The following is a 144,179-nucleotide window of genomic DNA, read 5'->3' as shown; positions in this document are numbered from 1 at the left end:
AGTTGTCTTCTTCATCACTCATCATTATCAGTTTTCAAAAACCTCAAAACCCTCTCGAAACTCTGCCAAAATTTCAAAAACACTTGTTCGATTTTCAGGATTTCATAACATTATCTTGGTAGGATGTTATGCTTTAATCTATTAACGAACATCAAATCAAAACTTCATAAACATATCACTGACTCTGATTCATTCTTTAATGTTCTTATTTTTATTCATGAAATTTTGAATGTTTAGCCTATGATTTAGTGTTTTTGTGTTTATGTAATGTTACTGTATATGTTGTGGATGTTATGAACATTGTTGTTTGAAGGCTGGTTTGAATGATCATAACAGGGGTTTTGAACCTTGATAAAACAGGGGAGGTTAGGGTTTGGGCAAAGTTTAAATGTTTGATTTATGTTCAGGATCCGGTTTTGTTTCAATATTGTTGATGTTTTGAAATGGTCATGAGTTTTGTTTTGTTTTGCTATAAACACTGATTTGAATTTCGATATAACTGTCGCCGGAAAAACAATTCAAATCACCGGAAAACTCACCTGAAAAATCGCCGATGAACAGTAACCGTTTGGGAAGATGATGAGTCATCACCTCGAGAGATGTGCCAAACAGCATCCTTCGAGGTGAAGCTCGAAAGATGGTGGATATCTCGAAAGATCATCTTTCGATGGATCAAGCCTTCGAATGATGAGGATATCTTTCAAAATATTCAATCATTCGAAAGATAATCCTTCGACAAGTTGACATCTTTCAAGATAAATAAAATCCTTCGAGCTGGATCAACATCCTTCGAACCATTCATCATCCTTCGAAATGATTATCATCCTTCGTGCCACATTTCATCCTTCGATGGACAGAATGTATCCTTCAATAGTTTCAACACTTAGGAAATTTTCAAGAAATTGAAAATTTTTCTAAGTGTGAAACTCATGTTGACTGCTTGACCCATGCTTATTACGTGCAATTGTGATGTGCAGAAATGGCACCAAAAATTAAGTTTGAGCGGGCCAAACCCACCAAGAAAGTGAAATCTGAACTGGAAGCTATGTCTGAATCTAGACATAATATGGTGGCGTACTTACAACCAGAAGGAGGCATTAGTCCTGAATTTGCTGGGATTATGGAATATCTTCATCGAGCGCGAATCAACTATGCTATCACCACACAGCATGTCGCCTATCAATCACATATCAAGGCATTCTGGAGTACAGCTGGGGTGGAAACAGTGGATAATCAGGAAGTAATCAGGGCAATCGTTGCAGAAAAGCCAGTAGTCATTACTGAGAATTCTATTAGAGAACGTCTTCAACTTGGTGATAATTCTGAAGATCCAACTTCAATAGATTTGCAGTGTCAAAGGGGGTTATTGTTAAGGCTCAAGTACAGCGACAACGTCCTTACAAATCAAATCAACAAGAAATATCTGCCGCTTAAGTACAAGTTCCTTCTGCACATTCTGATTCACTGCCTAAGCAACAAGCGCTCTGGGTACGACTTATCTCCTATAGATCTGACGGGATTGTTTACGGCGTTGATTCTGAACAAGCCGTTCAACATCTCTCGTTATATTTTCAACAATCTGAAGGAGAACTCTCAGAGGCCACTTCCGTCCGATAAGCAGCGAACTAACACCAAGTTTTGGTTATATCCTCGCTTTCTGCAAATGTTGATAGACAATCAGATTCCTGATCTTGCTAAAGCCGAGGCAGATGTATTTCCAGTGAATCCTATGAACGAGCGCACACTTCTAATTGTCAAGTCTATGGGGGTTTACACGGGAACGCATCCAGATAGGAAAATGATTGGTCATCTTGATGCTCCTGAGTATGAGCCTCCACAGAACAACAGATGGCGACGTGAAGGAAGTGTGTCTGACGATGAAGAACCAAGATTGATTGCTATGGCTGATGAGCAACTCACATCTAAGCATGGAATCAAAGCCACTAGAAGATCTGCTGGCAGTTCTGGTGCAGCAGCTAGTGCTAAGGTTGATGTGAATGTGACTGCTGAAGTGGCTCAGGACATGCCTGTTGATCCTGATGTTCCAGTTGTTTCTGGTGGTGATGTTGGTGCTGGTCAGTCGAGTGTTGCTGCGACTGACAAGGGAAAGGGCAAAGTGGATCAGCCGAGAACACTTGTCGATGAAAGCAGTTCATCTTCTGAAGATGAAGCAGGAGGTTCTGATGATGATGGTGGTTCTTCGTCTGATGATGATAATCCTCCTCCTCAAGGGTTGAAGAAAGTCTTTGACAAACGCGGGAATCCCCGGTTTGAAAAGATTAAGAAGACAGGAGATACTGGAGATTCTGATAAAGATGAAGATTATACGCTCACATCTCCAGGTTTCATCAGGAAAAGGAAGGCTCAACGACAGGGTGGTCGTGGATCAAAGAAATCTACTGCTGACACTTCTGTTCCAGTGTCAGCTCAGCCTTCATCTGATCCTGAGCAGCAGCTTCCTCCAATTGGCGATCAGTTAACTGCTTCTGAGACAATCGATCTTATGTCTTCTCCACAAAGGTCTTCGGGAGCACATCAGGTGTCTGTTGATCAACAGCCACCTGAAACTCCCACCACAGGTACACAACCTCGACCTATTCTTGTTATAACTGGTCCTTCAGGTGGTTCGGGTCAGGCAGGTCAATCTGGTTCATCGAGACCTGAGCCCTCTAGGCCATCTCTGGCAGAAACCTTGTCGGGTTTCTCTGAAGCTGATAAGGTACAGTTCTTGATTGAACAAATCAGTGAACTGGGTGATATAGTTGGCCGTCATACACGAACGATTGAAGAACATCGTGTACAACGAGTGAAGGATGCAGAGGCTCACAATCAGCTGTGTTCTATTGTAAATGCTCAAAGTATGAAGATCGAAGAACAAGCTGAAGAAATTGATAGATTAAAGAAGGCTAACTTGGCAAGAGATAGAGAGGTGGAGATCATGAAAAGACACAGCACTAATCTGGAAAATTCAGCAAAAGTGTTAAGGGAAACAGTTAGCGATCGTGATGAAAGACTGAAGAAAGCATTCCAACCTATGCATGAAAACTTTGGTAGGGTTCATAAACAGGTTGGGATATTATGGAGAGAGAGGTGCAATGCTCAAGGGATAGTACTCCCAAGACGTCAAGATGATCAGGATGATGATTCTGCTAATCCAGATCAGACAGCAGCCTCAGGCTCCGGTGCAGCTGCATCCGGTGCTGCAGGCGGATCTAGCACTGCTCAAGATACTCCAGCTCCTCCTACAGTCTCTACTGGTCCAACTGAACAGACTGAAACATTGGAAACGTCTGTAGATCCTTCTCAGATCAGTCTAGATCCAGAAAACTTTACTGAAGATCCTCCTGAATCGTCAAGTGCTCAAAAGTTTCATCCTATCACGGGTGAAGCACTAGAAGAGGGAGAGTTTGTATCTGAGATGACAGATGAACAGTTATCAAGGTTGTTTGAGTTGAATGATGTTGCTGAAGGTGTGATTGATGCGACTCCTCTGGTACAGGATCAGACTGATTTCTCAACAATTGATGAAATCTTCATCAGTTCTGATCCTGAACGTCCTGTCTATGTTCGAGAGGACGATGCTGAGCTGAATGTGCCTGATGATGAATTTATTGCTGCAAAGACTGCTGAGTTCGACAACACTTCTTCTGATTCTCCTACTGCACAAGAAAGCCGTGAGAAAACTATTAAAGAATGGCGAGCGGATTTCCTTGCTAGGAATCCTCCTCCGCTCGCCCCGTTGGAGCAGGCAAACTATATGGTTCTGGAGAAAAATCAGGCGCGGGGTCGAATCATCAGCTGGATGTTTGTGAAAGATCTGCATTGTATGGTTGTGAAGAGAGAATCTGGTCTTCAATACTTCGGGACTCTCCTGAGTATTCTCACACTTCCATATTATGATGTGGCAGTGTTGGCGCAGCTTGATGTGATCAATCGATCTAAAGAGCATATGGTAGATCTCTTTGCGAAGAAAATCAGGCTAGAAAGACGTTTGGGGTGGAAGGATCCTCTGTACAAACCTCAATTTCCAAGATACGAGCAAATCAAGTTCACTCTTGATCCAGAAACTAACACTGCTCGTTATCGTCTGGTATATGATCCTCCTAGGTTGATGAAGAAGATTCCGCTGTTGAAGATGAAAACTGACTTTCTTGAGAATTTCCGCTGCTGGGTTTATGATGCGGATACCGGTGAAGCTGTGATCTTGTTCAGAGACAATGCAGAGAACTTCAGGATAATCGATCCGATGTGGATTACAAACATGTCCAGATCGGATATCATTGTGTTGAAGGATCATGAAATCAATTACCTAGTTCAAGATCGAGATCAAGCCATGAAGTTTCAAAGGATGGCTCGCTACTGCTTCAACTTGTTGATCAATGCAGGAAGTGCATGGTCGGCGCATCATGTAGCCGTGGAAAGGGCGTTAGAGACTTAAGACTTGAAGACGAAGACAAAGCTACAGCCAAGGGGGAGTTTGTTGGTGCACTTTGTGTCTGTACTTTGTCTATATTTTGTAATGTATAAAACGATGTCTTTTGTCGTTGTATTTACGTCCTTTATGTGTGTTTATGTATTGTAATGTGTTGTTTGACCAAGTCAACCATCCTCCTGGTTTGACTTGGCCAAACTTGAACACTTAGTAGTTGAAAGATGATATGCCTCGAAGGATGTTATCGAAGGATGTTTAGTATCCTTCGATGACTTCGAAAGATGTCCTTCGAAGTATCTCTGTGGACCTCGAAGGATGTACAATCCTTCGAGGTATGCTTAGATCCTTCGAGATCTTTCGAATGGCTTTCTGGTCGACAGATAATCCTTCGATCAGAATGTCTATCCTTCGTGCATGGGAATCTGTTTTGGGTATATATATCCATGAAGGGTTTCACTTTCACGGTAGTTCTGATAAGTTTCTGTCCAAAGTGTGTGTTCTTGATAGAGAGCTTTTGTGTGTGAAACCCAGGTCTTTGTTAGAGTGTATTTTCAGTTTGGTCAAGGTCTGTAACCGTGTCCACTGAAATACAAGAGAAAACTTTGATACTTGCTTGTCTACTCTTTCTCTTGTTCACTTTGCTTACATATAAACTCCGGTTTGCTTGCTAGCTTGGATTCCGCACTTGCTAGTGGGTTAAACATAACAAGGAATAGGTTAAACCTCAACCTCCGAGGGACCTACACGAAGCAGTAATTATGATAAGTAAATGTGCTGAAGACGACAAGGTTATGTATGCGTCACATCTTTTTAAAGAAGGGGCATTAGAATGGTGGAATACGGTACTTCAAGCCAAAGGAAGAAATATGGCCTATGCCATGAATTGGGAAGAATTTAAGCAGCTAATGGAAAGAAAATTCTGTCCCGAGTATGAAAAGGAACAAATGGCAAATAAGTTCCTGAGCCATCGTATGGTGGGTGTAGACTGTCGAGGATATACTTCAACATTTTTCGAATATGCGAGAGTGGTACCAATCCTGGATTCGCCAGAACCGGTGCTTATTTCCCGTTATATTTGGGGATTGATTGGCGAAATCCGTAATATCGTTAAAGCTGCGAGACCTCGCACTATAGACGATGCGGTGGAATTAGCTAATACCCTAACTCACGAACTGGTATGTACAAAAGAAGAAAATCGGAAGAAGGAATTGGCTCAGAAAGTTACCCAAGGATTTCGTATGGGTAATAATAACAGGTTCAAGAAGAGGGGAATCGGGCAATCTTCCACTCCGCCTTTCTGCAGGAATTACAGAAAGAAACATTTTGGAAAATGCAATGAAACCTGTAACTTTTTCAAAGCTATAGGACATCATGAGGAAGATTGTAGGAAAAAGACCAGGGTCTGCTATAACTGTGGAGAAACGGGGCATTTCAGAACCGAATGTCCCAAACTGGTCAAACCAGCAGACAACAAAGCTAAGACGACCAACGGAACTACTAAAAAGAATGCCAGAGCATTCCAGCTGACCACTCAAGAAGCAGAACTCATTCCCGATGTAATAGCGGGTACGTTCCTAGTTCACAACGTGTATGCAAAAGTATTATTTGACTCTGGTGCAAACCAAAGTTTTATCAATACTTCATTCTGCCAAGCTCTTAATCTACCCTTAACCAATCTTAGGCATCAATACTTCATTCTACCAAGCTCTTAATCTACCCTTAACCAATCTTAGGCAGATTTTTACAGTCGAAACGGCAGATGGAAATTCTGTTAAAATAGATAAGGTCTTGCAAGAAGGAAAGATAGAACTACTAGGACATAAATTTTCTGCAAACCTGTTACCTATGAAGTTAACCATGCTAGAATTCTCTGTGATAAAAATTCCGTAGAAATCCATACACCTACAGGAGAAGTAATTTCAATCACAGGAGATAAACCTCGAAAGCCACTGAAATTCATTTCAGTAATGAAGTTGGCTAGTTATTCAAGAAAACAAGAAGTAGTGTATATGATTTCAGTAATCATTAATACAAAAAGTAAGGAACTTAAGGAAATCCCAGTAGTCTCAGAATATTCCGATGTATTCCATGAAGAATTACCCGGGTTACCACTCGATAGGGAAGTAGAGTTTAGCATTCATCTAATTCCTGGAACTACACCAATAGCCAAAACACCTTACCGGCTAGCACCCACTGAAATGCTAGAATTGAAAAAGCAGTTAGATGAATTACTAAGCAAAGGATTTATACAACCTAGTTCATCCCCTTGGGGAGCACCAGTGTTGTTCGTGAAAAAGAAAGATGGACCGATGAGAATGTGTATCGATTATAGGGAACTGAATAAGGTTACAATTAAGAATCGATACCCATTACCTAGGATTGACGATCTTTTTGATCAACTCCAGGGAGCTAGGTATTTTTCTAAGATAGACTTATGCTCCGGATATCATCAGTTGAAAGTACAAGAAGAAGACATACCTAAAACTGCTTTCAGAACTAGGTATGGTCATTATGAGTTTACAGTCATGCCCTTCGGACTAACAAATGCTCCTGCAGCATTTATGGACATGATGAATCGGATTTGTAAACCATACTTGGATAAATTCGTAATTGTCTTCATTGACGATATACTTATTTATTCCAAAAGTCAGGAAGAACATTGTGAGCACCTGCATGCACTCTTAACTTTGTTAAGAAAGGAAAAACTTTACGCCAAATTCTCGAAGTGTGAATTCTGGCTGCAAGAAGTACAATTTTTAGGGCATATGGTGAATCACGAAGGCATTCACGTAGATCCTTCTAAAATAGAAGCAATCACCAAATGGAAGGTTCCGCAAACAGCTATGGAAATTAGAAGCTTTCTAGGTTTAGCTGGATATTATAGACGATTTACTAATGATTTTTCTAAGATAGCTGTACCCTTGACTAAGCTAACCTGTAAAGCAGTTAAGTTTGAATAGGGACCTAGACAAGAAGAAGCTTTTAAGATTTTAAAGCAAAGGTTGACAAATGCTCCAATTTTAGCCTTGCCAGAAGGAACTAAAGATTTTGAAGTATACTGTGATGCTTCAAAATTAGGATTAGGATGTGTGCTAATGCAACGCAAGAAAGTAATTGCGTATGCCTCCAGGCAATTGAAGAAGCACGAGGAAAATTATACGACTCATGACATAGAATTAGGAGCTATAACTTTTGCCCTTAAGATCTGGAGACATTATCCGTATGGAAGTAAGTTTACTGTTTATACAGATCACAAAAGTCTAAGGTATATATTTGGGCAGAAAGAGTTGAATATGAGGCAAAGAAGATGGATGGAAATCCTGAGTGACTACGACTGTGATATCACTACAAGAAAACTGGGTTTTTAGTACGCGCAAAAGCGTCCTAAAATGCTATTTTATAGGACCTTTCATTTAATAGGACCAACGGTAAAAGCGTTTCATGTAAAGGGGTCGTAATAAGTCCCGGAACTAAAAAAGCGTCCTAACATCTCAAATAAGATTATGAAACCAATTTTATGGTCGCGTAATATGTCTTTGAACAAACAAAATAGTGTCCTAATAAAAACATATTAGGACACTTTTACGATGTTCTAACATGTGATTACATTCTTTTAATCTTTTGATACACTTACAAGCGTCCTTAGAAATTAATTGATAGGACCCTTATGTTGTGACATTATAGCTAATTTAGTACCAAGAAAAGGGTCCTAATATACCAAATAAGATTATGAAACCAATTTTATGATTGTATAATATGTCTATAGACAACTTAAATAGCGTCCTAAAAACAACATATTAGGACACTTTTACAATGTTCTAATATGTGATTACCTACTTTTAATCTTTTGACACACATATAAGCGTCCTTAAAAATTAATATATAGGACCTTTATGATGTAACGTTATAGCTACTTGAATATCAAGAAAATGGTCCTAATATCCCAAATAAGATTATAAAACCAATTTGATAAACAGACCATCAACATATAACATCCTGATAGTTATTGTATAACATCAACTAATGAATGAAATAAAACTTCATTATATTTCAAATAAGCATGTTCATAACAAAAACACTAACCATAAATAAGTTATAACATTATCTAACATAAAGTCTTAACCTTTAACAAAGAAATTAAAACCAATTAAAGAAATAAGAAGCATAAAATCTTGAGTCATCATGCGTCCTCAATCCTCATGGACTACCTACAAATAAACCATCCATGTATAACCATTAAGTTCCATGATATTAAAATTATTTGTATCACAAGTTTAACAAATACATACCGAGATGAATGGATAGGGCCATGATGGATGCACCAATGCATTCTAAATCAATTCTATTCAGAAATTCAGATTGTTGATTAAGTATAATGAAATACTAACATAAAAGATTAATTGCTTGATCTCAACATCATGTTAAATAATGTGTGCAGATTGAGAATAATAAAATAAAAAAATACCTCAAGCACACTGTGAGCAAGGTCATTATTTCCATCCACATGACCAATTGTCGTTTGTGATGAATCCCATTCCAGATCAACTTCATCTCAAACAAGCATGTAAGTTGCATAAGATAAGATTTAACACTAGAAGAGATAAAGTAGAGGTGGCAACGTAGCCGGGCCGGGTCGGGTAACATGTTCGAGTCAACCCAATCCTTTTGTACAGGTTGAAATAAGTCTCGTGGTTGAGTTGACCCGTCACTTTTTGTCCATTAACTTTGAAACTTAACATATCAAAATGATTATAAAAATAAAATTGTATTATTTCGGTAATAGTTAATTGAAACCATTTAGGAGGTTTTATACGTTAATAAAACTTTAGATGACTTTCAACCTGTTTGACTAGGGGTGTCAACGATCCAATACACCAGTGAGCTACTCAAGATCAATTTGCTAAAAGCTCGAACCAAGCCAAGCTTAAAAAATGAGCTCAGTCCTAGATTGGAGCTCGTTTAATAAATAAGCTTGAGCCTCATATATCAAACTTGACTAGGCTCATTGTGGCAATTTAGATTTGCTAAAAAGTGCACAATAGACAACATGACCCATCTGAAAATGACAAATATGTCCAAACCTCAGGGACGATTTTAGCAATTTACTCTTTAAGAAATTTTAAAACTTAAGGTTTTATAACGTATTCCATTCTATTTATAAAACTATAATTTTTAAATATTATATATGTGTAAAATTAGTTTGAATAGTATAGTTGAATATTAGTTAAATATGTACATAAATACCCTTCTACATTTATATAAATATGAACGTATGTATTTAAAAGGATATTTATATGTTTGTGATGGCAAATGATGAAATAATCCGAGGTGTTTTATTGGTTAAAAACTGAGTACAATTATAATGGGAAAATAAACTGGGTGGCAAAAATACATAATTAAAAACCATGGTTTTTACAGGTTAGAACTACAGCGCTATAATAGACATGTTAATAACTATGCTAGTTCAATAGTTAGTTCACCAATGCAAGTTTTATACCTACCTTTAGTAAATGGGTCCATACCACGAATACGAACCCGTTTAATCATTGCGAGTCTCCATCACTTACTAAAATTTGCTCGCTAAACCATAATTAAATAAACCAGATACGCTGGTTATATAAATTTCACTAAACGGGTATTCGGTTCATATATATTTGTTAAATCAAATGTGTTTGGCCAGATTCGTCAGTTGAATAATAGGTTTTACCCGTCGTAGGCCGTTATTATTTGAATAAAAAAATACATAAATATGAAGATGCGCTTTATAACTGATTTGCTAAAAAAATCACTAACACGTTAACATACGCAATTTCATGGAATTTCACAAAATAAACATGTAAGTCATATAACATATATATTCACCAAATATATATTTATTTAATTGCCTAGGGATACTATTCCAATTGTCTACCCACATTTAGAGACAGACTCGTGTGTGATTATGTAATTCTCTGAACTACTGTCTTATGAGTATTTGTGCAATAACCGACACTTAATTAACCATAATCAAGTGTACTGTATGAATGAATGATTGAGATAACGAAGTTTCTGTTAACGGTGTTAACCAGAAATTGTCGGGTGTCACATGTGATCTCCTATTACCCATTGTGATCCATTAAGTACCAATATGGTCCATTAAGACATTTATGATCTACCATTGTCCTTTATTATCCATTAAGGCCCAACATGATCCATTAAGACATGTGTGATCTACTATTGTCCATTGTGACCCATTAAGAGCCAATATGGTCCATTAAAACAAATATGATCTACTATTGTGCATTATAATCCATTCAGCCCCAACATTGTCTATTAAGACATGTATGATCTAATATTGTCCATTGTGATCCATTAAGGTCCAATATGGTCCATTAAAACATGTATGATCTACTATTATCCATCATGCTCCATTAAGGCCTAATATGTTCCACTAAAACATGTATGATCAACTATTGTTCACTTTGATCCATTAAGGGACATATGGTCCATTAAGACATATACGATCCACTATTTGGCCGTTGTGAATTATTTAGGCCCAATATGGTCCACTAACACATATATGATCTACTATTGTTTATCGTGATCCATTAAGGCCCAATATTGTCCACTAAGACTTGTACGATCCACTATTTGGCCGCTGTGAATTATTTAGGCCCAATATTGTCCATTAACACATATACGATCTACTACTGTTTATCGTGATCCATTAAGGCCCAATATTGTCCATTAAGACTTGTACGGTCTACTATTGTGGATTGTGGTCGACTAACACATATATGATCCATTATTTGTCTTTGTGATCCATTTAGACCCAATATGGTTCATTAAGACATGTATGATCCACTATTGGCCATTGTGATCCATTTAGGCCCAACATGGTCCATTAAGACATGTTTGACTACTATTCTCCATTATGATCCATTAAGCCCAATATGGTCCATTAACACACATATATGGCCCACTATTGGCCATTGTGATCCATTGATGCCCAATATGGTCTATTAATACATATATGATTAGGGATGAGCTCAGTATCGATACGAAAATACCGCTACCGAAAATCGTCAATTATGGGTACAGGTACCGGCACTGAAAATGTTTAGTACGATACTCTATGTTACCGGTATTTGAAAATTAAACTCGGTATAATATTGGTACCATACCAAAAACGCCAAAAAGTGGGTACCGAAAATAATTCGGTACGGGAAATTTGGCACTAGTACTAATTTTGCATACATTAAAAACGTATATAAACATAACTAATATGCAGTCTTACATATTATTTAGAAGAAAACACATATGGTTAGAATATATAACATTAATAATAGGATAAATTTTTAAATATGTAGTGAGATTTTTTTTTTATTTTATAATATTAACTAATATAATTTTTTAAATGAGAATATTAATTGAGATGGGAGTTTGAATGAAATATTTTGGTGGGAAGTTTTAGAATGAAATATTTTTGGGGGAAGTTATTTTGGGGGTAAGTTTAACTTTTAGGATAAATATTTTGGTGGGAAGTTTTAGGATGAAATATATTGGTGGGAAGTTTTAGGATTAAATATTTTGAGGGAAAATTTAAATTCTAGGATAAATATTTTGGTGGGAAGTTTTAGAATGAAATAATTTGGGGAAATTTTTTAATATGTTGTAAGTTTAACATTTCATCACACATTTTTTCATAACATTTGATAATATTTCGTCACACGAAAATAAACAAAGTGACAATGATGTGATGAATGTTATGCAAAGTCCCATGATTTTTTTTTTAATTTTAAGTGTAGATATTGTATAACCTTTGGTCACAGAAAATAATATACATAACCATATGTATTAAATTTTAGCCACATTAGTAAATATCAAGTGTCCTAATACGGTGTATTATAATAACACCATAATGATTAAGCATCCTATAAAGGTTAAAGTTATAAGACCCTAGTGTCAAGTATCCTATTAAGTTATGCTATAATAGAACTCTAGCGAATAAGCGTCCTATAAAACTGATGTTTTATGACTCAAATATCAGGTGCCCTATTACAGTGTATTATAATAACACCACAATGATTAAGCGTCCTATAAAGGTTAAATTTATAAGACCCAAGTGTCAAGTGTCTTTTTAAGTTATATTATAATAAAACTCTAGCGAATAAGCGTCCTATAAAACTAATGTTTTATGACTCAAATATCAAGTGTCCTATTACGGTGTATTATAATAACACCACAATGATTAAGCGTCCTATAAAGTTTAAAGTTATAAGACCCAAGTGTCAAGTGTCCTATTAAGTTAAGTTCTAATATGACTTCGACTAGAAATGGTCCTATAACACTGAACATTTATGACTTAACTACAAGGTGTCCTATTAAGTTATGTTATAATAGGACCCCAGATGATCAAGTGTCCTAATACAATACCACATAATGGGACACTAACTATTAAATGTCTTATAAAGTACTTTATTAGGATCTACGTTTTAAGTGTCCTATTAAATTATATGATAATAGGACCCAAACAAATCATCCATCCTATTAAATAGTTTTTTAGGACACCGGTTTAGTAGAGTATATTATAAAAGGACCCCAAAAGTTCATTAGTCCTATTAAATAGTTTTTTAGGACCCTCTTTAACAACCGTCCCAGAGAAAAAGTCCTAAAAAGCCAATTTTGTTGTAGTGTATCCAATATCACGAAGGAAAAGCAAACATAGTCGCTGATGCTCTAAGTCGTAAGTATCATGAAAACCAAAAGCAAGTCCGTTGTCACATCCCGATTTCCACGTGTTTCACCGGTTGGCCCGGTGGGGGATTACCGTGACGTAGTTGGCAACAATATAGTCAAACCACACAATATATTAATGCACAACGGAAGCATAAAGATAAATATATTTAAACCATTGAATGTAATATCAAAGTATCACGATTGTTGAAATATAATCCACAGAGGATCAAAATAAAATATAAGTATTGTTCAACAGACGTAGGCATCTTAAGCTTGCGAGACTCTTTATTGATGCTAAGGAGAAATATCCAACCAATTACGCTTAGTACCTGCATTTAATCTTTTTGGGAAAATACGTCAGTTTACACTGGTAAATACGTTCAACCGACACTTTTGTAAAATGTTTAATAAAATTGATTTGAATGCACATGGCACAAACTCTTTATAACTTGGGATAATTTATAATTAAATCTTGTAAAAGTATTACATGTTTACTATGCGTTCGTTCGGTCGCCCGGGTCGTGCCGGGTTTAAGGTTAATAGACACGCCACAAAGCATAAAGCCGTGGCGGGAAAACCAACGGTTATACCTTTCATAATATAGACACATTACGGGTGTACGCCTACACCCGTGTGTCGGGGTCGTGGCCATTTCGTAAAATGATGCCAAGGATATCCGGGACATGGTCATTAAGCTCCCAAAGGCGTAAAGCCAACAAAACAAGTTTTTAAACAGGTCACATTGAAATCACCCGACTACTAATGAGTTGGGGTCAATTGCCCGACCAAGCGGTATTTTAAATACCGTAACCCAAGCCCGTATAACATAAAATAAGTTAAAAGTATTTACCTGAGCAAGTAATAATCCTTAATAAACAAATGCAAGTTTCTTTTACTGGTCTCCTATTCTGGAACGAAGGTTCAAAATAACCTATTAGAATCCTAACGGGTCTTTAATTTAGCCTTAGCTTAGACCGGTTAGTTTCAAAGGATAATTACGGTTTAATCGCGTGAAAGGCGAAAACCGGGAATGGAATGTGGTTTGGACCCAACAAGTTTGAAGACTTGTTTTATATGGGTAATATAACCACACTCTGGATTTTGAAGTAAAAATGATAAGGTTTGACCCGTTTCGGTTAGTTTATGTAAACTAGTTACATAAGCCGAACCGTGCGCGCAAAAGGCGTAACGGGTAACCGTAAGAGTCCTACACAAGTTTCCTAAGTCAATATGATTTAAAGAGGTTGTGGTATCAGTAGGATACCTTCCATAATGCCCGTAACGAGTTTAAATCCATTATATGCCCCGTAGGGGTATTTCGGTCATTTTAAAGATTATAAAAGAGGTTTCTGAGTATTACAGGAAATCTGAGTTTTCCAAATAGTTTATAAAGTCCAAAATACTATATTTATTATTTTAAATCAGTAGCAACTGGAATCGGGTCAAAAGACCATGTAGAACTCAAGTTATGTCCGAAAAGGGCATATTCGGTATTTACCGAACCGATGCCATAACCGCAGGTTATGAGCAGGTTAAAAATCATTAAAAATCTTTAAAAATCTCAAAAATATTATTTTACATCAGTGGGTAAAAGGTTTGGTGTCGAAATCTGGGTTTAGATTGGCGTTATGCTAATTGCGCCATTTAATTACTAAAGTTTCCGTAATTGCGCTATTTAGCATATCTCCTATTCTGGACCTCGGATTGACGTGAAATTTTAGGGACATGCTTCGAAATCAGTGACTAAGGTTATTGTCCTTTCACATGTCAAAATTCTCGTTTTAAATTGGAAAGGGCGTTACGGTCAACTTTTAAGCATTTAACGGAAATGTGCTAAAGACTTGGACAAACAAGAACCGGTCATAGAGGGTTATACCATCATGTAACCTGGTCCTAAAAGAGTCCTAAGGCATATCTAAATCATACCAAAACGGGTCAGAACTGAAGTCAAAGCAAAAGTCAAAGTTTTGCGACTTTCGGTTCCGAACCGGGTCAAAACAGTAAATGGTCGGATCAAACAAGCTTAGACTAGTTAATATACTTATTATCATGTTATATGAGTGTTAAAACAGGTTACACGCTATCTACATTACTGATTATGCATAAAATCGCAAAATAGCATTCTGTTGACTTTTTCTAAGCAAGTTTGACTCGACATTCGGACTAGTTAGAGTGGGCATCAGAGGGTGCCCTCTTAGGGGTTTAAAGCCCACATGATTACCAACATATAACTACCTTTGATTCGACAAACCACTGGACCATTTGTGATTTATCGTAAAGTCAATCGTTAATTACGACGGATTGACTTTTAAGCTAAACGATGCAAAAACTAGACCACGAAGGGTTAGGCATACTTACAGAAGCTTGGTGCACGACCAGAGATGATAGATGAATGCTCTTGAGCTCCAGAAGTGATCAAGAAAGCAGGTTTGAGGTGTGTTTCAAATGTGTGCACTACATTGCCTTTTATAGTGAAAAATTGTGCATAAGATCATCACAACTAAGCCTATAATTGCTCATGGGTGATCAGCAGCTGTCCCTGAGTGTTAGGGGATATGTAGGGGGCGCCCATGCTGCCATAATTGCACCCAAGGTCGGTTAAAACATCAAACAGTGAATCTGTGCATGTTTTCTGCATCTGGCACCTTGACGCGGCCCGCGTAAGAGTTCACCTAAGGCTTACGCTGGTCGCCTGAATCCCAATGTCAGGCACCGGATCTATACATGGCTCGCGGCCCGCGTGAGCTTCCTTGTTTCTCTAACGCGGGTCGCCTGAGACCTGATTTTCAAGATTTTCAAATCTTTTGCCATTATTACCCTGGCCTCTCGGTTCCAAAGGGGTAACTTTGCGTTTTGGGCCTCGATTATTTACGAATAAGGGCCTCGTGACTTTTACCCGCGCCGTTAAGTCCCCGGTTAGTTTAATTACTATCCGAAAAGCCTTAACTTTCATTGTTGACGCTAATAACCCCTCGCATACGGAATTGATCATAACTTTCTCGTTTTAAAACGGAACTTCGCGAAATCTATATCGTATATTCTAGTGAGCGTAATTTACTGTTACAAAGCCTCGGGTATGTTAAAGGGTCACTCAGAGGTATAACTTAAACATGTTGACACAATTAACCCCTGTAGTTTGTAATCTCTCACTTTCTTCCGTATTTCGTTCCGTACGATCCATGATTTACCCGTTTGAAGGTACGAGCATTATTTAGGGTTACTGCACAGTGTATTTATCCCTTGTTGACATTTTTAACCCTCGAATTTACATACTTTCAATGTTTGTCAACTTCAGTCCTTTATTCAGTATTTAATACAACGTGTAAACTCAAGACACGTGTCAATACATTATTGGACGCAAAATTTCGAGGTGTTACATCCTCACCCCATTAAAAGAAATCTCGACCTCGAGATTTATTGGAATAGATGAGGGTACTTTTCCTTCATCGTGGACTCTACCTCCCACGTGTACTCGGGAACTCTACGGGCATCCCATTTCACCTTCACAATCGGTATATACTTCCTGCGAAGTTTCTTGACCTGTCGATCCTCGATCGACACAAGTTTCTCAACGAATTTTAAGCTCTCGTCAATGTGTACATCTGTATGTGGTATAACCAGTGATTCGTCAGCGAAACACTATTAACCCCTGTAGTTTGTAATCTCTCACTTTCTTCCGCATATCGTTCCGTACGATCCATGATTTACCTGTTTGAAGGTACGAGCATTATTTAGGGTTACTGCACAGTGTATTTATCCCTTGTTGACATTTTTAACCCTCGAATTTACATACTTTCAATGTTTGTCAACTTCAGTCCTTTATTCAGTATTTAATACCACGTGTAAACTCAAGACACGTGTCAATACATTATTGGACGCAAAATTTCGAGGTGTTACATCCTCACCCCCTTAAAAGAAATCTCGACCTCGAGATTTATAGGAATAGATGAGGGTACTTTTCCTTCATCGTGGACTCTACCTCCCACGTGTACTCGGGACCTCTACGGGCATCCCATTTCACCTTCACAATCGGTATATACTTCCTGCGAAGTTTCTTGACCTGTGGATCCTCGATCGACACAAGTTTCTCAACGAATTTTAAGTTCTCGTCAATGTGTACATCTGTATGTGGTATAACCAGTGATTCGTCAGCGAAACACTTCTTCAGGTTACAGATGTGGAACACATTGTGGATACCACTGAGCTCTTCCGGTAAGTTTAATTTGTAGGCAACCGATCCGACACGTTCGATTACCTCGAAAGGTCCAATATATCTCGGGCTTAGTTTGCCTTTCTTACCGAATCGCATCACCCCCTTCCAGGGTGATACTTTAAGTAATACCTTGTCGCCTACTTCGAAATTGAAATGCTTACGCTTCAAATCTGCGTAGCTCTTCTGCCTGTCTCTAGCAGCTTTCAATCGATCGCGAATTTGGACAATCTTGTCCGTTGTTTCAAAAATTATATCAGGTCCTGTCATTTGGACAACTCCTACTTCTGCCCAACAAACGGGCGTTCTGCATTTTCTACCATATAAAGCTTCAAAAGGTGCAGCTTTAATGCTTGTGTGGTAGCTATTGTTATAGGAGAATTCGACCAATGGTAGGTGGTTATCCCAACTGCCACCTAGGTCGATTGCACATGCTCGAAGCATGTCTTCTAACGTTTGGATCGTACGCTCACTCTGTCCATCTGTCTGAGGGTGGTAAGCTGTACTGAAATTCAAACGTGAACCCAAAGATTGTTGGAAGCTTCTCCAGAAGTGTGATGTGTATCTGGTATCTCTATCAGAGATGATAGACACAGGCACTCCATGAAGGGCTACAATCTTGTCTACAAACAACTGGGCTAATATATCGGAGCTATGAGTCTCCTTTGTGGGTAGGAAATGTGCTGACTTGGTCAGCCTATCGACTATTACCCATATTGTATCGTTTCCTTTCTTTGTCTTTGGTAACTTGGTGATAAAATCCATTGTTACCATTTCCCACTTCCATTCGGGAAGTTCAGGCTGTTGTAGCAAGCCTGACGGCTTTTGATGTTCAGCACTTTGCTACATGGGTGGCTATAGACTTCTTCAAGCCTATCCACCAGAAATTTGCCTTTAAGTCCTGGTACATTTTATCAGCACCAGGATGAACGGAATATTGGGAACTATGGGCTTCCTGAAGAATAACGTCACAAAGACCTCCATAAACAGGAACCCATATCCTTCCATTCAATCTCAAAATTCCGTCTTTGCCATAGGACAACTGCTCCTCAGTTACCCCTAGCTTCTCGTTTGGATAGTTAGCTTCTAACACAGCTTCTTTCTGTGCAGCTAACAATCGCTCATTCAGACTGTTCTTGATTTCAATGCTCTTGGCATTGATCCTTATTGGCTTTACTCTTTCTTTTCTGCTCAAGGCATCTGCGACTACATTGGCCTTTCCTGGATGGTATCTTATTTCACAGTCATAGTCGTTCAGAGTTTCCATCCAACGTCGCTGCCTCATATTCAGGTCTTTCTGATTGAATAGATGCTGAAGGCTTTTGTGATCAGAATAGATCACAAATTTAATGCCATAAAGGTAATGCCTCCAAAGTTTTAGTGCAAATACAACGGCACCCAACTCCAAGTCATGGGTGGTGTAGTTCTTTTCATGCACTTTCAATTGTCGCGAAGCATAGGCAATCACCTTGCCCCTCTGCATAAGCACACAACCCATACCGGTGTGCGATGCATCACAATATACGACAAATTCTTCCATTCCGTCTGGCAATGTCAACACTGGAGCATTGCTCAGCTTTTGTTTGAGGATATCAAAAGCTTCTTGCTGCTTAGGGCCCCAATTAAACTTTATCTTCTTTCTAGTTAAAGAAGTTAGGGGTGCAGCAATTCTTGAGAAGTTTTCGATGAAGCGTCTGTAGTATCCTGCTAGACCTAGGAAGCTGCGAATCTCCGTAGGTGTCTTCGGCTCCTGCCAGTATATGACGGCTTCAACTTTAGCGGGATCTACTTGGATACCACGCTCGTTGACTACATGTCCAAGGAACTGGACTTCTCGTAGCCAAAAGTAACATTTAGAGAACTTGGCATAAAGCTTTTCTTGATGAAGCAGTTTAAGGATACATCGAAGATGCTTTTCGTGGTCAGCTTGACTTTTCGAGTAGATAAGGATGTCATCGATGAAGACAATGACAAATTTATCCAAATAAGGTTTACATACGCGATTCATGAGATCCATGAATGCGGCAGGTGCATTGGTGAGCCCAAAAGGCATCGCTAGGAACTCGAAATGACCATATCGAGTCCGAAATGCAGTTTTATACGCGTCTTCGTCCTTGACCTTCAATTGATGGTACCCTGACCTTAGGTCAATCTTGGAAAAGTAGCTCGCACCTTGCAACTGATCGAACAGATCGTCGATCCTGGGCAAAGGATACCTATTCTTGATCGTCACTTTGTTCAGCTCACGGTAATCGATGCATAGACGCATCGAACCATCTTTCTTCTTGACGAACAGGATCGGTGCTCCCCAAGGAGATGAACTTGGTCTAACAAAACCCTTGGCTAGCAGATCATCTAGCTGCGTCCTCAATTCCTTCATTTCCGTGGGTGCCAACCTATAAGGCCCTCTCGCGATAGGTGCGGCTCCTGGAATGATGTCGATACTGAATTCCACTTGTCTGTCTGGTGGCAAACCAGGCAGTTCTTCTGGGAAAACTTCAGGATAGTTGGAGATGACTGGGATGTCTTCAATTCTGGGTTTCTCCTCACCGATGATTACCTGTGCCATATAAATGACACATCCTTTCTTCAAACATCTGGATGCCTTTAGCATAGATACATGTGCAGGCAATCCATGTCGAGTATCTCCTTGGATGGTAAGTGGTTCTCCAGACGGAGTCTTGATTACCACTTGTTTCTGGTTGCACATGATTTGGGCTTGGTTATGCGATAACCAATCCATACCCAACACTACGTCGAAACCAGCGAGTTTAAAGGGTAACAGGGATAAAGGAAATGAGTGATTCCTAATGGATATAACACATCCATCTAAAACAGTTGAGACTGTTCCCATAGTACCATCAGCTAGTTCTACTTCGTATTTTACATTCAAGGTTTTAACAAGCAATTTTAATAACTCGCAGAACTTATCATCCACAAAGGATTTATCTGCTCCAGAATCAAATAAGACTCTTGCGAAAACATCATTGATAAGGAACGTACCGGTTATGACATTGTCGTTCTGAATGGCCTCTTTAACATCCATCTGAAAGACTCTCGCATTGGTCGTCTTTCCATCTTCAGCCCTTTTTACTATCTTTGGGCAGTTCGTCTTGATATGCCCCTTCTCGTTGCAACTATAACAAGTTGCATCCTTGAGTTTCTTGCACTCAAGAGTCCTATGCTCCGAGGACTTGCATATCCCACATGGCTTCGGTGGGGATTTCTTTTCAAACCTGCATCTTCCAAAGTGGTGCGTCTGACAAACCTTGCACAAGGGCTTGTCGCCCGACTGTCGGTCATTTCTCTTGTTCTCTGACCCCCTCTTGTGGTCACGATTTCCCCGGTGCTTCTTGTTGGATTTACACGAATCATCATCTTCACGCTTCCTCTTCTCACTGTCGGCATTCCTCAACGACCTCTGCCTCACTGCATCAAGCGTGAGAGACAGAGATATATCTGCCACGGATCTGAAGGTAGCAGGCCTGGAAGCCTTTACGCTAGCCTTTATTTCTGGGGCCAAACCCCCAATGAAGTGCGCAATCCGTTTGGGTTCCGGTGTTACAAGATACGGAACCAATCTCGACAGAGTGTTGAAAGTCGTGAGGTATGCCTGGCAATCCAGGTTCTTCATAACCAACGATAAGAATTCAGACTCTATCTTCTTAACCTCGTGCTGAGGGCAGTAATTTTCCTTGATGAGAGCCATGAATTCCTCCCATGTCATGCTATACAAAACAGCCTTCCCAGAGGCTTGAACCAGAGATCTCCACTATGCTAGGGCTTCACCCTTGAACGACTGTGAAACAAACTTCACCAAGTCTCTCTCAGCACAACCACTGATGTCCACAACAGTGTCCATCTCGTCTAACCAAGTCATACAATCCACCGCGCCCTTTTCCCCAGTAAAATCTCGGGGTTTGCATGAAACGAAATACTTATACGTACAACCCCTGGCGCGAGGTGTATCATCGACCACTTTCTTCTTAGGGTGGATGCTATTCTCATTGGATGAGTGTCTATCGTCGTCCTTCTTTGGCTTAGACGGAGTTGAAGGCGGTTTGCTGTGAGATTTAGAGTGGGTTTTTGGCTTTGAGTGTGGTGTAGATAGGGTTCTGCTTCGGGACTCGGAGTATTCCTCTTACTGCCGATCCAAGGCTGCCTTAACAGCATTGTCTACCAAAGCTTTTAGTTCAGCGCCCGTTAAATGAATCTGAGCGTTATCATTGTCATCCTCCTTCGAATGACTATTAACTCCACTGGGTTCAGCCATTGTAACTCGAATCTGCTACAGAAGATAATGATAAAGTTTTATTTAGGAGTTTATTATGGAATTGTCTTTTATGGCAATTCATTAACCATGGTAAACATAGACCATATTGGGTTAATTTGTTACTCACTGTTATTTAGGATTTGAATATATCTTATCCTATTTATAAATAATATAGTTAGTGGCACGAAAGCCTAGTCACAGGGACGTTTTTATAAGCCGGGATTACAGAGAATCAAGGCATGAAGGTTTGAACCGTAGTCCTTTTACCTTTTTCTGACAGGGAGTCATAGACTACAACTGCCTTTTGTCTTACATGACAATAAGTATGGCCCGTAGGCTCTTCATCACTAATGGATGTTTTAAATAAACGATCATCTTTATTGACGATTTAACCCATGATTTACCAATCACTAATTTGGATTTTGGAATCCCTTAATGGATTCGTATATAAGAATGACGCGTGTGATTTTAACGAATCACATCTGCCAAGGATGTTAACATGTTTAAAGAGGTTAACTGGAATCTAAATCTTTTAATTAAGTCTTACCATCTTGGCCGGGTCTTATAATGACACCAGGCTAGGTTTCACTATTAAGATTCTTTATTTAGGCAGATTAATTTAAAAGGAATGATCTTTGTTTCATTGTATATAATAACAAAATGAAATTTATAACATATATTCCATTAATCATAATAATGGTTACACACTGCCCTAAACGGGACTTTTAAATAAATAAATACCTACGCAGAGGTTTACAGAAACAAGTCCACGCAGGGACCAAATACATAGATAGATGTCCGCACAGGGACTAAAATGCAATTGTCCACGCAGGGACTAAACACGATAAATGTCCTCGCAGGGACTAAAATACTTAAGGCAAATGTCCTCGCAGGGACTTGATTGCAATAGTAAATACTATAGTACATAAAGAGACTAATGATCTCGTTTCTTCCTCCCTTTTAGTAGGTTTGCTAGGCCTTTAAGGAATCCACGATTACTTTTACGTTCTTGCTCAAAGTCTCGTTCCACTCGGTTTAGACGGTGGAGGATTTCTTCTTGCTCTGGCGGAGAAAAACGTGGCTGCTGCGACGGTTGTTGTATCGGAGGTCTAGGAGGTACTGGATACCCATGAGCTGAGTAATCTGTTCCCCAAAGGTTTCCATAAGCTCTGTCGGGATGGAGGGCATTGTAATTAGCTGCTACCACGTATGGGTCGGCATCGTAATTATAGTTGTAGTGCGTGTGAGTCGGCTGCTCAAACGGGTTGTACGCGGTGGAACCGGCGTACGCCGGTATAGGGTTATCATACCCAAATGGTGGCGGAGGTGGCGCAACTGGTGCAGAATTCACCTCTGCAGGGTGACCAGAAGGTTCCCCTAACTGTAGTTCTTCAGGTACTGGCAGAAAGTGACTTGTACTCGAGTGGCGAGGGGTGCTAAAGTGGAATTCCCCTCCTCGGGTAGACATCCGCGCGCCTGATCTCCTACGCCTTGGCTGATCAGGAGGTGCTTGCTGAACTAGTGGCGGGGGAGGCGGTGGCGTAACTGCCACGAAACGCGAATCCTCGGAAGGATCCTGTTGCTACTGATGTGTGTAAAATGCAACATATAAATTACATCAAATGAGGCATAAAACTAACCCTTTTTAAGTACTAATGTTGGAAAAAGAGTGTTTTTGTCTTCCTTTTGTATTTTCAGGATGAAATGAGCTCAAATACACAAAAGAAGCAAAAAGACAGCTAATTCTAGCATAAATACAAGAAAAGGAACAAAAGTAGATTGCCCGAACCATCAACGGCATCCTCCCAAGCAAAGAAGAGAAAACAGAAGACTGAACATGCCCCGTGCTCAGCCAGCATGGGGCCGTGCCCAAGAAGCAGCAGAAAAGACAAACCTGTAGAAGCTTCTATTGCCCACCACGGGGCCGTGTCCAGTGAGCACGGGGGCGTGGCGAAAGTACAGCAGGCGCATTAATTGTAATTGCGAATTACAATTAATGAAGAGAGAGAGTGTCAGACGGGCACGGGGGCGTGTCCAGCGGACACGGGGCCGTGCCCAGCCTTCTGTTCAACCTATAAATAGGAGTGCTTGGTTTCATTCCAACTCATCCCTTGGCACACCACCTCTCTCACACTTCATCCACCACCCACCACCACCATAACACCATCATCCACCACCATCATCCATTGTCCACCGTAGAGTGTGTGAGTCGTCTCGGGATCCAAGATTGATAGTAAGAGTTCTTGACAATCAAAGCCATGTTTGCCTAAGTCTCTTACATCACTTGGTGAAGACAAGTGTTTAGTATAATACTTTTTATTTTTAATCTTTTGCACTTTTTATTTGGTTTTGTATTAATGACTTTAATAACTAGTTACTTATGTTGAAGGTGATCTTTCCTTATCGTTTGTCCGTGGTGTCTTGGCATTATTTTACTGTCTATATAAAATAAAAGATTTTCACCATTCATATCTCCACGGTCTATATGGAGGTATGTTGGCTACCTGGTCGGGGGTTAAGGGAACGGTTTGGTAAGGGTCTTGCCCTTGTTCAGCGTTTAGAGGTCCTGCAAGGGACCTGGGTCAAATTTAGTAGGATCTCCTTCAATGCCCATAGGTATTGGATGGCGGGGATCCAAACTCTTTGACCCCCTCATAAGTTAACTACTATTAATACTATAACCCGGCTATTTAGGACTGTATCCCTGCTGACTCAGACTACTTAGCCGAGGGTAACGTCACCGCCAAAAGCGGGGCCTACCATAATTTGCATTAATAACTTAATTCATTATCTTCCAATAATCCAACCCTTTAGGATTGTATCCTTGCTGACTCAAACTACTGGGTTGAGGGTAACGTCGCCTCCAAAAGAGGGGCCTACTACAATAACTAAGATAATCTCTTAAACAAGTGCAAAAGTGCGAAAATAATCAAAGGTTATACTAATACACGAGTCGGATCCAAGTGATTCATCTTGTCTATCTGTTTTTATTTTATTTTTATTTTTCAGCATTTAGTTAGTTTTTATTTTTCTAGTTTAAAAACCTTTTCTAACCTTTTTGATTTGATTAGACGTTGAGGATAAACCGGTACTAAAAGCTATTGTGTCCTTGGATGACCTCGGTATCTTACCAACACTATACTACGTCCACGATGGGTGCACTTGCCCATATGTGTGTTTAGTGTTAGTAAATATCGTGTTTTATAAATTTAAAACTTGGCTAAAAGTGTAAAAAGGGCTTAAAAATATACATAAAAAATATATCACACTTCACGCACATCAAGTTTTTGGCGCCGCTGCCGGGGACACAAGGATTTTAAGAAAGTTAGGAATCAACGGCCTAATCATATTTTTATTTTTCTTTTTTATTTTTTAGGATTTTTTTAGATTTTCAGCTTCTGCAGAGCTCAGCACGGGCCGTGCCTGGTCGGACACGGGCCGTGCCCAACATCGTTACTGGCAGTTTTTAGTTTTCCAAGTTACAGAAGGCTGACCACGGGGCCGTGTCGGTGCAACACGGGGTCGTGTCCAACTTTCCAGTAACTGGGATCTGGAAAACAATCACTGTAACTCCGACCACGGGCCGTGTTCGCTGAACACGGGGCCGTGGTGAACCTTCTGACCAGCATTCTATTCTGTTTTTATTGCAGGACTTGGAACCAGACGCCAATCCTACCTAGTGTATGAGCTCCAGTTCTAATAAGGACATAAAAGAACCTCTAGAAGATCCCGAACGCTTTCTCAGAAAAAGATTAAAAGCTAAAAACCAAGAGAAAGTTTCGGGTGATCCACCTCCAATGGCGGACCAACGTACCCTCATGGATTATCTACGACCCACTGTAGGTAACCTAGGCGCCGCTATCAATGCTCCGAATGTTGAAGCTAATAACTTCGAACTTCGGCCGCATTTGATACAAATGCTCCAAAACTCATCAACCTTTCATGGGCTTGCGGACGAGGATCCCCATCTACATATTACTAATTTCTTAGAAATATGTGATACCTTTCGGATCAATGGAGCATCAAATGACGCCATCCGCCTCCGAATGTTTCCTTTCTCACTAAAAGACCGAGCGAAAGCTTGGCTCAACGCCCTCCCAGCTGGATCGGTAAACACCTGGGATGAACTAGCCCAAAAATTTCTATATAAGTATTTCCCTCCCGCTAAAACGGCTAAATTAATGACTGAAATTAATACATATTCACAAGAGGACGGGGAATCCTTATATGAAACTTGGGAAAGGTTCAAGGAACTATTACGCAAGTGTCTACATCATGGCCTTGCGATATGGCAACAAGTATCCACTTTCTATAATGGACTGTTGCCACACACAAGGCAGACACTTGATTCTAGCTCCGGGGGACTTTTAGGTAATCGCCGCCCGCATGAAATATATAACCAAATTGAGGAAATTGCTCAAACCAATTTTCAATGGCACACCCCCCGAGGCAATAAATCCATTGCCCCGGGCACCCATAAGGTTGATGAAAGCACTTCTTTACAAGCCAAAAATCGAGGCCCTTTCTTCAAAAATAAAAAAATTAGAAATGACAAAAACAGTCTCGGTTATGGCTTGTGAAGGGTGTGGTGGGCCACATGAAAATTGGAGTTGTATGAAAGAAACGGACAATTAACAAGAATCGGTAAGCTACATTGATAATTGACCTAGGCCGTCGGGTCCTCCAACGGGCACCTACAACCAAGGATGGCGAAACCACCCAAACCTTGGTTGGAGAGAACCCGACAATAGTAGTAACCAACAAACCCAACGAACAAACTTTCAACAACCAAGAAATGAGTCACAAAATTTCACTCAATAACAAAGTGGACGAGAAAGGCTTGAAGATACTGTATCTCACCTCATCTCCGACACTGAAAAGAAAAACTCGGAAAGATTTCTACAATTAGAATCAAATTTTAGAAATCAACAAGCTAGTATTCAAAACATAGAAAAACAATTAAATCAAATAGCTCAAAATTTTGCCGAGAGACCACAAGGCGCATTACCTAGCAATACCGAAACAAACCCAAAAGCGCAAGTTCATCTCATCACGCTACGAAACCGCACCATAGGGCCTGCAGAAGCGCCACCAATGACAGAAGAAACGATACCCCCGCCTCTGCAGGAGAAGAACTCCCCTCCGTCACCAGAACCTACCAAGGCTCCTCGAGTCCCGTACCCCGGTAGGTTAATTCGTCAAAAGACCAATGAGCAATTCGCAAAGTTCGAAAGTCTATTAAAACAAATGCATGTCAATATTCCTTTTATTGATGTCCTAACCCAAATGCCCAAGTACTCTAAATTCATGAGGGACTTCCTCACTCATAAAAAGAAAATTGAAACTTTGCAATTAGTTAACTTAGGCGAAGAATGCTCTGCCCTCGTACTTAATAAACTTCCCCAAAAGAAAATCGATCCCGGAAGCTTCACGATTCCCTGCTCAATCGGGGAGTCCCCCGTTCGTAATGCACTAGCCGACCTTGGGGCTAACATTAACCTCATGCCCTCATCAATGTTTAAAAGGCTCGGCCTAGGAACAACGAGTCCTGCAAAAATGAGCATACAACTTGCTGACCGATCCGTCAAATTCCCGCAAGGTGTCATCGAAAATGTCTTGGTAAAGGTAAGCAAATTCGTCTATCCAACCGACTTTGTCATACTCGATATGGAGGAAGACACCGAGGTCCCCCTCATACTAGGGAGACCATTCCTTGCCACCGCACAAGCGGTGGTAGATATGAATGACGGAACACTCACCTTGAGGTACGGGGATGATGAAGTAAAATTCGGAGTTGGGAAGAGAATAGAAGACGACGACCCGGTCAACTACATGAAGGTTATTGATTCAAGTCTGGATGCTGCTCTCCGACGGTGTAACATGGGACGCCAAGCATCCCACTCAGAAAATATATAACCTCATCTTGGGTCTAGCCAAGGACCCTTATAAACGTGGCGCACCACGGAGGCATTCCGCGGAACTATCCTTAGTTTAGTTTAATCTTTTAGTTTTAATTTGCAGGAATAAAACACACTCGCAGTGGTAAAGGATGAAAATGGGAACGAGAAAAATGGCCCCATGCACAAGAACGAGGCAACCCGACACAAATCTCCATTACAGAAGGCTCAACACGGGCCGTGCCCAACCAACACGGCCCCGTGCTGAACCACCTGCAGAAAAATGCCCAGTTCAGGTAACTGGACACGGGCCGTGTTCACCAGACACGCCCCCGTGTCCAGGCTTCTGTCTCATTTCTTTAATTTCTGTTACTGGCACCTGAACACGGGGCCGTGTCCGGTCCCCACGGGGCCGTGTCCAGACTGCCAGTAACATAAATCTTTGCTTTTTAACACTACATTACACATCCAATCAACCTAAAAATTTATTTTTGGAACACATTGAGGACAATGTGTAATTTAAGTGTGGGGTGGAAGCTAACACCTTGAAATTTTGCAAGTCCTAACAACAAGCCTTACACAAAACTCTATTGGAACGGCTAAACACCCCAAATTTTTTTTCAAAATTTTTCATTTTTTTTACATGTCTAAAGTTTAAGTTAGGAATCCTAAGATTAATAAGGTTATATTTTTACAAATTTTACAACCAAGAGCGTCGTGATAACAAGAACCAACATAAGAAAATTATGAAATGGCATAACAAGTCTAGTTAAAATTTGATTATATATACTTGATCACATTAAAAAAAAAAAAAAAAAAAAAAAACCCATTCCCACAAAAGTGAGTTTTGAGCCTTTATTGAGCATACAAATTTACATCCTTAGACTAAATGCTCATTTTTCGTTTCTTGTGTGAATAGCCGCTTGGTTCTTACAACTCTAGAACTTGCCACGACAATTCATTCCCGGTCCTTACCAACTTAAACTCAAGTAAGTAAATGATGGAGGCATTAGGACTAACCATTTTTCTTTCCACACCATTATTTTTCATTTTTTTACCACCTACCCAAAATCCCCCTAGTTAACCCCTTTGAGCCTAAACCTTTCATTTCTTTACCCTTTTTCACCCACCAAAAACCCTTTTTATTTTTCACCCTTTATTTTAGTAACAAGCTCGGTTTTTCGTAAACTCGTTCTTTTTCGTGTGACAAAAAAAAAATTGATGAAGTTGAAAAAACAAACAAAGTTATGCAAACAAAAGCTTGTTTGCAGAAATACTTCAAAGAAAAAAGTCACCAAAAACAAAGTGTTTTACGAAAACCGATGCTTTTTACGCTTTTCGCCCTTTTACTAACCACTAACCTAACCACCCACCTTTAGCCCAAGCCTAACCCTTCACCCAAAAAGTCCTCTTGATATCTACAAAGGTATAAAGTTAAAAAGGAGGAGGATTGATTGTTTGGCAAGCTTATGGTAGGAATAAGTTCCATGCCGCTCTCGAGTGATTCACTAAAAATACACCTTCGGCCGAGTGTTGAAGTGATCCCCTGTGAGGTATGTGAACTTGTATATAAATGAAATTTTAAAAAAGACATGTTATGCCCTAATAAGTAATTTATCTTATGAAACGTTCTAAATAAATCATAACGAATAGGATTGTAAATAAATAAAAATAAAACCCAAAAAAATCTTGGATTCCCGACACTCTATGACAAGCCAAAAACCTTCTCTTCTACCCATTCCATTTGAGAGTGTAAGCCACATTTAAAGAGTTTTGCATGAGGACAAGCAAAAGTTCAAGTGTGGGGGTATTTGATGTGTGTAAAATGCAACATATAAATTACATCAAATGAGGCATAAAACTAACCCTTTTTAAGTACTAATGTTGGAAAAAGAGTGTTTTTGTCTTCCTTTTGTATTTTCAGGATGAAATGAGCTCAAATACACAAAAGAAGCAAAAAGACAGCTAATTCTAGCATAAATACAAGAAAAAGAACAAAAGTAGATTGCCCGAACCATCAACGGCATCCTCCCAAGCAAAGAAGAGAAAACAGAAGACTGAACACGCCCCGTGCTCAGCCAGCACGGGGCCGTGCCCAAGAAGCAGCAGAAAAGACAAACCTGTAGAAGCTTCTATTGCCCACCACGGGGCCGTGTCCAGTGAGCACGGGGGCGTGACGAAAGTACAGCAGGCGCATTAATTGTAATTGCGAATTACAATTAATGAAGAGAGAGAGAGTGTCAGACCGGCACGGGGGCGTGTCCAGCGGACACGGGGCCGTGCCCAGCCTTCTGTTCAGCCTATAAATAGGAGTGCTTGGTTTCATTCCAACTCATCCCTTGGCACACCACCTCTCTCACACTTCATCCACCACCCACCACCACCATAACACCATCATCCACCACCATCATCCATTGTCCACCGTAGAGTGTGTGAGTCGTCTCGGGATCCAAGATTGATAGTAAGAGTTCTTGACAATCAAAGCCATGTTTGCCTAAGTCTCTTACATCACTTGGTGAAGACAAGTGTTTAGTATAATACTTTTTATTTTTTAATCTTTTGCACTTTTTATTTGGTTTTGTATTAATGACTTTAATAACTAGTTACTTATGTTGAAGGTGATCTTTCCTTATCGTTTGTCCGTGGTGTCTTGGCATTATTTTACTGTCTATATAAAATAAAAGATTTTCACCATTCATATCTCCACGGTCTATATGGAGGTATGTTGGCTGCCTGGTCGGGGGTTAAGGGAACGGTTTGGTAAGGGTCTTGCCCTTGTTCAGCGTTTAGAGGTCCTGCAAGGGACCTGGGTCAAATTTAGTAGGATCTCCTTCAATGCCCATAGGTATTGGATGGCGAGGATCCAAACTCTTTGACCCCCTCATAAGTTAACTACTATTAATACTATAACCCGGCTATTTAGGACTGTATCCCTGCTGACTCAGACTACTTAGCCGAGGGTAACGTCACCGCCAAAAGCGGGGCCTACCATAATTTGCATTAATAACTTAATTCATTATCTTCCAATAATCCAACCCTTTAGGATTGTATCCTTGCTGACTCAAACTACTGGGTTGAGGGTAACGTCGCCTCCAAAAGAGGGGCCTACTACAATAACTAAGATAATCTCTTAAACAAGTGCAAAAGTGCGAAAATAATCAAAGGTTATACTAATACACGAGTCGGATCCAAGTGATTCATCTTGTCTATCTGTTTTTATTTTATTTTTATTTTTCAGCATTTAGTTAGTTTTTATTTTTCTAGTTTAAAAACCTTTTCTAACCTTTTTGATTTGATTAGACGTTGAGGATAAACCGGTACTAAAAGCTCTTGTGTCCTTGGACGACCTCGGTATCTTACCAACACTATACTACGTCCACGATGGGTGCACTTGCCCATATGTGTGTTTAGTGTTAGTAAATATCGTGTTTTATAAATTTAAAACTTGGCTAAAAGTGTAAAAAGGGCTTAAAAATATACATCAAAAATATATCACACTTCACACATCACTGCTGTTGCTCATGAGGTGAGAAGTGATGAGAAGGTGTGAAGTACCAATCACACGGGTTAAACCTCACCTGGTAACTGTCGGGACCTTGATAGAGTGTTCCATGGAAGGATGACCCATCAGAGATCTCGATAGGATGGTTGGGAGTACCTCTTGCAGGTTCTATGGGATCCGTGTCTTCATCCATATCTACCGCATTATCTTCGGAGAAATGGTCTTCAGGTCCTAAAGGGTTATAACCTATTGGTTCTTGGACATAATCAGCCGGGTTAAATTGGCCTTGAAAGAAAGGAGTAGGATCGCCATAGAAACGGTGCGATGCAGATCGCTTGAGAGGTATAAACGAAGGTTGAGGGTTACTGGGATCGTTCTCCGAATTTGGTCCAAAAGAGTGACGGCATGAAGGTGTCGAACTGTGCGAGGTAGAATGTCTTGCAGGCTCAAAGAGGTTCCTCCTACGCCTCTGTGGTTCCTCACTCCTTGTACTGGAAGGAGCTCGCATGTTCGAAGGTCCGGCCTCGTGATCATTATGAGTAGTGATCGGCCCTTTGCCTCTTCCTCCTCTTCTGATTGTTGGTGGCATATTTCCTGCTTAATAAGTCTTTAAATTACAATAAACGATAAAAGACAAACTGGAATAACAAATTTCGAATTTGTCCTATGTTCTTGTCTAGACTCAAGTATGTGCAATTGTGTCATTGAGATTAAACACATAAGGATAGTGTTTAATTCACTCAACGTTGGCTCTGATACCAACCTGTCACACCCCGATTTCCACGTGTTTCACCGGTGGGCCCGGTGGGGGATTACCTTGACGTAGTTGGCAACAATATAGTCAAACCACACAATATATAAATGCACAGCGGAAGCATAAAGATAAATATATTTCAACCATTGAATCTAATATCAAAGTATCACGATTGTTGAAATATAATCCACAGAGGATCAAAATAAAATATAAGTATTGTTCAACAGACGTAGGCATCTTAAGCTTGCGAGACTCTTTATTGATGCTAAGGAGAAATATCCAGCCAATTACGCTTAGTACCTGCATTTAATCTTTTTGGGAAAATACGTCAGTTTACACTGGTAAATACGTTCAACCGACACTTTTGTAAAATGTTTAATAAAATTGATTTGAATGCACATGGCACAAACTCTTTATAACTTGGGATAATCTATAATTAAATCTTGTAAAAGTATTACATGTTTACTATGCGTTCGGTCGCCCGGGTCGTGCCGGGTTTAAGGTTAATAGACACGCCACAAAGCATAAAGCCGTGGCGGGAAAACCAACGGTTATACCTTTCATAATATAGACACATTATGGGTGTACGCCTACACCCGTGTGTCGGGGTCGTGGCCATTTCGTAAAATGATGCCAAGGATATCCGGGACATGGTCATTAAGCTCCCAAAGGCGTAAAGCCAACAAAACAAGTTTTTAAATGGGTCACATTGAAATCACCCGACTACTAATGAGTTGGGGTCAATTGCCCGACCAAGCGGTATTTTAAATACCGTAACCCAAGCCCGTATAACGGAAAATAAGTTAAAGTATTTACCTGAGCAAGTAATAATCCTTAATAAACAAATGCAAGTTTCTTTTACTGGTCTCCTATTCTGGAACGAAGGTTCAAAATAACCTATTAGAATCCTAACGGGTCTTTAATTTAGCCTAAGCTTAGACCGGTCAGTTTCAAAGGATAATTACAGTTTAATCGCGTGAAAGGCGAAAACCAGGAATGGATTGTGGTTTGGACCCAACAAGTTTGAAGACTTGTTTTATATGGGTAATATAACCACACTCTGGATTTTGAAGTAAAAATGATAAGGTTTGACCCGTTTCGGTTAGTTTATGTAAACTAGTTACATAAGCCGAACCGTGCGCGCAAAAGGCGTAACGGGTAACCGTAAGAGTCCTACACAAGTTTCCTAAGTCAATATGCTTTAAAGAGGTTTTGGTATCAGTAGGATACCTTTCATAATGCCCGTAACGAGTTTAAATCCATTATATGCCCCGTAGGGGTATTTCGGTCATTTTAAAGATTATAAAAGAGGTTTCTGAGTTCTACAGGAAATCTGAGTTTTCCGAACAGTTTATAAAGTCCAAAATACTATATTATTATTTAAAATCAGTAGCAACTGGAATCGGGTCAAAAGACCATGTAGAACTAAAGTTATGTCCGAAAAGGGCATATTCGGTATTTACTGAACCGATGCCATAACCGCAGGTTATGAGCAGGTTAAAAATCATTAAAAATCTATAAAAATCTCAAAATATTATTTTACATCAGTGGGTAAAAGGTTTGGTGTCGAAATCTGGGTTTAGATAGGCGTTATGCTAATTGCGCCATTTAATTACTAAAGTTTCCGTAATTGCGCTATTTAGCATATCTCCTATTCTGGACCTCGGATTGACGTGAAATTTTAGGGACATGCTTAGAAATCAGTGACTAAGGTTATTGTCCTTTCACATGTCAAAATTCTCGTTTTAAATTGGAAAGGGCGTGACGGTCAACTTTTAAGCATTTAACGGAAATGTGCTAAAGACTTGGACAAACAACGAACCGGTCACAGAGGGTTATACCATCATGTAACCTGGTCCTAAAAGAGTCCTAAGGCATATCTAAATCATACCAAAACGGGTCAGAACTGAAGTCAAAGCAAAAGTCAGAGTTTTGCGACTTTCGGTTCCGAACCGGGTCAAAACAGTAAATGGTCGGATCAAACAAGCTTAGACTAGTTAATATACTTATTATCATGTTATATGAGTGTTAAAACAGGTTACACGCTATCTACATTACTAATTATGCATAAAATCTCAAAATAGCATTCTGTTGACTTTTTCTAAGCATGTTTGACTCGACATTCGGACTAGTTAGAGTGGGAATCAGAGGGTTCCCTCTTAGGGGTTTAAAGCCCACATCATTACCAACATATAACTACCTTTGATTCGACAAACCACTGGGCCATTTGTGATTTATCGTAAAGTCAATCATTAATTACGACGGATTGACTTTTAAGCTAAACTATGCAAAAACTAGACCACGAAGGGTTAGGCATACTTACAGAAGCTTGGTGCACGACCAGAGATGATAGATGAATGCTCTTGAGCTCCAGAAGTGATCAAGAAAGCAGGTTTGAGGTGTGTTTCAAATGTGTGCACTACATTGCCTTTCATAGTGAAAAATTGTGCATAAGATCATCACAACTAAGCCTATAATTGCTCATGGATGATCAGCAGCTGTCCTTGAGTGCTAGGGGACATGTAGGGGGCGCCCATGCTGCCATAATTGCACCCAAGGTCGGTTAAAACATCAAACAGTGGATCTGTGCATGTTTTCTGCATCTGGCACCTTGACACGGCCCGCGTAAGAGTTCACCTAAGGCTTACGCCGGTCGCCTGAATCCCAATGTCAGGCACCGGATCTATACATGGCTCGCGGCCCGCGTGAGCTTCCTTGTTTCTCTAACGCGGGTCGCCTGAGACCTGATTTTCAAGATTTTCAAATCTTTTGCCATTATTACCCTGGCCTTTCGGTTCCGAAGGGGTAACTTTGCGTTTTGGGCCTCGATTATTTACGAATAAGGGCCTCGTGACTTTTGCCCGCGCCGTTAAGTCCCCGGTTAGTTTAATTACTATCCGAAAAGCCTTAACTTTCATTGTTGATGCTTCTTACCCCTCGCATACGGAATTGATCATAACTTTCTCGTTTTAAAACGGAACTTCGCGAAATCTATATCGTATATTCTAGTGAGCGTAATTTACTGTTACAAAGCCTCGGGTATGTTAAAGGGTCACTCAGAGGTATAACTTAAACATGTTGACACAATTAACCCCTGTAGTTTGTAATCTCTCACTTTCTTCCGCATTTCGTTCTGTACGATCCATGATTTACCCGTTTGAAGGTACGAGCATTATTTAGGGTTACTGCATAGTGTATTTATCCCTTGTTGACATTTTTAACCCACGAATTTACATACTTTCAATGTTTGTCAACTTCAGTCCTTTATTCAGTATTTAATACCACGTGTAAACTCAAGACACGTGTCAATACATTATTGGACGCAAAATTTCGAGGTGTTACATTCGTGCTCTTAGATTAAATGTGCAATTAGATTTAATGGAACAATTAAAGAAAATTCAAGAAACAGCAACCGAAGACGATGCTGAAGGAATGAAAGGACGAATAAAAGAGTTAGAGCAAGGAAATGATGGAATTTGGAGATTCCACAAGAAAAGAATTTGGGTACCTAAGCAAGGAGAATTAAGAGATAAGATTTTAGAAGAAGCTCATAAATCCAGGTATACCGTGCATCCAGGAAACAATAAAATGTACCAAGATTTAAGAAATAATTTCTGGTGGATAGGAATGAAAAAGGACATAGCTAAATATGTATCTAAGTGTCTTACTTGTTCGCAAGTAAAGGCATAACATCAGAAACCTTCAGGACTACTACAACAGTTAGAGATACCTGTATGGAAATGGAAACTCATAACAATGGACTTTGTTACTAAGTTATCCAAAACCAGAAAAGGTAATGATGCGATTTGGGTAATTGTAGACCGATTAACCAAATCAGCTCATTTTCTACCCATGAAAGAAACTTTTAGCATGGAAAGGTTAGCAAAGTTGTACGTAGACGAAGTAGTATCCTTACATGGAGTTCCGCTCTCCATTGTATCAGATAGGGATAGTCGTTTCACTTCTCATTTCTAGACTAGTTTTCAGGAAGCAATGGGAACCCGACTAAATTTAAGTACTGCATATCATCCATAAACAGACGGACAAAGTGAAAGGACGATACAAACTCTAGAAGACATGCTCCAAGCATGTGTAATTCATTTTTGTGGTAACTGGGATAACCACTTACCCTTTGAATTCTCCTATAACAATAGTTATCATTCAAGCACTGAAGCTGCCCCATTTGAAGCACTATATGGACGTAAGTGTAGAACTCCAGTTTGTTGGGCAGAAATAGGAGAAAGTCAGTTATCAGGACCTTAAATTGTGCAAGAAACCACTGATAAGATAACTCAAATCAAGGAAAGACTGAAAACGGCTCGAGATCGTCAGAAAAGCTATGCAGATAATCGCCGCAAGCCGCTATAGTTTCAAGTCGGAGACAATGTACTTTTAGAAGTTTCTCCTTGGAAAGGAATCATACGATTCGGTAAGAAAGGAAAGCTGAGTCCAAGGTACGTAGAACCATTTCCAATAATTCAACGAATAGGACCAGTTGCTTATCGTTTACAACTACCCAAAGAATTAGCTGGAGTACATGATGTATTTCATGTATCTAACCTCAAGAAATGTCTATCGGACGAATCCCTGGTAGTACCTCTTCCAGAGATAGAGGTAAATGAAAAGTTGAAATTTGTGGAGAAACAACTGCAGATAGAAGATAGAAAGATCAAGTTTCTTAAACATAAACGGCTGGTGCTGGTCAAAGTCAAGTGGGATTCAAAAAGAGGACCCGAACACACCTGGGAACTGGAATTAGAAATGAAGCACAAATATCCACACTTATTTCAATAAATCTCGAGGACGAGATTTTAATTAAGGTGGGGAGGATGTAAGGACCTTCAAAAATGTCCCTAAATAACCTGTAAATAAAAACCTAGACCCCTGAAACCCTAATCCACACCAAAAATAAAGAAATTTAAGAAAATGGGTTTCAGACGGGCCGCGTAAAGGTAAGCTTAACCTTACGCAGGCCGCGTCAATATGAGGTTTGACCGGATAAGCATCCGGGCCACGTATAACCCATCTGTCAACCCTAACCCATGACCCATGCAGCCTATACGTAGACTAGGCGGCCACGCGGGCCGCGTAAGATTTAACTAAGGGTTTACGCGGGCCGCGTAAAACCCAAATTCAGGCTATAAATAGCCTAGCTCAGGGGCTTTCATTTTGTTGTCGAAACACTTTCAATTATAAACGAATTCTCACTGTTAAAGCTATAATTTCATAATAGCGAGGTGCTGCTACGATACCGGGTATTAACTCGATCGCTATTACGATTCAACGTCCGATCGATTGAAACTATCAAACGAATGTTTAAGTGCTGCTCAAATTGGGTTTATACTTTGTCATTCGTCGTTAATTCGATGGATGTTTAAGTATCGCACTTTTTCATTTGTTGTGAGGGTTTAATCTCGTGAATTGTCGTAAATGTTGTATTAGTTACTAACCCAGTTCGTGTGCATTATTATTTAAATTAGGTTAAACAGGCTGATCAGTAGATTAAACTCCGCCCGCATAAATCTGCAATGTGAGTCATTCTCTTTTTACCAAATTTGTTTTCAAAATCATGTTTATTTTTCAAAAGTTATAATTACAGGGATTAAGTCTTTGTAGTCTTCAATTACAGCCGGTATGTGGGGTTTTGTATACATTACTTGTTAATCCATCACCATTGGACAACGAGATAGCCAAGGGGTGATATGACCATAGTCACAGACACCATTAGACAACAAGATAGCCAATGGGTGGTCGAGTGACAAATACCGTGGGTATATGGTTGACATATAGAAACATTGTAATCGCTCTTAATACTGTAAATTATAACAATGCATCATTTTCGACAAAAAGAATGATTCACTCAGTATTTCCCCGCTGACAAAACCTTTTTCAAACATGTTTCAGGTGATCTGTTGTGATCCAAGAAAAGTGCAGTGAAGCACTACAAGCTTAAGGAAGTGGCTCAATATAAATAAATAAACAAATATGTTTTGTGAAATAAAGATTTCCCAGTGAAATCACTTTATTGTAAATTACAGGGTTTTATCCCTAAATTATGTAATAAAGTAAACGGGCATTTTTAGTTATAAAAGATCCTGTATTAAAGACTTCTGATGTCGCCTAAATTAAATACCACGAGGTTCCTGTCCCGCGGCTCTTGACCGGGTCAAACCGGGGCTAGGGCCGTGACACAATGTCATTTTACCTTACACAAGTCATCCGGTCGGCTAGTCATCCGATCGGACAGCCGTCCGATCGGACAACCGTCCGACCCAATGACCTGTTAACTCCTTTATTCAATCTCGTTATGTTGCCCGACTCTTATCTTATCGTAATCTAATCAGGCTAAACGTTAAAAGAGCTCCCTTTGATCCAATAACAGTTGCGACTGTTAAGCAATCACTGTGAGTATACTCGATCCCCTTTTACTTTAAACTTTTGGGGTGTAACATGTATTCTATGAAACTTAAACTTAAATCCTGAAACTTATACTCTATCCTATGTGAAACTTGAGATTCTTGATTCTTGACTCTTTGTGCTATGTGACGTTTAATCCAGTGTGTAGTTCCGCCTTAAAAATAGTAGCGCTATAGGGGGTGCACCTCTCCCATTATTCTTCGGGGGTATTGTTAGGAGGATTCCAGTTTACCTTGAGTCTTGGGTAAACACTAAAGCATCGGGATACTTGGGCTATCACTGCGTGGACTGCGACCCTAGCACGGCTGAAACTATTTTATTATTTGCACTATGGATATGAGTTGTTTTAATCTATTATTCTATTATCAAACTTGTATACTCGCCAATACTTTTGTTTTGACATTTAATACATGTTGCAGGCTGATAGGTTGCTGAGGAACATGGAAAAACAAGCTAGGATGATGCTCTAGAAACGTCGCCTAGTTAATTTAGTATTTGATCAATTTGAACAATCTATGTTTGATTTGTAATGTGATGTTTGACAATATTTTAGACTACCCGTATGAAATCTATTAAATCGAAACAAATAGTGTTGTGGAAATCTCATGAACAATCTGAACGCTTAGTGCTCGCACCCTGATGTTTCCGCCATCGGTTGGGGTGTGACAGATTGGTATCAGAGCCATAACTGTAGGGAATTAGGATAAGTAGGAATACTTGCCCTAGTCTACAGTTCTAGGTACTTGACTCTTATTTGTTGTTTAAGACTTATGCATTCTACCGTATCTGCTTCCTAGCAGCACATGTTCCTATTAAACTTACATGCCTTTCCTAAGGCTGCTATAATATACACTTTATACTATGAAGACACTGTTACACAGTGTTCATTTTAGCACGAGATTTGCCCACAGGATAGGAGTGACATCCGAACCTTGAAGGGAAATCTCCATATTATTCTAGTCGGTCTTGTCTGCGGATAACAGCCGACAGCATTTAGGGTACGATGTTGTTAATTTAGAGGTGAAACTCAAACCTTGATAACTAGTCCCACTCCTTGATGATTTTATGTCTCGCCAAAGTCTCGTGACTGGCAATCAATTAGGTACGTGAAATGACCAAAAGGACGAATATCGTAGGCCTAACATCGATGACGTATTTGTCTAAGTAAGTCAAGACGCGTTACCTCAATTCGCAAAGGGGTTCGAATCACTTTGGTTAGTCGTCGTTCCTCTACCCGGAACAATCCTGTGTTTTAAAAGCCTATCTCGTTTTCATGTTATCTCGATTTTATGAAAGTGGTCTTGTCTATGAGATTTTGAACTTAATCCTTCGTATTTTTATAAAAGCTTTTACGCAAATTGCACGTTGTCCGCAATCTAAAACATTAATTCTAAACTCAGATCAAACTAAATTATTGAAGCTTTATTCTATGAGTAATCTATGTGGTAATCTTGATTGATTATTATGTTTTGAGGTGTCGATTGTTGGTATGAAACACTAAGATGACATGGAAGTACGAGACAGAAGTGGCATGTCCGAAGCATGGTGGTACGCCGCTGGTACTTCCTATATATAAGTGCTTCAGGCATGTTACCAACTTTCGTACCAAGTGCCATACGAGATTAGTGTTTGCAGGCCAGTGTGGGAATCCTATGTAATCTATGGACACTTTACTTATGTAATCTATGGGGAGTCTATGTGATCTATGTTGACTCTAAGGCTATGCATGTAATCTATGAGGGGTCCACATGTGAACTATGTGTACTCTAGTATGATCAAATGATAATCTATTGCGTTAATCTGCTGAATTAATCTGTGTTAATCTATTGAGTTAGTCTATGTTAAACTACTGGGTTACCCTACGAGCTAATCTATGTCGATCTATCGAGTAAACTATGAATCAACTATGTGAATCTATTTAAGTAATCTATGCGAAACTATTTGAGCAATCTAAGATGATGATGATGGGTAAATTTTTATGTTTGGTAAATGCGACACGTAGCATGACACTGAGTACGAGGCAAGGCGATGTGTCCGAAGCGTGGTGGATACGCCGCTGGTACTTCCTATATATAAGCGTTTTTGGCATGTTGACCAAACTTCGTACAACGTGCCATGTGAAAGTCGTGAGTTTTGTGGTAATTCAATCTAGATTCTTTAATCTATCGTGTGTGTAATCTATATTGTGAGATCTCGTGAATCTAGACTCATACGATCCTCTTGTTGGATCTTTAGGATTTCTTCTCGAAAGCTATCCGACACTCTCAGGAAATCCAGGGAGAAGTCTCAGAAAAAGATGATGTCATTCATGGCCGACCAGATCGCTCGAGTCGTGCCAAAGATCGTCACTGAGCTTCAAGGATCAAACACCCCTCCATCCTCTGTGGACTCCAAGGCTGAGAAGTAGAAGCCTACAAAATTCAACTACAAACATTTCATCTCTTGCAACCCCAAGTCTTTCATAGGCAGTGATAGGGTGACTGCTATGCTCGAATGGTTCGACAGCATCGAGGTTACCTTCATTAACAGCGAGTGCCCAGATCATCTGAAAACTAGGTGTGCAACTGGAATGTTTCAGGGCAGGGCATTGGAGTGGTGGTCGAATGAGAGAAACATCCGTTCAAATGAAGAAGCCTATGCTCTTCCATGGACTGAGGTGCGAGAACTAATGATGCTTGAGTTCTGCCCTCCTCATGAGCAGTTGAAGCTTGAAGAGGAATTTTGGCATCTAAAGCAAGTTGGTGATGACAACCTGACGTATACTACTCGTTTTAAGTAGCTGAGTCTCATCGTTCCTCACTTGGTTTCGACCCCTAAGCAGATGATAACCAAGTACATCAACGGCCTACTGTGACACCTGTGTCACCGCGACCATCAAACAGATACCAAGCCGATGAAATATCGTAATTCATACTTGGGATCTTGTATAAATATGTGTATCTATTGCACATATCAATTCTAGTTCAATTTCAAACTTTACATCGCTTTCTGGAGAATTATACGCAACCTGGTGCGAAAACGTACTCAGTTTAATGCGACAAATACTCCGGGACATCAACATATACTTAACATACCTTAAATAACCTTTACATAACTTAGAAATAAGTTGTGAAGGCTTTGGTATGGCAAAAACAAGTTAATTCGCTTACAGGGACTAAACTTGACAAACTGCGAAAGTATGTCAATTTGAACTGTAACGAACATTCCGGAACATGTCCATAAGTTAAACATACCATAAATATCCTTTATATAGCTTAGAAATAGGCTTTGAAGTGTTTGGTATGCTAAAACAAACTTTTGGATCATTCAGGGACTAAAAGTGTCAAAAAGTGCACAAGTTTGCACTTTCGCGCATAACTTACGTTCTGAATACATCCGGACATCCAAAAATTTATGTAAGCATCCTTATATTATGCCTTAGTGTTTGGCATGAGAAAAATCCATTCATCGCGTCATTTGGATCGTTTTTCGCGCTTATGCGCATTCCGTCGTAATTAAGCGAACATCGCATTCGTACGACCAAACGAACCAACATCCGGAACATTTTTGAGCATGTTTCATGTCCACAATGTTTAGGCATCATTTTAGGGCCTTAAAGTTGACTTTACGGGCTTTAGAAGTGTCGGAAATGGCTTAAATACGCAACAGGGACCAAAACTGTCATTTTTCAAAGTATATGCAGATCAGACGGGCTCAGGCGGCCCGCCTGAGTTTTTGCATATCCTGACGCGGGCCGCGTGGGACTATCAGACAGATTCAATGTATGCATTTAATGCAGTTGGCCTTTCGTTCGATCAAGGGGCGATGCCCTTTCACCCAATCAAGAGCCAAGGGGCATTTTCTGACTTACCACAACATTTCGACAAGTGTACGCACGAGATCGCGGCACGATATTCGATAAACGATCCTAACGGTTCCACTTTTCCTATAAATACCCCCCCCCCTTTGTTCCAAAACCCACACAATCTGATCTTAAGGCTCTAAGTTGGAACCATTGTTTCATACCTGAGCCATTTTGGTCTAGATTAGCATTCGGGGACCCTCCGTAAGTCTTCTTTCGTTCTTTTATTCGCTTTTCGAGTCCGAAAGTCAACGTTTTGTTGACTTTCTGCATTGACCAGCTTATGGTCGATGCGAAGTTCATGGAACTTCATAACGTGAGCGTGATCACGATGGTTATAGTCCGTAGTGACTATACCTACTGATCACCACGTTATCTAGGCTCAGTGACGAGTCGTAGTTTCGGCCAAAATGTGCATTCTTGCATATTTTGTAACCAAACTACTCGTGGGTATCAAAGTCGTTTGTTTTGATGTCAAACCTGTTTTCAAACTTAGTTAAGCATGTTCTAACATGCTTAGCTCGTCACTTTTAGTTTAGTGCTTATATAGGGTCGTAAGGTAAGCGATCTAAACCATCGCTTATACTTTCGAACCCGACCCATTTGGTCGATCATTAGGATCCGACCAAACACTTTAGGTGGCCATAATTGTAACCTTCCGGGGTTATACCTAGTGGTCACGATATTAGGCGTTCCAGACGCGTTCTACGCGAACGACGCGTAAGGTAGCATAAGCTACCTAAACGGGCCGTGATGGACCGTAAGCACTTAGGTTAAGTTTCATTTTGGTATGTAGGCTTTGTTAAACCATATTACACGAGTATCCATACTCGTTTGGTTTACGAACCCGTGTACTATCCGATCCTTCTGATTTGGTCCGGTATATTAACATAGCTACCTATTAGGTGCCGTTTGATATCCCGTGATCTTTAGCATTATCTGGTTATTATACAAGAGCTCAAAGCAATCTCAGGTGAGTACATTGAACCCCTCTTTTACTGTTTTCCAAACTGTTTTGGGGTGAAACACATGTGCCTATCTGTTACTTTCATGCTTTCCTGTTTTCACATCATATACTTGCTATGTTCGATAGTACATATATAGTACATGATTTCATTGTGTTTATGCTATGTATGTCCATCGTGTGCATACTTAGCACAACACTTTACATTACATTTCATGCTATGTATGCCCATTGTGTGCGTGCTTAGTACATCGCTTTACATTTCATGCTATGTATGCCCATTGTGTGCGTACTTAGTACATCGTCTTACATTACATGCTATGTATGCCCATTGTGTGCGTACTTAGTACATCGCTTTACATTTCATGCTATGTATGCCCATTGTGTGCGTACTTAGTACATCGTCTTACATTACATGCTATGTATGCCCATTGTGTGCGTACTTAGTACATTGTTTTACATTACATGCTATGTATGCCCATTGTGTGCGTACTTAGTACATTGTTTTACATTGCATTTCTGTTGCATATGCTCATCCAGCATATGAACACATTATGCTACATTTTGAACCGTTGTGACCATTTGACTATGTGAACCGTCTAAACCCGTTTGATTTTATGAACCGTTTGTAACCATTGAACCGTGTGAACCAGTTGTATCCGTTGACATGATTTACATTTGACAATAGGCATTTGACTATACATAAACATTTCCACAATTGTTAAACATTTCATCTTGATGGTTTGGTTTGAGTAAGTGATTTAGTAACGAGGCGTGTGTAATATGATACAAGCATGGTGGATACGCCGCTGGTACTTCCTATATATAAGTGTTTGTATGGTATTACATATCGTAGCGTTATTTGAATCATTTCAGTTTGAGACATATGACATTTTATACAAATAACACACTTTTCACGAGACATTGTTTTACAAACGACTTATCTTATACAAACTCATTTTACATGGTTATCCGTTTAACCATACAGTGTTCTCTTATTTATACATATCATTTGATCTTACCGTTTTCAAACGATTTACAAGACAAAGCAAATTACAAGGTTCATGACTAAACATTTTCCCAAACATAAGTCATGAATTCCGTTTTCACAAAACCAATGTATCTCACAGGCATTTTTATGCTGACGTACCTATTTTCACATGTGTTTTCAGGAGATGATGCCTAGGACTTATCAAGACATACTTAGGCGGACCTGTGCCTTAGTGACTTAAAACGAGACAAGAACTAGTTAATTTATGTTATGTACAATTTGATTCTTGTTTAAGCAATGTAAACTTTCATGTTTGATTAATAAAACGAAACTTCATTTACCATGGATTTGAAACAATTGATTCTGTTACAACACTCCCCGACGTTTCCGCCACGTTTTGTATGTTCCACGTGGTCGGGGTGTGACACCTACCGTCTGCAATGCGTGATTCTATCGAAGCAGCTCAGCTGGAAACTATCGAAGAAGTCTATCGTTTGGCAGCAAGTTTGAACAATAATCGTGTGCGTGATAAGCAGTTTGCTATCCCTGCCCCTTCAAAGTCTGCTAACCAAGTGACCCAGCAGCCTAGTGGCAGCAAGAACGAGAAAAGGAAGTCTCAGGGTTCGGGATGCAATGCTATTGTCCCTGTTGCTAACCCTGCTGCAAAAGCTGCTCCTGCTACTGTTGTTGCTAACCCTGCTGCTCCCGAAGCTAAGAAGCAATACACTGGGCCTCATCCCAAGTGTGCAACTTGCAACTACCATCATCCTGCTGCTTCTGCATGTCGTTTGTGCACCAACTGTAATCACTATGGTTACACGACTCCTTACTGTCGTTAAGCTAACCCTGCACCGCCAGCTCAGCAAGCCCCAGCTCAGGCAACTCTACCAGCACCTCCAGCACCTCTACAGAATCCTAGGCCAGTCAATGCTGCTTGTGCATGCTACAAGTGTGGAGATACTACACACCTCCGTAACCAGTGTCCTCAGTTGAACAAGGACCAGCAGCCAGCCGCTCGTGGGCGAGCGTTCAACCTTAACGCGAATCAGGCTCATAATGACAATGACGTTGTCAATGGTATGTTCCTTGTTAATAACCTTTATGCTTCGATTCTATTTGATACTGGTGCCGATAAAAGCTTTATGTTCGTGGAATTTGAGTCCTTGATAAATTGTACACGCTCTAAGTTACCAGAGTCGTTCTCTGTGGAGGTCGCCAATGGTAAGTCGATTCTTGTGAATTCTATCGTGCGTGATTGTTCCTTGGTACTTAACGATCACGTGTTCGCTATTGATCTTATTCCGATGCGTTTGGGTAGTTTTGATGTTATCATTGGCATGGACTGGTCGCGAAAGAACCATGCCGAGATTGTTTGTCATGAGAAACTTGTTCGTATTCCTCTTCTCTCTGGTGATACTTTGATCATCTATGGAGACCGACCTTCAAAAGGACGAAGGTTGATGTCATGCACACAAGCGAGCAGAAGCTTACGTAAACAGAACCCTGCCTTCTTGACCCACGTGGTGGAACAAAAAGGCAAGGGGAAGAACATAAGCGATGTTCCAGTGGTGTGTGACTTCACCGATATCTTTCCTGAAGATCTTCCTGGTCTTCCCCCTCCCAGATCTATTGATCTTCGTATTGATCTCATACCTGGTGCGACTCCTGTCGCCAGGGCTCCTTACCGTCTTGCACCTTCTGAGATGCAAGAGTTATCTAGTCAACTTCAGGAGTTGCTCGATAAGGGTTTCATTCGTCCAAGTACCTCCCCGTGGGGTGCTCCCGTTTTATTCGTCAAGAAGAAGGATGGTTCCTTCCGTATGTGTATCGATTATCGTGAACTAAATAAGCTTACCGTGAAGAATCATTATCCGCTTCCTCGCATCGATGACCTATTTGATCAACTACAAGGCGCGTCCTGTTTCTCTAAGATTGACCTACGTTCTGGATATCATCAACCGCGTGTCCTTGAAGATGATATTCCTAAAACTGCGTTTCATACGCGATATGGACAATACGAGTTCGTGGTCATGCCTTTTGGTTTGACTAACGCACCCGCCGTGTTCATGGACCTTATAAACCGTGTTTGCAAGCCCTATCTGGATCGTTTTGTTATAGTCTTCATTGATGATATACTTATCTATTCCAAGTCTAAAGCTGACCATGCTCGCCATCTACGTCTTATGCTTGAACTTTTGCGCGGTGAACGTCTATATGCTAAATTTTCGAAATGTGAATTTTGGATTGATGAGGTGCAGTTTCTAGGTCATATCGTCAGTAATCAGGGTATCCATGTTGACCCTTCGAAAATCGAGGCAGTAAGAATTGGTGTACGCCTAAATCCGTGTCTGAGATTCGTTCTTTCCTTGTATTGGCGTGGTATTACCGCCGGTTCATCGCAAATTTCTCTAAAATCGCCGTTCCCCTTACTGCTCTAACCCAGAAGGAGAAACCCTTTATTTGGGGTCCCGAACAAGAAGAGTCCTTGCAGACTCTTAAGAATCTTTTGTGTAACGCTCCAGTTTTAACTCTACCTGATGGCAACGATGATTTTGTGGTATATTGTGATGCCTCGAACCGTGAATTGGGCTGTGTGCTCATGCAACGGGACAAGGTTATTGCTTATGCTTCTCGTCAACTCAAAGTACATGAGAAAAATTACACTACTCACGATCTGGAGCTTGGTGCAGTTGTTTTTGCGTTAAAGATCTGGCGACACTACCTGTATGGTACTAAGTGTGTGGTCTTCACCGACCATAGGAGCCTTCAGCATATCTTTGACCAAAAAGAGCTGAACATGCGACAGAGACGTTGGATGGAATTGCTTAACGACTACGACTGCGAAATTCGGTACCATCCTGGTAAGGCGAACGTAGTTGCTGACGCCCTTAGTCGTAAGACTCATTTCAAGGCTATTTGTTTATCTAGTGATCTGCATGCTTGCATTCGTGGAGCTCAGTTTTCGTCAGCAAATGAAGGAAGTCTAGCTGTTGAAGTTCATGGCGCTAATGTGAATCAACTTGAAACTAAATCTGATGGTCTTCAGTATTATCTGAATCGCGTCTGGGTGCCAGATCGCGATAATCTCCGTGAGCTCATTATGACCGAGGCTCACAAATCCCGCTACTCTATACATCCAGGTGTTGATAAGATGTACCAGGATTTGCGTATGACTTATTGGTGGCCTGGTATGAAGAGGGGCATTGCTACATATGTGTCTAAGTGTCTTACCTGCTCGAAGGTAAAGGCTGAACACCAGCGTCCTTCTGGACTCCTAGAACAACCTAAGATACCTTTTTGGAAATGGGATAGCGTCGCTATGGACTTTATTACCAAACTACCCCGTACCTCTAAAGGTCACAATAGCATCTGGGTGATTATTGATCGTTTGACCAAATCCGCTCACTTCCTTCCTATTCGTGAAGATTACAGGGTGAAGAGGCTTACTCGAATCTATACCGATGAGATTATAAGCCGTCATGGCGTACCTTAGACATAATCTCTGACCGTGATGGTCGTTTTACTTCACGTTTTTGGCAAACATTCCAGTCCGCTATGGGTTCGCACTTGAATCTTAGCACGGCCTTTCATCCTCAAACGGATGGACAGACCGAGCGTACTATTCAAACCCTAGAGGATATGCTCCGTTCTTGTGTCATCGACTTTGGTGGTAACTGGGATGTACATTTACCATTGATAGAATTCTCGTACAACAATAGCTACCATTCCAGTATTCAGATGGCTCCTTTCGAAGCTTTATATGGTCGAAAGTGCCGATCTCCTCTCAGCTGGCATGAGGTTGGGGAAAAGCAATTCACTGGCCCTAAGATTGTTCAAGAGACAATGGATAAGATTCTTCAGATCCGCGATAACTTGATCAAGGCCAGGAGCAGACAAAAGAGCTATGCCGATAATAGGCGAAAGCCTCTGGAATTTGCGGTTGGTGACCGATTCTCCTCAAGGTATCTCCCTGGAAGGGAGTAGTTCGTTTTGGAAAGAAGGGAAAGCTTGCTCCTCGCTATGTGGGTCCTTTCGTGGTACTTGAAAGGATTGGCAAGGTAGCATACAAACTTGACTTGCCACAGGAACTAAATAACGTACATACAGTGTTCCACGTATCCAACTTACGGAAATGCCTAGCCGACGAAGGACTGCAGGTTCCTCTTGAAGACTTGCAGATAAATGAAGTTGTTCAATTTATGGAGAAACCGGTCGAAATCATGGATCAAACTGTCAAGCGTCTGAGGCGCAGCAAAATTCCCATTGTTAAAGTTCGATGGGAAGGAAAACGCGGTGCCGAATTCACTTGGGAACGGAAAAGTGATATGAAGGCCAAATATACGCATCTCTTCGAGTAGTCTTCTGCTAAGATTTCAGGGACGAAATTTCCTAAAGGAGGGGAGACTGTAACGCCCAACGTCCCTAAACTTTAGACACTTGGCAAGATCAGTCCCTGAACTCCTATAAATTGTCAGTCTTAGACCTTGTGGTTATGTAATGTTGATACTTTGGAAATTTTGGTATGAATCTTATTGATACATGATGCTTAACACTATGATACTTGATTCTCTAATCTAGATGCGGGATTCTTGAAACATAAACTATGAGACTTGGTACAGATACTAGAATCTTGATACTTAATGTAGATACTTGAATCTTTATGATTTAACTAGATACTTGATTCTTTATGCTATGAAAGCTAGATTCTTATTGTTGATACTTGATACTTGACACTTGGACTCTCGACTCTTGATGCTTGAGAAACTATGACTCGTGACTCTAACGCGAAGGACAAATCAGAATCGGGAACGCGAAAGGATGGATTGGCCAGGGTGGCAATCCGATCGGACGACCAGCCGATCAGATGACCAGCCGATCGGATGGCACCCCAGCCGAACCACCTTTCTTCCCTTCTCCCTTCACCTATAAATAAGTTGTCACATCACCATTCTAGGTGATGTGACAGCTCTGACCGAACCAGACGCACGCGCACACTAATCCCTCTTTTTCTCGTCGATTCCGGTACGTTTCACGCTAGATTCTTGTACTTTCTTACTCTACGCATCATTCTCTACGTGATTCTAACTTGAAATCACACTTCTCACTGTGAAATCTCTCGGATCTGAGTTCTTGAGGATGATGTCATCATGGTGGTTGTACAAACTATCATGTGATGTCATTCTGAGCAAGATCTAGCTCAGATCTAAGGTATTTCATACGTTTTTACACTAAATCAAAGCTAAATCTATACTTTTCATGTAAAACTTGGGTTGTTTCTTCATCTTTTCTTCAATTTCTGATTTACTCCGGTGACAAACGTGCCGGAACGAACTGTAGACTTGATCAGTGGTCTAGAGTTGGTTAGGAACGGGTTGTTCACTGAATAAGACGATCACGGGATAGATTCCAGCATAAAACCGTCATCAACGGACAAACGGGTCGGACTGGGGTGATTCCCGGCCGATCGGAATGCCTGTGAAATGGTGTGTAACTGTTGCCTCAGTTCGTACCGAGACGTCACCATTAACTTCAAACTTAAAACTTTTCAACCAACGGTAAACCCTCAAACTATTGAACATGGAACTTTGACTGAATGGCCAGCCGATCGGATAGCTATCCGTGTGGAACAACCATGTGGCACGCACTCTGACCGAATGGCAAGCCGATCGGATAGCCATCCGATCGGGCAGTCACTGGTCTTACTCATGCAAGGTCATCCGGCCGACTGACCATCCGATCGGACAGACAGCCGATTAGACAGCCACCACTACTCACTTGTACCAATTGGCAACCCGATCGGATGGCCATCCGATCGGGCAGCCAATGTCATTTTACCTTACACAAGTCATCCGGTCGGCTAGTCATCCGATCGGACCGCCGTCCGATCGGACAACCGTCCGACCCAATGACCTGTTAACTCCTTTATTCAATCTCGTTATGCTGCCCGACTCTTATCTTATCGTAATCTAATCAGGCTAAACCTTAAAAGAGCTCCCTTTGATCCAATAACAGTTGCGACTGTTAAGCAATCACTGTGAGTATACTCGATCCCCTTTTACTTTAAACTTTTAGGGTGTAACATGTATCCTATGAAACTTAAACTTAAATCTTGAAACTTATACTCTATCCTCTGTGAAACTTGAGATTCTTGATTCTTGACTCTTTATGCTATGTGACGTTTAATCCAGTGTGTGTAGTTCCGCCTTAACAATAGTAGCGCTATAGGGGGTGCACCTCTCCCATTTTTCTTCGAGGGTATTGTTAGGAGGATTCCCGTTTACCTTGAGTCTTGGGTAAACACTAAAGCATCGGGATACTTGGGCTATCACTGCGTGGACTGCGACCCTAGCACGGCTGAAACTATTTTGTTATTTGCACTACGGATATGAGTTGTTTTAATCTATTATTCTATTATCAAACTTGTATACTCGCCAATACTTTTGTATTGATATTTAATACATGTTGCAGGCTGATAGGTTGCTGAGGAACATGGAAAAACAAGCTAGGATGATGCTCAAGAAACGTCGCCTAGTTAATTTAGTATTTGATCAATTAAAACAATCTATGTTTGATTTGTAATGTGATGTTTGACAATGTTTTAGACTACCCGTATGAAATATATTAATCTTTATCGAAACAAATAGTGTTGTGGAAATCTCATGAACAATCTGAACGCTTAGTGCTCGCACCCTGATGTTTCCGCTATCGGTTGGGGTGTGACATAAAAAACTACAAAAAAGAACTTGGTTGCCTCTCTAGAATGAAAAGTAACGACTTTTAAAAAACCACACACACATACCCTTTTCAAAGTAGCTAATATATGCGGGAGTTGTAAACAATTCCTCAATGACTCAAACCCACGATTAAGGTTCTCCTTTAGATGATTTTTTTTAAATGTTTCTAGTTAGGTAAACCTGACCATACACAAATCCTCCCTGGCGACACACTACCGACGCCATTTCATGAAACAAATCGCTACGAATGATTTCTCGGGTGATTTTTGCTAGTTAGAATTATTTACAAAAAAAGGCTTGAACTTTTTCACCAATGTACCCTTCTAATTAAATAAAAGTGAAAATTATATTTAGTTTTTATTTTAATATATTGAATTTATTAATTAATTTTTGTGGATGATCTGCAAGTTTTAAAAAAGGGATCGATTTACACAAAATCTACCATAATCACTATTCACGCCACTACAAGAAAACTTGGAAACTGCAACAAAGTTTTGCTATCGAAATAAACGGTCACAAAATTAGCAATCGAATTGCGACCGAGATTAAAATGGTGGCGATCAGTTACGAACAACTCACATTCGGTTACAAGATGGTCGGAAATTTTGCGACTGCTTTGCTTGATCGCAAATCAGTCTCAAAACTAATTATATAACCCTACAAAAAGCAACTTGGGTTGCCTCTCTAGAATGAAAAGTGGCGACTTTTAAAAACCAAACATACATACCCCTTTGATTAACACATGTCTCTTTGTTTGGGTTGCCTATCTAGAATGAAACGTGACGACTTTTAAAAAACTACAAAAAAGAACTTGGTTGCCTTTCTAAAATGAAAAGTGACGACTTTTAGAAAACCACACACACATACCCTTTTCAAAGTAGCTAATATATGTGGGAGTTGTAAACAATTCCTCAATGACTCAAACCCACGATTAAGGTTCTCCTTTAGATGATTTTTTATATGTTTCTAGTTAGGTAAACCTGACCATAAACAAATCCTCCCAGGCGACACACTTGCAACGCCATTTCATGAATCAAATCGCTAAGAATGATTTCTTGGGTGATTTTTGCTAGTTAGAATTACTTAGAAAAAAGGCTTGAACTTTTTCACCAATGCACCCTTCTAATTGAATAAAAGTAAAAATTATATTTAGTTTTTATTTTAATATATTGAATTTATTAATTAATTTTTGTGGATGATCTGCATGTTTTAAAAAAAGGATCGATTTACACAAAATCTACCATAATCACTATTCATGCCACTACTAGAAAACTTGGCAACTGCAACTAAGTTTTGCGATCGAAATAAACGGTCACAAAATTAGCAATCGATTTGCGACCGACATTAAAATGGTGGCGATCAGTTATGAACAACTCACATTCGGTTGCAAGACGGTCGGAAATTTTGCGACTGCTTTGCTTGATCGCAAATCAGCCTCAAAACTAATTATATAACCCTACAAAAAAGAAACTTGGGTTGACTCTCTAGAATGAAAAGTGGCGACTTTTAAAAAACCAAACATACATACCCCTTTGATTAACACATGTCCCTTTGTTTGGGTTGCCTATCTAGAATGAAAAGTGACGACTTTTAAAAAACCACACACACATACACTTTACAAAGTAGCTAATATATGCAGGAGTTGTAAACAATTCCTCAATGACTCAAACCCATGATTAAGGTTCTCCTTTAGATGATTTTTTTATATGTTTCTAGTTAGGTAAACCTGACCATAAACAAATCCTCCCAGGCGACACACTACCGACGCCATTTCATGAAACAAATCGCTACGAATGATTTCTCGGGTGATTTTTGCTGGTTAGAATTACTTACAACAAAGGCTTGAACATTTCCACCAATGTACCCTTCTAATTAAATAAAAGTAAAAATTATATTTAGTTTTTATTTTAATATATTGAATTTATCAATTAATTTTTCTGGATGATCTGCATGTTTTAAAAAAGGGATCGATTTACACAAAATCTACCATAATCACTATTCATGCCACTACTAGAAAACTTGGCAACTGCAACTAAGTTTTGCGATCGAAATAAACGGTCACAAAATTATCTATCGATTTGCAACCGAGATTAAAATGGTGGCGATCAGTTACGAACAACTCACATTCGGTTGCAAGACGGTCGAAAATTTTGCGACTGCTTTGCTTGATCGCAAATCAGCCTCAAAACTAAATATATAACCCTACAAAAAGCAACTTGGTTTGCCTCTCTAGAATGAAAAGTGGCGACTTTTAAAAAACCAAACATACATACCCCTTTTGATTAACATATGTCCCTTTGTTTGGGTTCCCTATCTAGAATGAAAAGTGGCGACTTTTGAAAAACTACATAAAAGAACTTGGTTGCCTCTCTAGAATGAAAAGTGACGACTTTTAAAAAACCACACACACATACCCTTTACAAAGTAGCTAATATATGCGGGAGTTGTAAACAATTCCTCAATGACTCAAACCCACGATTAAGGTTCTCCTTTAGATGATTTTTTTATATTTTTCTAGTTAGGTAAACCTGACTATAAACAAATCCTCCCAGGGGACACACTACCGACGCCATTTCATGAAACAAATCGCTACGAATGATTTTTCGGGTGATTTTTGCTAGATAGAATTACTTACAACAAAGGCTTGAACTTTTTCACCATTGTACCCTTTTAATTAAATAAAAGAAAAAATTATATTTATTTTTTATTTTAATATATTGAATTTATTAATTAATTTTTGTGGATGATATGCATGTTTTAAAAAAGGGATCGATTTACACAAAATGTACCATAATCACTATTCACGCCACTACTTCTATGCAACTGCAACTAAGTTTTGCGATCGAAATAAACGGTCACAAAATTAGCAATCGATTTGCGACCGAGATTAAAATGGTGGCGATCAGTTACGAACAACTCACATTCGTTTGCAAGACGGTCAGAAATTTTGCGACTGCTTTGCTTGATCGCAAATCAGTCTTAAAACGAATTATATAACCCTATAAAAAGAAACTTGGGTTGCCTCTCTAGAATGAAAAGAGGCGACTTTTAAAAAACCAAACATACGTACCCCTTTGATTAACACATGTCCCTTTGTTTGGGTTGCCTATCTAGAATGAAAAGTGACGACTTTTAAGAAACTACAAAAAAGAAGTTGGTTGCCTGTCTAGAATAAAAAGTAACGACTTTTAAAAAACCACACACACATACCCTTTTCAAAGTAGCTAATATATGCGAGAGTTGTAAACAATTCCTCAATGACTCGAACCCATGATTAAGGTTCTCCTTTAGATGATTTTTTATATTTTTCTAGTTAGGTAAACCTGACCATAAACAAATCCTCCCAGGCGACACACTACCGACGCCATTTCATGAAACAAATCGCTACGAATGATTTCTCGGGTGATTTTTGCTAGCTAGAATTACTTAAAAGAAAGGCTTGAACTTTTTCACCAATGAACCCTTCTAATTAAATAAAAGTAAAAATTATATTTAGTTTTTATTTTAAAATATTGAATTTATTAATTAATTTTTGTCGATGATCTGTATGTTTTAAAAAAGGGATCCATTTACAAAAAATCTACCATAATCACTATTCACGCAACAACTAGAAAACTTGGCAACTGCAACTAAGTTTTGCGATCAAAATAAACGGTCACAAAATTAGCAATCGATTTGCGAACAACACACATTCGATTACAAGATGGACGGAAATTTTGCGACTGCTTTGCTTGATCGCAAATCAGTCTCAAAACTAATTATATAAACCTACAAAAAGCAACTTGGGTTGCCTTTCTAGAATGAAAAGTGGCGACTTTTAAAAAACCAAACATACATACCCCTTTGATTAACACATGTCCCTTTGTTTGGGTTGCCTATCTAGAATCAAAAGTGACGACTTTTAAAAAACTACAAAAAATAACTTGGTTGCCTCTCTAGAATGAAAAGTGACGACTTTTAAAAAACCACACACACATTCCCTTTATAAAGTAGCTAATATATGCGGGAGTTGTAAACAGTTCCTCAATGACTCAAACCCACGATTAACGTTCTCCTTTAGATGATTTTTTTAAAAGCTGACCATAAACAAATCCTCCCAGGCGACACACTACCGACGCCATTTCATGAAACAAATCGCTACGAATGATTTCTCGGGTGATTTTTGCTAGTTAGAATTACTTACAACAAAGGCTTGAACTTTTTCACCAATCTACCCTTCTAATTAAATAAAAGTAAAAATTATATTTAGTTTTTATTTTAGTATATTGAATTTATTAATTAATTTTTGTGGATGATCTGCATGTTTTAAAAAAGGGATCGATTTACACAAAATCTACCAAAATCACTATTCACGCCACTACTAGAAAACTTGGCAACTGCAACTAAGTTTTGCGATCGAAATAAACGGTCACAAAATTGGCAATCGATTTGCGACCGAGATTAAAATGGTGGCGATCAGTTACGAACAACTCACATTCGGTTGGAAGTTTTGCGACTGCTTTGCTTGATCGCAAATCAGTCTCAAAACTAATTATATAACCCTACAAAAAGCAACTTGGGTTGCCTCTCTATAATGAAAAGTGGCGACTTTTAAAAAACCAAACATACATACCCCTTTGATTAACACATGTCCCTTTGTTTGGGTTGCCTATCTAGAATGAAAAGTGACGACTTTTAAAAAACTACAAAAAATAACTTGGTTGCCTCTCTAGAATGAAAAGTGACGACTTTTAAAAAACCACACACACATACCCTTTTCAAAGTAGCTAATATATGCGGGAGTTGTAAACAAGTCCTCAATGACTCAAACCCACGATTAAAGTTCTCCTTTAGATGATTTTTTTAAAATCTGACCATAAACAAATCCTCCCAGGCGACACACTACCGACGCCATTTCATGAAACAAATCGCTACGAATGATTTCTCGGGTGATTTTTGCTTGTTATAATTACTTACAACAAATGCTTGAAATTTTTCACCAATGTACCCTTCTAATTAAATAAAAGTAAAAATTATATTTAGTTTTTATTTTAATATACTGAATTTATTAATTAATTTTTGTGGATGATCTGCATGTTTTAAAAAAGGGATCGATTTACACAAAATCTACCATAATCACTGTTCACGCCACTACTAGAAAACTTGGCAAGTGCAACTAAGTTTTGCGATCGAAATAAACGGTCACAAAATTAGCAATCGATTTGCGACCGAGATTAAAATGGTGGCGATCAGTTACGAACAACTCACATTCGGTTGCAAGACGGTCGGAAATTTTGCAATTGCTTTGCTTGATCGCAAATCAGTCTCAAAACTAATTTTCAACAACTAGATACAAGAGTGTCGGCGGGAATAGTGAACAAATTTGGTTGGCCAAAAGTGGCGGCCAACTTTCTTTCCTTTTTTTTTTTTTTGCATAAAATAGTTATTTATAAGTTCTGTCAAATTACTATTTTATCCCCTGTTTAAAATTACGATCTTGCCCTCAATTCGAAATTCAATTTATGCTTTGCCCTGAGCTTAAATTTACGATTTTGCCCTAAGTTAAAAAATACGATTTTGCTAGAGTCCTGCCAAATTACGATTTGGTTCCCAGTTTAAAATTACGAATTTGCCCCCACCTAAAAATTACGATTTTGCTCGAAGTTAAAATATTACGATTTTGGCCCCAATTTAAAATAAAAAAATGGTTTTGCCCTCAGTTCAAAATATTATTTTATCTCCATTTTAAAATTACGATTTTACGTCAGCTAAAAATTGCAATCTTGCCATGTTTTTTTTTTTTTTTTTTGCAAACCATGGTAGTGTTTTATTTTACTTGGTTGACTGAATTTTGTTTTTATTCATGCCAAACAGTTGCCTAGCAATCGTTAATTGTTCCTGACAAATTATTGTTTTGCCCCCAACTCTAAATTACACGTTTGTAATCGTTTTAGTTATTTTTCTTATCATAACTATGGTACTATTTTTTCTTAATTGGTTAACTTGATGTACCTTTTTTAATATCGTGTTATAAGTAGCATGTATAACTAACCGGCATAAACGCGTACATGTTATTAAACTAAGAAATACTCGGTTTAGCGCCCCGCAACGCGGGCGGCGCATAATTCTTGTTATATTTATAAATAAGTAATAAAAATTAAATTATAAATAGCGGTCGGAAAATACAAAAGTTGTGACCGACAAGACAGTCGTAAAATCTTTAATATAAATATCAATTCCCATAATCATTCATTCCCCCAGATTTCCCGCTCCGGACTCCGAACCCTAAATCGTCTGTGTTGCCGCATACGCACAAGTATATTACTCTATTTCTCGATTTACTCTTCCGATTTAATCTTATAGTTTCTTCTTCCGATTTCCTGTTCCAATACTTAAAGTCGCCTACTTGTGATTTGTGTATTAAACCACCCTACGTTCTTAGTCTAGTTGCCCCGATAGATTCTAGGGTAAGTTACATCGATTGGTATTTGAAAATTGAAAAAGTTTTTATTAGTTATGTAATTAGGATGGCATGCGGTCGCAAGCTTGTTAAAGTCAGTTGGCTGCAAAACGGTCGTAAGTTTGTAAAAGGTCAGCTTTCACAACCCGGTTATAAACAAATTTTGTCGTAAACCCAAAAGGCAGTTGCAGTGTTTGCTATTTTTATTATAGTCGCAAGTATAGAAGCAGTCGCAACTTGGTCGCATTAGGGCAACTGCGACAAGTGTTATTCCAACCACACTTTCGGTCGCAAAACGGTTGCAACAGGGTAGTTATAACCGTTTTGCGACGGGAAGTGCAGTCACCAAGTTTTCTAGTAGTGCGCTCTCAACGTTCAGATGAAAGGTAGGGTTTTTGTATGTACGGCCGATTGGGGTTTGGAGGACTTATTTTGGTTACATATTCTTAGATTCTTGTTAGTTTTTGTATAAATGTATTTACCTGCCTGCTAATGATATCTCAAAATTAAGTTATTATATTGTTTGATCCAATTATTATTTAGGTTACATATATATGTATATATGCTTTGATTCTTGTTATTTTATGTTTCGTGTTTATCAAGAAAGAACCTGCCTGCTAATTATTTCTCAAAATTAGTTATAATTAGGGTTACATATACATGTGGTTTGATTCTTGTTATGAATAAGCCTCCTTGAGATTTCTAAATGCTTGCTTTTTTTGGACGGATAGGGGCTGGCGAACGTTGCAATGGACGAAGACAGGGAGGAATTCTTGGCGTGGAAGGAAAAGTGGGGCAAAGAGTATCCTTACCAAAGAGGAAGATCTTCGAAACCTTTAAACAAAAACTCCGTGAAATAGAGGCTTTTAATAGAAGCTCAGCACGTTGTAGGAATGGTTTGAACAGGTTTTCGGACCTCACTGCTGAGCAGTTCAAGATAGAATTCCTCGGATGCAAACATCCTACCATGTATAAAGATGTCGGGGGTGACGAGGTCATGTGCTGGGGAAGTTCAAGTAACTATTTTTCAACCAAAATCTGTGAGATTAAATATATTATTGTAATATTTAATCTTGTAGCCTTTATAATCATTTATATTATATTAGATCAAAATTTATTAATAACCTATTAATAATTAGTTGGTAAATGTTGATGGACCATATTACCCTGATTAACTAATTAGGTTTCCTCTTGGGTGTATAAATAAGGGGATTATTAGAGAGTTTAAGGGTTACAAAAATTACACAATCACAAACCCTCATAACATCAATTTTCGTCTCTCTCCCCATAACCGAAATCAACCCTACTTTCGGTTTCATCACCATCATCACCTTACACCCTAAGGAGGAACCAGATCATCCTGACAAGTATGTCGAACTCGATGGCTGCATCTCTGACTGGATTCTCTGCTGGCCTGTCTGCTGTAACAGGTATGTTATTCATGTTTTCCATTATGTTTAAACAGAACTGATCTAATATGTGGTATCAGAGCATATGTTGATAAATCGGTTTTGTTTTTGTATCCATTATTCTGGGATCAAAAATCTGGAAAACGAAATTTTTTAAAGTCTTAAGAATCACGGCTGGTTTCGAGTTCTAATGAGCCGAAATCACTGTTTTCGGAAAAATATGTTTGATAATTTTGACTCAAAACCATAAATGGGATAATAATATCCGAAATCTGTTAACTGAAATCATAAAATTTAGATTTCGGATCCCAGATTATGTTTTTATTTTTTTTAGGGTTCATTATAATGTTCTAAGAAAACTCGAAAATTCCCTAACTTTTGGAATATAATTTAGATTAGTGGGTGTTTTTTACTGTTTTGATCTTAATTTTATCTATTAAAGTTTCGAAAACTATTAAAGAAATAACCAGTTATTATTTACGAAATCTTGTGATAATTTAGATCAGCAATAAAACAGGAAACACTATCCCACAATCCCTAAAATTTCGAGTTTTTCAGTTATCATCACAAAACAGCTGTTAACAGGGATTCGAGACCATCAGACTGCGAATCGAGACCACAAGGTCTCGACTCGAGACCACAAGGTCTCGACTCAAAATCATAAGGGCTCTCAAATCTTTACAACTCGAGACAAGGGTCTCGACTCGAGACCATAAGGTCATAACTCGAGACCAAGGTTGCGACTCGAGACCATAAGGCTACAACTCGAGACTAAGGTTGCGACTCGAGACCATAAGGCTACAACTTGAGACTAAGGTTGCGACTCGAGACCTCATAACTAACTCGAGATCTCAAAACTCAGTCGAGACCTAACTCGAGACCTAACTTGAGACCATGACTCGAGACCTCACTCGAGACCTCATCACCTTAGGCTGTTTGATGTGGTTTGCTATTAAATACTTGGTTTTGTTAATACTTAATTAATTAATTAGAATCAGATAATTTTACAAAACCAAAATAGCTTTACTTGAATGAGCTTCTGATGTATTAATTCTGGCCAAAGCTGATTTAATACATCTATTTATTGTTCAAGTATTATGAAAGCTATGTTGAGTATGCATTACAAACGTGAAATGTCTTAATTCTGGCCAAAGCTGATTTAATTCATTTATGTTTAGCATGCTTGACAAGTGCATAATAAAAGTGATTGTCTCATTTCTGGCCAAAGCTGATTTGTCACGATTACTTTGCACACATACTTAAATGATTACACTTCTAGCCAAAGCTGATTTGTCTTCGTTTAAGTAGAATTTTTAACTAGGTCTATTATTTTGATGTTAGTAATAGACAATATCACAGCTTCATAATTAAAATGGTCATTATTTATGCCTGCCTTAGTATAACGTGCCCTTAGATCACATTAGGACTTCTTTCTTAGTATCATAACTTGCTCATCTTATTTCCACTATCAGCACCCAATTGCGGGATTCCACCTTTGACTGGTGATAACTTTGCTGAATGGAAGGATGCCCTCATGCTTACACCAGGATTGCTAGACTTTGATTATGCTCTAAGAGAGAATAAGCCAGCGGACCTTACCGCTACAAGTACTGCTGCTGAGCAGATAGTCCATGATAAATGGACTAGGTGTAACCGCATGTCTCTCATGTTCATGAAGTAGTCCATTCATAACTCAATCAGAGGAGCCATTCCTGATTCTGAAGATGCTAAAGCCTATTTGGCTTCTGTGGAGGATCAATTCAAGGGAACATCAAAAGCACACGCTAGCACTCTTATCCTCAAGCTGGTGACAACTAAGTATGATGGGAGGAGCGGCATTCGCGAACACATCATGATGATGCATGACATGGCCAATAAGCTGAAGGGCCTAGAGATGGAAATCAGTGATGGTTTTCTTGTTCACTTCATCATCACTTTGCTTCCTTCGTCCTATGAAGCATTCAAGATCAATTACAACACTCAGAAGGACAAATGGACGATGAGTGAGCTGATTGCTATGTGCGTGCAGGAGGAAGAGCGTATGAAGATGGATCACACTACTGATGTTGCCAACTTCACCACCTCCAGCTCTAAGAAGAGGAAGAACACTTATCAAAGAAAGGATGCTTCTAAGATCCAAAAGCAAAATCCTCATCCTAATACAAGTGCACCTTCCAGCTCTAAGAACTCCTTAGGCAAACCCTATTGCAAGTTCTATAAGAAGACAGGACATAAGCAAAAGGAATGCCCTGACTTCAAGGAGTGGCTGGCTAAGAAAGGTAACGATTTTTTCATTATACTTGAGTCCTTTAATTTAAATGTTCCTGCTAATTCTTGGTGGTTTGATTCTGGTTCTATGGTTCATGTTACCAATTCACTTCAGGGATTCCTTACAATCCGGAAGCTGGGAAGAAACCAAAGAACACTTAAAGTTGGGGATGATCGGGAATTAGAAGTGAAGGCCATAGGAACATTACAATTATTTTTGAAAACTGGTTTATGTATTAAACTTTATGATACCTTATATGTTCCTGAGGTAACTCGGAACCTTTGTATCAGGACCAAAGTTAGACATGGACGGTTTTGTCGTTTCTCATGGTCATCGCAAACTCTCTATTCTCTATGATTCCGTTGTTTATGGTACTGGCATTCTGGATGGTGGATATCCTGAGAAGGATCCTGAATCCTGGATGACTCCAATTGTGAAGTATCTTCAAGAAGGAGATATCCCAAAGGATGCAAATCCTAAGGCTTTTCGGATGAAGGTATCTCGTTTTACTATTATAAATAATATTTTGTATAAGAAATCCCTTGCAGGTCCGTACCTAAGGTGCTTGGAAGATCCTGAAACCAAGGAGGTACTTCAGGATACACACGAAGGAGACTGTGGCAACCATACTGGGGGCAGATCTCTGTTCTCGAAGGTGTTGAGAACAGGATATTACTGGCCGACCATGAGAAAGGATGCCGCGGAGTATGCTCAGAAATGCGATGCATATCAAAGACACGGCAACATCCTGCACCAGCCTGCAGAACCATTATATCCTATCGTATCCCCTTGGCCGTTTATGAAATGGGGAATGGACATAGTGGGAAAACTTCCAAAGGCTCCAGGAGGAAAGGTTTTTATTCTGGCAATGACAGATTATTTCTCCAAGTGGGTCGAAGCCGAGGCCTTTGTTCAAGTCAGGGATCAAGAAGTGGTATCCTTCATAAAGAGGAATATCCTGACCAGATTTGGGGTACCAGCTGAGATAGTTTGTGACAATGGCTCTCAGTTCATCAGCAAAAGAACTACTGACTTTTGCAAGAGTTGGGGAATTAAGATGATTACGTCAACACCAGTGCATCCTCAAGCAAATGGACAAGCAGAATCCTCGAACAAGATAATCGTCAACAATTTAAAGAAGAGGTTAGGTACCAAGAAAGGAAAATGGGCAGAGGAACTACCATTTGTCCTATGGGCTGATAGAACAACTGTGAAGAATGCTACTGGCCAAACCCCATTTTCTTTGGTATTTGGGGCAGAAGCAGTGATCCCGACAGAAATGGTGATACCGACAGCTAGATCAAGCCTACGGAATCCTGAATCAAATCCTGAAATCTTATGTCAAGAACTGGATACTATTGATGAGACAAGAGATGCAGCAAAGCTAAGGATGGCGGCATATCAACAGAGGATATCCAGAGCATATAACAAGAATATAAGGACTAGAAGGTTCCAAGTCGGAGATTGGGTGTTAAGGAAAGCCTTTCAGAATACTACGAATCCTGCTGATGGAAAGTTGGCTCCAAAGTGGGAAGGACCCTATGAGATTGAATCGGAATCCGGAAAAGGAGCATACCAGCTTAAGAATATGGAGGGGGATATACTACCAAGATCCTGGAACGCTATACATCTCAAAGCCTATTTCAAGTGAGTTTAGAATTTAATTTCTAACTCAAGATGGTATGAATTCTGTCTCTTTTAAATATAATTTATTTTATTTGAACCCAATACTAACTTAAGCATCGGAGGGGTGTTAGCCAAGCTAACACCCACCTTAGTTTAAGGTTGTTTTGCAGAATATGCTTCGGGATATAGCTCCAGGATACACACTCAAGATACTTCGAAAGATTAGAGGATTGGCCCCCTCTCTCACGTTTAAGGGATCCTGATCCCTTCACAGGTTTAAAGGTATTCACCTTTCTCATGAATTGGGTTTAAACACCCCGCCTGGAGCGCAAGTTATTCAGGGATAGTTCAAGGTGGCGGGACCAGTTCATGTAAAAGTGGCTGACAATTTCGTTAGTATTGGCTATACCCTGGATCCTTAAGGTATATGAGGATTGATCACCCTCTCTCGCGAAAGGGTATTTTCATACTCTCTAAGGTTTAAAGGTTTTCACCTTTCTAAGTCTTGGAGTTTATACACTCCCGCCTGTAGCGCACGAAAATTTGGGATTTTCCCCAGGATACTAAGGGTATATCCCCAATACATTAAGGGTTTATCCCCAGTACATTAAGGGTTTATCCCCAGTAAAACTAAAGTTTTTAACAAGATTGCAAAGATATGACAAGCTGTGGTTACACACGTTCTTTTGTGGATAAGAAGCTACGAAGTTTAATCACTAAGTTAAGAAATACTCAAGTATGTCATGCACTGATGCAATATCCTGCACAGACAGGGGACATCCATGTCGGGGACATTGCAAAGGATTCAAAGGTTAAGGTTGGAAATTATTGCCTAAAGTGTTTCTGGTATGATTTATTATTCTTCGAATCTCGAAAACCTTATCTAAATGATCTAAGTTTTCTAAAAAGTCATAGTCAACCAAGTTTTGTCTAACATTTAGAAGACATTTCATCAGTATCCTGACCAGGATATTTGATCAGGATATCCAAAACATACCTTTCAAAATAAAAACATAATAAATAAGACTAAAGGGTTTATTATTATTAGTCCAAAAGATTGTATTCTTGGTTTCGTCTCAAAAAAGAGACCCATCCACCAAGAACACAATTAAGTTTTTAAAGCATATTTACATAAACAGTTGAAGGCTTCATCCTGGAAACACGGGATCCCTCCACCTTCAGTCATCAAACTATTCTACTTGCAGGAAATTAGAATTGTTCTAAGTGCAAGACAACTAGATGATTTAGACCCTACAAAATACAGACGAACTAACCAAGATACGGGTTCAGTATATGTGTACAGGTTCAGTATATTTGAAACAGATATCCTTACCAGACATGTTGGAATGACTAAAAAATATATCCGTTGGAATCAGGATATCCAACAGTTATATTTTTGGGGACAATTGTTATGGGTGAAATTCTGAGCCCATATCCTGATACTATATCTTGATTTTATGATAGTTGATTACGATCAGGATACCGGACCAGGATATTGGTAACATCCTGAGGCAGTATCCTGACTGTTACTAACAATTTGCTTGTATACGTTGGCTACAAGGGACTAACGTTCATGAAGACCAAGTCATCCTGAAGACCCGCTCAAATTGGTTAGGATAAGGACGTTGATGGCGGAAAAATAGCTCTTGTAACGGTCAACATTGAAGATTGGCGTGTTTTATGGAAAGTTACGAAGATTGGTCAAAGATATTAATGTTATAACGGTTATGGAAGCTTAAATCCCGGAGTTATAGTCAGCAAGCGCGTGGAAAACGAGTGGAAACAGCCTGGCAAAGTTCAGAAAGGAAATAATCTCAGTATCTCGGATTTTTAGCATAGTTAGTTATTTCCTTTTACTATATAAAGGAATGCACGGATCATAGGAACACACAATTTACACACACAATCTCTCGTACACTCTTGCTCTCTACCACCTGTAACCACTCACAAACACTCACATTTGTACTCGAATCGCATTGTAACACTTAGTTGATCCGTATCATATCCTGCACTGTATCCTGTTATTGAAGCAATAAGAAGAACAAGGCAGCCGACGATTGTCAGCTCCCGAGGTTTTATGCCGGAGATCTAGATTGATCAAGGGCTTTCCTCGTACATCACGTGTCAACCTTTACATTTTTGCTCATTGTTTGATTATTGATATAGTCTGATATCCTCGGACTATATCCTGAAACTGTTTTTGCAAACTAACAAACCAACATATTTTTCACAAAGTATTACTAGCACACTACCTCACAAAACTAATTTGATCACTTAATTGCTTAGGTAATTTTTGACCAAAACAGTCCCTAAAACTCCTTATGAACTTTGGACAGGAAGGAAACCGAGTCTTAAATATATGAAAGTATGGGGCTGCATTGCTGAAGCAAAACTCTATAATCCTTTCCTAAGGAAACTTGACCCTAAAACAGTTACCTGCTTCTTTATCGGGTATCCTGATCATTCAAAGGGTTATCGTTTTCTATTGTCCTTCCCATGTCACCCGTATTGTTGAAACTAAGTGTGCTGCGTTCCTGGAGGATTTCAAGGTCAGTGGGAGCAGTACCAACCCTTACGAAGAATTGCAAGAAGTACAAGACGCGGGGGGAGAGACTCGTCGCTTACCATTACTCCGTTTACTCCTCTTGTACCCCATGCAACTGCACCTGAAGTCACTGCACAAACTCCATCTCCACAATCAGAACCCATTATACCTCATAACGAAGGCACATCAAACGCTCAAAACCAAGACAACGCTGAACCTGATAATCAACTCAGGAGGTCATCTAGGCAAAGAAGGCCTACTAATTGGGATGATTATGTTACCTACCTGACTGAAATGGATGCTGGAAAGCTCAATGATCCTATCTCTTATAATGAAGCCATTAGCAGTAATCAGTCTTCTGAATGGAACAAAGCAATGATTGATGAGCTTGAATCCATGAAGAAAAATGACGTTTGGGATTTGGTAGAATTACCCAACGGTGTCAAACCTGTAGGTTGTAAATGGGTGTTCAAAACAAAACTGGATCCGAATGGGAACGTTGAACGCTACAAAGCGAGATTGGTTGCAAAGGGCTACACTCAGAAAGAGGGAATTGATTATCAAGAGACGTTTTCACCTGTCTCTCGTAAAGATTCATTAAGGATCGTTATGGCCCTAGTAGGTCATTTTGATTTAGAGCTGCATCAGATGGACGTAAAAACTGCTTTCCTTAACGGAGACTTAGACGAAGATGTTTACATGAAACAACCTGAAGGCTTTAAATCTGAAGGTAAGGAGCATCTAGTCTGTAAGTTGAAGAAATCCATTTATGGGTTAAAACAAGCATCACGTCAATGGTACCTCAAGTTTGATGAAGTCATGAAGAGGCAAGGTTTTATGAAGAATCAAGTGGATCAATGCACCTACCTCAAGATGAGTAGGAGTAACTTTACTATACTTGTCCTTTATGTAGATGATATTCTATTGGCAAGTAATAGTTTAGACATGTTGCATGAGTCGAAGCGGTTACTCTCGCATAACTTCGACATGAAGGATCTCGGAGATACTTCTTACGTCATTGGCATCGAAATTCACCGAGATAGACACAAAGGGATCTTAGGATTGTCTCAAAAGACCTACATAGATCGTGTCCTTACACGTTACAACATGCAATAGTGCAAACCCTCCGTCGCTCCAGTAGTTAAGGGAGATGTTTTCGGTTCATTCCAGTGTCCGACAACAGAGGTTGAAAAGGAGCAAATGAGCCAGATACCTTACGCGTCAGTAATCGGGAGCCTGATGTATGCTCAAGTCTGTACTCGCCCAGATATTGCTTATATTGCCGGAATGCTAGGTCGTTATCAGACTAATCCTGGCTAGATCACTGGAAAGTAGCTAAGAAGGTCCTTAGATATCTGCAAGGGACGAAAGACTATAAACTGACTTATAGAAGAAGTGATCACTTAGAAGTGGTAGGTTATTCTGATTCTGACTTTGCCAAATGCAAAGATGACAAGAAATCCACTTCGGGCTACATCTCTATGTTAGCAGGCGGACCTATCTCATGGAAGAGTCATAAACAACAGTTAACTACAACTTCCATAATGATGGCAGAATACATTGCTGTTTACAACGCAACCTGTCATGGAATGTTGCTTAGAAATCTGATCACTGGACTCAAAATCGTTAATTTCATTTCTAGACCATTGAAGCTTTACGGTGATCACTCAGCTGCCGTTAGTTTCTCGAACAGTAACAGTTCGACTGGAGCTGGTTTATATCTCGATACAAAATATTTGTTCGTACGTGAACGAGTTGAGGAAAATAATCTTTGTATTGAGTATATTAGTACTAAAGATATGCTTGCGGATCCGATGACTAAAGGTCTCCCACCTAAAGTTTTCGAAGAACATGTATCGAATATGGGACTTACTAAAGACCTTATTTAATGGCATATTGTACTAGCTTATGTTTTAATTAATACAATTTCCTCAGTTTGATTTTGTATGTCTCTAACATATGTTCTGCCGGTGTAATGACATATAGACAAATATAAATACAAATCAGACGTTAAAGGGCTTATACATATTTTGATCGTAACTATTAGGTTTTAAATTGAGGCTATAGTATGATTAATGGGGGTCCTGAGTCGAATGATGATTCAACGGCTGTATTTCTCTGCTATAGTTCTTGGTTTAAAGCTAAAATGAGTGTTAACTCCTGGCCAGGCTTACCTAATACTCATGATAAATGATTACTCGGCTAAGTGGGAGAATGTGAGATTAAATATATTATTAATGTAATATTTAATCTTGTAGCCTTTATAATCATTTATATTATATTAGATCAAAATATATTAATAACCTATTAATAATTAGTTGGTAATTGTTGATGGACCATATTACCCTTATTAACTAATTAGGTTTCCTCTTGGGTGTATAAATAAGGGGATTATTAGAGAGTTTAAGGGTTACAAAAATTACACAATCACAAACCCTCATAACATCAATTTTCGTCTCTCTCCCCGTAACCGAAATCAACCCTACTTTCGGTTTCATCACCATCATCACCTTACACCCTAAGGAGGAACCAGATCATCTAACAAGTATGTTGAACTCGATGGCTGCATCTCTGACTGGATTCTCTGCTGGCCTGTCTGCTGTAACAGGTATGTTATTCATGTTTTCCATTATGTTTAAAGAGAACTGATCCAACAAAATCATCATTACAACATTCAACAATATGTATCTAATTTTCTTTGTAAATAATAATATATATGTTATAAGGTGATGATGATGAAGAAGAAGAAGATACCGATACCAATACCAAAGAGGAGGATGTCAAAAGCCAAAGAACAGGCTGCTGTAAGTAATATATTATTACCCATTCAACCCAATTGATCATTACAAGATTCGGTAATGGTAATTCATGTATTTCTTCTTTGTACATAATATATATGTTAGGTGATGGAAATGATGCCAAAGAGGAAGTTGCAGCAGTGCCTATGGAACCGGAACCCGAAAAGGCAGAATCATAGGAAGTCTTATCCAACTATGTTCTAGGTGTTACAAGTCTGTTATCTAACAGTTGTATGGCTATTTGTGGTCATTTTCGGGTTCTTTTCTTTTATATATCGTTTTAGATGTTGATTTTGTTGAACTTTTTCTTCTAAGAACATGTAAAGATGAAAAGATTATAATCATTCTTGTAGAATTCAAAGCTGACTAGTATAACTTTGATTCTTGAATGGTTATATATATGATTTTTGATAAAGAGTAAACTGCAATTTTACCCCCTGGGGTTTAGGCCAATTGGCACTCTGACCCCCCTCCCTAACGAAATAATTGCAATTTACCCTCCCCCCCCCACCCCCAACGTTGATGTTATGTCGCAAGTTTACCCCCCGGCGTCAAATTTGCTTAACAGTCAACATAACAAGGTGGTTAAAGGGTAAATAGGTAATTTTGCAAACCATTGTGAAGCTTCTTCATTACAACACCCTATAAGTAACATATGAAAGCATATTTACCCCCCCCCCCCCACCTTCCCACCATCCTCCTACAATCGATCCTTCCTTCTCCGGCGGCACACCTTCTCCTGCGATCAGGCTTCTCCTACGACACCACATCCTCCGGTGACACCACCTCCTCCGTTCACACCTCGTTCAGACCTTACAATGCCGGTTGTTTGTTGGCTGATCCGCTATGTCATCCGCCACACCACAGGTACATTCGCCCAATGTTAGTTAATCAGGGTCGGATTTGGTTCACTGTTAGTTATTATCATGTTACTAGTCACTTACCCGCACGATGCGGCGGGAGTGGCAATTTACAATAGTATAATTGTTTACCGTTAGTTTATCCGTCGTCTCGTGATATATTGTATAGTACTTAAGTTAGTTTTCTTATTCGTGATATGATGGCACTGGTTTTTCTGTTAGTTTATCGATTCTTTGGTGATCTTCTACAAGAAGAGTACAAAACAAGGAAGTAGATGTAATTAAAAACAAGAAGAGTTCAAAATAGTCAAGTAGCTGGACAAAAGAATAAAAACAAAATGTGGGGAGTCTCTTGTATCTCTTCCTGTTTTACCAATACATCCGTTCGCTTATGACTTTCTTGCATCTTCTCCTCTACTGTACCAGATTTCAACACATAAAAAAAATGTTAGACACTTACAGGTGATTTAAAATAGTAATTAAAAGGTAATTTCTGGAAGCAAATAAGGCACAACATCTACTAACTTACCTTCTTTTTGATAAGGATGCGATTAATTAATCACGCAACACTTCCTGGTAGACAACATTTGATGTGTAAACTCCGCGTTGTTTGAATTCTTTGGCGAGATGTACCAACACCTTCGTACTTTGTCTTGAAATCCCTCTTGATAACGCGACATAAAGTTGTCCATGTGAAAATACAGAATCCGGTAGATAAATACCAACGTTCGGAATTGTTTGACCTTGAGCTTTATTAATCGTCATGGAAAAGCTAAGTCGAATTGGAAATTGTTTTCTTTTCAGCTTGAATGGGAACATGTCATCTTCAGAAAGGGTTAGAGGGATTCTTGGCAAAAAAACTCTTTTTCCGGCATGTTGACCAACTGCAATTTCCGCATCAATAACATTTCGCATGAAACCCTTACATATCAACCGCGTGCCATTACACAGGCCATGTGATGGATCGATATTACGTAACAATATTATTGGGCATCCAATTTTTAAACGAAGCTTATGAGGCGCCAAACCACTAATATTTAGCGAGTTTAAGAACTCGACCGGATAGAAGTTACGCTGATCGTCTTCAGCTTCATCAAAACTGTAATAAACTTTTTCCTCCCCTTGAAAAATTTCAATCATTTGATTATTAATCTCGTCAACACTCTCATTTTTAGTGGACAATATTGCTCTAGAGATTATATAATCTGAAGAATATATATTATCTTCAATTGATGGAAAGATGGCATGGATCAATTCTTTTATAGCGTTTTCTCTGTCGTTGCACTGAATTGTCATGTCATCAGGTATGCGAATATAGTTTCCTTCGATTGGTTCTTCAGTTCCATCGCCGACTCTTAAAAGAAATTTAGAAAACCATGGATCTTTCAGCGCTCTCATATTTATGGTCAACCGCATCTTCTTAGTCAAAGACCAAAGAGGTGACATTCGTACGCTGGAGTCTACAATCTGTGCTCGAGTGCCACGTTTAATAACCGGCAACACCTGTCTGAAGTCACCTCCCATAACCATTATCTTCCCACCAAATGGGAGACTAACGCCTATAATGTCTTGGAATGTACGATCGACTGCCTCTATCGCCTGTCGTTTAGCCATCGACGCTTCATCCCATATGATTACTTTGGCAGACTAAGAGGTAATTATGGTACTTTGGGTACTCATGATAGTGGAGATTCTCAATTTGGAAATGATTCAACAAAAAAAAGCCACCCATCAATGTAGCGTCATTATACAGGTGTATCAAATGTTGTGGAATGATCGCAATAATTTTTTGTCTCTAAAAAAAGAACACATTTAGTGGTGAAAAAACATTCACACGTATAACATATATAGCAAATAAAAATAATGTTCTTACGTTTTGATCAAGAAAAATAATCACTAATCTCTTTCCCTCGACGTCATGCCAAATAAGCTCGACCATAACAAAGGTTAGATTATACCATGCTCTATCATTTCTCAATGATGAAAATTCGTCGACCGTACAATGACCAGACATATCCTATTAATGTTCAATGTTAGTCAAAGAAAAAATAAAAATTACATATATTTAAATTTATATCTGTTTGATTTTTAAGGTCAAGTAGATAAGAGAGGGAGCCAGCTAAAATTAAAGTAATACATGATTAAAATTTAAATAACCTTAAAATAAAAAAGTTATATTAATACATAATTAAAACCGAAACATCTACATAAATAAAATTCAAACTAATACAAAACAAAAATACATTGAAATAAAAATAACTAACACATAATAGAAACATTTAGTAAATCACATTAAATATTACTAAAACACAAAACACCGAATCATAGGAGAATCAATCATTATCATCGTCGTTTCGATGGATGCATTCATCAATAATGTTTTTTTAGGGTTCCCAATTCATTTCTTCATCCAAGGGTGGTTCGTATTCCGCTCCAGGATCGGTTTCGTACCCTTCAGCCCAATTCGGTACTCCTTGTGTTTGATGGGGGTTTTCCACTTGACGGGGGTTTGAAGATGGTGGATGGTTTGGCACTGTAGGAGTGTTTGCCAATGGACGATAATGCCCCTCCCCAATACGTAGTGCCCCAAATTGTAGTTGAGCAAAGGTATAGTCATACGCCCAAATCAACTCTTCATCCGTCCAAGTATTTGGATCATTATCTTGAGGAATTGTGACAGGAGTTGGGTTTGTGACGGGAGGTGGGTTTGTGACGGGGGGTGGGTTTGTTACGGAAGGTGGGGTTGTCTCTGGAGAAGGGTTTGATCGTCCATGACTTGAAGGCCCTTGTGGTTCAATTGGAATTGGATAACCACCACCCATACCTCTCAATTGATATGTGTTTGGAATGAATTGTAAACTGAAAAATATAATTTTGATTGGATATAAAGATCATTTTTTAAGCAAATAAAATTAGTTTAAATACAATTTTATTGGATACAAAGTTATGATATTCTGAAAAAATAAATTATTGACATCGATTGTAGCCGGTTCCTTTGTCTTTCTTTTTAAACAAAACAAAAAAGATTAACTCACCCTAATATCTAACAATAAAAAAATTATGTGGTACTAAAATAATCCACATTTTAGTTCCAATTTTTTATATGTATCATTGTATTTACTTATAAATAAATTGCAATTCTAGTTAACTTAACTATGCCAAAAGGATATTTAAATGACTAAGTATACTTTAATTGAACTGACATTTATGAATTACATAAAAAAACTAAAAAATTAATATATGCTAGTTGCATTTTTTTGTCACGTTTTATAATCGTTTATCACTCATTTTTTACCACATATCATTCATTTTATAATCTGTAAAGTTAATTATTTTGTGCAACACTTAAATTAGTAGAATGAATTTTACTGTGAATTGTTTATCTACTTTTTTTTTTGTAGATGAGATGTACTTGCTAAATATACAATGAGGATTGAATAGGCAGGCAGGCAATTAAAAGATTTTTTGGACTAAAATAGTCAATTAAATGCATGGGATGGGATTCATGTAATGTAACAAAGGAGGAATAACTGATAATGGGCCAAATATAAATTATTTGGGCTAATTTATAAGGTGATTGGGTAGGCCCACAACGACTATTGATTGGTGGTCCAATTTACACAAATTTGTGATCCATTTGTTTGAACGGTCTGTTTGCTTGACATTTACATAAAGTTTAAAAAAAATAGTGTGATTTAAAACTAAAACGGATTAGCACAAGCAAACAATGTTACAAGAGTAAATACGATGTGTCACAATTTTAAGTATTGAATATTCAAGATAAACATAGATAATGAGGCCGTAACCGTTGTCCAGATCATAGAAAATGAAATATTTATGCTTTCGTGAGGAGGTACCAACTATACATACCAAGTAAGTAAATGAATGACATCAAGGAATTGAAGTGGCAGTAGATTCAAAGCTAGATTGGTTTCACAAAATAGGCAGGAATAGACAGACTATAATGAGGTATTTTCTCTTGTATTCCTTAATTATATTAGCACTAATAATTGTCTCAAGAGACATTGAGATGGAAGATGTTAAGATTGCATTTTTACATGAAGCGAAGATTAATCGGCCTCTGGTTTTTTTTTTTACCCTCCATATATATATAAATAGCAACAGAACCTGAATGAGAATTAGAAGTTGAAAAGCATGGAAGCATCATTTTCTTACATTTTTGTTTTTTGTTGGACTATTAACCCATTGCAAATTCTGGGTGTAAAAAATTTAGAAGAAAACAGAATACTTGTTGTAAATACTATCTTAATTTAACTCAAAGAGAGACTTGCTTGTGTATAAACATAACATTGCCGGTTGAGGTTCACATTGATATTTTTTTTACAGAACGGGAAAAAGTGAAGATTGTTATCACATATAAAATAAAACAGTCGATAAGTCTCAACAACTAAAATAGTGTAAGATTTTTACAATCGGTGTATCAAACATTGTTATCACTATGTAAGAGTACAACACACATACAAAATAAACAGTCGAAATGTGAGAAATACTTACCACAACGCAGAACCAATATGTTAAAAATAGAGAAATAATGCAAGAATCAAATGTATAGAGGTGAGAAACAATGGAAGACCCAGATGAAAATAGTATTCTGAAATGAAATAAAACACAATTTGTTAGGAATACAAATATAACAAAACTGAGCTTTAAAAGTAGCGTTAAGTTAAACTGACACTAACTTGCAATTAGACGGTTGAATTGATTTTATAAATGTTGTTCATACTATGTAGCAGCAAACTGAAGGTGAAGGTGAAGGTGGGTGTGTAGTGTTTGTAGAAAGTTGGATGGAGTTTATGAAGCTTAAATCTACTATATATAATGTCAAAAGTAGTTGTACTTTTGACATCTACTTTTTAAACCTGAATATATAATGTTAAAAATAGTAAACATCTACTTTTTAACCCAACCCAGCTGTAAGTTGACCAAAAAAAGCTGTAAATTGAAAAAAAATAAGTAGATGTACAGACTGAATTCTGACCACTCACCTCTTTTCAGCAGCAGACTGCTGAAGTCTGACCACAGTTCACCTCTTTTCAGCATACCAACCACTGTTGACCACTATTCCCTCTTTTCAACCTAGCTGTTCACCTCTTTTCAGCAGCAGACTGCTGAAGTCTGACCATAGTTCACCTCTTTTCAGCATACCAACCACTGTTGACCACTATTCCCTCTTGTCAACCTAGCTGTTCACCTCTTTTCAACCTGTGCACATAACATCTTTTAGTTGGGCTTGTTCAAATATTAGCACAAAACCAACAAGATGTTGGTTTCTTGTTTAAAACCAACAAGATGAAGTATATCTTCTTAACGAACATTTTAAAACCAGCAAGTTTTGGCTTACACTAATGTTTTACAGCCACTTTTATAAAGTAGTATAGATGATTCCTTCTTTGACTTACACTAATGTTTTACAGCCACTTTCATGTATAAAAATGAGCAATGAAAGTGTAATAGAAGTGTTTATTTTTCTTTTTATCTATTTAGTATAGTACTCATTTGATCCATTTTATATCAAACAACCTAAAACAACCCTTTCTTAAGCAGATGCGTCATAACTGGCACATCTAACCAAAAAACACACCTGCATCAATAAAGCCCCTAAAGCCGCACAGGAAGCATCATCAGTGACGGATCCAATCCAGAACTGTAAAGAGGCACAATCGACAAAGGCAAATCCAAATGCAGTTGTACCGTCAGCAGGATCACTTGTACCCTGTACAAAAAGGTAAAAGCAAAGTGGCATAAGTAAATGCCACAATATCTTCATAGTATACACTACATAGACATATGATAGTTATAATATCGCGTGCAAGATGTAAAGCAGTACCTCCTTTAGAGAAAGAAGATGAACAGCTTGAGGCCCAATATTACCATGAATCAACGTTGATGGTGTAAGCACCTGTACCAATTTCCTTTGAATTACCTGTGAATGTTTAAAAACTTTCAGCCTAAAGTGTTTACCCAACCAACCCGGCCAGTTTTGTTCATCCTTTTTCAAAACTTTCAGCCTAAAGTGTTTGGCCCATAAATCTGATCAAAATCAGTAGAATTGGCTCGTGTTCTTATCCCCAGCCCGATATTTATACTTTCATTCATTTCACTTTTAACCAGAATCCAATATTTCCCAACCCAACTGATATTAAAAAAATACAACCTTTTTTCACTAAATGAGTTAAATGGTAATAATTTACCCAACAGACATGTTACTATTCTGTACAGTTTGATGCATACTTTTCAGTTGACGAACCGTATAAACCCAAGAACGGAGGGCAGTGTACATAAAGACAAACACGCGTCATGTACCAATCGGTTTGGGAGGCTTGATGTAGAGGCAGATATGAAGGAAGTAATCAGGGTTCATCAAGTTGTTGACCACCCAAGAAAATGGAATTTCCATTTTGGGTTCAATGCCTTGAATTCGAAGCAATTTTATGACAGGATGACTTTCGTTTTCTGGTTCAGTTCCTGGCTCGTCCTTGCTTTCAGCTTTTGTTGTGTTTAACGAACCCGGATAAAATTCTGGCAGAATTGATTTTACTGCATCAAGCAAAGTGAAATACTTCCCTGCAAATTAGATGGGTCATAATGAGCTCCAGTTGAAGTAGGTCATTTTTGTACCTAATTAATACCGGTTGTGCCAGTATGATTCGACGGGTGTCAAATGGGTTATGTTTGCGTGTTGACTGGTGTAACCCAACACAAACCAAAAAATCGTGTCAGGCACAAGAACATTGACACAACACGTATATTCGTGGGTTGACACGCACACAGCCCATTTAAACCGAGTTTTTTTTACTTTATTATTTTTTTTTGCCCAATAGTACTCTAAAATTAGAAATTTACAACAGAAAATAATACAAATGCATATATAACAACTAATTTTAATAGATATACTCGATTCTCATTTCTCTCTTTATCTTATTGATTGTGACATAAAATACCCAATAATTTTAAGTTATGACATAATAAACAAGTTTTTAAATAAATTTAAAATGAAATAGTTAAACGGCTCAACCTACACATGGCCCGTTTATGTATTCACGGGTTCAACCCGAAACTTACTCGAACCCATTTAGACTAAATCCAAACCCGTGAATTTCGTGTCACGTCAAAGATTCACACCCCTAGGTTTAACACCTTTTTGTCTTTTAAAATTAATTACACTACTTCGTCAGCAAACAGGGAGTTAGGAAAGCAGTCAAAAAGAAGATACCTTCTGTGTAAAATTCAACAGGCCGGTTTATGTAAGAAACTTGGTCCCACCTATCAAAATTTGGTGCTTCTTCTAAATCGTCAAAATCTTTATCGACAATCCAGAGATACAAGCGAACAGGGACCCTACCTAATAACACGGCACGAAATAAGAAAAGCTGTTGCGGTGAAAACATTTAAAGAACAAACTACACGTATTCTTAAAACATTATAGAACATGGACATACTTGCTTTCCGTGCAGCAGTTGCCTCTGTATCATTAACACCCTGCTGACCTTTCAAAGGAGACAGGTTCGGTTTTCCAGAAAATTCGTCTCCAATTATTCCAAGTTTTAGCTTAGATGAAATACGATTGTATGTCTCAAGTTTACCTGTAAACACGCATGATACCATGAAACAAAAACACAAAATATCTAGAAAGTCAAATAAAATATAATACACAATTCCAAATCATTTGATAGCATACCGCTCATAACAGAACGCCACAGCTCAACTTGATCAGGATGAGACATGTTCATAACATTCTTGCTGCTTCCATGAATTATATATGTGGCCTGAATAAAATAAAGTGGTCACGCGTGTATAGTTATAAATAATTTTATTAGAAAGTATAATAAGCATATGCTAAATAAACATTCGCAAACCTCTTTTAGTGAATTTATATAACTCCATTCGCAACCCAAACTGATTTACCCACCCCACCCACTTTGCAACCTCAATAGAAAACAGAAGATATAAAGACGACAAACACATAAGGAATCAAATTTAGTGCAGCAAGAAAAACATTTGAATACACTGCAACATACCATGCATATTTAGTAGATAGTTAATTACGAATGTGCAAAGATAGTTCGTTCGGCGTTTAACCTCTCGGAATCGGTTTATTCAGCCGCAACATACCATGCATATTCAGCCGCTTGATTCTTTGTTGCCTCACCAATTAACCTCTCGGAATCGGTGAAAGCCACCCATGATGGTGTGATACGATTCCCTTGGTCGTTGGCTATGATTTCAACGTGACCGTTCTTATCGACACCAACACTAGAATAGGTAGTCCCAATAACAGTTCCTAACTTGCTGGCTTTTGCGATTGAAATTGCAAATAGTCAACCTGTAACACGTCATTGTTAGCACATAAACATGATCAATCTAATCACCAATTGAAAAAAAAACACACAACTTATACATGTATACAGAACACAATCAATCGCACATTATATAATACCCAAATTGACTGATTGACACATCAAATTCTTCACTTATGGTAACACTTATTCTTGGCTGGGAAAACATGCAAGCATATTTACAAGGTAGTTACAACAGCACGTCACAACAAATAGGTGATTATATAAAACTCAAAACTGCACCCCTGTTTTTATTCCTAATCTCCATATCAACATTAAACAATCAACTACAATGACTTGCTTAATTCACATACTAAATTTTCCTCTTTAACAAATAGCATATTCAACACAAAACCAAACACCTTACTTAGATCGCAAACGAAACCAGATCCAAACTTATTCACAGACGATAAACAACAAGTAGATTTAAAACTAAACCTGCATTATTCACATCCATGATAGAAAAAGAAGCAAATCAGTATCCGATAACTTTACCGATTAAAACATGACTAAAACTGTACGGATCTGAAAGTAACCAGATCTGCAAGAAAATAGTTACAGATCTGGATCTATTTCACAAATCAAGTAGAAACAAACCCTAAAATTTAACAGATCTAAGTAAAATAACAAACCAAAAATGCCGATAAGGTTAATAAGATGGTACCTGAGATGTGAAAACGCCGGTGAAATCCATCTATCTCTAGGGTTATCGCCGGAGAAATAAACCCTAAAATTTAACAGATCCAAGTCAAATTTCAAACCAAAAATGCCGAGAGGTAAAAAAGATGTTACCTGAGATTTGAAAACGCCGGTGAAATCCATCGCTCAAGGGTCATCGCTGGAGAAAGAAACCCTAAAATTTACAGATCAAAGTCAAATAACAAACCAAAAATGCCAATAAGGTTAAAAAGATGGTACCTGAGATGTGGATTCGACAGAAAAAACCATCGATCTAGGGTCATAGCCGGAGAAAAAACCCTAAAATTTACAGATCTAAGTCAAACAACAAACCAAAAATGCCGATAAGGTTTAACAGATGGTACCTGAGATGTGGATTCGCAGGTGAAATCCGTCGATCCAGTGAATTCGGCAGTGAAATCCATCGATCAAGGGTTATCGCCTGGTGAGAGAGAGAGAGAAGAAATGGGGCGGATGTGAAAGACAGAAACCCTAATGAGCTGATAACGTGGTTTTGTTCTCCGCCTTGTTTTGTGAGTGAGGGTAGAATAGGAAAACCAAATTATGTTGTGCTTTAGAGGATTGTACATCATGCTTTAATGGTGTTTTAATGGAATTTTTATGGACTTTAAGAAGTCCTTTGGATATGTTTTATAAAGTAGTATAGATAAACAGGGTTAGGGTCAGATTTGTGTCTGATTGAGTCTCATGTTAAACAGGGTCGGATTTGGTTCACTGTTAGTTTGATTGAATCTGATTTCCTTGTTAATTTTGTGATGTTTGGTGTTTTTTTTACAGTTGACCTGACGATGAGCCTATCAAGCTCATCAGTGGTGTTCCACATGGTGGTCTCCATGTTTGGTAGGCCTGTCCTCAACTTCCATTATCCACCGGAGAGTTGAGCGGATGATAAGTTAGTAGTTATGTAGGAATAGTAATGTGTATTTTGTAGGTTAACTTAACTTTGAAGTAGGATAACATTTGCAGCAGCTTAGCAAGTTAGACAATCATCATTTTGTATGTTGATGAAAATGATGTTTAATCCATCATTTTGTATGTTGATGAAAATGCTGTTTAATCCCAGAAGTATGATGTTTGATGTTTTGATATTTGATTAGGATTACATTTTGTCCATTTGATCAAAATGTGCAGCATGTTAGTTGTTGAATATTTGCAGTTGATGACAGTGGTTAGATGTCCATTTGATCAAAATGTGCAGCACTTAGGATCAAAATGTGCAGTTGATGACAGTGGTTAGTAAATTTTATTATCATACACAGGTTAGATCTCCATTTGATGACAGTGGTTAGTCCATATATGATCATACAGATGTTAGGGCATAAGTCCTGTTAATCAGATTGATCAGCAGATCTGTAATTTCTGCATAGTGTCATTTTTGTAATAAGTTTGTTAATCAGTTGTTAGGGCAGTTGTTTGCTGTTATTAGCTGCTGCTAATCAGTATATAAGGAGAGATTGGGCAGTTGTTTGTTGTCTACAACCTGTTTAAACTGATTTTGTTTCATAACCTGTTTCAACTGATTTTGTTTAAGCATTAACCTGTTGTCAACAACCTGTTTAAACTATTTGCTGTTATTAGCTGCTGCTCATAACAGCAGCAGCCATAAGAGAAGAGACTGATAGGGGTGTTTAAACTGATTTTGATCATGCGTATGTGTTAAATCAGATTTTGTTAATTACAATGTCTGAATGTGAGTGTGCTTAATCGGATTTCTTGTTAATTACAATTTTGGTAGCCAAACATTACAATTTTGAGTGTGCAGCCAAACATGGAGCCAAATGCCAAATGTCTGAGTGTACAATTTTGATTTTGTGAAGTGTTTAATCAGATTTCTTGTTAATTTCCATGTGTAGTTGACTTTGGGTGGTCAAACTTTTTTGGCGGGAAGGGTTTTGGAAGTTGCAGGAGGTAATATTGTTGCTTAACACAGAGTATAGGGGGTAATAAGAAAGGATAATTTAGTAATTTACCAGTGGGGGGTAATTGTGCGACATAACAAGAACGTTGGGGGGTAATACTAAAGGGTAAGATAGTCATTTCACATTAAAGTTAACAGATCTGTTAATAAATTTGACGCTGGGGGGTAAACTTGCGACATAACATCAACGTTGGGGGGTAAATTGCAATTATTTCATTGGGGGTCAGAGTGCCAATTGACCTAAACCACAGAGGGTAAAATTGCAGTTTACTCTTTGATAAATTATCAAATTGTTTTTAGTGTTTTTTTTTTAATTTCATGTATACAAGATCGACTACATCTAGTTATTTGTTTATGCTTGGAGGTTGTTCCGAATGTAGAAATTTCTTGTCATGTAATTAAGTTTCGACTTGCACCTTTGATTTAGCTTTTTATTAACATATAACTTTTGACATATAAACTTTGATCAAAATGATTTAGCACAAGTGTCATTAAACAGACCAAACAAACCAACTAACCTAAAGCAAGCCAGTTGGTTTGGGATTTTCACGATTTGGTTTCAATTTCAATGATTGGCCTTAAGAGTTAGTTGTTAACTACCTTTATTTATACTTTTTTATTAATATAATATGATATGTATTATATTTATGAGCCATTTTAGTTCTAATACAAGTAACAACTTTGAAGAAAAATCAATGGTTAAAACCACTAAAACCAGTTAGTCTGGCCAACCTACGTAATTTTCAAAACCACAGTTGGTCCAGAACTATAAAAACCGGCGAAATAATATAGAGAAAAACTTGGAAAACAATTTCTCGTAATCCGTAGATGAATTTCATGTCAGTTTCTACAAGAATAGTCCTTAATCAAAACATGGATCCTCTTCTAATCTTATTTTAAATCATATCAAGCTGATGGTTTCTGACAAGCAGAGAAGAGTTGCCAGCTGACTAATGCCATAGTCAAGGAGGTGAACAGTTGAAAACCTACAACTTCTGGTAGATGCCATCCTAATCCCCACCTCAGATAGCTGCAATAATAAACATTATTACACTGGTTAATTTAATTTAATTTAATTTAATTAAAAAATAATAATAAAACAGTACCTTGTGATGGAAGGCATTGTTGCCACAAAACCTGCACATGCATAGATGATTGGAATCAATGTCTTGGGCTTGTTTTTCCTTAGCCACATCAAAGATCCCAATGCAGCAAGTGATAGACTCAACATCTGTTTTAGTCAAAACCACACCATTCTAAGCTCATATCGATGAAAGAATACGATACATGTATGATGAGAAACAGCAAGAACTACATTATGCAATGTTCTTTTATTTCAAGTACAGAACCGCAGAATCGCGTAATGCGCTTGTATGAGAGCTAGGCAAGCGGCTACATAGCCGTTTTATGCATCATAGTTAAAGCAAAAAATACAAGTGTTAGTGTGGTTCAGTTGCCTCCTTAAAATTGGTTCTGTAATGAACTCTCAGTCTCACTCCCTACACACACACACACAGGATGAGGATGATTTTCGGTAAAAGGTGTAAAAAGCACATTTTACACCTTTTTTTGGACGCTATAGAAATGGTGCTATAACTTAATACATTGATGCAAAAGCTCTATAACGTTGCGGTATTGATTCACCATTATGCATCATTTTCGGGGGGAAGTGCATCAGTTTTGATAACAAACCGGTTTAAAAAATGATGCAATTACGTCCAAAATGTATGCCGGGCTACCTTTCTTCCTATCCTTTGTTAGGTATCGAACAGAGCAACACACAGCGGAATCACAATCACACACACACAAAAGCAAGAAAATAAAGAACGTGAAATTTACGTGGTTCGGTCAAGGTGAAATGAAAACAAGAAATAAAACATGGGCCTCAACATCCTTGTTTTACCATAAAGCTTCCATCCACTCAAAATTGTTCTAAAATAATTGTGTAGAGCTTAAAGATTGAGGGTTTTATTTAATTTAGAACCCAATTTTAAACTTTCAGATGCAAGTTTTAACTTGTTTTACAAGAAATCTTATTTTTATGAAACATGTTTTCATGTAAACGGTAAACCAACATCCATCCGGCAAAGGCAACACTGTGAAATGAATTCATTAAATCTTAAAAGAAACCCAACGAATTCCGTTCATTTAATGAGAATCTAGTAGAGGTAGAAAACTGCACAATCCCAATTTCGATAGATTTTTTTGGGAATATTTTATTTCAAATAACAATGATGCATTTCCGTTTATTGGGAAAACTGAACCAAAATTCCTAAAATGTCAGAACTAAGGAAAAAAGCGTAAACATCCAGTATTAGTGTTCAAAGCCTATATTAAACATACGTGAAAAACTCTTGCTACCAATTTGCCATTCTTAAACTTCTGGACTCCTTTCAAATTTGGAAGTTTATAGTAGGTTTTTTAAATCAAATCAACGTATAAAATCTCGAAATTTATGATGTTTATAGCTTAGACACGCCATATATAACTATTAGAACTTGTTTGGTAGTTTTGGTTTGGAAAATGGGTAAGCTTTCTAATACAAAAAAGAGTTAACCGCCATTTTCGTTCATGTAGCTTGTCCAATTATGCTAGTTCAGACCATATTTCATTTTCGTCCAAAAAAATGAGTTAATTGTCATTTTCGTCCCTGTGGTTTGTCCAATTATTCGACTCAACCTTAGTTTTTCGGAGAGAATTGGCATGTTTCAAGAATATTAGGGACGACAATGGTACAAATTTGAAATTTGGCCAGGACCGGCGTAGTTGGACAAACCACAGGGACGATAATGGCAGTTAACTCTATAAAAAAAATCTGGAAATTGTGATCGATTACGTGTCATTTCTTACATAACCTTCTCCTGCATATATGCTAAAAGAAAGAAGTTTCCATTTTCCACTGAGCATCAAATGACTGTTAATGTTAATACATAGTTGTGTATTTCAAAATATTTTTTAGAACTGACGCTTTGATGTCACACATTTATGTAAGAAATTGATACAAAGCCGTGTCTATCACAGTCGAACATATGGTGTGACAATATGACATTATGCCAGTCCACTATGTTGTAAGGGTTTATATGAGCATGTGTCCTGTTAAAGTTTAGAGTATTGCCTATGTTTGCTCATTTTTAAGTTGAATTGAATTGGGTTGTAAACTTATAATCATCACTAATTGATTAAAATTATGAATTTAATTTATTTGGACGAGCAACCAAGAAGTAATTGTGGAGAAAATGGTAATTTTGACTAATTCACCCAAAATGACGCTTTAGCAAACTAATCAACTAAACTGATCAAAGTTGGATACTTCCATAAGTGTGGTTCAACCTCAAAATCTATATAGCAGGTGATCAAACTCATTTGATGCATCAAAAGGCTGATTTTGGGAGTTAAAAAGCTTAACGTCAAAATTAGACACTCAAAAGCATGACCGGTGAGCAAACATTTGGAACCATATGCGTAATTTCTCAAAAGTAGGACCATTTTTAAGAAAACAAAGAAACGATTGGAATTACATTATAAAAATGGTTTATGAAGTATGGATATCGCAAAAACGGTCCATAGAAGATGGTATTTGAATGTGCTTTTAATATAAAGTTGCAATAGTAGTATAATACTATAATTAAGTGTTTCACAAATTATTGATTATTTAAGGAAATGATGAATTGGTAATTTCAGATAGCCTTAGATATTGCACTTGGTATTAAACAGCTTATTCAGTTTTCAATCCCCAAATAATCGGACATTCAAAGCATAATATATTAATCCCTATATTTATAGCTTATTATAATCCAGCTTAAATTGTGAGAGAAAACTCAACGTACCAGATTTGCATTTGCTTCAAGACCTTGCAGGATGTAATCCCAAGTAAACTCAAGTCCTCTCGCACCCACCCAAAGGGGTGCCAACCTATGCAAAACGGAATCAGCAAAAGCCCATCCTGCAAGTACGCACATATACAATAACTATAAAAAAGATAATCAACCAAAAGTAATAAAATGAATGAAGGGTGAAGCCAGTTTACAATTCTGAAAACCTACGATCAGTTTTCACAAAAAAAATAATAATAATAATAAATAAATAAAATAAAATAAAATAAAAAACATTAATATAACCTTAAAATCAATGGTCGTATTCTACCCCTATCGAATTTTACCCTAAACCTAATTTTTTACGTTTTTATTTTTATGTATGTGTCGGTATAAATTCGAGTTCGTCTATGCTTTAACGTATTTTTTGTTTGGAAACAAGTCGGGTCAATTATAAAATGTTTTATTTTTATGTATGTTTTGAGTTGGACAACATTTTGACATAAACTTTGTTTGGAAACAAATCGGGTCAAATATAATACGTTTTCATTCAGTTATAAATTTGAGTTACCATACGTTTCGACATAAATTTAGTTCGGAAACGAGTCTGGTCAATTGCAGTCTATACTTTATCATGTCGCGTATGACGCCACCGCACATCTATATTTTATGTACGTTTTGAGCTAGTCTACGTTTCGACGTAAATTTTGTTTGGAAACAAGTTGGGTCAAACATAATACATTTCCATTCAACGGTATGGATTCGGATTACTCTACGTTTCAATGTAAATATAATTCGGAAACGAGTCGGGTTGTAGTCTATAATTTATTACATTGCGTACGGCATCGCCGCAACGCGCGGTGGGTGAAAAACTAGTAAGAAGTAAATAAGTTATAATCACTCACCAAGTCCAACTGCCTGGAACTTATGATTTTGAGAGATGTTTCTGTGAGTTAATTGGGTCAGGGCAAAGTAAAGCCCTGCAACATCTATAAAACCAATCAAAGCTTTCAACAATTCCTATTCACAATAAAAAAAAATATCAGGTATAATGTGTTTAAACTTAAGTAACGTAAATAATGGCCACAAGGACAAACATACTAAATTTGCACTCTAAACCAATGCATCAGTAACATGAAAACTATAACAGTAATCAGTAAATAAATAAATCCAAAACCAACATTAAACAATACACGTGTCTTGAAACAACAAAAACGTCCGTGAAAAGTTTTTATCACTTAATTAGTCAAATTACTTGATAAAGGTTGGAAGATTAAGAACACTAGCTGACAAAAACTGTTCAGTAACCATGGTTTTAAAAAACGTTTGAGGTATGCGCCTCAAGGCGCGCCTCGAGAAGAAACGGCCAAAAAACGAGTCTGGGTCGCGCCTCATGGTGTTTTTAATGTATATGCGCCTCAGAGGGGTTGAGACGCTAAGAAAGCTGCACCTCAGGGGATTTTGATAGCTGTTTTTAACTTTTTGTCAATTTCAAGCATTTCATGTCTTTTTTAAGGGTTATTGGATTTTATCACCCCTAACTATTGGCTATTGGCCGTTGGCAACCCCAACTATCACTTTGACGCCCACCACTCCCAACTTAACACTTAGTGTGTTCTGTCACCATTCACCAAGCCGTTTACTGATCACTAACTTTTGATCATGTTACTATACTTTCGGGGTGTCCTAAGATCCCTAAAACCTTCCTAAGATCCCTATGACACCCCCCCAAAAGTATAGTAACAGGATCAAAAGTTAGTGATTAGTTCGACTTGGTGACAGAATACACTAAGTGTTAAGTTGGGGGTGACGGGCGTCAAAGTGATATTTGGGGGTGGCAGCAGCCAATAGCCAATACTTGGGGATGATAAAATCTAACAACCCCTTTTTTAAGTGTGTTCTTGATGATTTTGATGAATCTGATGATGAAATTAGTTAGTATTATTATTTTTATAATATATATAATTTTTATATTTATTTATTAATACCGTCTCGGCCTTACGTCTCGTTTCGCCTCGAGGCTTACGCCTCGTGAGGCGAATGGAAAACGCCTCGAAAGTCGAAACTCATTTCCGTTCTTTTAAACCTTGTCAGTAACTACTTAACGTAATTCATGGAGTGACAGACATCATAACATTATTACCAAATCACTAAAATGAAAAAAAAAGTAAACAAATATTACCTGGGAGGGATCGAAAACATCACTTTCAGACACCTTAAGAAATGTAGCTAAGCAAACAAGCTGTAAATTATCGATATAAATGGCACAATCAGCGAACAGATAAATTATAAATATTATCGTGATCATAAATTCAGAGTAATTAACAAGCTATTGAAATCACACAGCAGATAATACCTTCACCAACGCTGTCACGAGATAAACAACAGCAGTTTTGACAGAAGTGCCAAGTGTATCGTACTCAGATCTGCAGTATAAACAACACCAAATCAGCAACTTTTTTTAATTATCAGTTCAAATGATTAACAAAAGCCTCCTAACAACAAGGATCCTAAACTCCAAAAGTTAATATACGGATCGAAACAATCACAGTTGTTCAACTGATCTATAAAATTCGTACGAACACAAACTTTAAATGAACAAATCTCATCTAAATCTATCAGCGGACGTCACAGCTACAATATTTAGCACAGATTTGATGTTCATTGTAACGACATTAGGCCAATTAATTATTAGAAACAACACCAGATCAGCAACTTTTTTAATCATTAGTCAAAATGGTTAACAAAATCTCCCAACAGCAATATCCAAAACTCCAGAAGTTAATAAACGAATCAAATCAATCACCCTTGTTCAACTGATCTATAAAATTCCTACGAACACAAACTTAAAATGAACAAATCTCATCTATGGGTATGTTTGGCATGGAGCTTTTAGAAGCTTCTAGCTTTAACCTTTTAAGAAAAAACTCCTATTTAATAAAAAGCTTTGTTTGGCTGAAGGAGCTTGAAGCTTTTAGGTTAGGAGCTTGAAGCTTTTGATTGAACGCTCCTACTAGTAGCGTTTAGAAGGAGCTACAAGCTTTTAGAGAAAAAATGACTATTTTAACCTCTAAAGATAATGAACTTTTTAATGCACAAACTTTTAAAATTTTTAGTTATGTCCATTTTGGTCATTTTATACATTTTATTAAAAGCTTCAGTTACTCTGCCAAACACCAAATATATCTAAAAAGCTACTGCTACTAGCTATCAGCTACCAGCCTCCAGCCACCAGCTACTTTTGCCAAACATACCCTATATCTATCATGGATGTAACAGCTACAGCATTTAGCACAAATTTAGCGTTCATCATAATGAAATTACGTCAACTGATCTATAAAATTCATTCAAACACCAACTTAAAATGAATAAATCTCATCAATCTCATCTATATCTATCAGTGGATGTAACAGCTACAGCATTTAGCACAAATTTAGCGTTCATCATAATGAAATTACGTCAACTGATCTATAAAATTCGTACGAACACCAACTTAAAATGAATAAATCTCATCTATATCCATCAGCGGCGGATGTTAAACCTACAGCATACAGCACAGATTTGATGTTCATCGTAATAAAATTACATCAACTGATCTTTAAATGAACAAATCTCACAAATAACTATGTTACAGCTACAACAATTAGCCCAAATTTGATGTTCATCGTAATAAAATTACGTCAACTGATCTACAAAATTCATATGAAGTACAAACACAAACCTAAAATGAACAAATATAATCTACATCTATCCGCTGATATAACAGCTACACATTTAGCACAAATTTGATGCTCATCGTAATAAAATTACGTCAACTGATCTACAAAATTCATACAAACACAAACTTAAAATAAACAAATCTCATCCATATATATTAACGGATGTCACCGCTACAACATTAAACAAAAATTTCATGTTCATCGTAACGAAATTAGGTCAAGTAATACAGCTTAAAAATGAAAAAATCTCATCTACATCTATCAGCTGATGTTACAGCTACAACATTACGCACAAATTGATGTTCATCATAATGAAATTAGGTCAATTGATCTACAAAATTCGTTCGAACACAAAGTTAAAATGAACAAATCTCATCTATATCTATCAGCAGATGTGAAGTTACAGCTACAACATTAAGCACAAATTGATGCTCATCATATCGAAATTAGGTCAACTGATCTATAAAATTCGTACGAATAAAAACTTAAAACGAAGAAATCGCATCTATATCTATCTATCAGTGAATGTTAAAGCATCGTAATGAAATGAAATGAAGTGAATTGTGGAAGAAGAAACGGAGACTAACAGAGGAGTAGCGGAGTAATAGACGGCGTGAGGTCCGAAGGTTAAGATAGCACAGTTGAAGAAGTGAAACATCGTCATCGTTCTCCGTCGCCTGTAGACGGAAAGATCTAGACGAGGTGACTGTTCTTGATCGACTAGTAGTGGATGGTTGATTGATTACTCTCGAATAGACCGGGCCATAGATTGGGCTGGGTTTCATTGATGCCCAAATACCACACTGGGTCTAGCCCATATTTAGACCATGTGTAGTCAGCGTAGTCAGCGTTGGGGCATTATTCGACACGTGGCATCCTAGTCAGCGTTGGGGCATTATAGCAAAAGTGGCGTAGTGGGGCATTATGCCAATAACCCCCATTCAATCATTTCACAATTATTTTTTTTTAACTTTAAATACTTCATTAAATTAAAAAAAATACAATACTATAAATAAAAAAAAATATCCGATTAAATTAAAAAAACAAAAAAAAACACTAGTTTTCGTCTTCGCTTTCTTCACCCTCGCCAACTTCGTCTTCCTCGTCCTCCGTTTCTTCCTCTCCCTCAGGTGGTACATACCGAACCAACCATGCGTGGTGTACCAAATCAACCATTAACTGGGAATGGTACGGTTCGTAATGCGACTCTCGCGCATTATTCACTCTTTCTTCCATTGTCGCCTGTGGATGCTCCTCTTCAACGGCTTCTGGCACATAATTCTGGCATATCGTCTTTCCTTCGTCTTCCAAAATCATGTTGTGCATGATTATACAAGCGTACATAGCATCTCTCATTTTTTGCTTGCTCCATGCACGACAAGGATTTCTCAAATATTACCAGCGTTGTTTAAGAACCCCAAAGCATCTCTCAATGCCTTTTCGTGAAGACTCTTGAACCTTTTTAAAGTATGCTCTTTTTTCATCAATAGGATCACTATACGTCTTCACGAAAATCGAATACCTAGGATAAATTCCGTCGCTCAAATAATATCCATGAGGGTAGTAGTTTCCATTTGCGTAAAACGACGCTTTTGGAGCTTTGCCAGAAATCCACTCCTCTAACAACGGAGATTGTTCAAAAACATTGATATCATTGCATGACCCGACCACGCCAAAGTAAGCCGACCAAACCCAAAGGTCCTGTGAAGCAACCGCCTGAAGAATAATAGTGGGTCCTTTTTGGTCACCACGTGTGTGTTGGCCTCGCCATGCAGTCGGGCAGTTATCCCAACGCCAATGCATGCAATCTATGCTCCCGATCATACCAGGCAAACCATGCTCAGCATTATGTACCTCGTAGATCTTTTGAAGGTCGTCCCATGTGGGCGTTCTAAGATAACGCGCACAGTACACATCAATTATACCTTTATAAAAAAATATAGACAAACATAAGCTTCAAAAAAAAAACAATTGTAAACATACTCGTCGTTTTTTAAAAAAAAAAAAATAAAAGTAAAGTATAAGAATTGTACCGCGACAAAAATGCTCCAAGCTGTCTCGTGTTGTTTTCTCCGCCATTTTTAGATACTCGTCGTTGATGTCGGTAATGTTACCATAAGCAAGGATTCGTAACGCCGACGTACACTTTTGGATACCGGTAAATCCAAGTGCCCCTCTCGCATTCGGTTTTTGTTTAAAGGCTTCCAAGTCGTCGACTATGCGTAGAAACAACCGCTTACTCATTCGGAAACGACGCCTAAAAAATTCGTTCAAAAATGTCGGCGCCTCATCAAAATAATCTTTCATCAAACGATCGTGTGCCGCGCGTCGGTCTCGTTCAATATAACCACTTTTATTTGTTTCTGCTTGGGGGCGAAGAGAATGCTTGACATATCTCACCGCTAGTTGACAAGCACTCGTAACCGCCTCTTGCTCAAGCTACTCATCCGTCGAACCATCGCCATCCGCAAAATACTCATTGTAGTAAAAATTTACCATGGATGAAGAACTAGGAGAATCCATCAAGTTTTTTATATAATGGTTGTATTTTTTAGAGAGTTTTGGTTGAAAATGAATGAGTTTTGGTTGTGTTTGTATATATATATATATGGGAAAAAGGTTTAAAAAAATAAATAAATAAATCAACTAGCCGTTAACTAGCCGTTGTGGTTGGTGATTGGTTGGTCAACAATGGTACAAGCGTTTTAATTAAAACCCCGGAAACATTTTTTCTCGAAAATAACACCCCATAACAGTGGCGGAACTAGAAGAAAATTTCAGGGGTATCCTAATTTTTTTTACCGTATATTTATAAAACAGAGCAACTTCTTATTGTATACTCAATGGCCGATCCAATACTTTATTTGTATGAAGTCACTATTTTAGAAGCTTCAATTTCATACAGTGAACGTAAAAGTTTTTGGCTCAGTTCAAGTGAGTCCTAACATAAGTTATTTTATCTTCTTATATGTACTGGTAATTCATCACGAACTTTAATTTAGTATATTAATTCATTACGAACTTTAATTTAGTGTATTTGTTAAAGTATTTAAGGTTTTTTAATACTAAATAATCTCTACAATAAAGCGTATGACGGAGAATAACATTATTTGGCATTTATATAGTTTAAAAGATACATGACTTATGATAAAAGGTTGTTATAATTAATAAGCTCCATATGAAAATAAAGAAATGAATAAGCTAAAAGATAATAAATTGATTAAATAATAAATAATATATTAATTAATAAACTGATGAATAGTTGATTAAATAGTATAAAACTAATTGAATAATAATGTGTTAGTTATCAAAGTTAAATTGAATAATAATATGTTACTTACCAGAGCTAAATCTTAAATAACAAATAAAATAGAAAATATTGATATGCTGGTGAACCCACGTGGGTTACAACTCACTTTCCATATTTCAAGAGAAAAAAATAATAAATCAAAATAACAAACTACCTTTTGGTTTTAGAAAAGGAAGAGTCTTCTTCATCAAGCTCTGCAACACTGACAGGCCAAAGTTCACAATTTTCTTCAAGAGATTTCATTTTTCTTCTTTAAGTCTCTCTAATATTATATCCAGGGGTATCCTAGTGTTTGCTCAATGGTATCCAAATACATAAAACCGAAAAACAATTTTCTTTTTTGTATTTCGGCAAGAAAGTTGAGGGGTATCCCGGGCACCCCCTCACCTCCCCGTAGGTCCGCCCCTGCCCCATAACGCCTACCGTAATGGTAGACGGGGCGTTTTAGAGCGTTATTTTTTAATTTAAAAAAAAAACGCCCTACTACGGGCGGTCTTACAAATTACAAATTTAAATAGGTTATGTGGGGTCGGTGTCCTTGGGTAATCTCGTAGTTCCTATGGGGTGGAGTGGAGATGATGGGGTCGGTTCGTGTAAAAACCTCAACTTAGGCCGAAGGGATTTGTTGGTAACATGTAGTTAATAGTTGGTAATGGTTTCGTTTGTGATCCGTCGAAGAGATGTCGTTGATGATGATGTCATCGCTGTATATGTCAGTGAAATCTTTACTCACAACATGCTTCCACGTACTTTCACCAATAGTTAGTTTTTCCTTAATGTGAAAAAGATGCTAAACAAGTCTTTATACTAGTTTCAATTCAATGATTAATATTCGATGCTGAATAAATTCGGATAGTCTTTGTGGATTTAAAAATCTTTAGTTTGAGAAGGAACTTTTTGAAGATTGTTTTTGGGGTTGAACTGATAAATTATTTGGTTATATTGTAATATGATTATAAATTTAAGCTTTTAATTATCTTAACGAAAGAATATTTAAACATGGTTAACTTTGGTAAAGGAGTATGCATGGTTATGCGATTTAATAATATTCGAAGGTTTAGGTTTTGCTACAATAAAATGTATATAAAGAAGAGCAACACATTGTTTATCATTCGAATCAAATAAAAAAAAAACAGTTTTAAAAATTAAATAAATAATAAAAAAATAATAATAAAAAAAAATAAACAATAGATTTTAATAGGATCTTGGTCACACTTGTTACATAGTTAAGCTTGAGATGACCGCAAGATCGTAAATCTAACAGAGAAGTAGATAGTGGTTGAGCGGCAGAAACGGAATAGCCTCAGAAAATTGAGAATTTTTGTTACCTTTAATTTTAAAATAGTATTGTTATATATATATATATATATATATATATATATATATATATATATATATATATATATATATATATATATATATATATATATATAGGTGTGAGAAGTAGTAGGCTATTTGAGAAACTTGAGAAGCATTCTAGACCACACATTTTTCTTAAGCAAAAAAATGAAAAAAAAAATGCAATTTTTTTTTTTTTGAAAAATCACAGGTTTTTCTTTAAGAATTTAATTTTTTATTTTTTTTAACTTTTTTAGGGATTTATACACATGTGTATATTGTTAATCTTTTTAACTATACATATATGTATATTGTCAATTATACATATATGTATATACATGTTTAAAATTGAAAAATAAGTGTTATTTAGGGTTTAACATTAGTATTTAGGGTTTAGCATTAGGGTTTAGGGTTTAGCTTTATGGTTTAGGGTTTAGCTTTAGGGTTTAGCATTAGGGTTTAGTAATAGTATTTAGGGTTTAGCATTAGCGCTTAGCTTTTGGGTTTAGCATTAGGGTTTAGCTTTAACTTTTGGGTTTAGCTTTATCTTTAGGGTTTGCATCAGGGTTTAGCATTAAGGGTTTAGCTTTAGGGTTTAGTTTTAGCTTTAGGGTTTAGCATTAGGGTTTAGCTTTAGGGTTTAGCTTTAGGGTTTAGAATTAGGGTTTAGCTTTAGGGTTTAGGGTTTAGCATTAAGGTTTATCTTTAGTGTTTATGGTATAAGGTTTAGGATTTATAACACATATTTTTTCAATTTTAAACATGTATATACATATATGTATAATTGTCAATATACATATATGTATAGTTAAAAGATTAACAATATACACATGTGTATAAATCCCAAAAAAAAAAATTTTTAAAAATAAAAAATAAAAAATTTAATCCTTAAAGAAAAAGCTGTGATTTTTCCAAAAAAAAAAAAAAAAAAAAAAATTTGCATTTTTTTAACCTTTTTTTTTTTGCATTTTTTGCTTAGGGAAAATGTGTGGTCCAGATTGCTTCTCAAGTTTCTCAAATAGGGTGGACTTCTCTTAGGATCCCTACCCTATATATATATATATATATATACTAGTCATTTACCCGCGCGATGCGGCGGGAGTGGCGATTTACAATAGGGTACTCATTTACCGCTAGTTTATCCGTCGTCTCGTGATATATCGTATAGTACTTAAGTTAGTTTCTTATTCGTGATATGTTGGCACTGGGTTTTTCTGTTAGTTTATCGATTCTTTGGTGATATACTCAGGTAAATTTTTTTAGTTGTAGCTTTGACGTTATCTATCTACAAGAAGAGTACAAAACAAGGAAGTAGATGTAATTAAAAACAAGAAGAGTACAAAACAGGCAAGTAACTGGACAAAACACTAAAAACAAAATACGGGGAGTCTCTTGTATCTCTTCCTGTTTTACCAATACATCCGTTCGCTCAAGACTTTCTTGTATCTTCTCCTCTACTGTACCAGATTTCGACACATAAAAAAACAATGTTAGAAGCTTACAGGTGTTTTAAAAAAGTAATTAAAAAGTAATTTCTGGAAGCAATTAAGGCACAAAATCTACTAATATACCTTCCTTTTGATATGGATGCGGTTAATTAATCACGCAATACTTCATGGTAGACAACATTTGATGTGTAAACTCCACGTTGTTTGAAATCTTTGGCGAGATGTACCAACACCTTCGTATTTTGTCTTGAAATCCCTCTTGATAACGCCACATAAAGTTGCCCGTGTGAAAATACAGAATCCGATAGATAAATACCAACATGCGGAATTTATGAAGTTTTTTTCAAAGTTTTTTCCTAATTATTTTATTAACATTTTATTCTTTCATAGGTATTGTTTTAGTTTCCTTCAAAATATTTTATTATAAACTTTTTTTACACTTATCTTTCAACTATTTTTTTTTTTAATTTTTAGTAATTTACATAATAATAAAAGAAAAAACACATCATTTTAAGTTCAAACAACACAAATATAATATCCATTTTAAGTGGAAAGCTAATATATTCAATAAACCATCATATATTTAGTTTAACACACTTTGTTAATGTAGTTAGCATAAAAACAATAAACAGTTAAAAACCATAAAAATAGTTTACGTTGTACAATTAAATAAGTACATACATTATTCTTACTCTTATAAATCATATTTTTATGTAAGGAAAATTTTTTTTGTTTGTTTAACGGGTTCTCAGAGTTATAATTTATAAATTTTGTTAATTAGAAGGTTAGAGCAAATTACAAATCATGGGTTGGTAGACGGGCAACAAGATGCGCCGCCACCCCCTTTTGAATTGGAAATTAGGAATGAGATTTTTTTTTAATTGGTCTTGCATTTTATTTCTGTGGTTTGACATGAGTTATTTGAATTGGTCTTGTATTTCCTTTTTGGGTGTTTCATTGGGTGGGGTAGTCTTCTTTTGATTCCCCCAAGTCTGGTTGTGTTCTGGGTGGGGTGGTAGTCTCCTATTTTGTAAGTGTTATTTTATGAATGAGGGTTGGTCTTGGTTGTTTAAATACAATATATGTTAAAAATAGAAGATAGAAAGTCAAAAAAATTAAATCAAATTAACTTGTTTTATACTTCCCAAAAGACTAATATAGTTTTATAAGAAACTGAATAAATATGAAAAACATTGATAGATATTTTGGAAGATTTGACGTAGAAAAAGTAATAATATACTTTTGGAATGTTTCTTTTTCGAGAAATGCTAAGGGGCGCCTTTGTTTTATTAGAAAATGTCAAAATATGGTACTTTCATTTTTAACCTTATACTTATACTTGAATCTTTAAATCCAATTTTTAAAACATCTCCAAGTGAAGTCATGTGACTCCTGCTCATTTTTAAACCCCTAATAATGATGCATATTTTAGCGAGATAAACTAATAAAATCGTGCGAAATAAGTTTAATTAATTAGGGAAAAAAATACATTTTTTGGTTAACATATCAAACATACTTGACTGATAATCCGCCCCGCATTCGGAATATATAGATTTATGATTCTTGCAAAAGACGATTGCCATCTAGTTTTGGTAAATAAGTTTTCCCCCGACACCTATTTGGGCAAAAACCCTAGCTTTTAGACTTGAACAACAGGTTATATAGTAGCTTTTAGACAGCAGGTTATATAGTAGCTTTTAGACTATAACAGCAGGTTGTAACTTAAACAGCAGGTTAATAATAGTATAACAGCAGGCTATATAGTAGCTTCATTCCAATATTACCGTCCACAAATACACAACACAATCTATGACATGTACAATTAATACAAATTTGAACTTGCAAGACTGATTAAAAAGGTAAAACAAGAAAACTTATAACTGTCCAACATAACCGTTTCTAATACAGTTAATTAGTTATGAGAATATACTACATTTTTTACACTAAACTTAAAGAAAAGGGAGTTTTAGGAGGATGCTTCACCTTAGCAAGCAAGGAGAAGGATTTGAGAGAAAATAAAGAGCCTGAACTTGGACTTGGAACTTGATCTTGTAGCTTAACTTGCTTCAGTTTCAAACAGGTTCAAGCTACCTTAACTTGCTTCAGCTTGAACTTGTGTGTGTGTGTGTGTAGTGGGAGTTTCGACTCAAATTATGGAGGTGGAGGAAGAGTAAAAGTGAGTTAATGTGGGGAGGTGCTTCTTATAAGGGAAGTGAGAGAGAGTAAGGGTTTAATGTGTAAATGCATGACACCTGAAGGGTTAAAATGGTTTGTTTGAGGGTTATTTGTTTGACTGGTTTTTAAAAGAAAAGGGAAGAGCAGGCTATAAAGTGTGTTAATGTGGCTATAAAGTGTGTTACTGTTGAAATGAGCAGGCTATATAAAAGTGAAATGACTCTGTTGCACTCTTTCACCATTTTATGAAATCAGAGAGAGAGAGGACCATCTATATGCAGCCTGCACTCTTTCACCATTTTAGCCACTGAAGAAGATTCAGAAATGTGTGTCCAGTTGTTCTGCAGAAAGCAATTCCATACAAATCAAACTAAGTCTCGGTTTTTTAAAAATATACAAATTCAAATGAACAAACCTTTGACTTTGGAATAACTTTGACTGCAACAACTTAAACCGAAAACCGAACAGATAAACAACTTAACCGATTGAATTAAAACTCGAACCGAATAACCAATTCGGTTTATGGTTCGGGTTGTAACCAAAACATGAAGGATCGAATTTGTAAACTGAATAAACCGAAGAGATAAGAAAATAGGCTTGGGATCAGCTAAAAACAAGTGTAAAAAAGATATTAAGACCTTGATTTTTCGGTTTCAAACGGATCAAACTAAACACCATATCCTAACCAAAATAAACCTGACCGAATAACCATTACGGTTTCGGTTTCGGTTCCTGTTTTAACCCAAACAACAGGAACATTGAGTTTCTAAACTGAATTAAGCAAACCGAAACCTTAATAAACCAAATCGATTTAGCTTTACAAGCTCATTCTTGATGCAAAATCACAAACAGGAACATGTTGACTTTCAAAAGTAACATTTTGCAAATTCAACTTTAAGTTTGACATGAATCTGCAATTTCAATTGATCCTCTTGACTTATAATAACATCAATAATAATCAAACTACAGTTATGATGAAGCTTAATCACATAATTAACCAAGTTCAATGTACCTTTTTCACCAAAGTCAAAACATTGTAAGGGTTTAGCCGTTCAAAGTAGAGGAGCACAAAGCCTCGACTCTTAGCCCTATCACATCTGCAACCGACCCTTTCAGTCTAAAAAAAATATAAATCAAACCTGCTCAGGAGAGCCATATGTAATCAAACCTGGTCCAGATATGGATCGTGATACTTCTCCACTTTGCTCGGCAAGGTCAGAACTGTAAAAAAAAAAGTAAGACCAATTAATATGATCGTATCGATATATTTGTCATTGTATGAACTCTAAAATGATTAAAAAAGCATAAGCAAGAAGCAAAGAATGGAAGGTGAAACAAAAGGGTTATTATGATATTTACCCATTCTCTCTAACAGAACGCCTTAATAAAGCAGCAGCTCTTGCTTCACCTGGAATACCCTCCTTTCTTTTATTCATTTCTCGCGCCTAGAGAAACATAAAAAGGCATAATAGGGTTACAAGAATAGATTAAAATGGCATAAGTTTAGGGAGCATGTACCTCGGAGCCATTATTGTCCAGCAAATATCCAACAAGATGACCACCACATCATTTACAACTTAGAACGATACCTTGTTAGAGTCCCTGACATTAATTAAAGATTGTGACTGGATGTTGATATCTTGAACAGACATGATCAGCTCTGGTTTTGAGCCCTTCACTGAAACCACTCTCTAGAACCGAAAAAGAGACAATAATTCAATATATATTTCATGGATTAATGTGAACAAAGTATAGCAGATAGTATATCAATACCGAAGATACATATCTGCTTCCGTGCCTTGATGCATGACCATTTGGTTTGCCAATCTTTGAACCTGTTTTCGATGTTTGTCCAGCTGGGACTGTTCTTGTGTTCCCTAGCAAATCACAAAACAACCATCAGTCAACTTAACAGTACCACATCTGTAAACCACCACCTCAAAAACCATCAGATCTGGCTCTAGTCTATTTGTCAATTGTATTTCTTTTAGCATATTAAGGGGCATGTTCTTTTTACAATATTGCAAGCTTAATAATAATAAAACAAGTCACAAACCAGAATAATAATAAAAAATACAGCAACATACAAAAAATGCTTTATGACATAATAAATATAATTTCTTTACCTTCTGTGAATGTACAAACAAACGAACGTGGATCTTCAATGAATGGTTTTACTTCTCTTTCCTACATATGTGAGGGGCAAATGCTTTAAAATGAACCTGTGTGACTCACCAAAACCCTCTCAATCGACCATCTTGTTCATCCGTTAAACGAACAGCTGGGAGCTGATAAATGAACCTGTGTATACAAGAGAACACCATAATCTTTTAAATAAGTCCAATCAGCTTCTAGAATGATAAGCCGCTCACATGTTGTCCAATGAAAAAGCAATATTTAAATGAAAAATGAATCAGGACAACCTTGATTTCAAGCTTCTGGAGACATCACCCATTAGTTTGTCAAAGCATAAGGAAAGCCGCTGATGCTGATCTGTTGGCTGCAATATCACAAAAATACAACTTATATAAAAAAAAACTCAGTCAAATGCACTTTGACCCACTACTACTGTTGCTAATCTTTTAAAACCCTAACCAATTTCACATATAATGCAACTAAGTTCAATGCCTACATCTGTATAATGCAACTAATAAAAAGAAACTTAGGAAGTTTATTTACTTATACAAAGTCCATTATCATACCATACTGGCATATCCTGCATATTGAGATGATACAATAAACAAAGCTTGGGCTCTTTACTAAATGAGCTTGTTTTTTGGCCCGGGCTCGAGCTCGAGCTCGTTTAAGCTCGGCTCATTCGAGCTTTTTTTCGAGCCGAGCTTGAGTAGCTGGCGAGTACTTCGGCTCTTTTGCACCGCTATCCACAGTGATACAAGAGAACACCATAATCTTTTAAATAAGTACAATCAGCTTCTAGAATGATAAGCCGCTCACATGCTGTCCAATGAAAAAGCAATATTTAAATGAAAAATGAATCAGGACAACCTTGATTTCTTTTTGTTTTAAGGTTTAATTAAAGAACCATGAGAATCTTATCTCTCGCGCTATACCTAAGATTCACAGCATACAAATGCTTAGCTGTTCATGCGGTTCTCGTGGTCTTTTACTTAAAATAGTTTGTCATTTCATCATGCGCACATATATATGCACACCTGCTATGTCTTATAACACCCATCTTAGGTGCTGATATACAATTAATGACCCATCACCAACCAACACTAAATCAGTTCGCAAGTCCTTTCATTTAACCTAAATCATCCACCAAATCCGGATTTCAAGTATATAAATATTTTTCTTAATAAATAAACTTGTATTGATTGAACATGACCAAGTTGTTCTGTTCCCTGAATAAAAAACAAATAATCTATTCTGTGCCGAATCACAATAAATTGCCACTTACAATTCTCAATAAGTCATTTCTTAACAAAACAAATCTTACCAGCAAAGATAGAACTAAACTGACCTGTGTATCGGTGACGGGATTATCCAAGAAACTTCAGCAAAACATGCATCTCCAGCCTTACGCATGTGGTCCTGAGAGAAAATTTTACATTTTAATTCCAGTTATTATTAGAACAACAAAAAAAAAAAAAAAATCTACAAGCATTAAAGAATAAATTTACCTTAAGATCCTTCCAAGAATAAAACCTTCAAACATGAGGTATAAAACCCTAGATCTGTTGATTCAAAGTAGAGTTTACCTCAGACATGAAAGTAAAACCCTAGATCTGCAAGTTTAAAGCAGATACAAACATCAACTGGATGAAATTTTGGGTCTTGCAAGGTTTGGTTCTCACCAGATGTATGTATATAAAAGTGCACAGTGATTTTTGGGGTAAAAGAACATCTCTGATTATTTTTCCTTTTGGATCCACAGATCCAAATCCAGATCTTTGAGGGGGAGAGAGAACGAAAATGGAAAAAGGGATCTCAATTTGAAATGTGTCGAACGAACTGTGAAAGCCAGATCTTGAAGCGTATGTAGAAACCCTAGATCTCGTTTGAGAGAGAAAGCTGCGATAGCCAGATCTTGAATCACATGTAGAAACCCTAGATCTCATTTGAGAGAGAAAGCAGGGCAGTTGCACAATCAACAACTTAACCAGACAACCACCATCAATAGCAGCCGAAGAAAGCAAATTCTCAAACAGATCTGGTGAAGATAGCTTGGGGTTTCTGAATCGCCGAGAGAGAGAGAGAGAGAGAGAGAGAGAGAGAGGCGGATAGGAATGAGATAGACATCTGAAACCCTAATGAGATAGTGATACCGTGTGTTTTTTAATGAGTAGTACATTATGCATCTGATGTTGTACCCCGTGTGTTTTTTTGTGAAGGGCATAATTGGAATTGTAAACTATATTGTGCTTTAGAGGGTTGTACAACATGCTTTAGGGGTGTTTTAAGAAAATTTATATGACCTTAGGAAGTCCTTTGGATATGCTTATTAATATAGTATAGATATATATATATAGGATTAGGATGAAGAGTGAACAATTTCTTGAGAGTGAACTGAGTGAACTAATCTTGACCCTTGATCATTTTTTAGATTAAAAGTTTAAAATTGACATTACCCAAGTATATTTAATTAAAATTCCTTAATTTTCTCATCTCTTAACTCTCTCTTTTTTTTTTCACTCTCTCTCCCTCTCTATCTCATTTTTAATTATTTCTTCATTATTTCTTTATCCATAGATTTTGTGATAATTTTAACTTGAATATTGTTTTTCTTTTATTATCTGTATATATAGATATCATAATACATTGTTTTTAACTTTTTTATAATTTTCAATAAACATTAAAAAATTTCTCTGAGATTGAAATTGTAATTATTTTTGGGCATTAATTTTTGTTTTTGAATATGTGATATGTATAATTTTCATTAATTTTATAATTTTTATATGAATCTACTCGTGTGCATGCCTAACATACTATATGTTGTTAATATACACATGTAACCATTTTTTAATATAATACACAGATGTATAAAAGACTGTACACATGTGTATAAATTAACAGCTTTGTATCTTGTTTAAACTGATAGTTAGCGAGACTATACACATGTATATAAACTAACAGTTGTGTATATTGTATAAACTGTTACTAGCGAGACTGTACACATGTGTATACACTAACAACTATGTATCTTCTATATACGGAAACTAGCGAGATTTTAGGGATTTTGATTATATTGTTTAATAAATGCAATTTACAAAAGACACAAATACCCTTGTGTCATTTATTTTAAAGGGGAGTTACAACATTATAATTACAATCTTGCCATTGTTTAAAAATCTCTAGATGATGTAATCCAATGGTCCAGATTAGTTCACACAGTTCACTCTCAACATAGTGTTCACTCTAGAACCCTACCATATATATATATATATATATATATATATATATATATATATATATATATATATATATATATATATAGCGGGCTGCTAGAATGAAAACCGCCCCGAGTTGTAAGAACCACGAGAACTACACCCCACGGAGCGCCGTTCGCCATGATTTTTTTTTACAAGTAGATGTGTGTATTATAAACACAGCCGTAAAAAATCATGGCGAACGGCGCTCCGTGGGGTGTAGTTTTTTACACCACAAGTTTGGTGTTTTTTAATTTTTTTTCTTTTTTTTTTCACCAAACTTGTGGTGTAAAAAACTACACCCCACGGAGCGCCGTTCGCCATGATTTTTTACAGCTGTGTTTATAATATACACATCTACTTGTAAAAAAAAATCATGGCCAACGACGCTCCGTGGGGTGTAGTTCTCGCGGTTCTTACAACTCGAGGTGGTTTTCATTCTAGCGGCTCCCTATATATATATATATATATATATATATATATATATAGGATAGGAGTTGGCCAGAAAGTCCAAATTTCCTAAAAAGTGTAAAAAGTCATAAAACACCATAATGTCAACCATAAAACACACCAAAAACCCATAAATAATATGATGAAGATTACTAAAACATCATGTATGTGGGTTTTGTGTTGTGTTTTAGATGTTAAAGCTCTGATTGTGGAATGACAAATATTATTGTGTTTTATGTTGTTTAGCATTGTGTGTTTTATATTCATAGTTCTACGATGGTGTTTGAAGTTTTTATGGACTATTAGAGTTTGAATATGGTGTTTTAGTAATATTCATTCTATTATTTGTGAGTTTTAGGTGTGTTTTATGTCTGAAATTATTGTGTTTTATGACTTTTTACACTTTTTAGGAAAAACACACTTTCCGTAGGATCCCCACTACACACACACATATATATATATATATATATATGTATATGTATATATAGTGGAGGGTTCAAATGAGAATAATTTTTTTGTAAGAAGAAAAAAGAAGAAGTTTCAACCAATAAGAATGCTTCATTTTACTTCATTTAATATTTGCATTTAATTTTAATATGAGGGTATTGGTAATCTTACATAAATCATTAATTTGTATTCTTCCCCTTTAATAACTAACTAAATTAAATTTGTAACTCCTTTTCAAAATATATATAGTTTTTCCAAATTAAAAAAAAAACAACTTAATTTTAAGTGTAGAATAAATTACTAGTTGTGTAGGATAAATTACGAGTTGTGTAAGATATTTTTCGAGGTGTGTATGATAAATTTCGACTGTGTAGGATAAAATTCTATAATGTGTAGAGGGTATATGTAGGAAAATTTTGATATGTGTAGGTCTTGTAGATTATTTGTAGGATAATTAATAATTTGTTGACTAATTAATTAAAGAGAAAAAAATTAATGATATGAGTTATAAATGAAATAGTATTTTACTAATATGCTCTTTCTTCTTTTTCTTCTCACATTAAATTTCTTCTCAAATGAACCTTCCCCATACATATATATATATATATAGGGTTAGGTTAACGTACAAATGCCCTTATCGTACATTACGTACGCTACAATCTCAGTCGCCCGATCATCTTCCCGCATTGAATTCGCATGTTGTTTTTTTGTAACAATTTCGCATGTTGGTTTTTTAACATGCGATTTCATCAAAATTACCACATGCGAAATTGTTAAAAAAAACAACATGCTATTTCATCAAAATTATCACATGCGAAATTGGTACAAAAACAACATGCGAATTCATAAAAAATTATCACATGCGAAATTGTTAAAAAAAAAACAACATGCTATTTCATCAAAATTATCACATGCGAAATTGGTACAAAAAAACAACATGCGAATTCATCAAAAATTATCAATGCGAAATTGTTATAAAAAAACAACATGCGATTTTAAAATGCGGGAAGATGATCTGACGGCTGAGATTGAAGGGTACGTAATGTACGATAAGCAATATTGTACAGTACTCTTTACCTATATATATATATATATACACATATATACATATAGTAGGGTTTATGAGTGAACAATGATATATTTGTGAACAAAATGACTTATCCTGACTATTGATTTTGTAGATCTAGATTTTTTCTTTAGTGGCAAAATTGTAATTATCTTTTGTAATTTACAGGTATTTTAATAGACACAAGGGTATAATTGTATCTCTTTACTTTTTTCTCTCACAAATTACATAACTTAATATTTGATAATTTAAAAAAAAAAAATACAAACATTATCAATTATTGTTCCATCTTGAACTCGATTAAAAATATTTAATTACATTCTCTATACATATATGTATTAGATCAATGTTTGATGAAAATATACATAGTGGAAACAATATGTAATAATACACAAGTGTATAAGTCTGGTATATACCGATCTGTATACACTATGTAGTTGAATAATACACTGGTGTATACGTCTGGTATATACCGACCTGTATACACATATGTACTTGAATAATAAACATGTGTATAAAGCACCTTGTCACAAATTACATAACTTAATATTTGATAATTAAAAAAAAAAATACAAACATTATCAAACATTGTTCCATCTAGAACACGATTCAAAATATATAATTGCATTCTCTATACATATATGTATTAGATCAATGTTTGATTAAAAGATGCATAGTGGAAACAATATGTAATAATACACAAGTGTATAAGTATGGTATATATCGACCTGTATACACTATGTAGTTGAATAATACACAGGTGTATACGTCTGATATATACCGACCTGTATACACATTGTTATATATATATATATATATATATATATATATATATATATATATATATATATATATATATATATATATATATATATATATATATATATATGGAGAGAGAGAGAGAGAAACAAGATCAGGAGAAAACGCTCAAAGGTGTGAAAACGGTGAGAACGCATCCTGGCCCAACACGTGTCACGCGACATATAGAAGGGCGGGGGGGGGGGGGGGGGGGGGGGGGCTTTTTTGTCTTTTCAATCTTCTTTTATTTTCTCAACACGGTATAATAATTTCTGGCGTCTAAGTTTTTTTTGGCGTTAATTGTATTTATTAAACTTTTTGGTGTTGAATTAATTGTTTTTGTGTCGCATATATAATTTTTTGGCGTTATAGCGTTTTCTGGTTAATGTTTTTGGCGTTTGTGGCGTTTTGTATAATAATTCAGTAGGAGTCATTAATATTTGCATAAGATTATAATAAGACCAATTTTTTTGGCTTTCAGTAAATTTTTTTGGCGTTTAATACCCTTTACAAGGTGCTTTGCCAACACACGTTCTCCCAGTTTTCATACTACTAGCGTTTTGGTGTTTGTAGTTTTTGGCGTTTTATATAGTAATCTATTTTATTTATAGAGAATTAGATAACAAAACAACATATAACTTGATATTAAAACAATATAAAATGAAAACAAAAATAATAAAAAATGGTAATCTAATTTTTCTTCTGAATCTTCACTGTCATCAGCCTCTTTTCTTCTTGAATTTGTTTTTGGCGTTTTGAACCTTTTTTGAATACTTTAGCTAGATGCCAACTTTCCTACATAAACCACGTCTTTTTCAGAAGAAGCTGCTTAGTGGCATCCTGTGTTTTGATGTGATATTCTTGTTTGGTGGCATGTCATTGAAGATCAACTCTTGCTTGATGCTATTTATAAGAATGGAGTCCAAAATAGCATTTTACCCTTGTGTTGATCCCTTTATTCCATGCTGATATTCATCAAGAACAAAGCTCACATGATGGCATATCACTGTCATTAGTCTCTTTTTCTTGAATATTTGTCCATCTCATTCAGCAAAATATTATTGAGATAACCCCCTCAGAAGAAGAATCCATTTCAGTGAAAGCTTTGCCATCTGTGGTTTTTTTAACTAACATTTTTTGGCGTTTTAAAGTGGGTGGTTTCTAGAGGATATGAAGTTTGTGTTTTCTAGGTGTGATCAATTTCATTGTGTATAGACCCCTCTCTTATAGGAATTTTTTGGCGCGTAGTTTAGGCGAGACTTTTTATTGTAATAAATGATAGTAATAAAGTAATTGTCTTTTCAGTTACTATTTTTGTATTTTTTGTGTTGATCAGCTTTTATCAGTTTTATAGGTTATAGACGTCTCATCTTTTAAGTTTGGCGTTTTTTTTAAATGGTGTTATGCAGACCAAGATGACAAAATATAATAACGTAGTAAATAAAATATTAAGCAGGAAAAATATTTTTTGTTATTTTTGGCGTTTTGTAAGGATTAACCATTTTTAGTTTTTTTTTTTTTTTGGCATTTTGCTAATAAAGATAGAAATATATCATTTAATTATCTTAAAAAAAGATTACATAGAAGAAAAAAAGAGGAAAAAAATTAAAAGCCTTCGTCAGAAAGTACTTTATTCGAAAGTATCCATCACTTGCATCATCTTCTTCCTCCTCAGAGTCTTCATCTGGATCTTCATCCATGTCATCACCTTCACCTTCATCAGCTTCTTGTTCCTGAAGATTCTGAAGCCTCCACTTGAAAATGTCTTGTATTAACTCCAATTTTGAGTCTATTTCTGTGTTGGTACAAGTGGCGTTATGCAATTCTTCTATGAAACCCAGACGTTGCTTTGTCATGATGTTTTCTAGCCAGTATACTTCCTGCTCTCCGCTGTCGTATGTAACCGTCACCATATATGTTTCATCATCAAAACGCCATGATGTTATGACAGGGTCCGGCTTCACATCTGCTTTGATTGGTCCAAATTTCCTGGTTAATGCTTTCATAAGCATATGTGTTTCATGACATTCGTTGTCTAGAGCGATGCCAAGGGATAAGATTCCCCTCTTTATCTCTTTTTCAATCTTCAGAATTCCCCTAACCGTCTTAACATACACCCTCATTCTGTTGTTAAAACGGAGGACGTATCGCCTGATTGCCAGATTGTATCTCCAGGAAACAATTGTTGCCATTTTTGGCGTTTTGGTTAAGTTGGCGTTTTGGTTAAAGATGTTTTTTTGCAGAAATGGATAGATTGAAGTGATTATGGAAGCTATGTTTTTACCTCATTTATATAATGATGTTTTTGACGCGTAATTTAGGAGGGAATTTCTTCTAATAAATGTTAATAACTGAAATTCAGTTACTGTGTTGTTTCATCTTCCTATAATATCAAACACGTTTTATAACTAATTTTTGGCGTTTTGTTTTTAATGGCGTTTTATTTTTTGAATGGTGTTTTATCATTTGTTGTTGTTTTGAAGATGAGCGGTAAAAGACCCTTTTACCCTTAATGAAGCGCATCCCACATAATTAAATTGATGTTATTTACAAAAACGCCACCGCGCAATCTAGTCCATGGATTGTTTTGATCGGACGACCCATAAGCGTTCTCACCATTCTCACACTTTCTACCGTTTTCTCCAGATCCTATATATATATATATATATATATATATATATATATATATATATATATATATGGTAGGGTTCATGAGTGAACAATGATATATTTGTGAAAAAATGAACTTATCCTAACCATTGATTTTGTAGACCTAGATTTTTTTATTGGCAAAATTGTAATGATCTTTTGTAATTTACATATATTTTAATAGACACAAGGGTATAACTGTATCTCTTTACTTTTTTCTCTCACACATTACATAACTTAATATTTGATGATTAAAAAAATACAAACATTATCAAATATTGTTACATCTAGAACACAATTAAAAATATTTAATTACATTCTCTATACATATATGTATTAGATCAATGTATGATGAAAAGATGCATAGTGGAAACAATATGTAATAATACACAAGTGTATAAGTGGTATATACCGAGCTATATACAATATGTAGTTGAATAATACACAGGTATATACATCTGGTATATACCGACCTGTATACACATATGTACTTAAACAATAAACAAATGTATAAATCTGCTTTATACCGACTTGTGGGAACAAGTTGTAATAATACATAAGTGTATACGTCTTGTATATACTGACTTGTATACACATATGTTAAAAAACATAATTTAATTAGCGGTAGCATTTTGTTTTAATGGCGTTTTATTTTTTTGAATGGCGTTTTATCATTTGTTGTTGTTTGAATATGAGCGGTAAAAGACCCTTTTACCCTTAATGAAGCGCGTCCCACATAATTAAATTGATGTTATTTACAAAAACGCCACCGCCCAATCTAGTCTATGGATTGTTTTGATCGGACGACCCATAAGCGTTCCCACCATTCTCACACTTTCTACCGTTTTCTCTAGATCCTGACCCTATATATATATATATATATATATATATATATATATATATATATATGGTAGGGTTCATGAGTGAACAATGATATATTTGTGAAAAAATGAACTTATCCTAACCATTGATTTTATAGACCTAGATTTTTTTTAGTAGCAAAATTGTAATGATCTTTTGTAATTTACATATATTTTAATAGACACAAGGGTATAACTGTATCTCTTTACTTTTTTCTCTCACACATTACATAACTTAATATTTGATGATTAAAAAAATACAAACATTATCAAATATTGTTACATCTAGAACACAATTAAAAATATTTAATTACATTCTCTATATATATATATGTATTAGATCAGTGTTTGATGAAAAGATGCATAGTGGAAACAATATGTAATAATACACAAGTGTATAAGTGGTATATATCGAGCTATATACACTATGTAGTTGAATAATACACAGGTATATACATCTGGTATATACCGACCTGTATACACATATGTACTTAAACAATAAACAAGTGTATAAATCTGCTTTATACCGACTTGTGGGAACAAGTTGTAATAATACATAAGTGTATACGTCTTGTATATACGGACTTGTATACACATATGTTAAAAAACATAATTTAATTAGGTTTAATATTTAATTTTAAAAAGAGCATAAGAGTTTATTTAAAAGACCCATTAGCCCTTCAATCCCTTATAATTAAAATAATGGAGAAATAATTAAAAATGAGAGAGAAAGAGAGAGAGAGAGAGATAAGAATATTAAGGGATTTTCATTAAAAATACTTGGCTAATGTCAAATCTTACCCTTTTAATCTAAAAATGATCAAGGGCCAAGATTAGTTCACTCAGTTCACTCTTAAGAATTGTTCACAAATGTGACAACCCGCAACTTCGGGTTACTACTTTAACCTAACCACAGTTAATTTAATCATACATTCATAGCACTGCATTTAACTAGGGTTAGTTAATTGAGTTTACATTGGTAATTCGTGGAATTACCGGAACACATATGTGATAATTTATGTGTTACATGACAAACACGTGAATTATATGCTTTATTTGTAAATTACAAGATGATATGTGCTTTGTGTGAAAGTTAATAAGTTAGGGGTGTTTAGTGCTAGTACTGGAAATAAAACAAAACTCCTTAACCCTATTCATTTCTCACCAATTCCAATCATACTCCAGTTGCAAGTTCTCTAATCATTTAGGGTTTCACAATTCTCTAAACCTCTGATCTTTGATCTCAATTCTTCAAGAACAAACTCTACATCGAATCTAAGGAAATTGGTTTATGATTGTACGTTGATGTCTTTGCTCTTTGATTTCATGCAAACCCTATAAGTCCAAACATGTGGTTCTGGGTTTAGGTAATCATCCTATTTAAATGTGTTAGTTTGAGAATGATGTATGATTGTTGCCTGGTATTAGGATGCAAATGATATGATACAATTGTTAAACTTTTGCTGGATTCATATGATATATTAGGGTTTTGATCGTACTGAACTCGTGGCCTTGGGTTTCACCAGCCTGGGGAGTTTCCGCCGAACGAAACCATTAAAAAAACACAGTTTCCATTTATCAGATACGTATATGATTAGCACATTTTGCTTGTACATACGTAAAAATCTATTGCACTTCATAAATTCCTAGATTTTGAGCAATCTGCAATAAAATTCTCAATCCTTTATTGCATTTTCTTACAATTATAGCTAAAGGTTCGCTAAGCCTAATCTGCAATGAAATTCTCAATCCTTTATTGCATTTGCTATAGTAAAAGGTTCGCTAAGCCTGAATTTCCAACATTATTTATTTGTTTGAAATGACATGTCAAGCAACACAATTGTAATATATTAAGTAGGTTTCTACTAAAAAATAATTCATTTTATTGTGTAACTAGTAGGACATTGCGTGCCATATAAAATAAGATAAACACATCGAGTACATAGGTAAAACACACTGTTTTTCAATAAACATTAAAAAAACTAGTAGATAACGCCCGCGCTTCGTGGCGGGTATATTTTTCTATTAATAGGAAATGATGTACTAAACATAAAGGTTGGAAGGTTGTAGTAGGTTAATCCAATTGCCTTCCTCTTTTGAAAAATATTTCTGAATCATATATCCAGCTTGTTCCAGATCATTGTAATCTTATAAACTTCTCAGTCACCGCCATCATTACTCCAAAATCAGTAAAGATTGCTGAATAAAATGATCAAAATTACATCAAAAATCAAGAAACAAACCCTTCTTATTTTTGCCTATCAGGAATCATAGAACAGCTAAGTAGCGTTAAAAAGAGGCAGAATAACGCACCTGAACTCTGGCAGTGATCTTCGTTGTCCCTCGTGTATTCATAGGTAATATTTTTTGGCAAAAAGAAATATTATTAATAAGAGCAACACATATACGGATCATAACCAACCACATACAAAAAACGATAGACATCAACATAAAAAAATTTAAATATGACATATATATGAAAAGACAAACATACCGAAGAGATCACCAAACAGAATGTGCAAAACCGATACCCAGCAACCTATAAGACGACAAACTCACAAGTCACTATAGATTATTAAGAAGCAATAAGATAATCAACATGCACAATGGAGGACTGGAGGTACAGTCTTGGCAAACAACAGAGCATCAACTTTAAAACAATAGAAATTGAACCTTATGGGCATTTTTTTTTCTTTTATAACATGCTTAAAATAGAGAGATGCTATTCTAAGATAAATTAGAGCAAAATACAATTACTTCTAAAGAGTTTAAGAGTTAACAGTTTACGATGTATTTTATTCCCAAGCTTTATCTATCTAAATTTAAGCTTTACGTAAGAGATTCTTTGTGATTTTACTATCTTCATCTTCAAAGCCTTTCATTACTTTTGATTTAAATTTAATAAGCGTATATATTCCCAAAAAAAGTTCATAATACAAAACAAAATAACATAGGTTCAACCGTAACCAACAAACCTAAGCGGGTAAAATATAGTCGATCTAACTGCACCTGAGTAAGAAGCTAAGAAACAGCGGCAACTGACAAACATAAATAGTCGGACCTACAATAGAAGACGCTAACTCAAAACCAATCATAAGGTAAAAACACAAAAAAAAAACCACACAGTATGAACTTTTGAGGAAACGAACCCGACGAAGAAGATGATAAACCAAAAGTCCTAACGGAGGTTGACTGACTTACGACGGTGTTGGGGATCGCCGACGTTTTTCAAAAATGGGTCTGTTTAGTCTAACAATCGGATCATTTTGAAGGGTAGTAAGGTGAATGGGTGGTTGCGGTTTGTGATTTAGTCGGAACACCGGATCAATATGAAGGGTAGTAAAGTGATTTGGTTGAGTTTGGGGCTGCGCTGAGATTCAAGATGGCTTTTTGAAGAAGTAGTAGGAACACTGGCAGATGCCGGTTAAAAGCAACCTGGAAGCAGGGACTGTTGTTAAGAGGATTCATCAATTGTTATATTTATATAAATGGTTTTAATGGAGATTTTAGGGCGAGGGTGAATTTATAGGTTGAAGCGATTGGATTTCAATGGCGATTGGATTGTAAGTCTGAATTTATAGGGTGAATTTATACACACCTTAAAGTTGAACTTATATTTATGTTTCATGTGTTTGAGTTGGTTTGCTACTTGATGTATTTGATTTTGAACAATGTATTTCATTTTAGGTGGTTGCGGTTTGTGATTTAGTCGAAACACTAGATCAATTTGAAGGGGAGTAAGGTGATTTAGTTGAGTTTAGGGCTGTGCTGAGATTCAAGATAGCTTTTTGAAGAAGTAGTTGGGAACACCGGCAGATGCCGGTTAAAAGCAACATGGAAGCGGGGATTGTTGTTAAGAGGATTCATCAATTGTTATATTTATATAAATGGTTTTAATGGAGATTTTAGGGCGAGGGTGAATTTATAGGTTGAAGCGATTGGATTTCAATGGCGATTGGATTGTAAGTCTGAATTTATAAGGTGAATTTATACACACCTTAAAGTTGAACTTATATTTATGTTTCATGTGTTTGAGTTGGTTTGCTACTTGATGTATTTGATTTTGAACAATGTATTTCATTTTAATACTTATGGAATTCGAATAATTTAAATATTGTCACATTTAGCATTATGATGTCTCAATCAATCTTATTTTCGTCTCACTCTGATGTTTCCGCCATCGGTTGGGGTGTGACATCTTTAACTATATATATAGTTATGTAAGTGGGCCCCGCACATCAACCCTCTAGAGCGCTTGTTATCCCTCTGACGAAACCCTCGATGGCATCCCTCTATAACGCCAGGCAGCGGTGTGCGGGGTGTAAGTCCCTAACCCGGATCAATGATGCAGATGATTGATTTCTACAAAGATTTAGATCCAAAATACTAATTTATGTGATGTTTCAACAAAAATATGTATGAAATATGAAGAACTTGATGAATATTAAGATGAACACACTTGTTTGATCTTTAAAACCCAAAGATAATTTGCAAAAGATGTTTTCAATAAAATCGTCAAATTCACCTTAATGTATGTGTTAATGAAACCCTAATTCACTCTTTCTATTTATAGCCTAAATAAGTTTAGGCTAACTACACTTTAATCCCATAAGTTAAATATACCAATAAGCCCCTATACTTAGTATCTCACCAAATTGTCACTTTAAACAAGAAAGCTATATGTAAAACATGTTAAATATATTTTGTCTAAACAAAATATATTTTTTTCAACCGCAAGTCACGTTCCCTCATATCTTGAACTTCGCTCTTCAATCCTTCTCATCTTGACTAGCACATACACTTCGTTACACTCGAATTTGACATGTCGACACTTTGAACAATCATGTGCACCGGCGTCACTATGTTAGTGTCGTTGGGTGACGCTCGATTAGTGTTCCCCCCGACACTTGTATCTTCGTTGAGTGTCTCTGATCACCGTTCTTTGTCAGATATGGTCATTGATAGTAGATTCATCACTGACACTACGATGTCGTATGTGTACCAGCGACACTCAGATGTCACCGTGATGAGCACCGGCGACACATTCATCCTGACGGTGTGACTATGACACATGCAATACCTGAGAGTGTTACCAGTGACTATCGACTAATCAACTAGGTCTTGATATATAGACTTCCAATCTTGACAGTATATGTGTGACGTGGCACGGGGCGCATGTCACACCCCAACCGATGGCGGAAGCATCGGGGTGCGGCACTAAGCGTCCAGATTGCTCAAAAGTTTCCATAACACTATAGTTTCCATATAAATTAAATCAAGTTTCATAGCATTGTCTAACCATCAAACAGAGTTTCACAACCATAAGTATTGATTACAAAACATCCAAATATTGTTCAAATTATTGAATTTAACTAGGTGAGTTTCTAAGCATCATCCTAGCTTGTTTCTTCAGCGTCCAAACTTATCAACCTGCAACATGTATAAAATACTATCAACAAAAATGTTGGCGAGTATACAAGTTTGAGTACGTAGTAACATAATAGTTCAAAACGTTCCAAAAACTCATATCTACCATGAAACATATAACAAGTTTCACCATGCTAAGCTAATGCAGTCCCTATGTAACACGCATTTCCAACACAAATAACATAGCAATCCCAAGAGTCTAGCTGGAGCTATAAACGTTCAGTGCCTTTCCCAAAGTCTAACGGGAGGTTTGATCTTAGCAATACCCAAGAGAATAGCAGGCGGGATGTTACAACCTATAGCATATACATATAACCATAATTGCTAAGACATGTCACATACAAGGATTAAATGTCACATAGCATATAAGTCTCAAGTTTCACAAGTATCCTGTTTCACGCAGATAGAGTAAGTTTCCAAACAAGTTTCAAATGTCAAGTGTCAAGTTTATAGAATACATGTTGCATCCCAAAAGTGTTTAAAAGGAATCGAGTATACTCACAGTGGGTGCTAAGTATCTACACCAACTATTTTGATCGAAGGGAGCGCTGGAGTTAACCTGATTATAGTATAACAGTGTAAGCGTTGAACAGAATGTCGAATCGTGCAAGTGTCGAATGAAAGTGTCTGACAGACTCCCTGATCGGATGGTCATCCGGACGGATGGTCATCCGGTCGGATGACCATTCGCCCCAGATGGAACCCATCCGATCAGACGGTCGTCCGATCAGTAGTATGTTTTGCAAAATGTTTTCAAACTTTTGAAGTTTTCCCTGTAGTATAAATCCAAGTCGTTCGATCGGATGGTTATCCAGACGGATGACCGTTCGATCGGTTGACTGTTTGAGTGAAAGTTTAATAGTTCAAAGTTCTGATGCAAATAGTTTAAGTATTGGAGGCTACGGGGAAAAAGGTCGTCTGGTCGGATGACCGTTTGATCGAATGATCGTCCAATCGGATGGTCATTTGACTGTTGTGATCTTGTTCCTTTGCAACCGTTGTAAAATTTCTAAGTTTGAGTTTAACGGAGACGACGTGGTAATGTATCAAGACAATAGAAACCCACTAAGGTTCAGCTCGTCTGATCGGATGGGCATCACCCCGTTCGATCGGATGACTGTTCTTGACGGTGTTTCATGTCTGATCCGTAATTCGGTCATCTTCCCGGGGATAATCCGTTTTCAAGCCGACTCCAGACTAAGGAACAAGTCTACAGCCTGCTTTCATCCAGATTTCACCGTGTTTGAGCAGATAAGTTGTATGTAGATAAGATTGTGGCTCTTCATGGCGTACCGGTGTCTATTATCTCTGATAGAGATACTAGACACACCTCTCATTTTTGGAAAAGTTTCCAACAATCTTTGGGCACACGTTTGAATTTTAGTACTACTTACCACCCTCAGACTGATGGACAGAGTGAGCGTACAATTCAAACTTTGGAAGACATGCTTCGTGCATGTGTTATTGATTTAGGTGGTAGTTGGGATGACCACCTGCCATTGATCGAGTTCTCTTATAATAATAGCTACCATACAAGCATTCAGACTGCGCCTTTTGAGGCATTATATGGTAGGAAATGCAGAACGCCTGTCTGTTGGGTAGAAGTAGGAGAAGCTCACTTATCAGGACCTGATATAGTCCTTGAAACGACGGACAAAATTGTACAGATTCGTGATCGCCTGAAAGCTGCCAGGGATAGGCAGAAAAGTTATGCTGATAAGAGGCGAAAAACTCTAAAGTTTGAGGTAGGCGATCAAGTTCTACTAAAAGTGTCACCCTGGAAAGGTGTGATGCGTTTTGGTAAAAGGGCAAGTTAAGCCCTAGATATATTGGACCATTCGAGATAATTGAATGTGTCGGCAGTGTAGCATATTAGCTAAACCTGACAGAGGAGCTGAGTGGAATTCATAATGTGTTCCACATTTGTAATCTCAAGAAATGCCTAGCCGATGAATCGCTAGCTATGTCTCATAAAGACGTACAGATTGATGAAAGCTTGAGATTTGTTGAAAGACCTATATCGATCGAGGATCGACAGGTTAAAAAGCTTCGAAGAAAGCATGTGCCTATAGTAAAGGTCAAATGGGATGCTCGCAGAGGTCCCGAATATACGTGGGAAGTTGAGTCCACTATGAGACAGAAGTACCCTCACTTATTCTAGTAAATCTCGGAGTCGAGATTTGTTTTAAGGGGGTGAGGATGTAACACCACGTAAAAACGTGTCCAATTATGTATAGACACGTGTCCTAAACTCTAAATATGTGAAAGATTGAGTTTGAGGGACTAAAGTTGAAAAACAGTGGAAATATGTAAGCAAAGGGACTAAAAGTGTTAACATGCCAAACTCGTGCCTCTGAAAGACCATACGTGAAGAAAATATTATTAAATGGGTGATTAATTGGATATAAGAAGTCGTTTGTGAATATAATCGGAAGATTATAAAACTTCAAGGGTTAAACGTGTCAACATGTCAATTTTGACTTCTGAGTGACCTTTTAACGAAACCGAGGGTTCGAAATATTCAAATATACTCCCAAGAATAAGTGATAAAAATTTCATGTGGTTTCGAGATCGTTAAGCGTGTTTTCAAGACTTTGGGCTATAAGTGTCAACTTGATGAAACTTACATTCATAATGATATTTAACGAACCCGAGCCTAACGAAGTTAGTTTATTCATCCTTGAGCCTCAACAAACTAACTACAAGGGCCTTATATGTCAACAATAAGGTTAAAAAGGGTTTAAAACGATCAGGGACTGAAACTGCCAGCTTTGAAAATTGTTTTACCAGTTCAGCAGGTCCACGCGGCCCGCGTAAGCCACGTAAGCCCCCTCTATGGCTTACGCGACCCGCCTAAGAGTGCCCAGCGTAGAAAATGGCTGCCAGGTGCGGGTTTTGGCTGTTCCACCGCCTTAACTTTGGTTGTATCGACCTTAGGAGCTATATGTCGGTTTATTTCATCAACTAGGACACCTGGGGTGATCCTAGGATACCCCATAACAGATGTGAATGATCCATGACTTTGCAAAGTAGTATATAAAGACATTAGTTCTTGAGTTCATGAACTCACATCTTACAATCAACTCTCAAACACTTGTTCTGGAGCTAGGACCATTAGTAAGCTTCTAATTACTTGCTTAGTCGTTTTAATTAGCTTAGTTACCTAAAAGTCAAACTTATCGTAAATTAAGTTTGACTTTCATTTTAGTTACACATGGACCAGCCACTGATCAAATTAAAAGTGGTTATGGAACCATATTAAGGTAGGTGATTAACCTCTAAGAGGGCACCTCCTAATTATCTCGTTTGACTGGTCAATTGTCGGGTCAAACTGGACAGAATGTTTGAAAATGACTAAAATTAATAAAACAGAAGTTCTAAATTATATTTTAACATTCTAATGACTTGGTAATTAATATTAAAACTTTAATACATAACCAAATAAAAAGTGCGAAAAGATTAAAAATAAAAAGTATTACACTAAACACTTGTCTTCACCAAGTGATGTAAGAGACTTAGGAAAACATGGCCTTTGATTGTCAAGAACTCTTACGATCAATCTTGGATCCCGAGACGACTCACACACTCTATGATGGATGATGGATGATGGTGTTGTGATGGTGGTGGGTGGTGGGTGAAGTGTGAGAGAGGTGGTGTGCCAAAGGATGGTTTGCAAATGAGCCAAGCACCCCTATTTATAGCCTGAACAGCAGCTCGGGCACGGCCCCGTGTCCATTGGGCACGACCCCATGTTCATCCTCCTTCTCTTTCTTCATTAATTGCAGTTTGTCTGCATTAATTGACCACACCCCCGTGTCCGCTGAGCACGACCCCGTGTGCAGAAGCGTATCTGTACTATCAAGATTTCCCTAGATTCTGTGAATCTTAGAGTTGACCATGGCCCCGTGTCCGCTGAGCACGGCCCCGTGGTGGGCGATAGAAGCTTCTACAACTTTGTCTTTTCTGCTGACACTTGGGCAAGCCCCCGTGCTCATTGAGCACGGGGTGTGTTCAGCCTTCTGTTTTCTTGTTTTTGCTTGGGAAGATGCTGTCGGGGGATCGGGCATGCCACGTTTGTTCCTTTTCTTGTATTTATGTTAGATTTAGCTGCCTTTTTTGCTTCTTTTGTTCATTTGAGCTCATTTAATCTTGAAAATACAAAAGGAAGACAAAAACACACTTTTTCCAACATTAGTACTAAAAAAGGGTTAGTTTTATGCCACAATTGATGTAATTTATATGTTGCATTTTGTGGACATCAATCCTAACTTTCTACAAGGGTTTGTCTTATAATTGTTACAATTATATGCATTAAGGATTTAAGATCCTAACTTGGATTCTCTGGTATGATCCCTAGTTACTCTAACTTTATTCTTGGTTTATCAATGTTACCCTTATTCTTTTTCAACAGGATATATGATCCTAAAATTATCTCACTTTTTAAACTTTTCGATTATAGGATATTTGATCCTTGATCATATCCTAAACTTTTGACTTAAACTGATTTTTAATCCTTCACTAATGTCTTGTAAATCTGAAAAGTTGTACAATAACAATTGAAAGGTAAATATACACAAAGTAAACAACACCAAGATAGCCAAAAGTTAATGGTTATATTTATCCAAAGTTAAAACCCTTTAAAGGTTGTCAAATATACCTACCCCGAGCATCTACCAGCAATACGTGGCCCGTCCGCTGGGGTAGGTAAAGGGTGTCCATATTAGCAAGTCTTAAAGTGCAGGAAAGTAAAGACGACAGGATAATAGTGGCTTCAACCCCCAAACAGAGGATCCCTCCACCAACATCATCCTACCTATTGTCCGAAGGATCTGTGATCCTTAAACCTAAATACTATTGTTCAACATCAAAACACCATCAAATAACCACAAAACCATAAAAAATGGGCTCCGGCCGCGTCTAGATATATCCATCATCGCCCATTACTGCAGCCTAAACCTTCGCTGCATCATCACCACCTTTACAAGCTGCCTCCTCTATAGCATCCTTAACCCCACTGCTCCCGGCTCCATCAGCTGCTGCCTCCTCAGCTTCATCCTCATCATCCAGCTCAGCCAGCCTTTGCTTCCAACCCTCTTGGTCCCATTCAGCTCTGTCAAAGGCAGGATCCTCAGCCTCCTTAGCCATTTGCAGCTTCATCTTCAGCATGGCAACAGTAGCAGAGTGCTTAGCCCCTTCCATGACTTCAGCCTTCTCTTGCTAGGCTGTGATCTGAGCCAGGACCAGTTCCTTTTGTAGCAGGTTTATCTCTTTTTACAGGGAAGAGATCTTCTTATCTTTGGCAAGGAACATCTGCTGGAAGTCCAGGTTTTTCTGCTCAGCCTCTACCAAATGTTGGTCAAGGAGCATTTGGATCTTGGCAAATTTCTGCACAAAAAAGTCAACAATCAGGATCCCATATCCTCAGAAAGGAAGGTTCAGACTTAAGGATTCAGGATCCTTACCTCGGAGACATATTCCTCAAACTGATGCTGAATGAGAGGGAGGCCTTCAGTGGGCTCAGCAGTCTTTCTCTTCTTGGCACCCTTGCTCCTTGTGCTCATACTCTTAGGGTTCGGGATGCTTGGGCTTACAGCCAGCTCCTTTTTGAGAGACCTTGAGGAAGCATACTCTTGAGGATCACTTACACTGAACCTGGAAGCAGACTTTGAGGATTTTCTGGCGCCTACAAGCATAATAAGCAGATAAGTATTCATATTTTTATCAAATATTTATATCTATATATATGTATACATGTGTGGATACTTACTTGACATGGTGGATGAAACTTCTACTGGATCTTTTGATTTTGGTGGATAGGTTCTGATTACAGGGTCAAGCTTCCAAAAAGCTTCAATCCTCTCTTTGGTGGCAGGTGATGCTTGAATATGTGACAGAGTTATTGCTGCAAAGACAAAAATAAAGGATCAGTGATCCTCAAAAGAAAAGAAAAATCCTTACCGCATACCCTAATCTAAGGATCCTATATCCTACCATCAGTGTTCCACTTTTTGGGAAGTAGTTTCCCATCTGGAACAGAATCCCTCCTCATAAAGAAGAATTGATTCCTCCTGTTAGTGTCGTTTTTGTGGCTTTCAAGATCGGGTGAGGCTGATCAGGTTTGGATTTGAAAAGATATCGGTATGAACCATGACTCACAAGATTATACAACTGACTCAATTCAGACAACCCTATGTCGATTCCCTCTTGCTCAACTATATGCTCAAGTGTGTATAAGATCCTCTACACCATTGGCATGGCTTGTATGAAGCATAAGCCAATAAGTGTGAAGAATCCCTGTGTGAGAGCAGGGAAAGGGTAGGTGAATCCAATAAGAAAAGGGGATGCTGGAAAAGTGATCCATGTGTCTGAGACACAATCACTTTTGGTAGAGGAGTCGAAGGGCCTGAATATTGTGCCGTCAGGGAAACAGGGGCGTAACCGTTCGATGTCAGGGTCTGTGAATCGACATAGCTCCATTGAAGGGTTTTTGGTTAAACCTTGACTCTTCAATGGGTTGTTATGATCAGGGTTTTTGGCAGGTGAGGATCGAAGGGTCATCGTCGTCATGAATGCTTGGAGAATAGAGGATCAGAGAAAAGAAGATCAAAGGAAAGGGAGAAGCGAATACCTGCTTGGATCTTCGGATGAGGATTTAAAGGAGAGAAGTCTTGAATTTAAATGCAATTTGGTCCTTATCTCTAATCCTATGTATAATGATTGTTGTTGCAGGTGGTGACTGTTGATGACATCAGCCTGTAACGGCTATATCTCTTACTAACGGCTAGTCCGAGAAATGTTGAAACATGACTATCTAATTTGATTTCAACTAGTCATGTTTGGGGACAATTGTTAGGGATAGAATTTCATAGCCTGTGGATCACAAATCCTCAAGTGTAGCATGGATCATGGATCCTCAGTTCAGTTTGAATTAAGGATCCCCAGGAGACGCTGCGGGAATAAGGATCCAGGATCCTCATTATTATTCTAACTTAACAATTGTCTCCATCACCTTTTGGCTTGTTTTGCAGGTATGTTTCGAAGAAGACTGATTCCATGCGAGATTCCAGGGGAATATGCTCTACATTTTCAACATGTGCATGAGCTAGTTACCGTTAATGGTGATCGTGGGTGATGGGCAGATTTTTCGGATAGTTAGTTAGGATATTTTTAACTAAGATTAAAGGGGTATTGAGCTTATTTTTAGAACACTTTTTGCACTCTGGTTTTACGTACAACACTTCTGCTATTCTCTCTCTCGAACACATACTAGAATTCATTGTATCAAGCTCAATACTTCCGAAGTTGTAAACTTGTTTATTCAATATACTTGATGGTGATAGTTTTCACTATCCGAGGTTTTTTGTGCCGGAGATCATACATTGATCAAGGGCTCTTTCCTTGTATAAATCCTTGTGTTCAACATTCATTTCATTCATTCATTGTTTATACATTTGATCATTTAATAAAGCATCACACCTCACAAAATCAGATTTGGTTACATTATCCTTGTGTGATTTTTGACCAAAACAACTAGTACATATGGTAATATATGTTTCACACTAATCAAATTGGTAGTATGCATTGTATACTAGTACAAATTGTAATAGATATTTTGCATGTAAATAGTTCATAGTATTTGTAGAGATCGTGTGGACGCACTTGTGTGCGATCACAATAGGATAAACTATGAGAGATGGTTCATTTTAGTAAAGAATAGAATCCTCGAAGTCGGTATGCAGTTGGATATTACACATACGCGCAGTCATATTGGAATTTGTAAGTGGAATACGAATAACAAGAATAAAGAAAAATTCTTGAAATTTATATTTTCATTATAAATATAATTAAGAGACGTTCATTGTTTTTGGATGATAAACAGAAAATGTAAGGGTTCAAATGATCATAAGTGCTTGATCATCAGCTTGAGCCTCATTAACGTTGAACATTCATCCACTAGCATTAGCAAGCTTATGGCAGTTTCGCTTGAAATGATTTAAATCACCACAATTGAAACATGCTCCAGCTGGGTAGTGAGGGCGAGTTTGAGTAGGGACAACTTGGTTTTGGATGCGACAGGTCGCAGCTAGATGGCCTAGAAGACCACAAATTGTACATTGGCGACATGTAGAATTAGCTCGGTGATGATAGTTGCAACGATTGCACAAAGGTTGTTTTCCATGGTTAAATCCCCTAACAGGTACTGAGTTTAGTGGAATTGTTGCGACAATCATGAAATTCTTTGAAGCTTTACGCTTATTAGAATTTTTGGAGGGTTCGGCTTTTGTTTCCTTTGGTTTCTCCTGTGTAGTTTCAGCAATTTGTTTCTTGTTCCCTTTTCGAAAAAGTTTCCATTTTCTAACTTGGGAGTCGGTTAGGGTAGCGGCTAGTTCGATAGCCTCCCTAATTGTAGCTGGTTTGCTGCCAGTGACAATATCTTGGACTGGATCATGTAGGCTATCAATATATATTTCAATGGCCTGATCCAAAGGTCTGACCATAGTGGGGCAGAGTAGGCTCAACTCTTCATACCGATCAGTGTAGGCACGATTTTCACCACTATCTTGTTTGAGGTAATAGAATTCAGTTTCAACTGCCCTCATTTCGCTTCGTGGGCATAATTCTTTCTTTATAAGATTCTTGAATTCTTCTCACATTTGTGCCATCGCTATGTCTGCGCCTCTGTCCCTCATGACTCCCTTCCACCAAGTGAGTGTTCTATTTTGGAAAACACTCGAGGTGAACTCTACCTTGCGCTCACTTGGACACTGAACATAGCATAATGTGCTCTCGATACTCTCAAACCATTCTAGGAGTCCAGTTACTCCTTCAGACCGTTGAACTTAAGTGGTTTAGTCGAGTTGAATTGTTTGTAGTTGCAAGGTGTGAGAACATTGTTGTTGTTGTTATTGTAGGCTTGATTTACTTGCGTCACATGGTCTGGGAGTACAACAACTATATGTTGAGCAATCATTGCCACCATTTCTGCGTCCTGAGTGGCGTCACGACGAGGAGGCATTTTCTGAAGACATAGCTACTAGTGAAATCAAATAAATGAGAACCATAGAAGGTCATAAAAATGAAGTGACATAGTGAAATGAAAATTCTTGACTCGGTATTTGTTAAAAATCTTGTTCTTATTTTTACGAAAAAATAGTGTTGTGGGATTTGTTTTGAAATAAGAAATACTTGAAAAATAAGCTTTTGTAATATTTCTGGATGAGAAAATACAAACCAAGTTACTAATTTATGTTATAAATTCTTTAAGTTTAACAGGGACATCTAAAGTTAATTTCTTAAACTCTAATGTCTCATTTATAAAGATATAAAACTATTAAACATATCACTTACAATTTCATTGATAAAAACACACATGCGTACCTATATAGTTATGTATGTAATTTTTTTAGGAAATTAAATGGTAGGGAATTATTCAATATGTAGTATTAACTATTAAGTGGATAAAACAAAGGGTTTTAAAGAGTTTATAAGACTTGTTCTAACCAACAGATGGTCATCTTTTCCCCGATTTTCGGTTTACGAAAAGGCTAAAGGCTGTGGTCATGACCTTCATAACAACCATAACCCTCCACATTGACGTCATGTCACTCACCTCTAAGCCATTATTCAAAACCACTACCCTAAGGGTGTGATCAAGACCTAAACCACTATTCACTTTATTATCTTAATTTATTTTTTAAAGTGTCAAAATCTAGAAAAATGGTAAAAGGTGGCCCGTGGTAATCGTGGTACAATCCACGACAACCACCATAAATCATTAAGGGGGTGGTCTAGCCTTTTAATTATGTTCCTAGGTGACGAATCATGTTCCAACCATGACCCCCACACCCTTCAGCTTAACAAAATCTTATCCTTTGAAAACGAAGTAACTTGTCACCATTGTTTACCCCATAAAAGAATTCAAAAGGTAATCCAACAAGATATGGTCTAGTTCGGCGATGGCGTTGCAACTCGGGTGACTAAACCGATGTCGGTGGATGCAGGTGACGCGGCTATCAAAGCCATATGAACAGATTAACATGCCTAACGGAGTTCAAAAGACAAAGAATAGTGATTAAATTCGTACCTCGTACACACTGCAACAGGATGTGACGCGGCTGCAGTGTGCCGCGGTACATGCGGTAGCTACGAATAGGACTGTTGCGGCAGACGGTTGCACTGCGGCTGCAACGGTGACGTGTGCGTTAGTGAAGTAGTTGCTAAGTGTGTTGATGTGGCTTATTGTGATTGGTTGTTGTTTGGGTTGATTGTTGTTGGTTTTGTTATTTATTTATTTATTTATTTATTTTAAAAACACATTTTCACGCCCTTCCACTCAGTGTAGGTGTCATTCCATTCCTTCGTCCATTCCATAACCCTATACCAAACAGACCCTAATATGTTAGGTTCGGTTTCTAATATATTTAATAATTTGCTAGTTTTCTTTTATACTTTGTATATCCCAGCAATATCTTGTGTTTGATTTATTTTAGAAAATCAATTGGATAGAAATATATATGATGCGATGATCGGAAGTAATCAAAAGGATCCACTTTATCATCTTATTTTACACGTTTTATTTATTTTTTTCTTTTCTAAGATGTTACCAACAAATCTTTTACTGCATTAAGGTTCTTTTCACAGCTTTCTAGCTAGCAGCTTTAAGATGTCATGCAATTGGAAATGATTTTGTCGACACAACCTTTTGATTTCACAACAACCATCCTTTTGTGTAGATTGTAAAGATTATACGGGTGCACCTATCTCTCAAAGTTGATACTATACCTAATTACTACAAATAAAAGATTGTGGAGGGTCTCAAATACTATATATACACACTACTCAAACCCGTGGCGGAACCAGAACGTTAGCTCAGGGGTGTCCCAAATTTTTTTTTTCACCGTGCAATTATAAAATATTAAAAAAAACGACAATAAATAAATAAAGTAAAACAAATAACTAATAGATTTGTCATTTTCTTTTTTATAGCTTGAAATCATTTTTCTAAAATGGACGTTTTTCTAAAATTGGCGTAGATAATAAATAAATTAATAAATATTATTGTAACTGAAAGTAATAAATAAAATAAAAATCTCCTAAAGAATAGTTGTCTCCATACATCAAGAGAGCTTTCTTTAAAATATATATTATATATATAAAAGAATGAATAATAGTGAGCCACGTGGGTTGGTTTCCAACTTTCAAGAAAGAAAAAACAAATCTAAGTAATAAATAATTATTTTTTTTGGTTTAAGAAAAAGAGTTCATCTTCCTCAACCTTCCTTTCTGCAACAACCTGCAAAAATGGTGAATGTGTAATTTATCAAAAACCAAAATCATCTTCTTCTTCCCCACTACGGGTGGTCTTAGGGGTGTCCTTGTAGTTGTTTATAGGTATCATTTGTATAAAAATAAAAAAAAAAAAAATTTACACTACCGGTTCAAAGTTGAGCCCTGTCCCTGTCAGAACTTTAGGAATGAATCAACAAATGAAAATACCAATTTATTAGAACTTCTTCACTAAAAACAGTACAAAGAAATCAGTCGGTCATCACAGATTGACTGGTGTACAAATATAACCAAAAGGTTAACAAAGAAGAGATCAAAAGCACCCTCACGAATGTACGTGTGAGGAAGAACTGAAAGCAGATGCACACTGGTTCGAGAAGGAGCAGTGTGTGATGTCATATCCAGGATCCCAAGGAGGCAATATATAGCCGGGACACATGAAACCCTCAAGCCCAAATAAAACACGGACCAGCCGATTTAGGGATACGGAGCCCAAGGCAAAACCGGAATAACCTCATTACAAAAGAGAAAAAAGGCAACGGTTAGAAATCTAAAAAAGGCAAACATTTAAGCTGAAAATTATGTAAAAAAATAGAATATTTTTAACACCCCCCCTCAGTTTAAATGTTTAAACATGTTTTGCAAACCTAAAGACTTACACATTTCGTCGTGACTCCTTGGCATGAGACCTTTTGTGAAGAGGTCAGTAAGTTGGAATTCAGATTGAATGCCTGCTGTTTTGATGATACATGCAGCAATCTTTTCCCTTAGGAAGAAAAGGTCAACTTCAAAGTGTTTTGTTTTATCATGAAACACAGGATTTGCAGCTATAGAGATGGCGGCAGTGTTTTCACATCTGAGGGTAACTGGAAGATTAACTTTAATCCCCAGTTCCCTTAGGATGTTTATTAACCACAGGATTTCACAAGCAGCACTACACATGGATCTGTATTCGGCTTCAGCAGAGGAATGTGAAACTACACTTTGTTTCTTGCTTTTCCAAGAAACTAAGGAGTTTCCTAGGAAGATACAGAACCCTGTAACAGACTTCCTGCTGTCAACACATTTGGCCCAATCGGAATCAGCATAGGCTGTTAACTGAAAATTATCGCTTTGTTTAAACATGATGCCAAGACCGGGTGCACCTTTTAAGTATCTCAGCAACCGAAAGGCTATCTGAGAGTGTGCCTCGGTTGGTTTATGCATATATTGAGAAAGATAAGGAACAACATATGCGATGTCCGGACGAGTGTGGGATAAATAAATGAGTTTCCCAACAAGCTTTTGATACTCAATGATATTAGCATCTTTTAGATCTTCATTTTTACTTAACTTGGTTAAAATATAGTTTTGTTCAGTAGGACAACTAACAGGTTTGCATCCACTCATCCCATACTCATTTATGAGATCCATACAATACTTTCTTTGGGTAAGACAAATACCATCATTGTTTTTTATAACTTCAATGCCAAGAAAGTATTTTAATAGACCTAGGTCTTTTATTTGAAATTCATTTTTTAGAAGGATTTTGATGTTATTAATTTCATCAGGATTGTTACCTGTTAGCACAATGTCATCCACATAGACTAATAAGACAATGAACACAGAGTTGTTGGATTTTTTGAACATAGAATAATCACATTTGGACTGATTAAAACCAAGTTTGACAAGAACTTGAACAAGTTTTTCATTCCACATGCGAGGGGCCTGTTTTAGACCATAAAGAGACCTTTTTAGTCTACACACTTTGTTGGTTTTATCAATGTTTAGGCCACCGGGAGGAGTCATGTACACTTCTTCCTTTAAACTACCATAAAGAAAAGCATTATTCACATCAAGTTGATAAATGGGCCAGTTATTTTGTACAGATAGGCTGACAATACATCTAACTGTGACCATCTTGACTACAGGAGAAAAGGTCTCCTCAAAGTCTATGCCCTCAACTTGACTAAAGCCTTTGGCAACAAGCCTGGCTTTAAACCTATCAACTTCACCACTTGATTAGTATTTGATTTTGTAAACCCATTTGCACCCAATGGGTTTCTTTCCCTTTGGAGGGTCGACTAAGTCCCAAGTATCATTACTGTATAAAGCAGAGAGTTCATCATTCATGGCATCTATCCATCTTTTATCCTTACAAGCTTCTTTATAGCTAACTGGTTCAGTCATTTTATTTAAATTTGCAGCAAAACACAAATTTTCACTAGACAGATTAGCATAGCTAACAACTTTATCATAAATGTATTTAGCATTTCCAACAATAAAGTCATTAAACCTTTTAGGAGCAGATACATGTCTAGTGGATTTTCTAAGAAAGGGTTGGTTACCCTCAGGAAGGACTGATTCATCATTTGTACCACTAGACTCAACCTTCACAGACTCGATATGAGACTCACTATGGTGCTGATCATTAGCCATGTCATCAAAGGGAAATGACTGCTGAGCGTCAGCAACATCAATTGGTCCATTTGAGTTACTGTGTTGCTGTGTCTCGGGTACAAAATCATTAGAATCCTTCTCTTCATCATCGGGATTTATATCACTTGAAAGATCATAGACATCAAAAAAGTTTGAGTGATTTAAAGAATTGGTTTTGTCTAAATCAGTTTCAGAAAACAACTTGGTTTTAAAAGGGAAAACTGTTTCATAAAAACTGACATATCTTGAGAAGGAGAATGTCCTTTGATCCAAACTCCAAAGTTTGTATCCCTTTTTTAAATTAGAGTATCCCATAAAAACGCATCGTTCAGCTCTTTCTTCAAGTTTATCAGAGTTGTTTAAGATAGTAAAGTAACATAGACATCCAAAAACTTTCAAGTGATTAAGAGAAGGTTCAAAACCATAAAGCAACTCATAGGGTGTTCTACCACCTAACACAGAAGAGGGGGTCCTGTTAATCAGATAAGCAGCAGTAAGCACACATTCAGACCAGAATCTTAAAGGGACACCAGATTGAAACAATAAAGCTCTTGTAATGTTCAGAAGGTGTCAGTGTTTTCTTTCTGCAATCCCATTTTGGTGGGGTGTGTAGGTACAAGAGGTTTGATGAAGTATTCCATGAGTTTTAACAAAATTTTCCATTTGAGAATTTATAAACTCAGACCCATTATCACTTCTAAAACTTTTAATTTTTGTTTCGAATTGAGTTTTGACCAGTTCATAAAAGTTTTTTATGTTGTCAAACACCTCAGTTTTAGATTTCATAAGATAGACCCATACAGCCCTCGAGTAGTCATCAACAATGGTGAGAAAAAATTTGTAACCATCAAGGCTGGGCCGTTTATATGGACCCCAAACATCAAGATGCACTAGATCACCGACATGTTTAGATTTGTTATCACTTAAAGGAAAGGGAATTCTATGCTGTTTTGCTTTGTGACATGTGTCACAAGGCTCAATTTGACCTGAATCAGGTTTAAGTTTTAGAACATGTAAGACTTGGTCTGAGGGATGACCAAGTCTGGAATGCCAAACATTTATTGTTTCAGTTTTATTAAAGCAAGCAATGATAGGATTACTCAAATTACCACAGAAATAAAGGCCAACTGTTTGTCTACCAATCACCAGGTTTTTCTTTAAGGACACATCCTGGATATAACAATTATGTTCATCAAAAACAACTTTGAGTTTATTATCTTTAGATAGTTTGTGAACAGATATGAGACTGCCACAGTATTCAGGAACAACAAATACGTCTTTCAAGATCACGTCCTCAGAAAGTTTAAAGCATCCTATTTGTTTAACCTTAGCATCAGTACCATTAGGATGTTTTACAGTAATATCATAATCAGACACATCTACTAGATTAAACATGTTATCATTGTTCATAACCATATGTTGGTTAGCCCCTGAATCAACAATCCATTTAAGTCTATTCCGATGGAAAAAACTGGTATTGAAGCAATAAGTGTTTTTATAGAATCCTAGTGACGAGCATGTATTATAACACTTACCACTCATATTAGACTTGTGAGAGTCTTCCATCTTATTTTCATTTAGTAGACCTAGCAACTTGGAGAATTGATCAGCAGATAAAGCATTCAAGGAAGTATTAGCAGATTGGTCATTCATAATATTAGCAACAGAATTATTAGCAGACACACTTGTTTTTGACCATTGGGGACTGTTTTGACCAGGTTTATTTATGTAGTTTGGGGGATAACCATGGAGTTCAAAACATTTTTCAATCACATGACCAAGCTTATTGCAGTGAGTACACTTTAGGTTGGGATTAGGACCTTTGTTAAAACGTTTTTTATTGTCATTGTATTGAGTTGTTTTGGCAACAAAACCAACATTAGGAACCTTTGACGACTTATTAGAATCTCTGTGTGATTCTTCTCTAGAAATAATGGAAAAGGTAGTTTTAACAGTAGGTAAAGGGTCCCTGGTTAAAAGATTTATTCTAACAGGTTGATAAATGTCATCTAATCCCATCAAGAACTGCATAAGCTTAATCAGTTGACTGAATTCATTGTATTTAGAAGAGGCATCACAAGTACATGAAGGTAATTGGACCCTGGCATCAAATTGTTTCCACATAGTGTTAAGTTTATGATAATATTCAGACACACTAGCTCCATTCTGGCTAACAGAATTAATTTTTTGGTATAATCCAAACACAACTGACCCATCTACCCTATCATAAGTGTCCTTTAAGTCACTCCAGACTTCACTAGCAAGACTAGAGTAAACTTGACCAACATATAGTTCTTCGGAGACAGAGTTGAGAATCCAAGTTAAAACAACAGAATTGCATCTGTCCCACTGACTAGCCAGAACATCATCTTTAGTTGATTTAGTACAAGTACCATTAAGAAAGCCTAACTTGTTCTTGGCAGTTAAAGCAAGTTTCATAGCATTTGACCAGACAACATAGTTTTCGGTTCCTTTTAGTTTGATGTTAACAATAGAAAACTACTTGAGTCACTAGCATGCATATATAATGGGTCGCTAGCATCTAATTTACTAATCAAAGTAACAGAGGTCACAATTTGATCATCTGTATCAGGCATATTTGCAAAAATTGTGCAGTTAAACAGTAGAGCACAAAGATAATATTATCAGGCAAGCAAACAGACAGCAAGCAACACAGAAGCAAGAATCAAGGAAAGCAGCGAAAACAGGAATTACCAAGCAAGAACAGGGTCAAAGAGCGAAGCCTGAACAGAGGTCCGATCAGAGGTTCATCACTCACACGTGCCTCCATAGACGGTATTCAGGGAGCCCTAGACACAAAGTAATATGCAACAGAGTGAACCCTCTCTATATCCCAAATCAAACCGGTCTCACCTAAACACCCGGTATCAAAGATGCCTAGACACAACAAATAATGATGCAAGACAGAAAATAAAAGGGAGATAGAACGATCTCATAGTGGGTGCCAGTAAAGTCCAAAGGGATCAAGGTTTGTAACCTTCATTTAGGGTTACAGAACCTTGATCAGAAGAAGAAGAGCAGATCTGTTGGTTTGCCCAAAAGGGACCAACGAGAAATCCTTCAAAAACAGATGCGAGCAAAAAACCCTAAAAATTAGGGTTTCGTTCTTCCAGCGGCGACATAGCAACCACAAGCAATTAGTGAACAGAAAACCAACTAGTGGACCACTGGACCACCAAGACTTCAAGCACCGCCGTCGAACCCTAGACCAGAGTCCTTGGACTGTTATACGAATAAGCAAGCACCGGCGATTGCAGCGGAAGACCACCAGAGCACCAATTAACCTTGGAGCTCTGATACCATGTCAGAACTTTAGGAATGAATCAACAAATGAAAATATAAATGTATTAGAACTTCTTCACTAAAAACAGTACAAAGAAATCAGTCGGTCATCACAGATTGACTGGTGTACAAGTATAACCAAAAGGTTAACAAAGAAGAGATCAAAAGCATCCTCACGAATGTACGTGTGAGGAAGAACTGAAAGCAGATGCACACTAGTTCGAGAAGGAGCAGTGTGTGATGTCATATCCAGGATCCCAAGGAGGCAATATATAGCCGGGACACATGAAACCCTCAAGCCCAAATAAAACACGGACCAGCCCATTTAGGGATACGGAGCCCAAGGCAAAACCGGAACAACCTCAATCACAAAAGAGAAAAAAGGCAACGGTTAGAAATCTAAAAAAGGCAAACATTTAAACTGAAAATTATGTAAAAAAATAGAATATTTTTAACAATCGCGTGACCGGGCTCGTTGAATGCTAGGTCCCAACATGAGTTCTTAAATGAAATGTTAGATTCTATCATGATATTTTATTTTGTTGCAGTAACTTGAGTTAAATATAAAACATAACAATGGCATGTAACACATATGGAGTTTCCATTGATACAATACGGAAGGCCCAAATGTTAATTAAGGAGTATATAAATTTAACTCCAGTCATACATTCCACGACGTTAAACTCTCTTTCTGGGAAATCACTATTCTTTAAATGCGAGTGTTTCCAGAAAAGGTAAGAGATTTCTCCATTTTCTTTATCAAGAGATGGTGAAATGTACATACATACATACATACATACATACATACATACATACATACATACATACATACATACATACATACATACATACATACATACATACATACATACATACATACGTACGTACATACATACATACATACATACATACATACATACATACATACGTACGTACGTACGTACGTACGTACGTACGTACGTACGTACGTACGTACGTACGTACGTACGTACATACATACATACATACATACATACATACATACATACATACATACATACATACATACATGTACGTATGTACGTACGTACGTACGTACGTACATACATACATACATACATACATACATACATACATACATACATACATACATACATACATACATACATACATACATACATACATACATACATACATACATACATACATACATACATACATACATACATACATACATACATACATACATACATACATACATACATACATACATACATACATACATACATACATACATACATACATACATACATACATACATACATACATACATACATACATACATACATACATACATACATACATACATACATACATACATACATACATACATACATACATACATACATACATACATACATACATACATACATACATACATACATACATACATACATACATACATACATACATACATACATACATACATACATACATACATACATACATACATACATACATACATACATACATACATACATACATACATACATACATACATACATACATACATACATACATACATACATACATACATACATACATACATACATACATACATACATACATACATACATACATACATACATACATACATACATACATACATACATACATACATACATACATACATACATACATACATACATACATACATACATACATACATACATACATACATACATACATACATACATACATACATACATACATACATACATACATACATACATACATACATACATACATACATACATACATACATACATACATACATACATACATACATACATACATACATACATACATACATACATACATACATACATACATACATACATACATAACATACCATACATACATACATACATACATACATACATACATACATACATACATACATACATACATACATACATACATACATACATACATACATACATACATACATACATACATACATACATACATACATACTACATACATACAACATACATACATACATACATACATACATACATACATACATACATACATACATACATACATACATACATACATACATACATACATACATGTGTTGGTTAACTTTTTTTCATTGATGTTTGTCAGTGGAGCTTTTAAGTTCAGGGGGCCAGCAAACGCGGTCTTTTCACTCCAAGCAGAACAAGCAGCCAAAGGAGTTGTCACTCACAACAGGTAACGAATTTGCTAGCCTCAAAATCCAAAAGAAAATAATTAACATAGCTTAATTGCAAGGATGCTTCATTTTGAGCAAAATATCCAAATGCAATTGGGAAAACATCTTCATTAATCCAAAATTACTCATTTAAGCTTTAGTTTCACTTAGAAACCTAATATTATGATTTCAAAACTTCATTCTTATTTTTTCCCTAAATTAGTGGCAATCATGCTGCCATTGTCGTTGGCTGCACAACTTCGAGGAATTCCAGCCTTTGTGGTCATACCAAACACGGCACCAAAATGCAAAGTAGCGAATGTGAGACGCTATGGTGGCCATGTTATATTTTGCGAGCCTACCATGCAATCTAGGGAAGAAACAGCCATCAGGGTGTTACAGGAAATCGGAGCAGTTCTTGTTCCTTCATCAAACGATGTTCGCATCATAAGGTATTTTTAAATTATAATTTTATAGTGTTTGAATCTTTAAACCATTGGATTTGGCAAGAAGTTACTAGTAAACTATAAGGGTCTATTACAATTACATTTCCAAAAGCTATTCTAGTCACTTGTTCTTTCAAACTATTAAGACTACGTTTGACTTGTTAAACAATTTAGTGAGTGAAAAAAGAAAGACATTTGACTTTCAGGTGACATATGTTCACAAGCATACTATAAGTTTTTCATAAGAAACCCCCCAAAAAAAGTTAAGTACGCCAAAATATATGGTCAATTTGTGTAAGATCCTTAAAAGGATCGAACTCCCCATCTTTAGGTGTTTTACATATCACTTGTACTTGTTAACTTTGATATATAGTCAGAGTTAGGCTCCATATCCAACATTTTCTTGTTTTTTTTCTACAGTGGTCAGGGTACATTGTCACTCGAGTTTCTTGATCAGGCCCCAAAACTTGAGACGCTAATAGTTCCAATAAGTGGTTTGTATTTTCTGCAATCATATATGAATCTTATGCTGTTAAGTTGTTTGTTTGGTTTCTTTTTTCAATTGAAGTTGAAACATGTAGGCGGTGGTTTACTTTCTGGGGTGGTTATTGGTGCCAAGTCAAAGAATCCAGCCATACAGGTCCTGGGTGCTGAGCCAAAAGGAGGCGATGATGCCGCCCAGTCTAAAGCTTGTGGAAGACTTGTATCCTTGAGTCACACCAACACAATTGCTGATGGGCTTAGAGCTTCCATGGGAGATATCACGTGGTAATATCACACACATGCATATAAGTGCCAAAACATACATTAAATTCTATAATCACACACATAATGATAAGTGCCAAAACTAACAAATGAGTTTAACAGTTCCACTTACATTCATAGTTGTTGTAAGGGGCTGTTTTGGTATCACGTCTTGAAAGTGAATACGTGATATGCAATAGCCATAGTTGGATGTTCAGCAGTGGCGTATCTAGCCAAACAATACAATTATGTGGTATCCCAATCTTTTTTTTTGGGATCAAGGGTACCCTTTGTATAACACCGAGAAAATTTACACTACGTAGATGGAGTTAAGGGGTATTTTTATATTACAGAGACAAAGTTGATGGGTATTTTTACACTACGGAGATGGTGTTGAGGGGTAGCATGTGCTACCCCTGCTTGTACACTACCTCCGCCCTTCGGTTTTTGCAAAGCATGTTACTGTTTGAACTTGTAGTAGTCAATTATTTTGTGTGAAAAAGATTCTGATATGCATGTTGTTTTAGGTAGTTTGTCGTAAACAAATTACTAGTTAAAAACAGTTTCACTCTACCAAGCATTAGAAATTAGTTATCAACAAATTAATAGAAAACGCATTAGTAAAATAATCACTTTAAAAACACTATGTCAAACTCGCCCAAAGAAGATTTATTACATCTTACTAATTTATGTAAATACATTCACAGAAAGTAGATTAGCCTTATGGGCGATGTACGTGATTTGGATGACGACATCTTTTATTATAATTAAAATAACCCAAACCGATATGGGCTTCCACAACCTTGGTTTAATATAATTATTTTACGTAGGCCAATTGTACGTGATTTGGTTGACGACATCATCACAGTGGACGATGGAGAGATTCTAGAAGCAATGAGATACAACTATGAGGTACTAAAGGTGGCAGTTGAACCAAGTGCTGCTATAGGACTTGCTGCTGTACTCTCCGATAACTTCAAGAAAAATTCTCGCTGGAATTGCTCCCAAAACATTGGGATTGTAATTTCAGGGGGGGAATGTGGATTTAGGTGCTCTATGGGAATCACTTTCACGGATTACCAGGACGTAATCTTTCTTGAAGGAAGTTAACGGTGAAGCTAAATGTTGTGTAACGCATGGGACTTGTTATGGGGTCATGATGTTCTCCTGAGTATATTTTCTTTTATTACATGTAGTTAAGTCGGTGGGTGTTTACTGTTTTTTGCATGGGTTTAGAAACACAAAGTAGTAACAAGCATGTTATAGTTTTGACCCGGCCTGCATGCCGTGGATTTGGCCCTTTGTGGCATCTACAGACAATTCTCTCCCGGCCTGCGTGCCGTTTTTCAGACCTTTGTTGGTCTGCTAGACAAGTATCACCTGCCGGCCTGCGTGCCAAGCATTCGGCCCTTGTGGCACCTTGAGCAAGTTTATCTTGTTTGACATCTTTTGAATGATATGTTAAATTGTGATGTACCTTTCCTGCAAGCATTATTCGTTTTGCAGGTGAACGCGAGGCATTTTAACATATTTCAGATGCTTCTCGGATGAAGAAGTTCATTGGTGATCTCAAACTGGTACCAAGCGTAAAGAAACGAATGGAGATATTGTGCAACAATTTTGGTTTCTTAGCTCAGGCAAAGGAACCAAGGTGATCACACCACAGCACGAAGCAAAGACTGAGAAGGTGATATACCGGATATATTGGACTGCGAATACATCGTTATAAACAAATTTCACACTCATCATAATATGGTAGATACTATCACTAAAGTATGTCTGTTGCTAGACATGAGGAGCATGCAGCAAAGATGGGGCTTAGATGGATATGATCCTAATTTGTGTTTGGCACTTTTCAATAATCACTTTATGTACATTTATTTTGATTGAAGGGTTAAATGCATAATAAAAAATGTTTCAATGTTTGAAGTTTGTATGTTTAAGTAATCCATGAATAAGGTGTAATTCTAAAGGTTGTAGTCAATCACATTCATGGGAATCAGTTTTAACTAAAATTGATATGAATGATGGGTTGTTTCAAGAGATGAAAGGCTGAAGGTGTTGAGATCCCGTATTCATAGATATTCATTGGGAGAATGATATCGGTCGTAACTCGCTTCAAAACGATCTTAATGGATCACAGACATAACTTTGGCCAAATATTAGAAACTGGTATGATCGTTTTATATCCTTAGACCTATGGAAAATGTTAGAACTAAGTTTGGCCAAATGTTGTTCTTTGATCTTATCTAACATTGTACATGTCTAAAGCGGTAATGAGGATATTTGAGTGGAAAAAAAATCTGAAGTTAAGTGAGAGTTGTATGTTGCGAAAGGAATTTTGTTGTCCCCTTTCAAAAGGGAGTCGAAAATTCTGACGCACTCGTCGATGTGTAAATTGCATGGACACGCTTAAACTATGAGTAATTTGGTTGACTGTAAGTCCCGAAAACATGGATAACAAATAATATCGAGTTTGGTCGAATCAAAGTGTTTACTAGCATGATGAACCCAAAGAGTCAAATAAGAAGTTTGTAGGTCCCCTTTCCCGTATGGATCGTAACAAGACCGATAACTAATTAAGGATGAGGAATCTCCTTGATCAATCTTCGAACCAGAAACAAGAATATATGTAGAACAATACGAGAACCAAGAACACTTTTCAAACCGATCTTCTATGATTATCAAACACAAGAACTATTTTACAATCACTCAAGATCTCCCTAGAACTCACAACCAATTTCTGTGTTTTGTCTAATGCACAATTTTGAATACTCTTCAATTGTTCAAGATGTCTAAAGGTCTAACCTAATCCCTAAAGCTTAAGGTTGTTTATATACTCACAACCAAGCAAATCGAACTTAGCTAGGCCCACATACATTACATATAGAAAACGAAATGGACTTGTATAACTTGAACTTGATTAGGCTTCTCACAAACTCGAATCCCTTTGTTTAATATCCAAAGACCAAGCTCAAGTTGTTGTCACATAACATGCACCAATCAACTCCCCCTTGACAATAGCTCATAAAGGTAACTTTAATCTTCAGAATCTCACAGTCTTTGGTCTTTGGATAGCGTCAGCTTCAACACGAATTCAGTCAGCAACAGACTCCCCCTAAGCTGATGTATCCAATCACCAAATCTTCCAAGTTTTGAGTTAGCAATCCAAGTAAGTCTTCACAACATTCATTCTGCATTGTAGAAGGAGGATTCTACCAAGCAGCAACAAACTCCTCAACTCATCACACCAACTTCTCAGCAACACTTAGCTTCAATTTGAATACTATAAAACAAACATCTCGACAAACCATAAGAGTTTTTCAACAAAGTTAAACAATTATTATTATTATTCAAGAGATAGTTAAACTGTATGACAGATTAAGCAATTTCAATTCAGCATCAACATGCAAAAATTTTTAATCAAACACCCAATAACCTGCATGATTTAGAATTTTGAACTCACTTTCTAACACCGTCTCCCCCTATCGGTAACAACTCCTCCAAGAATAACAATCTTCCATACATTAAGAATTCTTACAGAAAATAACACTATTTTTGGATTTTTTATATTTTCTGAAAGCAAGAAAATAACAGAAGTAATAAACTCTGTTTTTGTGAGAATCACTGGTAAGAAGATCATATTAGCACAATCAAACTGTTTTCACACTATTAGATAATTCTTTATATAATTTTCCGTGAAAAGCAGTCTAAGACGATTACCAATATTGTTTATCCACTTAAACAAAATGTATGAATATTTCAAGTACCATCACCGTATGATACGTTAAGGTAATTTTATACTGATATACAAGTGTGCCCCATTTCAGGATGTAACCGTGGGATCAAGGTATGCACAAAGCTTCATCGTAGTAGGTGAGTATACTGAATTCATCCGTTTTATTTTACAACGATAGATAATTGGTGATCATGTCAGTACTTCCGTACAGCAAAGAGACCAACATCTAACGAGGGCTAAGACAAATACAAATTTTTGGTACGATTTATGCATTTTGCACATTTGAATGACTCTCTAGGAGAGCTTCTTCATTTATGGGTTCTGGCATATTTAGCTCTTTTAAGATATCCTGGTTGTGCCTAGGTCAGCATGTATCTGGATGCAGCAGAAGGACAACCCTGATACCCCCTGATGAAATAACAATATAAAGACCCAAAACCTTAGATTTTGGCAATCTATCAGCGCAAGATTTAAGGTCATTAAACCATAGCCACTGATGTGTTCCCTACTGATACTCGGTTCGTTAGGTTTATATCACATTGGTAAGTTGATTATTTCATGCTTTTTTCCTACTGGTACATCATATGATGAAGCTGCTATCACACTTAAGCATTTTAATTCAGTTTTAGTGTGACAGTCTAACTTGCTGATGTACTATCATTTCTTCTCTTTCACACAGTGATAACTCATTTTTTATTTTCTAATTTTATGGTTTTTAAATTTTCAATGTTTTTGTATTTTTATGATTTTAAGAAAGCAGTAAAATATTTACAAAATTCTTATGAAAAAACCAGTTAACTAGTGCGTCGACTCGATGAAGTTCAATTAGTTTCTTTTCAGCACAATCCCGTATAAAATGATGACGAATATCAATATGTTTAGTTCTACTGTGCTTTACGGGATTGTTTGTGATTGATATAGTGGCATTATTGTCTATCATAATAGGAGTACGAGTGAAATCCAAACCTTAATCGAACATCTGCTGTTGTATCCAGCTATCCGCAGCAATATATTCCGCTTCACAAGTAGAGGTAGAAACACACGATTGCTTCTTGCATTACCAAGACACAATCCTCCCTCCTAAGAACTGATAACCACCTGTGGTAGACTTTCTTGTAGACTTGCATCCTCCAAAGTCTGAATCAGTGTAAGCAACAAACTTCAAATCACTATCAGCTGGATACCACAACCAAGGTTTAGGTTTCCACTTCAAGTAACGAAGAATACGCTTCACCGCCTTCATGTGTGACTCTTTTGGATTAGCCTGATATCTTGCACACAGACATACGACAAACATGATGTCTGGTCTTGAAGTAGTCAAGTACATTAGAGAACCAATCATCGCCCTATACTGAGTTGGAACAACATCTTCAGTACTTTCATGATCTACTTTCATGATCTGGGCCAATATTGTGATTTTCGCATATGGTGTGTTGAAAGTAGAGCAATCATCCATTTTAAACCAAGACAAAATGTCATACACATACTTTTTCTGATGAATAAACATCCCATCCTTCTTCTGTTCAACTTGTAATCCCAGAAAGAAAGACAGCTCACCCATAGCGCTTATTTCAAACTTGCTCTTCATCACCTTCTCGAACTTGTGACACGTGTTTTCATCTGATGACCCAAAGATGATGTCATCCACGTATACGTGTACCAGCAGAAAATCTTCCTTCTTTCGGGTTTAATGAAAAGTGTACTGTCAATCTGACCTCTTTCAAAACCATTCTTTATCAGATGTGTTGCAGTGTCTCATACCAAGCCTTGGGAGCTTGATGTAATCCATACAAAGCCTTATCCAATTTGTAAACCCGATCTGGAAATTATGGATCAACGAACCCATCTGGTTGTGATACATACATCACTTCTTGGACTTTCCCGTAAAGAAACGCACTCTTCACGTCTAGTTGGTAAACTTTGAAGCCCTTGAATGAAGCGAAGGCTAGGAACAAATGAATTGCTTCCAACCTTGCCACTGGTGCGAACACTTCATTGTAATCAATCCCATCTTGCTGATTGAAACCTTTGACAACCAATTGAGCCTTGTTTCTGGTCACGATTCCTCTATCATCTTTCTGGCACTTAAACACCCACTTAGTGCCAATCTCTTTTTCACCTTTACGAAGGTCGACTAACTCCCCAACCTTCAGCTTCACAAACTGGGCCAATTCCTCTTGCATAGCTTCAACCCATGAATTGTCTTTCAGAGCCATATGAACATTTTTCGTCTCCTCTTGGGAAATAAAGCAGCTATACAAGCACTCGTTCATAATCCCAGTCTTCTCAATAGTAGCATACAGACCTGAACTCTCTGCTATGCTTCTCCTCATCTAAACACATGCAGTAGGATCTCCAAGTATCATGTCAACTGGATGATCCCAGTTTGCTCGTGTTGTAGCAACAAAATAAATTTCTAAATTATCACCCAGGTTTGATCCAACATTCCCCTGAAAATTCTGATTTGCAAACGGATTAGTGAAATACTCCCCCTGAATAGGTTCAGACTCACTATCGCTTGAATAATAAACAACAACAGTTGAAGAAGTTTCCAGAACATCTGTCATTGAAACACTTGATCTAGGCATGAACTCACCTTCATCATCTTTACTGATCACTGTTTGGACCAACTGAGAGTCATCTGCACTTGAAAATTCAGGAATATTAAATGATTTAAACACACTTTCATAATCATATAATATAGCAAGACCACTCGTTGATTGTTGAGGCTTATATGTAGTAATTTCGACATTAAATATAACCTCAATTTTACTAGTTTTAAGATTAAAAACCTTTTTATTCGGTGTGCCAGGTACGTAATCTAGAAAGTAATCTTCGTTGACTACCTCACTGAATTTTTATTTTTCTAGTTTAAAAACATTTTTCTAACTTTTGATTTGATTAGACATTGAGGATAAACCGGTACTAAAAGCTCTTGTGTCCTTGGACGACCTCGGTATCTTACCAACACTATACTACGCTCACGATGGGTGCACTTGCCCATATGTGTGTTTAGTGTTAGTAAATATCGTGTTTTATAAATTTAAAACTTGGCTAAAAAGTGTAAAAGGGCTTAAAATATACACCAAAAATATATTACACTACACACGCATCAAGTTTTTGGCGCCGTTGACGGGGACACAAGGATTTTAAAAAAGTTAGGAATCAACGGCCTAATCGTTTTTTCTAATTTTTCTGTTTTTTAGGATTTTCTTAGATTTTTCAGTTTCTGTAGAGCTCAGCACGGGCCGTGCCTGGTCGGACACGGGTCGTGCCCAGCGTTGTCACTGGCAGTTTTTATTTTCCGAGTTACACAGAGTTGAGCATGGGGCCGTGTCGGTGCAACACGGGGCCATGTTGAATTCCCCAGTAATAGGGATCCGGAAAACAATCACTGTATCTCCGACCACGGGCCGTGTTCATCTGAGCACAGGGCTATGGTGAAGCTTCTGACCAACGTTCTTCTTTGTTTTTATTGCAGGACTTGGAACTCAGGCGCCACATTTGCATTTTCCACGTAGTGTATGAGCGCCAGTTCTAGTAGAAACATAAAAGAACCCCTAGACGAACCCGAACGCTTTCTACGAAAGAGACTTAAAGCTAAAAACCAAGAGAAAGTTTCGGGGGACCCACTTCCAATGGCGGACCAACGTACCCTTATGGATTACCTACGACCCACCGTAGGTAATCTCGGCGCCGCTATCAATGCACCGAATGTCGAAGCCAAGAACTTCGAACTTCGGCCACATTTGATACAAATGCTCCAAAATTCCGCAACCTTCCATGGGCTTGCGGACGAGGATCCTCATCTACATATTACTAATTTCTTAGAAATATGTGATACCTTCCGGATCAATGGAGCATCAAACGATGCCATCCTCCTTCGAATGTTTCCATTTTCTCTAAAAGACCGAGCTAAGGCTTGGCTTAATGCCCTCCCAGTTGGCTCGGTAAACAACTGGGATGAACTAGCCCAAAAGTTTCTATATAAGTATTTCCCTCCTGCTAAAAAGACTAAATTAATACATATTCACAAGAGGATGGGGAATCCTTATATAAAACTTAGGAAAGGTTCAAGGAGCTACTAAGAAAGTGTCCTCATCACGGTCTTGCAGTATGGCAACAAGTATCCACTTTCTACAATGGGTTGTTGCCACACACAAGACAAACACCTAACTCTAGCTCCGGAGGACTTTTAGGTAATCGTAGCCCAAATGAAATATATAATCAAATTGAAGAAATTGCTCAAACCAATTTTCAGTGGCACACTCCCCGAGGCAATAAATCTATTGCCCCGGGCGCCCATAAGGTTAATGAAAGCACTTCTTTACAAGCCCAAATCGAGGCCCTTTCTTCAAAAATCAAAAAGCTAGAAATGGAAAAAACGGCCTCGGTCATGGCTTGTGAAAGGTGTGGTGGGCCACATGAAAATTGGAGTTGTATGAAAGAAACAGATGATCAAACAGAGTCGGTAAACTACATTGATAATAGACCTAGGCCGTCGTGTCACACCTCTAATTTCCACGTGTCACCGGTGGGCCCGGTGGGGGAGTATCGTGACGTAATTGATATCATCATAGTCAAACAACACAAATTATAATGCACAGCGGAAGCAAAAAGATAGATTTATTCCAACCAAATGATTATTGTAATATTTAAGTATCACAATGTAGTTGAAATAGATCCATAGGTGGATCAAAATAAAAAGGAGAATTGTTCAACAGATTTATTGCATCCAAGCTTGCGAGACTCTAAACGATGCTAAGGAGAGGCCAGCCTATTACGTGTAGAACCTGCACTTAATCTTTTGGGGAAAATACGTCAGTTTACACTGGTAAATTCAATTTAACTGACTCATTTTGAAAACGATTTTAAAAAATTGATTTGAAAGCACATGGCACAAAACTTTTTATAACTTGGGATAATTAATCAAATTTAAACTTGTAAAAGAATTACATGTTTGTTATGCGTTTAGTCGCCCGGTTCGTGCCGGGTTTAAGATTAATAGACACACCACTTAGTATAAATCCGCGGTGGGAAACCAACGGTTATACCTTAATAAATATGGACACATTGTCGGGTGTACGCCTACACCCGCGTGTCAAGGTCGTGGCCATTTCATGAATGATGCCAAGGATATCCGGGACATGGTCATTAAACTCCCAAAGGCGTAAAACAAACAAAACCAATTTTTAAACGGGTCATCTTGATAATACTTATCCACTAATCGATTAAGGTCAAATGCCCGACCAAGCGGTATTTTATATACCATACCCCAAGCCCGTATAAGGGAAAATAAGTTAAAAGTATTTACCTGAGCAAGTACAAACCACAATAAGCAAGTGCAAGTTTCTTCTACTGGATCTCCTATTCTGGAACGAAGGTTTATAATAACCTATTAGAATCCTAACGGGTCTTTAATTCAGCCTAAGCTTAGACCGGTTAGTTTTCAAGGATGAATATGGTTCAATCGCATGAAAGGCGAAAACAGGTTTAGAATGTGGTTTTTGACCTGACAAGCTTGCATGCTTGTTTAATATGGGTAACATAATCACATTCTGGGTTTTGAGACAAAAAAATATGGTTTGACCCGTTCGGCTAATATGTGTAAACTAGTTACATAAGCCTATCCGAACGCGAAAGTGCGTAACGAGTAACCATAATAATTATATACAAGTTTCCTGAATTAATATGCACTAAATATGTTGTTATATCAGTAAGATAGGTCCTATTATGCCCAAAGTGGTTTTTAACTCAAACTATGCCCCGAAAGGGTTTTTTAGTCATTTTAAAAGGGTATAAAAGAGTTAAACTAGTAACCTGAGTTACATATCTGAATAAATCAGTAATTATACTTAATTTATTATTTTATAACAGTAGGGTATCATATATATGTGAATTTTATTAATTATAACCATCCTATGCACCGAAAGGGCATTTTGGTAATTTCACATAAGCCTAAAAGGTCAAAACTGGAAACCTGAGTTTAAAACTTTAGTTTACTGTTATAATATAAAAATTTACTAAATATATCAGTAGGTATCAACTCTTATACATATAAACTAGTTTGATACATACTATGTCGTAAAAATGCCTAAAAAGGCGATTTGGAGCCATTTCCGGGTTTTGTATAAAAAGCTGATATTTTTAATATTCCAGAAGGCTCAAAATAATTATTTTAACATAATAAATCAGTAGAAAAAGGTTTGAGGTCAAAAGAATTTATAAAACTCATTTTATAGTCAAAAAGGGTAAAACCGGCAATAACCGAAATAAGCTTAAAACTCTAAGTTATGCTCCGCCTAAAAATAAATAAAAATCTCCAAAAATCCCAAAATATTATTATATATCAGTGGGTATAAAGTTTGATATTAAAATTTGGGTTTAGATAGGCTATATGCTAATTATGCTAATTAATTACTAAGGAAGCTTCTAATTACGCTAATGAGCATAACTCTTAATCTGGACATCAAACTGATTTCAAATTTTGGGTATAATTTTATAATTCAGTAACTAAGATATCTACTCTTTTACATTTTCAAAAATCATATTTTAAGGTCATTTGGGCATAATGGTCAACATATGAGCATTTAACGGAAACTTGCATAATAATTAGACGACTAGTGAACCAAGCCGTATAATCACAGAGGGTTATACTAACATGTAACTAGGTCCAAAAGAAGTTTTAAGGCAATCCTAAACTAGGCCTAAACGGGTCAGAACTGAAAGTCAAAGCGAAAGTCAAACTATGCGACTTTCGGTTCCAAACCGGGTCTAAACTGAAAATTGTCGAGTTGAACATATTTAGACATGTTCTTACATTAATTACCAAGTTATATTAGTGATTAAACAGGTTGCATGTATCCTACATTGCTAATTATGTATTAATTTGGAATTATGCATTATGTTGACTTTTTAAAGTAAGCTTTGACTCGACAATTAACATAGTTAGAGTGGGAATCTGGAAATACCCTTTTAAGGGTTTGTTACCCACATAATTACCTAGTTATAGGTATTTTTAATTCAAGATTTGACTGAGTAATTATTGACTAATCTCGAAGTCAAACCTTAATTACGACGGTTTGACTTTTAGCTAAATAACTAAGCTAAAATGACTTAAGGAGGATTAGGAACACTTACAAGAGTCCTAAGTGGGATTAGGAACCTAAGGAAAACTTGGTTGCTGTCCAGGAGCTCCAGAGAAGTCTTGAACCAAAAATTCTAAGTGAGCAAGTGAAATGGTTACAACTTCATCTCCTTATATAATGAACAAGATGTCACAAGATGTTGCCAAAATAGTCTACATGTGTTACAAGATCATCCCAGGTGTTCCTACTATGCTATATACTGCCTAGTAAGTCCCTGATTTCAAAAACCACTCATGAAAGGCGGTGGAACTGGCTGAACAGGCAGTTGTCCATTTTCTGCTGCCAGCGACAGCCTTACGGACCGTAAGCCTAAGCTCTTGCGGTCCGTATGCAGC

At 37.2% G+C, this 144,179-nt stretch overlaps 4 protein-coding genes, 2 long non-coding RNA genes, 1 other non-coding gene and 2 pseudogenes across 19 annotated transcripts; 1 reads left to right on the top strand and 8 right to left on the bottom strand.

Annotated features, from left to right (window-relative positions):
- Positions 1 to 25,808: 25,808 nt before the first annotated feature.
- Positions 25,809 to 25,915, bottom strand: LOC118489911. The gene has a single exon (XR_004887923.1). It is a non-coding gene; the product is annotated as a small nucleolar RNA R71 (small nucleolar RNA).
- A 42,930-nt stretch (positions 25,916 to 68,845) lies between these two features.
- On the bottom strand, positions 68,846 to 74,688 carry LOC110904941 (DNA mismatch repair protein MSH7-like). Its single transcript, XM_035980840.1, has 4 exons — positions 74,671 to 74,688; positions 74,528 to 74,623; positions 74,282 to 74,413; positions 68,846 to 69,093 (listed from the first exon to the last, which is right to left on the bottom strand). The coding sequence occupies exons 1-4, from the start codon at positions 74,686 to 74,688 to the stop codon at positions 69,049 to 69,051; spliced, it is 291 nt and encodes a 96-aa protein (XP_035836733.1). The 3' UTR covers positions 68,846 to 69,048.
- A 153-nt stretch (positions 74,689 to 74,841) lies between these two features.
- LOC110894622 (autophagy protein 5) lies at positions 74,842 to 77,037 on the bottom strand. Its single transcript, XM_035980836.1, has 7 exons — positions 77,024 to 77,037; positions 76,813 to 76,953; positions 76,557 to 76,596; positions 76,379 to 76,466; positions 76,140 to 76,283; positions 75,914 to 76,042; positions 74,842 to 75,264 (listed from the first exon to the last, which is right to left on the bottom strand). The coding sequence occupies exons 1-7, from the start codon at positions 77,035 to 77,037 to the stop codon at positions 74,996 to 74,998; spliced, it is 825 nt and encodes a 274-aa protein (XP_035836729.1). The 3' UTR covers positions 74,842 to 74,995.
- A 702-nt stretch (positions 77,038 to 77,739) lies between these two features.
- On the bottom strand, positions 77,740 to 78,361 carry LOC110920330. Its single transcript, XR_002581673.2, has 4 exons — positions 78,080 to 78,361; positions 77,955 to 78,014; positions 77,829 to 77,889; positions 77,740 to 77,763 (listed from the first exon to the last, which is right to left on the bottom strand). It is a non-coding gene; the product is annotated as an uncharacterized LOC110920330 (long non-coding RNA).
- Positions 78,362 to 80,352: 1,991 nt separating this feature from the next.
- LOC110920324 (transmembrane protein 147) lies at positions 80,353 to 87,966 on the bottom strand. The gene is made up of 7 exons (XM_022164543.2): positions 87,772 to 87,966; positions 85,822 to 85,891; positions 85,648 to 85,707; positions 84,371 to 84,485; positions 83,481 to 83,596; positions 80,760 to 80,884; positions 80,353 to 80,683 (listed from the first exon to the last, which is right to left on the bottom strand). The coding sequence occupies exons 1-7, from the start codon at positions 87,846 to 87,848 to the stop codon at positions 80,560 to 80,562; spliced, it is 687 nt and encodes a 228-aa protein (XP_022020235.1). The 5' UTR covers positions 87,849 to 87,966; the 3' UTR covers positions 80,353 to 80,559.
- Positions 87,967 to 93,129: 5,163 nt separating this feature from the next.
- LOC110920299 lies at positions 93,130 to 99,733 on the bottom strand. 13 transcript variants are annotated; one of them, XR_002581666.2, is made up of 11 exons: positions 99,100 to 99,728; positions 98,940 to 99,010; positions 97,879 to 97,955; positions 97,582 to 97,756; positions 97,229 to 97,332; positions 96,974 to 97,146; positions 96,815 to 96,900; positions 96,468 to 96,676; positions 95,264 to 95,796; positions 93,404 to 93,538; positions 93,130 to 93,289 (listed from the first exon to the last, which is right to left on the bottom strand). It is a non-coding gene; the product is annotated as an uncharacterized LOC110920299 (long non-coding RNA). The 13 variants fall into 13 exon arrangements; XR_004887585.1 differs by lacking the exons at positions 93,130 to 93,289; positions 93,404 to 93,538 and adding an exon at positions 98,158 to 98,413 and having other exon boundaries at positions 95,019 to 95,796; positions 99,100 to 99,204; positions 99,274 to 99,729; XR_004887554.1 differs by lacking the exons at positions 93,130 to 93,289; positions 93,404 to 93,538 and having other exon boundaries at positions 95,019 to 95,796; positions 96,468 to 96,552; positions 96,624 to 96,676; positions 99,100 to 99,204; positions 99,274 to 99,729.
- Positions 99,734 to 125,829: 26,096 nt separating this feature from the next.
- LOC110894606 lies at positions 125,830 to 128,685 on the bottom strand. The gene is made up of 3 exons (XM_022141825.1): positions 127,782 to 128,685; positions 127,356 to 127,676; positions 125,830 to 126,698 (listed from the first exon to the last, which is right to left on the bottom strand). The coding sequence occupies exons 1-3, from the start codon at positions 128,683 to 128,685 to the stop codon at positions 125,830 to 125,832; spliced, it is 2,094 nt and encodes a 697-aa protein (XP_021997517.1).
- A 1,442-nt stretch (positions 128,686 to 130,127) lies between these two features.
- Positions 130,128 to 134,122, top strand: LOC110904931 (annotated as a pseudogene).
- Positions 134,123 to 140,707: 6,585 nt separating this feature from the next.
- Positions 140,708 to 140,806, bottom strand: LOC118490022 (annotated as a pseudogene).
- Positions 140,807 to 144,179: the final 3,373 nt, after the last annotated feature.

Source organism: Helianthus annuus, chromosome 2 (genome assembly GCF_002127325.2).
Source record: "Helianthus annuus cultivar XRQ/B chromosome 2, HanXRQr2.0-SUNRISE, whole genome shotgun sequence".
In the NCBI taxonomy this organism is placed as follows: Eukaryota; Viridiplantae; Streptophyta; class Magnoliopsida; order Asterales; family Asteraceae; genus Helianthus; species Helianthus annuus.
This window is presented reverse-complemented; position numbering and strand designations above follow the sequence as displayed.

Bases quoted from the DNA above. Each gene is read 5' to 3' on its own strand.
- LOC110894606 (XM_022141825.1), bottom strand. From the start codon at position 128,685: ATGAAACTTGCTTTAACTGCCAAGAACAAGTTAGGCTTTCTTAATGGT. The intron at 127,677-127,781 runs GTAAGTGTTATA...TTGTTGATTCAG, and splicing joins TCACAAGTCTAATATGAGTG to GGGCTAACCAACATATGGTT. The intron at 126,699-127,355 runs GTAATTTGAGTA...CTTCTGTGTTAG, and splicing joins AGTTGGCCTTTATTTCTGTG to GTGGTAGAACACCCTATGAG.
- LOC110894622 (XM_035980836.1), bottom strand. The intron at 76,597-76,812 runs GTATGTTGCGGC...TGGGTAAATCAG, and splicing joins CAAGCGGCTGAATATGCATG to TTTGGGTTGCGAATGGAGTT. The intron at 75,265-75,913 runs GTATCTTCTTTT...TCTAATTTGCAG, and splicing joins TGTTGAATTTTACACAGAAG to GGAAGTATTTCACTTTGCTT.
- LOC110904941 (XM_035980840.1), bottom strand. The intron at 74,414-74,527 runs GTACTGCTTTAC...CTTTTTGTACAG, and splicing joins ATCTTCTTTCTCTAAAGGAG to GGTACAAGTGATCCTGCTGA. The intron at 69,094-74,281 runs GTGTGTTTTTTG...CTGGTACAGTAG, and splicing joins TAGGGGCTTTATTGATGCAG to AGGAGAAGATGCAAGAAAGT.
- LOC110920324 (XM_022164543.2), bottom strand. From the start codon at position 87,848: ATGACGATGTTTCACTTCTTCAACTGTGCTATCTTAACCTTCGGACCT. The intron at 84,486-85,647 runs GTAATATTTGTT...TATTGTGAATAG, and splicing joins ATGTTTTCGATCCCTCCCAG to GAATTGTTGAAAGCTTTGAT. The intron at 80,885-83,480 runs GTACGTTGAGTT...TGACTAAAACAG, and splicing joins TTGAAGCAAATGCAAATCTG to ATGTTGAGTCTATCACTTGC.